General features: G+C 38.9%; 1 long non-coding RNA gene across 2 annotated transcripts; it reads left to right on the top strand.

Annotated features, from left to right (window-relative positions):
* The first annotated feature begins 59,352 nt into the window (after nucleotides 1-59,352).
* Nucleotides 59,353-125,618, top strand: LOC110357831 (uncharacterized). Of its 2 annotated transcripts, XR_010472167.1 has the most exons (11): nucleotides 59,353-59,492; nucleotides 64,330-64,526; nucleotides 95,226-95,370; nucleotides 96,204-96,331; nucleotides 98,757-98,864; nucleotides 103,351-103,395; nucleotides 110,269-110,318; nucleotides 110,868-110,942; nucleotides 114,496-114,592; nucleotides 122,926-123,006; nucleotides 124,528-125,618. It is a non-coding gene; the product is annotated as an uncharacterized LOC110357831 (long non-coding RNA). The 2 variants fall into 2 exon arrangements; XR_010472168.1 differs by lacking the exon at nucleotides 64,330-64,526 and having other exon boundaries at nucleotides 59,382-59,492.
* The last annotated feature ends 14,794 nt before the right edge of the window (nucleotides 125,619-140,412 follow it).

Raw genomic sequence — 140,412 nt, 5'->3', positions numbered from 1 at the left:
AATGGTGGGAACACACAGGCAGGAGCATTGAGGCAGAAGAAGGGGGCAGGTGTGTTTAAGGAGGAGGGAGATCTCCCCTTTCTACTGATAGTGAATTGTGAGATTGTTTCACCCTATTTCAATGAGCTACACCCTATGTAACCTGCAATATAGCAAATGTGGAACTACTGCAATTTCCCCTACAAACCAGGCCAGAATTGAGGTTCAGTGATCTTACTGCAACAAGGATTTGAAATATTTTCTTGCTCAACATCATTGTTCAAGTTCATAGCCCGCTTGTGAAAGTGGCTTGTTGGAACTGCCTCTCCGGGGAGTGCTGGGATTATCACCACACTGTGCAATGTGGATGATACAGCTGGTGCTGCTCCTGGACCTGCACAGCTTAACATCAGACGCTATGATCACTTGTAGGCAGCTTGTCATAAACAACTCAAATCCTTGAGCTGGAGGAGCATATTAGACCTGCTAGACTAAAGCTTCTCTTTGTTTTGTTTTGTTTTGTTTTGTTTTTTTCAGTGGGCAGAAGAGGAGGGGGCTTACGCATGAAATTTCACCCCTGGATAAGTGCACACCAGGTGAAATTTGCATTTATTCGTATTTTTAATCTGAATTTTGCACTAAAAATCCCCAGATGAATATGAATATTGGCCTCTGTTCACAGGGTTGCTCTTTATGCTTTCCCATGGTAGTAAATTTGACTCCTGCTAACGGCAGGTGAAACTGCTTTTTGTGGAACAAGACTCTGCTAAAAATCTTTAACTCTTTTCTTGATGGATTGTTGCAGACATTTGTAAATGCATATGTTTGAGGTTTCTTTGACATTTTAAATTAATAACTCCACATGATTTTTTAGTATGTGCTATTGTTTTACCACAAACAAACAAAGCCGTCACTTAGAAAACTGAGGAGGATGAACCCTCCCAGATTTATCGCATTCCCCCAGTGAAGCCAGTGGCCCGTTTATGCACCTGTTGTTATATGACTACATTTTCTTGGCCAAGGATGTCTAGAAATGTGCCTTACTTTCTGGATGACAATTTCCCAGAACTACAGTTGGAATAAAATTAGGAAACAACTTTAAAACATGACAGCTTTCCTATTTCTGACTACATCTCTTTGGTTATGCCATAGGAACCTATTTTTAGACATAGGTTCTGAAATATGTCTCAGTGTTAGCTCACAAAGATATATGTTCAGCAATATGGATACAACCTTTTCCCTTTTTTGTTCCTTTTATTTCCAAAGGACAAACTCGGAGGTGATGCATGAGTTCATGCAATAAAACATTACTCCATATTAGTTTGTGATTTCTGCTGTCTTATTCCACCCAGAAGCCACTGTCCTGTTTCAGAGTTCAAATTGCTCGGTGAGGGTATCTTGTTCTGTCCCTTCCTAAGAAGACTGCAGAGTGAGGTATGCTTTGTGTGACTGAAGGTTCTGGATATTTGCAGTGTGCTTGAGAGTGCAAAATGTTACCAAAGTATCGATTAGAATCGGTAGCATATTAAATTCTCTAAACTTTACAATGATGTGTTTGTTTATTTTTGCATTTATCAATATTTCCAGTTGTGTCACACATTCTTTTTCATGCTTAATGACTCAGCAAACATGATTTTCTTTCAAGGAGTTATAGTTCTCTCTTTGAAGTTAACATTCAGTTCTATATTGTATTAAATGTTCATTGCCACTTTGCAATTCCAATCAATCAAGCACCATCTCTTTATTCTGTCACTGTACTTTATACCAGTGGAAAATTTTAAATACCCATTATTTTGGGCTGAAAAATTGAGAATATAAACTCTGCAGAAACAGCTAATTGATTGACATGGTGGCATGCTCTGTGATAGAAGAGTTTTCCCCAGGAAAAAAAATGTTAATCCTAAAATCATAAAATATATACTCAAAACAAAGAGAGAGAGAGAGGAATAAAGGGATTAAGTTAATTATACAATTCCACTAATGGGAAGAAAAACCCTAATCAGACATGAACAGCTTGTATAACCATTAACCAGGCTATGGTAAACCATTACTTAGCTCTGACTTAAGAGATCCATCATGGGATTCATGGCAGCCAGTTAACTAATGCTTAAACAATTCCACAGTAATTTAAAGCTGTGGTAAATGGCATCACTCAACCAAGCAGTCACTCTCAGTCTTAAGAGGTATTTTTAACTGGTATGAAGTTATGCTAACTCCCTCCTCCCTTTCCCTGCCTAAACTGTAATCCTAACAAGTCTTTACTAGCTGTGTGACACTGTATGAAGTCCTGTAGGGAAGTCCAGGCAAATGACATTCATTGTTTGGGGTTTTTTTCTGAAAAAAATAAATAAATAAAAAAATTCTCCACTGAAGAGTAGTGTCAAATGAATCTGGCAAAATCTCCCTTGGCTATTGCTGTATTTAATTCAAGTCTTTGTATTTATTACCTCATTTTTAATTATTTTTGACTTTAAAAGTAATTCAGAAATTGTATACTATTAAGATCAATCTAACAGCTGGTAGCTATCCAACTCATTTTTCCTGCATTCTCACTGACTAATAATCAATCAGACTAGGGGAGGGAAGTGAGTCGCATCAGGGTGGTAAAAAGTTGACTAAAGTGAACATGACCCTGATGAGTGTTGAAGAGGTAGTGGCTGACAGGAGCGAGGCTACTGGGGAGTTTTACAGTGGCTCTGTATTTGTTTGCTATTTTTACTCTGAACCTGAGAATCAAAAGTGGGAGTGAACCGATAAATTATGATAGTGACACAAAACTGAGTGGCATTGCCTCTGCAAAGAAGGATCAAAATATCATACAGGAACAACTGGATCACTGAGGACAGAAGTAAAAAGAAACGGATGAAACTTAATAGTACAAAGTTCAAGGTCATGCAGTCACAGCCCAATAAGAATTTCTGCCAAGAACCTCATAGCCTGTATTTTGGAAACAGCTGAAGAGAAGGAAAAGACTTGAGGCTACTGGCTGGTTATAGGTGAGCTGGAAAATTAAATTCCTTCTGTGTTTTGTTCGGCAGTAGAGCCACTCTCTGTGCCTTTCTTCCCACACCTCACAAGGCACACATTCCTGTCCCTGCGCCACAGATTGCTGCCCACTCGATGATGCCAGTGCAATGGGATCCTGCTGTAAAGTACACAGTGGCAAAAAAAAAAAAAGAAGTTGGAAGCTGTTCCAGGTGAAGTAATTGCAAAATGTCCAGCGTATCTATGGAGGCCACGTCACGGAAAATCCTCCATGCAGCCCTGGTCAAACATGTGCAAGAAAGGTGAACGCAAAGTGGAAGATGCACATGAGACGGCTACAGGGTATATTTTGGAGCACAGAACTCTTGTCTTACTAGAAGACGTAAAAATCTCCTGGCTAGTTTTGCTTAGCAAAATGGCATCCCAGAAAGCCTCATGTAAAATATGTCGGGGCAAAGGAGAAAGGATAGATCAAAGGGAGAGGAAAAACTATTTAAACTGTTGGAAAATGTTACTGTGACAATAAATAGATTCAAAGTAGAATTCATTTAACACAGGCATGTTTTGCCCTGTGAATTAAAATTAGGTTCCTAACCACCAGGTCAGTAGTAACCAGGGGAGCTCTGGTCCAGAACCGTCTGCCTGGTGGAACAAAAATCTGTTCTTGTCGGCCTAGAGATTGATTTGTTATGAAATATTATTTGATATGGAGCCTGTGATAGCAGGGGCATGAACTGTGTCTCAAGAGGCTTCCAATCTTAAATTCCTGGGCAGTAGAAAGTGTTTGGTATAGGCAGGATGTAGAGGATTGATCTGTAATGAATACCTGACAGGAGCTTTTGTGCTTTAAAATTTAAAAGTTCAGAACTGGATTTTGCTTTCAAATACGTATATTTTTCTGCAGACTTTGTTTTATGAGGCTCAGGGAACAAGAACTTATTTTGTGGGAACCAGCTGAAATGTTTAATATATGGCTGATTATAGGTGACACCAGTAAATAATGACACAATAATTTTATATATTTCTATTCTTTTCCCCTGCCCCAGAACATAAGTGTTTAGAGAATCTGGAAATGAGTCAATTCAAACAAACTCTCTTCTACAACCGGCAAGAAAGCAGAAAGGAACTTACAAGGAGAAAATGAGACCTCTTTCACCGATTCTGACACCCCACTGTCTGCCTCCCAGCCCCAGCTAGTGACCGGTGTCAGGTTAATGATGGGGAGATGGCAGCACGCCTCTGCTGTAGTGGCTCTTTCTTCCTGTAGCATCTCTGATGATCTCGCCATAGCGCATCTCTGCATAAGCAAGCTATTAGCACTGAAGAGCTCACATAATGTAGCAATTCTAGGAGTTCCATCGTGCTTTCTCTCAGACACTGATGCTCCTGCTGATGAAGAAGAAAGTGGTAGACTTGGCCATGCTGCAACATGGAGAAGGGGAGGGATGGAAAGAAAGAGAGAGGGAGAGGAAAATGACAGTCTGGTGTTATTTCAGGAGGTATGATGTGTTAAGGGTCAGCATGTATAATTGTCTTGTTACAACTCATTTGAAAAGTAGTTTAAGATCAGTTATTGAACAGAAAGAGCTGCAAGGGAAAGAGCATCATTCTTCATTACACAGGCTTGAGATGAGATCCAAATCAGACCTGCCACATATATTCTCCCAGCTGTACATGTGTGTAGCCGGAAGACTGACAGCTTGATACCTACTACATGTCAGTCACTCTCTTTACCCGAGATAAACTTTTGCTTCTGTGGTATCCTATGCTTCAAAGCAATGCTGACAAGGATTTATTGAATTAACCTAAATGGCTTTAAGCCCCAATTCATGCTGGTGCAGCATGTCTCTATCAGGGGTTTGCACTGGTATAACTAATTGATTTAGTTACAGATGGGAAAATTTTCTTAACAAGAGAAGGCCTTAACTGCTGGCCAGGCTGCCTTTGTTGTTTGCAAGTAATCTCCCTCAGCCTGTTGTTAGCATAAATCTGTTCTATTTTGGATTCCCATAGAGCTAATTTGCACAGGAGTCACACAATAGCATGGTTTACATTTCCAGCTTCTTTTCAAAATGGGACGGCAGGTTTTTTTTTTTAAAATTACTTTTCATGAGTTGTCTGCATTTCTGTGAATATTTCATTGCCTTCATCACAGTGTGGAAGAGCAATTCATTTGATAAATGAGCTTTTTCTAATTGGGCGCAGCGGGCAGGGTGTGCAGTTCTGCTCCTGGAGTGGCTACACTGGACACACAGCACCCTTTGAATCATATTTCTGATATAAAATGCTATATTAACAAATCAGACAGCTGCTTCCTTTGGCTATCCTGTAATACTTGATATGAATTTTGTCTTATTGGTCTTAGTGCTAAGCTTAATCTGCTACTGTGTCCATGGGAGCTCAGCTGAAAACCCATGCATGTGTCTGAAACCAACAGGATGAAATCCGAATTGACATTCACAGAAAATGTTCCAACATATACTCACCTGAATAGAATTAAATTGAAAATTAAATCAACCTTTTTGGGGGGAATTATGTATGAGGTCTAAGTTCAGGTAAATCAGGTTTGGAGGCCCGTTATATACAGGTGTAGAACCTGGGACAACTGGATCTTGGTTCCATTTATTTTATACACACGTTTATAGACACAATGAGTTACTGAAAGCTTTCCTGCTTATTCTAGAAGACACTGGAATTAGGGATAATTTTTTATAGTCCATTTATGCACTTTTACATTTTTTATGTCTTTTCAGGGGACCAATGCTGAAATCTGGATACAAACTCCATCAATCACTATCGCTTCTCAAAAGATACAGTGTTTTAGGAAACATTTTACATAGGACAGTATGGAGCCTTAACAGTTCATCTGGGTCTGTTTGTTACCTCTCCAAAAGCGTGTGTGTGTATGTTTGTTTGTTTGTTTTTTTAATTATCAGCTTGATTCCTCTTTAGTTCTAGTCTGTTGTATTGTTCCAGTAATTATGAAGTAGAGGTGGTACTACTGAATGGGTCCAAATGATTCATGTTAATTTAGGAAATATATAAGCATTGCAGTCTTTGACACAGTGAGAACTGTATTTTCCTTGAAATCATTCATGCTTTTTGTATATTTGACAGTTCCCATTTTGCAGTCTAATCCTAAGAAGAAATGGTCAGAAAGTGGGGCATTACAGAATCTGATAAAGAGCAGGTGAGTACATCATAGCAATATTTTATTTGCCTATATCATTAACCTGTGTGTCTAAGATAGCTTTAAAATGTTCACAGAATTGAAAAATAAAGCATTTTCAAAAGAAAATAAACATGGACAGGAGACTTTTTACTATGCTAAGTATTCTTGTTGCCGTCTTTTTGCCTAAACTAATTCAGAAGAAAATGGTGTTTCCATATCAGGAACAAATAATTCCATTCTCTAAAGTATATTGTTATGGCCATATACTTTTTTCTTAGTTACTGCAAAAAGATAGACATGCATAAGTAATGCAATTTTCAAGGAGAAGAAGTTGCTACAGCCCAGAAATATGAACTTTTATCATACAACATTGTATATTGCAAAGACTTCTGAAAATCAGCTAAAGGAATGGTTCAATAGTTGGAGAAGGAATTGAGATGTATCTTGTCTCACTTACCAGACTGTGCAACGTTTATGCAGCAACTTCAACATTTGTTTACCAATGAAAATCTTAATATATATATAGCTCAGAATTAAATTCTCTCTGAAAAGTCAGTCAAAATCAGAAGAAACTACTCACTTATATGATCTGGATATAAATGTAGATTTTATTTTTCATTGCAAGAAATGCCCTACCATTTCTAACAATGTTGATAATTTTCCGATGCTTGTGTGGTTTGTACCAGAGGTTTTTATCTCTTTTAGGAGGGTCTCTGGCTGCTTGACAAAGTGCAAGGCTTAGTAGTGCAATAACCAGGAGTCAGGCACAGGGTGAAGGAACAGAATCCATGGTAACAAGTATCAGTGTTCCTTACACACTAAACACTGAAGTTCGGCTCCAAGGATGGGATTTGTAACAACCACTATGGTGTAGGGCAGGGGTGTCAAACTCATTTTCACCGTGGGCCACATCACCCTCGTGGTTGCCCTCAAATTGCCAAATGTAATTTTGGGACTGTGTAAATGTAACTACTCCTACTTTTATACAGTCCCAAATTTATGTTTGGCCCTTTGAAGGCAACCGCGAGGCTGATGTGGCCCGCGGTGAAAATGAGTTTGACACCCCATCCTGATCTATACTTCTCTGGGTATGCATAGAATTGCTAAATAAATGAGGAATAGAGTCATCATCACAGTAACATTTGTTGACTACTGGAGTCACGTATATGCTATGGGGGTGGGTTTTTCAAGGACGCTATTGGTAGCTCCCATTCTGACATACAAGTGCCACATTTGAATTTTACTTGCACTAGCCACTATATATAAATGCACGCCATATATTTTAATACATACTGTATCTTCTACAATAACATATTGATGTGAAATATTTTATGTATTGCATATGTTCTATAAAACATAATGTAACATGTTCTTTTTCAATAAACAAGGTAAAATGACACTAAAAGAAAAATAAAGGATTTATAGTTGCTTAAACTTCATGTGAATGGCTGTGTCCTTGAGAAGCCAATACTGATTCTATTGAAAATGATTAATCCATAGATATAATTAAAAGAATCCAGATGCATAAAGCATAGAGGATAGAGAGTGGCTTGCTGGAGTCCAAACTCATCTGTCCCTTTCTTACTTCTGATCTCAGATAACGTGAGTAAATTAGGTTGCTGCTTTTCCATCATATGTTTTCAGGTCAATGCCAAGAATTACTAATAATCTCTCAGACCACGTTTTATAATAGAAACATCTGACCAGTGTAGAAATTTAAAAGGACCCTCTTGGCACTTCAGGCACGTGTGGCGGGAGAGCACAAGAGTTTATAGTCATCTATGCAGACCAGCTGGAGAGTAAGTGGTTGGTTGAACAGCTGATGTGAGAAGGAGCCATCACAGGAGCAAGTATGTGTTCTGGATGCCTGTGGAATGAGATGAGGAAGTAATTTGCTTCATATAGACACTGTCATCCTATGAATGCTTGTTTATGTATTAATTTCATGCCAATGAGTAGCCTTACTGACTTAATTAGGACTACCTATGTGTTTAAGTTTAATCACAAGCTTATGTTTTCCCCTGCTGAAGATAAGTTTTCAGGAAAAGTTGTCCTTACAATATTTTTCAGCTAACATTAATGTATTGCCTCAGATCTGAGACCTATAGTATTGCTTACCAGTGTAAACACTGTGGTCACCTGCAAATCACATCACAGGTCACCCAACATTGGACCTACTTCATGGGAACCAGATCAACATCTGGGCCTGCAGCCCTTGGCTGAAGATGGAGCAGGACACAATGGAGCTAGGGAACAGGAGAAGGTGAAGGTGAAAATAGCAGTAAACTGAAAAAAGAGCAAAGGGAAGTTGCTTAGAAAAGCTCCTGGGGGCCAAGGACTTTTGAAAGAGTGGAGGAGTATAGCAAGGCAGAGGTACACATGATATTTAACATCAGCCTTTTCAATAGGTAAAAATTATCACTGGTTTAACGTTTGAGCCACGCTATATTTATTTCTGCTGCATTAAAACACCAAACGTCTAATGTGCAGTGTGGTAACACAGAACCCTTTGTTAAAGAAAAAAATACTCTGTTGCTTGAATTAGTAAAGTTTTATTTATTTATTTTCAAAAATATAAGTATCTACAGATGCTCGCAGTCTAATTTCTTAGTGACTGACTTCAGAGTAGAACCTCCCCCTCCCTCACAAGTATTTAAATACCTGGTTGTTCTCAAACTTGCCAGGCTGCAGCAGGTAGGAGGTGACACCTGGGAGTGTGACCTCTTCTCTCCTCTGGTACCCACTGCTTCACTGCAAGTGATGGGCAAGTACCTTCTTCCTCTGGGGATCATAAACCTGGAATCCTCTCCTGATAGCAGTCTTCTGTAATGATTTTTTCAAAGAATTGATCCCAGCTCTCTCATCTCTTTTAACATTCAGGCAGGGAGAGGTGGTTTCCGTGATTCCTGTTAGAGATCAGAGCGCTCACTGAGCAAGTGAGACACCCAGGCTCAATACCTGCTGCAGTATGAAATGGTTCAAATGCACATCTCTCTAATTAGTGGGGAATGTGCAAAGCAGTCTCTTGGAACTCTCTGAGAACTTTGGCTGAAATAGCCACAGCATGCTTCCCGGCGGCAGCGTGGTCCACATCCCCCATGGGTGCTGTGTGCAGGAACCTGGCTGACCTCTCAGCAGACTGTTCTGCAAAGAGGGCTTTCTAGGGAGAGGTAGGGTGTAGCCAGAGCTATGGATTGCGGTGGAGTGTTAGGTGGGAGATAAGCATTCATTGCCTCAGGACAGGCACTTAAGAGCATATCTGGGAAAATAAATGCCTGGTGAACTTGCAGATGAAGTAGGGATATGGCTGATAAATCTGGGTCCTTCAATAGACCTTTGGTGGGTTTAGAGCCCCTAACTTAGAGATAAGAAGTTGCTGGGCTGGATCTTCCCAACATAAAGCTCGGATGGTCAGAAAAACTGACAGAATGCATTTAAATGAAAAACTTAAATGAAAATGTTTTTTAATTCATTCCCTCCTCTTCTCCTTTCCTTTTTATGACCTGTTATGAATTTGAACTCTTTCTCAGAATTTGTCTCTGGAGGACTCCTCTATCTCACACTTTAGGTTCCTCAGATTTAGAGAGAAATATAAAGACTATTTTTACTTCTGCACTGGGATTAATAGAATCCAGCCCGTCTAGCTGCAGGGTAAATCAGCACAATTTCCCTCTATGCCACATGCCAGTGGTTTGTCATAGATGTGCTTAAGTCCCATCATTAACTGTGGCTTGCAGTACATGCTGTGTACTAGTAGTGGTTAGCTAAGGGGAGAAAGATACAAATGATACCCAAAAGGCTAAGTAAGACCCCCTTTCAAACATCCTGTGACCATATCCCAAAAATGAGAGCAGCTATGCTTTGCTGATCATAAATGTTATATTATTTGGATGGACTCTTTAAACCCTGACATTTTTGGCATTTAAAAATAAAAGGAAAAACAAAACCACATCTGGTCTGCAAGTGTGCATGCCATGTTTGAGCTTGATGCAATTCTGAATTAGTTGTTAAACATTGAAAATCAGGGTTCATAAGGGAAATGCCTACTCAGCTGATTGTAGTGCAACTGGTGCAGCTATAATAGACGCCAGACACTTCTGGAATAGTAGATAACTGTGTATGGCTACACAGGCGTAGATGGAAAGAAAAGCCAGATGGTATACTTAACTGCACTTAAAATCTGATTGTGTGTGTCAATAATGAATGCCCAAATCAGATTCCGCCATAAAAAACAACTATGTGTGCATACTAGTAGAACAAATGTGGCCGTATAGAAAAAAATGTGTGGATTCCATCACGGCGATGATGGTTATTATGATGATCAGTTATTTTGTATTTGCTGTAGGTTTTTTAAGTCTAAGCATTAAGTATGTTACAACACAGTAACAAAAATAAGTAAATCATAGGGAAAATTCTGACAAATAGAAAACTATTATTTATAGCCAGGTTACTTAGAAATACAAATGATGTCTGCTGCTCAGATTGCTGGAAAAAGTTGCTGGATGCTACAGTCTTAAACTATTTCCCTTCCTTGGACATCACAATGAAATCCTAGCAGGGTCAGCTGAGTTCTTCATCATTTCAAGGCAGATTAAGTTGTTTATTCTGGGTGAAAGTTAGACCTGGTGGTAATCAATGGAAGCTTTACTGTCAACCACAGCATCATACATATAAACAAACATTTCATTTTGTGCTTTAAAACAAAGAATTTTCACTTTTCTGTATGGAAATTAAGGTTCCCACAGTTATTCAGTCTGAGAAAAAGAATTTCCTTGGCTTGATTAAATAAGAACAATTAAAGAATATAATTCCCTGTAATTCCTCCATATGGTCACTCCCTCTCTGTAATGGAGAGATTCTGAACCCCTTACATTGAGTGTATTTACTGTTGGCAGCCTGACTGATTCCAGTTGGAAAACTTTTGGAGTAGGATGCTAATCAGTTTCAGTAAAGCTGGCAAAAGCTGTCCTTAAATAAGGACTAAACTCTGTCTGACTCAAACATATGAATCAAATTAGTCTCAATATTTTATCTGGGTATGTTCAGAAGGCATGGTCAAAAGCTATGCCACGATACCAGCCCAAGTACACTGGCAAAGGCGAATTTGTTAAGTGTTACCTCTCCTAGGGTTTTATCTCTGCATGGAGTGCCATGTAGACATGTTGTCCTGATGCCTCCGCTTCTGGAACTACCAGCGTTTCCTCTAGCTGGAGTAATAGCAACTAAGGTTGCAATGACACTCACAGAATTTAGGCTCTCAAACCTCTAAAGTACTTTTGAAAATTGTATGCAATATTTATTACCCCTTCAAATTGCAATTCAGTGGAGCAGCAGAAGTGAATCAGGCTGCATTTCATTACAGTTTCCTGACCTTTTATCTAATGTAAAAACCTATTTTTAATTGCTGGTATCTTTGCCAAATCTTAAGAATTGCCCTATATGGCCTTAAATGAGCCCCAGTGGGTGTGAGCATTATGACATTGTCTAATTACATGGTCACATTTGAATTTTGTTCTAAACTATTTGTGCTTCAGTCTGTGCACAGGACAGAAGGAGCTTAGTTCAAAAGCAAATATTCAGTTTCAGTTCTCTTCCCATTGCTCAATATGTCCCCCATGCCTTATTTACTGCATAGTATTCAAACTCTGCTATGAAGATAATTACTATGTCCCTTCCAGGTTTTAATATGGTGCTTGTTGCTATAGTACCTGAACATTTTACAAACTTTATTAAATTTATATGCACAAAACCCCTCTGAAGTGAGGACTAGTAGTATTCAATTTTGCAGATGCTAAATTGAGACAGTGTTAAAAAGAAAAACCCAGCCCTCAAATTTGAGGTGATGAGGTCTGAATTTTGTTGTCCTACTTTATATATTCAAAATTGCAGTGCGCTACTTGTATAGCAGAGATATCAAATCAATCATTCGGAAAATCAGGAGTGAACACACAGTGTGAACAGAAGACTTAAACAAATCCCTCCCAATACATATGCCAGTGACATAAATCCAGCATTCCAGGTCATTTTTCCATTGCCTTAACTTGAAACCCTCTTCCTGAAATCCTTGCCCAAGGAACCACTTTTTTGTAGTGAAGAGGCGCGGGTCCCATAGACAACATTCTTTACTATACAGCCAGGCAGATTTAAATCCTTCTCTCAGCAGAGCAGAAGGAAACACTGCCAGCTCTGCAGGTCGGCTGATGACGGGGTCACGTAAGGAGAGCTCAATGAGGGCAAGGCTGTGGCGGAGATGGTAAATAAGTGATCTGCTCTGATGTTCGCCATAGGAAGACTGGGAGGGAGCCCCAAACCCTTTGAGAGGACTCAGCAAGGGATTGTCTGAAACAGAAGAAACTGTGGAGAAGTAATCGAATAAAGAGATGATAGGATAAACACTAAGAAATCACTGGGGCTGTATGATGTTCACCCATGAGTCTTAACAGAATTAAAGGATGAAATAGTTGAATTATTGGTGGTGCTGTGCAACTTCCCTCTTAAAATGTCACTCATTCCTGAGGAGCGGGCAGTGGTGAGTGTGGCACAAATTTTTCAAAGAGTTTCTAGAGAAGATCTCAAAGCCTTGTGAGCTTGTCATTAAGGATGACTCTCTTGCTACAATCTGCCTGGATTTCCAGAACATTTTTGACAAAGTCCCACACCACAGGATTTTAAGGAAATGAAGCTGACATGGCTTAAGAGAAAAGGTCCTAGCTTGGACAAATAATAGGCTCAGAAACATAAACAGAAAGTAGGACTAAATGTTTGTTTTTCTAAGTGGAAGGAGGGCTCCAGGGCTCTTTTAGGACCTGTGCTATGCAATGTGTCTATAAGTGACCTAGAAAACACAGCAAAGAGCAAGGTGATGACATTTGCTGGCTATAAAAAAATTACAGAATGGGATTATGAGACTAGGAAATAAAAGGGCAGGTAAAATTCAACATAGATAAAGTGGTGCAGATGGAAAAAAATGATCCTAAATTTACATAGGAAGTAGTTGTCTCTGACCCTCCTATTACAACTCAGGAGTGAAACCTTAGGTCTTATCATAGAGAGCCTGAAAAAAAAAAGGTCAGTGCTCAGCAACTGTCAGAAAAACAAATTGGATTTTAGGGGAAAATTGTGAAAGGAACAGAAAGGAAAATGAGAAAACAGCATTACAACTCTGTAGCTGCGGTCCAACTGCCCCCTGAATACTATGTATCGTTCCTGTCTCCTTATTTCAGAAGTGCATGGTAGGACAGAGAAGGATCTGAAGAAGGGAATCATAGAATCATTTCAGCTGGAATCAGTAATGATTAGAGTCACGTTGCAGTTTCTGTACCAGGAATCGTGAAATGGGGTGAGTTTCTTCTGACTGGAAAAGAGAGAATTTGACTGTGGGGGAACAGACATCTTTGGAGCCATGAACGCTGTAGGAAAGTGCAACTGGGAATCAACTGCTTCCTCCAGGACAGGAATGAAGGGGCAATGACATCTAACGTCCACAAGTAACAGACCTACAAAGCTCCTCACTGAAGGATATTGTGTGCCTAAGAAGCTTCAAGAGGAGACTGGGGAAGCACTTGGAAGAGGGGCATGTTGTTGGTGATAACATGGAGAAACTACAGCAGGCTCAGGATTACCCCTGGCTGAAAAGTGTCAGCACAGAGGGACTGCTGGGAGAGGCTGGCTGTGCCTCTGGTGTGACACCAGCCCAGGCTGTCCCCACTGGTGGCACTGCTGGAGGCAGGGTACCAGGACCCTGCTCTGGATCTTCACGACTGCTCTGATGCCTTATCCTGCTGTGAAGAAGGTAACAGTCTCAGGTATGTGGTCAGGTATCATAATGCATAATGCAAAGAGGCTGAATTAGGTCATATCCTCTCCTCTGATTATAGGATAGAAGAATGTCTGATTACAGTGTCTTGGGACTGCTATGAAATAGGCTTGCAAAATCAATGCCTTGTTATATTTTGAAAATGAACAGAAACTGAGAAATGAAACCCACACATTTAAAGATGCTAAGGCTGATGAGAACATTTTCACTTTCTCCATTTGAAAGAAATATAATGAAAGCTGGGGATCTGTTTAGGGATACTCCCATATTTGAGAAATGTTCATATGCACACTGCACACTGGGTGTTGTGGGAACAGACAAGGAGCAATCTAAAGATGATTTTCAAGTCAAGAGAGAGACATCAATCAGTAGCGGTAAGTAAATTGGAACTGGCACCTTAAGTGCCTTAAACGTTAGAAGTTAAACCTGAAATGGTATCCTGATTCTTAAAGGAAGGTAGTAAATTACTTGCTGAACGAATGGGTGACATAATCAAAATGAGTAACGTTGCTGAATCCTGAAAGAGTGTGGAGTCTGGGAGTAAGGAGTTAGGAGACAGGGCAGGAGTGGATTGCCAGTTTCCACGTAAACATCACAAAAAAACATAAGATATTTAAGAGGCACAATTGTAAAAAAGACGGTCTTTATTTTGTGCCAGTCTTAGTTGAGCTTAGCAAGAGAAATCACAATTCTCAGGCAACTCACCTTACATAAATTTTGATGTTATCACCCACCAGTGTATGCAACAAAAACATGAACCCAAACAAGTAATAAAATAGAACAATCCTCCCTCCTAAAATTGAGATGAAATTAAACTAGATATATTTTCCTCTTCAAGAATCTCTCATTATTATCTTCAGAGTGCTTTTCTGATAGTGAAATGAGTGATAAGATGGTTCTAGATGAAAAAGAAAGCCTTTTAATTTACTAAGGAAAAACCCCAGAAGGCTACTGTGACTGGCAATATTAAAACTTACTCTTCTGTAATTGACTTGTGTCTAATCTAACTTATTTTCTCAGCATTAATGTTGGTCATGACAGTGAAACAATATTACTCACTCTAAGAAATATCAAAGATCTCGTTTTTTCAGAAAACAAACTGGATGGCTAGGAGGTAGAGATCCCAGAACTGCCAACAAGGAAGAATTTTGTTTGTACAAAGTGTAAGCTAGTGCGGATATTTTAAAGTCACTTTTGAGTCTGACCTCAGGTTGCCCCACAGGAGGGCAATTGACCTCAATTTGGAGATTGGCCTCAGGTTGCCCTCCTGTTCTATATAACAGTGTATGGCTGCCTCAAAACAATTAATTTGTTATGCAGAGGTTTAACAGGAACTGGTCTGCTGATAACTCATCTCTGCTTCTGGGCTTGTCCTTCCTTCTTGTGCTAAAAATGAGAGGATTTAAAAACCAGAACTGCCTGGTGTTGTAAGCAAGGAATTTTGGCACAGGTGCTTGGTAGATCTTATAGGATATCTGCCTGCAAACTTGTATGGATTGGAAGTCCAGCAAGTTGAAACAGAGCTGACCTTGCACCTGGGGGTTAGTCCCTTGCTGGTCACCAGGAGCTGCACAAGTTGTTATGGGTAACTGGCTTTTGTAGACTTTAAAGAAGTTCTAAGACAGAGAGTCATTAGATGTAGTCTAATGAAATCTCATAGCTGTTACTGGGGTGACTTGAAAAGAGAAGATCTACTGTGGCTCAGATCTACTATGATCTACTTAGATCTACTATGGCTTAGACAGCTTGTTGTGTAATGTTTATTTCTTTATGTTTTACAAGGAGCCTAGAGGTTACAGTTGAAAACTACAAGTTACAGCACCTGTTATAAAAAAGGCCCTGCATGATTTGGGAGCTTGTTGCAAATTCTGAAGTGACTTGGGCAACATGAGTCAGATTTTTAAAGGCATTTCAGTGTTGAAAATGTTAAGGGCTTTTGATACCTAAGAATTTCAAACATTCTTCTGAGTACCGCTCTGTAACTTTAGCAATGGAAACACCTTCATATCTGGCACGAATACCCTTAAAGATATAATTGGCTTGCACAACAGGTAGGTGGTCTGTGTCCAAGAGCTTAATTAACTTCTGAAAGTGGGCCCAAGTTCCCTAGTTCACTCACTTTTGAAAAGTGATATTTTTTTCTTTCCTTCCGACTGTTCCTTGTACTTATCATGCTCTATGTATAAACTTAAAAATGAAAGAATTTATAGCACTGTTATTGCACAAGTCTAACTTGTTTGATTTCTAGCCTGCATGTAAAAGCTGAGTAACATATCTAACATTTTGAGGCTGGGATATAGGGATCCATTTTATTTATCTACCTGTGCTTTTTGAAGACCAGCTATTCTGTTTTATTGAAATACATAATCTTAGTATGCCAGACATCAGTGCTATGAAATGTCATCTGTGCCCATTTCTCTATATTATAAATCCTTCTACATTGCAAAACCAGTTAAAGAGTAGAAGCAGTTAAAAGACAATGAAGAAATTGTAAATTATATATCTGCATGTATTGGCCTGATTCTTATTTGTAACTTGATCTGTTCATAGTGACAGAAAAACATAGCTCTCAACTAAGTGCAAGTGCAGTCTGCAAGTTTTGCATCACTTTAAACTCATACTAGACTGGCTCCACACTGACTGCCACCCATGAGCTCATGGTCTTAGGCTCTTTATATCAGTGCAATTATTTATATCAGTGTAACAAATAACATCAGTTGCTCACACAAATATAAAAGAAATTTAATCTATGAAATCCCCATAAAATATATAAAAGGACTTGATACTTATATAAAAAGTTTAACTACATGTGGGCAGGTAAAAACCTTTTCATATTTTGTTCACTTTGTTCTTCCTCCAAATGATCTGGGAGCAATGAGCACTTGATTTATGCAATATGAAGAACCAGCTACCTACCTGTAGTGAGCAGCAGGTTGGATAAACTTGAACTTGGCAGTTTCCTAATGATAGCTACTGGACAGACCAGCTGAAAGCACTAACAGTTCCAGGCACAATACTGCGTGTACACACTAGGAGTAAATAAAAGTCATGCCTTATCAGCACAGAAGCCTGATTTATTCATTTTTTATAGATCTGTCTAGTATGAATTGCTGAGGTTAATTGCACTGCATGGGTACGAGGTTTGTATGAATGGATGAACTGAGCCCTACAAATTTAAAGTAGCATACTTAGTTAACTTGTGCATTAATTGAACACAGAACAAATGCCATTACAACCATATGAGGAGGAGTTGTTTATATTATGACTTCATCTGGCCCTGTACCTGTTTAATTGGGAGGCTCCTACAAGCTCTTTTAAGGTTATTTGTCTTGTATTGACATCCTCCCTTTCCATATGTTTTTAGACACTGCAATATGAATTATGCTTATTATGGAAATGACAGCCAAATCTATTTTGCTCCTACAAGTGATGTGCCAAGACAGCCTCTGTTCTGTCAGCAAGCATTGCCAAAGTACAAATGCATATGGCAGCAACCCGTTTTCAAGTTAAAACAGAAATGCTGAAAACTGACTTCACTAATTTATCAAAACTGCTTCCTGGCTCTCCCAGGATTTCTTCTGGCGGCTACAAGACATCCTTCTCCAATGCAACTGGAAACTTTTTGGAGCCAAGTCAATATTTTCATTCACAATTCATGTTAACACTGAACCTGAACATTGCAAGTCGCTGAATCTGTTGACAGGGAGGCAACCAGCACTTTCCAACAAAGAAATCATGGCCCTACTCTACTGGTTTCCTGCCACAGCTTTGGGCTTTGTAAAATTACTTCTAGTTGTAAAGAAATACTAACTGAATATACTAAAGAAATACTAACTGAGTATCTGCATTTTATCCTCATTCTTCCTTCTCATTGTGTATAAATGTACCTGTGGGGTCAGCATAGAGAAGAAGTCACAACTCCTTTTTCTGCCACAGGATTTAAAATCTTAATACTGGGAACAGTGAGACTAGAGGCCTCCTCTCTGCCTTCCTTCCTGCGGAAGTTCATGTGCTTGATCATCCTCTGGTAGCTTCGGTAGGCTTGAGGCATGGTTCACCTCATAAAGGAGCTGCTTTGCCCCTTTTCTCTTCCATGTTCATATCTATCCCTGTTTTGATTCTGAGAACTGGAGAGCCCAGTGCTGTTGTCCTTTGACCAGCAGAGAAATATCACTCAGCAGTTCCCTGTTTTATGAGCCTGACTTGGAAAGAGAGCTGCATGCTTTACATCTTCAGGAATTATTTACAGTCATTTGTTAGCTGAATTCACTGATAAAGCTCTTCAGTGCCTTTAGACATTTATGAATGCTGCTGCCATGTATCTTAACTTCACTAGCTCTGCTCAGTATACAAAAGACCCTTTTTTATAATCATTGTACTGGTTTCTTGTGTATAGCGAATCAACTAGTGAAACACAATTTAATTCTGTGTAGTGTAAGAATTGTGTTGGGGAAGGGCTGTTCTTGAAGGTGAATGGATCCTGAGTTTTTTCAGTGGAGTAGCAATGACATCTCTGAGGGACAATGACACTGTCATCTCAATATTGTAATTGAGATTTCAGTTACTCTCTTCCTATTCTGAAGGTTCTTGTTTAAGAATGGAGAAGCCACTTCAGTCACTCAAAACACTAAATCTTTGTTTGGCATTTTTAAAATGAATGCCTTTTAGGTGCTACTGATCATAACCCAAATCCTTAGCCAGTATTAATCATTAGAGGCCTTATTGGCTTCGAATATGATGCTGATTTACACAAGTTAAATGTACGGACAGGGCCTGTAGGGCATAATCATTAGGAAGGAGCAAATTTTCATGGGTTTTATTCATTTGGGTCATGAACTGGCAGCATTTTTTGTAACTGTCATCTCAAAAATAGCTTTCTGAGATCTAGGCACTAGCAAAATTAATCATAATAGTTCCCAATACAGGAATTCCTTCAGAGAGTGGCACATCTCACCTATCTCCTTAGGAATCTGAGGTTACATACCTAATGACTAGAAGTGGTATGTGTGAGTTTCATGGCTTGGGATTGTTAATACATAACAAGCTCATGGATGTGGGTCCAAAATAGAAAATGCCTTGTTGTTTCTTACAAAACCCAACCTTGAATTTTATTCCTCATATGTGAAACTTCAAGCATGTCCCCTCTGAAATCAGTGTCGAAACTCTCCTTGGCACCAAGCAAGAGCAGGGCTGAGTCAGCTGACGGCTCTGCTTTGAGCTGCTCCTGCAGGAATGTGAAGGATGAATACACACAGAGTTGTACCACTAGATTAGAGAGTCCCTAAATTGGATAGGTCTGCCCCTGCGTCTGGCCATCACTTGGCAGACATAACAGTGCTAAGTTTAGCTCTGTATCGATTGCATTTTGCTGTGGGATGCTGGGCAGGGAGGAAGATCTCAAAGTGGAAGATTATAATGTATTATTGCATTCACAGTATTGATATTATTGCAAATCGTTCCCTAATTTCTACAGGAATACTTTGGGCACAGCCACATGAAAATACTAAAAATAACAGCCTTGTTCCGTCATTTGGAGAGCCAGAAAAATGTTAGATTGCATACTGTGTAATAGAGTTAATTCCTTTCATAAGTTGGGAATTGTTTAAGATGTGTCTGAACTGAACTTCTTCCTAACTGCATTTTAGATTAACCAAAGTCTACAAATTTGCAATAACAGATTTGGAAAGTGACTGTTGATAGGAAATGAAGAGTTACAAGGTGTCCACTTGAATGAAAATCTGAAAATGCCGAAGTACTTCACTTTCACTAAAGAAAGAAAATGTTTCCAGAGACTAGAGGAAAACAACAATGTGTTTCCAGGCTTTCCAGCAACTCTACAGCTGTAAATCTGCACAGAGCATTTAATGACACCAGAAGGTGTGAACTGGCACTGGCATACACACCAACAGGGTATGAATGAGGAATGAGCGATAACATGCCAAGGTGTATGAATCAGCTGAAGTCACACAGCCTGAAAAGACCTACAAAGGGAGTCTTGGCAGTGGAAGGAACAACCAGCTCAACCTTTCCCTCTTATTTTGCTTTAAAGTGTAAAACTCAAGGCAAAGAATTCTAAGGCACTTGGTGCTTTATAGACACTTTACCCTGTAGCACTGTTTACCTGAAATGGTTTCAGCTACTCCAACCCTCAGTACAAAGCAGTATGACCACATCTGCATGATAGTTCATTCAGGAAATTCAGTCCTTTTGAGGTTGGTCAGGTATGAGCTGCACTTGGTAAATCCAGGCTGGCTCTTCCTACTCACCTCCTGGTCCTCCATGTGTTTGAATGTAGCTTCCAAGAGACTTTGTTCCCACTGCTTTCCTGGAAATCAAGGTCAGGATGACCACTCTGTTTTGCCTCAGATGCTCCTTCTTGCCCTTGTGAAAGAGACATGTGGTGTTTGCCTTGTTCCAGACATCGGGAACTTCCTCTGAGTGCTACAGTCTTTCCAAGATGGTAGAGAGTGACCTTGCAATGACATTGGGTAGCTCCCACAGCACCATTGTCACCCACAGCATCCCATTCCATCAATGTGCAATCTGCTAAAGTGGTTGCTGAGTCTATCTTTCTCTATTTCATGTAATGTCTCACTCCTGTGTCTCTCACAAGGCTTAAAACACCACAAGGTGTATGTGCAGACTTTATCAGTAAAAGCCAAGGCAGAGAAAGCATTGAGCGTCTCATCCTTTTGGCTGTCACTAGGGCCTCATCCCCACAGCACACTCATGTTTTCTTTTGCTTTACTTTTTCTGATAATATGCTCTAGAAGCTTTTTGTCTTTCAGATTGCATAGTAGTTTCAACTTCAGCTGAGCTTTGGCCTTCTTGATTGCATCCCTGCAGGCTTGGGCAATGCCTTGATACTCCACCTGGCTTGCTCACTCCCGCTTCCACATGACGTAGATCCTAGGTCATGTATTGCTGATACAATTTAATGCTGTTCACTGCAAAACTCCTTTTCCTCTTAATACCATTTGCTAGGATCAACTCCAGTGATCTCTGGTCACTCCGTCTATCAGTTTAGTTGCTGCCATCTTGTGATCACTGCCACCTTGTGACCAGCCTCAACAATATGCCAAATTTTAACCTCTTATGGTAGCCTAGAAACCAGGAGGTGGAGCCAAATTGTTGTTTTTCTTATGGTAAATAGAAAATGGCTGATTAGGAAATAATTGATTACTAGGACAACTGCACTGAATGAATGTTTGTTTTCTCTTCATTGAGTTGTGGATCTTTTATCCAAACAGAACAGCTCTTTGCAGATACTTAGGTCAAATGACGCTTAGTTCTTTAGTTGTAAGAAAGATAAGCTGACACTCCCCAGAAGGGAAATATAAAGGTGTACATCTAGCACATTTACAACTAGGATTATACAGAATGAGACTGGCAGAACAAACATACAGCATTCACCCTCCAGATGTTAATCATAGTACCACATTATACATAATAATTCTTTCCCCCTAATGGTTTTCAAGAATAAATAAGGAGTCTTAAGTGCTTACAGGCTACAATAATGGAAGCCTACTGTGTTATTTCAGAAGGGATAAATAGACCAAGATGCCTTGGATATGAAGGCAAGAGAGAAAAAAAATTCAGAGATATAAATTAACTGAGCTTTATGAAGCATGGTTTTGAAATAAAACATTTCTACCCTTCCCCATCTTTTTACAGGGTTTTTCCACTCAGATAATGTAGATGCTTAAGGTACAATTATAACATCTTTAGAAGATTGTTAGATTATATGAAAGAGGAAATAGTAATATACGTACAGAGAGATACTGAGAAAGAGGGTATGTGGTTTGAGTCAGAAATCCTCTGATCTCAAAAGAAGCAGATGATGCAGATAAAATGCAGGCTTCACTGGCACAGCTAGCAGGGAACTTTTATGTGTACACAAAGCAATTATAAAAGGTGTTTGATTTTGTATTAAAGCAGGCAATTAGTTCCTTTTTTGACTAAAAATATATATTTCTACTTTTTGTATTTTCAGCAGACAACAAACCGAAATGAAGCTTGGTAGGAGTCATTGACTGGAAAAAGATTAAAAGTGCAGTAATTCTGATAGGAAAAGTCACCCCCATATCGAGACACCTTTCCCACAAACTACATGCAGAGGCTTCCCAAGAAAACTGGCAAAGATGGTGGTTTCAGAAAGACACCTTTGCTTCTGGGATAAACTTGGACATTCAAAGGCAGAGTCGCGGTGCTGTTTGCTGGGCAGCCCGCATGAATGACATGTTGGCCATAGCTGTGGTGAACCCTTGCTGCGGGGTTATTCCACGTAGAGCTGTTTGTTGGTTTTGCAAGTATATTTCTCTTGAAAATAGGAAGGGGTCAAGAAATGCCAGTAACAAGTGACTGACTGCGACACAGAACAGAGAGCACCGGGACTGCCATACATGGGAGAGCACTGGAGTCTCTGTTTGTTTTTTGCTGTTGTAATTGCACTGTTGTATTATTACACAATGTATTTAGCTTTTGCTCTCGTGTGGGAACAGCTTGCAGGAAGGCTTCTGCAGCATAATAGCTTCCCATGAGAAATGATTTCAAAGGGTAACTCTGAGATATAGATGTAAGAGGGCTGCTGATTTTAACATGTTTTCATAGCAATTGTTTCAGAATAACCATGTTTTAAAGTACTAACGTTCATTTATCAAAGAATATTTACTCAGAGGTAAGCACTGCAACCTATTTAATATTCCTGCATTTCTTGTAGCCTCTCAAAAATCATTAATGTTATTTCCAGACGTTATTTAGATATTTTTAAATAAAAAATTGTTAATATTGATAAAACAGGATGCTTGAAACAAGATTAAACTGACTCATGGGGATGTGGAAAATTTGCATATAAAAAGTCTTAGAGGCTATGTCATGAGACCAGAGGATCAAGATTGCTATTCTGGCACAGAACAAAAGGAATGTACCCTGTCACAGATATGTTTGGTAGCATTTTAAGGATTTGAGAATGCTTCAGTCACATTCACATGAGCACCGAAGTAGGTCAGTCACCATTGTGTGTTGTGCTCATGGAATACCCCAGTATCACTGATTTTTCAGTCTTTCATCTGTTATGAATCTGTGCACATTCACTGATTAAGAGAGATGCCCCAAAACTCACTTCCATTTCCAGTACGAAGCAATGGCAACTCTATAATAAGATTTTGAATGAATGGGACTAGCACTAAGATTTTAAGCCTCATGTGGATATCTTCAGCTGGTTTTGATAAGACTTCCCTGTATCTTGTGTGGTGCATTTGGAGACCTTATATGTGGTTATTTTATTGGGCAAGCTCAGGAACCAAAAGACAATAGGACATACTCTTCTAACCAGCCTTGATTATTACCAAGGGAAGAACTAATTTATTTTGAGCATACAGCTGATAGCAGATGAGGGGAGAGGACACAATCAGTGTTCTGGTTCATAACACAGACCTTGCCTTTTCCATGCTGAACATAAGCTGCTAAATTCAGTATATCTCTTGAAAGTATCTATTCAAGAATTTTTATGTATGCTGTTAACATGAACAACCTTGATAGCTTGTTACTCAGCTGTTTTTAAGAATTTCAGGTAGAAACAGCTCTGTAAAAAAATGTAAGGTGATAAATTTGGAAGGCTTTCACTGCAGGCCATGCTGTAAAAAAGATATTTCAGAAATAACTTTCTCCAAAAACTCTTAAGTAAAATAAACCTTTATTGTTGGCAAACAGTGCTGCAGTTAGATGCTTACTAGCATTTGGCATCTCTCTCTTTTCTCATTCTTTCCTTTCTTCTTGCATTTTTTATTTTTTTTTTTATCCCCAAGGATGACTTTTAAATCTATCTATCTATCTATCTGTCATCTATTTATCTATCTGTCTATCTATCATCTATCTATCTGTCTATATATGTCTATCTATATATATCTTGAAGAAGCAGAAAAGATAAACTCTTTTAGATGGACAACAAGGAAAAGCTCTGCAAAGGAACAGTGTCTGTGAAAAACGCATCGAGAAACTGAACTCTTTAAAAAGCAGGAAACTCCCCAAACTCACGATAAAGGTTTAAGGTGTGTTCTTTTGTAGGGAACAAGGTCGGTTCTGAGCCATCCAGCTCTTGTATTACTCTGAACTTATGGACTTTTCTTCCTACTAAAAGTAAGTGGAAGAAAGCTGTATAAAGGCCAATGTGGACTTTGGGAGGTAGATGCCTGAACTAAGGAGGCTTTTGCTCATGCAAATCATGCCTCTCTGTGGTACAGATCAAAAAACACTGTAATCAGGAGCATTTTTTTTATCACCAGTCTACTAATCAAAAGCAAGAGGAGCCTTTTCTGCTGCTGTGAAATCATGAATTTCAGATGCTGAGATTACCATCTGTGGGACATACTAAGTGGGGTGTATACCACACTGCTGATGTTAGCTGGCTTCCCAGCTGAAGTGCCTTACGCAGCAGCTAATCACCTGCTTCTGAGAAGGAGGAGGTACAGGAAGAATTTGTTTTTCCTATAAATTGATCTCTGATCCTTTCATCCCTCAGTATAGTTGTACTTGCTTAGTCTACAGAGGCCTCTTAGGGCTAACACGTAATGAAGCACAATCGCATAAGGATGTTCATAGCCACAGCAGTGCTGTTAGCTGTGCTCTTTAATGGATTTGGATAAAACCTCTCTCAGTAAATAGCATGCTGAAAACAAATATTCTCTTTGTTGTCTTAGGATATACTGTCCCCATTGCTGTACTGCATTTGTTCTCAAAACAGACCCACACATGGCTGCATTTTGATCTTTGAACTCTGAGCTGACCGGTTGTCAAATACTGATGCCTCAGTGTGAACTTTAGCACAGAAACAGATCATTGGATTTGAAATAGCAGGAGAAGGCGTGCTGTCCTGGTGGGCGAGCCATGTGGTAGCTTTCTAATTTATTCATAATTTTATTGAAATACGAGGTTGTATGCAAAAGTAAATTAAGTAAATACCCAGCTGAATGCAGTCTGAGCTGCTCCGCACTGTGCAGCCAACCGTGAGGGGGGGAAAATGCAGCCTTAGGACAGCAAAGGCGGTGAGTCCAAAAGCTCAAGGGGTGACTAAAGCACCCAACACATTCATAAAGATGGCAAAAATAATTAAATCCATTCCACTGCTGCTCACCAGATGCCACTGCAGAAATGAATTAATTGCACACAGTGAGCCAAATGGTGTTGTCTTTTCTGACAGAGGGCTACATCTTGGTTTGGACTGTGCAAGAAGCCAGTGCAGGTCTTCACCTGTTGTGATCCCATCTTTGAGCATTAGGACTTTGACACCAAGGGCTATAAGCAAAAAGGTGGATAATTTCTCACTAACATCAGTGACAAATCTGGAATTTGATGTTTCCCTGCCACGGGTTTAGGGGCAAGCCAGATTCCCCCTTCTTTCTTGTCTGGGAGAAGGGGAAAGGGCAGGACTTTGGTTTTGTCTGTTTTCTGGCTGAAGCATTGTGGCCAGTGCTGGGGTTTAGAAATTACTCTCCTAAAAGCCATGAGTCACACTGCTCCCCAGGCCACTGCTGGGACCTCCCAGACCAGGCAGTGCTGTCAGCCCCAGGCTGTACCCACAGCCACAGCCTCAGCACCAGCCATCTCCTGGAAACCTCTGCCCAGTGTGTGCTCCCCTGGTTGGCAAACAGATTTGGGAAGGGGTAGCAGAGGGGTGTGTTCATTCAACAGGTGTGCCTTTGGCATGCCAGGTCCCAGAGTGAAAAGGCATGACAGTGTGAATAGGAGGTTGAATATTGCACCAAAATGTCAAAGCTTAAAGCACCTGCTGGAGCAATGGAAATGCCTATGTGAGGCTGAAGTGAAAGCACAGAACACTGTAGAATTCTTATAGCATTAATACCAATGTGATCGTTAGAGTAGTTATTCACTGTAGATATGGTTAGTAGTATGCAGGCAGCAGGTTTTTAGTTCTGTGGCATTTTGCTGACTTTACAGTAAAATGGTCTTCCTTTCTCAGATTTTAATGTGCTATGTCAGGAGTAAATTATATAATGGATGCCTGGGACTTTTATCTTGTGGTTTGATTCTATAACAAATTTCACCCTTCTTTTCCTCAGAGAGGGTAATTAATGAAGTGTACTATGATTTCCATATGAGATAATCTTCAGAGAACTTTTTTTAGTTGTGTATGTATAGTCTTGTGAATCACTTGGCTTTAAAAGAAACTGCATTGTGCAAAGCTTAAGCAGTACTGACGATCCGTTTTTCTGCAAAGTACCTATTTAAAGTATTCATCTTTCTATTTCATGCTGAGTTAAACATTTGTATTTTTTAGCATTTGCCTATCTCTGTAGATCTACACACAACCGTTTGTAGTAAAAGGTGGTTTCAACATTTATGTAGGTTCAATGAATTAAGATCTTCTCCCATAGGTAGAAGCTGTAGGATCAGATTACTTAACTCTGTAGTTAATTTACTGTTAAGCAGTGCTTGCTTCAGTTTCAGACTACAGATCAGTAAAGGCAAGTGTCCATAAAGCAACAACCTTATTGTTACATTGAATAAAATCTAATTATGCTGATCTTAGCAAACTGAAGCGACTCACAACAGTCCTGAAGCTTTTTTTTTTTTCAAACTGAAAGGCAACATGGAGAATAGATCCAAGAATGGGGGAAACAAGAAAAAGAGGAATGAGAATTCTCTGTGACTTTATTGGCTTTGTTCATCTGCAGTAGTAAAAGTTGCCTGAGTATGTGGTAAAATAATCATTTATCAAAGAGGTAAACTTACTGTACATGCATGTTCTGCATTTAAAAGATCCCTAGTGTACTATGAACTATATAGTGTTCATAAAAAGTCATACTCAAGAGTCAAGTATTCTTCCTTCTTCAATTACTGTAGTTTTCCACTGTCTCTAAGGATGGACTATTAAACACTCAGTGTCAAGGCACACTACACTGTACTTCTATGATGTATGATATGTTAATTAGGTCACATTTTTAAAAAAAAAATAAAGTTCTGATCATATGTAGGAATAGTTATCATGGACTCCAAGAAAAAAAGAAAAAAAATGGGGGGGGGGGCGGTGCTCTAAAAACCAGGCAGTCAGTAGGCAGAGTGACTCCGAGGATACTGCACTTCAGTTCATGAAAGCCTGAGGTCATTTTTGCTTGGACATTGCATAAAGTGCGCCTGCCAGATTCAATATATATAATCCAGTGCCAAGTGACCAAAATTAGGGTTTTACTGTTTGATCTTTCAGGCAAGTAAGCAAATTGTCAGTTTCATTTCTTAATAATTGCTGGGATAACAGATCTGGCTGTTATTTTTTCCAGTCCACACTATTAACCAAGATATGGAGGAAGGAGTCTAATCAAAGGTAATTAACGATCCTGAACAAGACTTCGTTGGGGTATTGGATCACATTTCCTTTACACATGTCAAGGGGAGTATATCTGAAAAAAGGACAAGGCTGGTTAAATGGAAATGAAGCTTCCAGGGAAAGTTACATTCTTTTAGAGGTAATATGCTAAAAGGCTGAGATTACAGAACTATTGCTGAAGGAGCAGCATGCTCTTACACATTGTTAAGTGCCCCCAAGCTGACATCATCATTAGTTATTTATAGCACACTAATATCTGAAGGTCCTAGTCAGAAATAAGACCTCCTGATATCATCCTCTGTCCAAACTAGAAGAATGTCCTTGGTCCCAATAAGCCCACAACGACATTTAATCTCATTGGTGATGAAGGCAAGCAGAACACCTAAGGTGGGGCTTCAAACTATACAAGGAAAAGATTTTTGCAGGAACAGCATCTCAGAGAAACCTTTCTTGACGGGTAGATTAATAATTCCTTAATGAAATATTTTAATTAATTTGGCTGACACAGGCAAGTACTATGAATTGAATGAAATGGAACTTAAAATTGTCACATACCACTCTTCTTCAAACTTGCATAAATTTAAACATAATAAGGGAAAAATTTCTTTAAAGATTTGATTAAAATAGTAGCTTTCATGATCTAACAGTATATAAGGACATACAGTCAAGAAGAGACGACAGATACGGGAACATATATATTTGTGCATTGCAGTTTCTGTCAAGTGACTGACAGTGGAGTGAACAATTTGAGAATTCAGAGTAGTGGTTGTACTCAAACCTGGAGGTTGTGATAAAACATTTTTGAAGGTTGCCTATTTTACACAGCATTTAAGTCAATACAACTGCTGCGCCTGCCTTACAAGAAATCCATCATTTCTTACCAGAGAGTGAAGAAGTTCTGTTTGTCTATTTTTTAGAAAGCACTTTTTCAAATTTTTCTAATCTGTATTCTGCAAACCCACCACTAACGGCAGGTTTGTTGGAGTGTAAACCACTCTCTACTTTGCCTTGGGCTGTCTGGTTTGTTCAAGTTACCCTGAAACAGAAATAGCTGTAGTTTTGGCAGTATCAGTCCTGCTTTACTGTGGGGAATACGTCACTATTTATCAGTGAGCATTTCCAAATGCAAATGACCCTCCAAATTAGGGATGTCCTGCCTCTTAGAACCACTACTAAACGACCACCTGCATGTGTTCATATTCAAAGCTGGTCTACTCACCCCATATGCATCTCCTCCAGTGTTTTATTCGACAATCTGTTTCAGCTTCGCAAGGGAGCTAGCAAATTATGTATTGCTCATTTTGTCAAAGTCATCATTGATGACAATTCCGGCATCAAGTGCCTCATTTTGTTCTGCAGATGTTTTTTTCAAATAGAAGATAAATCGAGGTTTTCAATCTTCTTTCTTTCTTTCTTTCTTTCTTTCTCTCTTTCTTTCTCTCTTTCTTCCTTTTTCTTTCTGAGAGTGAGCATATGTGCTGTGATGCTAGGAATAGGAGTGGGAACACATAAACAATAAATTAATACAAAAAATATTGAACCTCAAGAGGAAATCCACTGCAAGCCTACAGAGCCCATTAGTATGTTATATTTAGCACCAGCATAATGGACAGGGAAAAAAAAGTTGTTTATATAAAGGGAATGGTCTCATCCATGTTGGATAACATCCCAAATTCCAAACCATGATTTACAGTCTCTGGTCAACTCACAGCTGTTTTGTGACACAGGATTTCCCAAGCTTGTAAGGCGGCACCTTCAGATGAAAAGAACAAGTGATCTCAGAGGTAAGATGCTGTAAGAGACTCTTTTTACATTCTTTAGAAGCGCAGCTTGCCCAATGGCTATACTTTACACTGGGAAAGGAACACACTTTGCTGCCAGTCTCTTGAAGTTGGCAGTTAGTGTTCCTAATTTCAGGGCATAACGTTCACAATAAATTAATTTTTTCAAGAGCCCTCAGTTTTCATTGACAAATGAGGTGATCGCATTTTCCAAGAAAATACACTGCTCCACGCTTTCACTATTTTTAGTAGAAACTGTGAAATTCCCTGAACCTTACTGGAAGATGGGCTGTTCTCCACTGAATGTCTTAACTTCTTTGGTGGCCAGCTCCCTCAAATAGTTCAGAGATAATTTTTTCACCCTTTTGAAAAGAAATCATGGTATTCCTCCTCTGTAAGTTGAAGTGACATGTCATGGGAGTCTCAAGGGTTAAGTGTATCAAGAAAACTAGACTTGAAATGACTGATAAATCTCACAGACAGGAATAGATATGTAGCTTATGTACTGCAGTTCCCTTGTGGGAATTGAGCGGAGAGACATATAGACACACTGTTCAAGTGTGCAGGGGTGGGGTTAGAAAAATGAAAGCCCACTCAGAGTTGAATCTGTCAAGGGAGATGAAAGGCATTAAGAAAGGTTTCTACAGGTGTATCAGCTGCAAAAGGAGCATGAGGGAATATGTGAACTCACTGCTAAATAGGGCAGGGGAGCTGGTGACAGAGGACAGGGAGAAGCCTGAGGTACTCAGTGCCTTCCTTCCCTTTGTCTTTACTGGGAAGACTGACCTTCAGCAACCCCAGGGCCCTGAGAACAGTGGGAATGTCCGGAGCAAGGAAGACTTATCCTTAGTGGAGGAGGATCAGGTTAGGGAACACTTGGACAAAATGTACACACACACATGCACGGACCCTGAATAGGTTCAGAGAAATGTAAGAAAAAAATCTTTTTACTGTAAGGGTGGTCAAACACTGGACCAGGTTGCCCAGTGATGTTGTAGAGTCTACATTCCTGGAGGTATTCAAAACTCAAATGATCACAGCCCTCGGTAAGCCTGCTCCACCTGATCCTGGTCTGAGCATGAAGCTGGACTAGATCATCTCCAGAGGTGACTTCTCACCTCAACCATTCTCTGATTATGTGTGATTCTGTATGAGTTTGTGGGACAGAAATAGCTCTGTTTTAAGCAGTACTTAAATTCATTCATTACTGTAGGATTGCATTAATTTTTAGCAATACAGCATTTCAAATACAAGTGACACACAGAAAAATGGATTTAGCTGAAGGCACAGTTTACCAATAAAACTCAGGTAGTTGTTGTTGTTTGTTTGTTTGTTTGTTTTTTGTTGTTGTTTTTGTTTAAACTAGGTTTGACATTGAACACTTCTGGAAAATGTAACCATTTCATTTAAGATTTTTATTTCCACTTTTTAAAAAATCTGTCTTTAAAAAAACCCCAAGAAGCAATATCATCTGATAATTTAAGTGCACACAGGATATTTCAAAATTCAAAGCATTCTGATAAAAATTATCATCATCTAAACTTGTGACAGTTATACCAAATAACAGACTCATGCAAACGTATCTGAAGTGAAAAAAAATTCCTTCCAATGGCTCTTGAATGGGGAAAATTTTAGTCTCTTTTCAAAGCTAGGAAACTCTGGGTGTGGAAGAATGCCCACTGCACAGCATTCTACACAATTATGCTAACAGCTTTAGACATCTCTGGTGCTTGCTGTTGAAGTTTCGGTGTTATATTTTAGATGAATACTATGAGAAAAGGATCAATATGTAGTTAGGATGTTTTCTATCCAGAACAGCCTTACAGCACAGAGAACACGAGAGTCTTGACCTCGTAGCAATTTAGAAGCGACAGCCAGCATCAACCAGGATACCTCTGTGCCAGTTTAAGAGCAGGGGCTGAAAAGAACTTGTGGTGAAATATTAGACAACTTGCAAGAAATTCACAAAACCAGATGCTCATGTATGTCCTTTTGGAAGGACAGTCCGTTTGCCTCTGAAGAATGCTATAACTAATTTGTTGAAGACACCAGATAATGTCATATATAAAGGTAGCCATGTCATATTTTCAGACTATCCAGAGCTGTAACGCTATTAAACTATTATGGAGCAAGAAAAGGTTGTTTGATACAGTGGCCAAACATGACAAATAATAATTTTGAACCCATTAGAATAGCAGCCCAAGTGAACAAAAAGAAAATAATAGTGAATGTAAATCTACAGACTTCCCACAGGACTGTGAAGAAAACCAGACAGACCTTTTCAACATGAACCATTAATCTTGTAAACACTGAAAACTCTTTAGACTTGTGGAAATCAGACAAACTGCTGGAAGTCATAGCAGTGACCACCCCAAGAAATTGACATCTCACCCAATTTACCATCCAAACTTATTGGCTTCAGATAAAGGAACCTGAATGACTTTTCATGAGTTGATAGAATATGCCCAGGAATATGAATTTTTCCATATTCCAACATCATGACGTTTCTGCTAGAGAAACAGCAATGTCTGAGTGAGTCACTGTTGACATTGCAAAGATTTTAGTAAAGAAAGTTGAAGAAACAAAGAAATAATTCTTTAATGGAGAAACAGTTCCATGGAACCTTAATCTCAATAACACCCAAGTATTTTGGCACATTCAGCAAGTGAAGTACTAAATCATACAGTGGTTGAAAAAAAAGCTAGGCAAAAAAATGAGACACCTTTGCCCAAGACAACCTCACTACTGTAAACAAGCCCAATTTCATCAAACATTTCCTCATTACAAAATGTGTACATGAAAACAAGTCACCTGCGCTGAACTGCTGTGTCTCATTCAGATAATACAAAGTGGATAGACTGATATTTCACCAAACCCACTAATGTGTTTACTCACTATGAGCACAACAGAACAAATACAGACATACGGGTCATGAAATATGTGTTCCATTGTGATTTGATGAAGAAGACTTGAAAAGAAGAAAAGTTCGACAAGCAGCTGAGTTATATAAGAATAGTTAATTAACTGACTTATCTCCAAAAGAACCAAAGTGCAAAGTAGACTTGTCAGACTGGAATGTCAGTAGAGTCCTGTTTCTTCCACAGAAGCCGTGAAATATACTCCATCTAAATATTCAAGAGAGAATTATCACTGTATTTCCCATTCACTTGCTTAGCAAGGCTTGCTAAAATCGAAATACATTGCCCAAACTTGGGCTACTACTCTAGCTTTTATATATAGATTAAAAGAAATACACTTTTATGTGAGTCAATATAAAGGTTTAGGCAGAAAGAGATACAAAAATTCAAATAAGGGTTTAATAAGCTTTCACCAAATTGATGTAAAGAGATGGAAACCTGAAAGTGTGAAATAACAGGAAAATAACACACCAGAGACTTGTCAGCACACACAACCTTCCAACAGATCTGAAATATGAAAAATTTTAAAAACTTCATTTCAGTTAAGCTTTGTTTTAATAACTTTATTTCTTTCTATTTGGAAACCAGTTGAGTTTTATTAATCTCCTACAGCTTTTTGTCATTTTCTGTGGGGCTATCTTTTATTCCGTTCCCTCACAATATATTTTACATACTGATTTTCAGGCACAGTTTACTGTTTCCTGCAAAGAACAAAAGTCGTGGAACTAGCAGCTAGAGTTATTGTTAGCACACAAATAGACTAAGACAGATCATAAAGTTGCTGGTGATCCAGGAGCTATAAAATGCTGACTAGCTCCAGCAGTGCCAGCAGAAATTTCATAAGCCAGTGCTTAGATTTCAGCAAGCTCATTCCACCCAGTTCTTTCTGCCTGAGGACCGGCTAAACCTGACCTTATCAAAGCCATAAGCACCGCGCTCTTCTCAACCTGGAAGGAATGTTTGGGTGGTTAGTGTCAAGTCGCTTCTCTGCAGACACCCCCCAAATTCCTGGGTGGGGTGGTGGTGGGCTGAGCACTTCCAAACGCTTTAGGCCACATCGCAGGAATTTGCTGAGGGGACACCCACCACTTGGGTGGCTCAGGCTTCAGCTGGGTAAGAGAGGTGGGCACTGCAGCCGCTGCTGACAAATAGCTTTGGAGATTGTTTAATCTGCAGTGGAAAAGTGTTACTGAGTGAGGGGGGTTATGTGAGGATCTATGTCAGATGCTTCACATTCCTCTTTGACTTTACCCTGGCATAACTTAGAAGTGGAGACAAGCCCTTATATGCGAGGCATAAAAAGTAACAGAGGGACTCCTGCTATGTAATGCTCAGTATTTCCAAGAGGGGAACAAACTCGCCTTCTTACTTTTCTGAATAGCTGCAAATAGGAACTAAGTGTAAAAGTGTTTTGGCTCTATCTTGGTGCTAATCTTTTTGGCTCAATGTGTGCTTTTTTCCAGCTGGATCCATGTTGTGCTGCAGTGTATCTGGCTTCTCTTTCATTCCCATGCAGTGAGCCTGGAAATTCTGCAGCAGCTTGCTTTATGTTTAAGAAAGAGGTATTTGCTGCATTAAATACAAGCATGAATAATATCAGGACAGATGTCCCTGATCGATCTATCTATCTATCTATCTAGTTATTTCTACAATGAAATTTAATTTATTACCTGTTTTTCCTACATTTTTGGTCTTGGTCTTCAGTATGCTATAGATTCCTATCCTGGTAACAAACTATTGCGTTATAGATACTGTAGATCAGAAGGAGCTGGTGGGTCTGAGATACCCAGACATTTGGGAGATACCCAGACATTTGATCAGCAGTGAAATAGTTAATGAGACTGAAGTGTAAGCTATCTGCAAGGCTTCAGAGTTAACATTGATTGGGATGAACAGAACAGTTCACACTTCTCAGAACTAATCTCTCAGGCTGAAAGTTTTGTTCACTGTTCTGGAAGGTCACTTAATTACCATGAGAAGTACAGACATAATCATACGATGAAGGTTAAGCTCCAGTATGTTATTCTGAGGCAAGGAGTGGAAAATCAAAGCAGATTCAGCAGCTATGCAGGCATGAAATACGTGGTCTATGTTTGTAGCTATTTTGACCAAGTCTCATTCTTCAAAATAGACAGTAGGAATCTCATCACCAAATATTCTTTGTGGTGCAAGGACAGGGTTTTTTTGTATTAAATGTGTTCCATTCACAGTCTGGTTTTATATGAGATGAGTTACTGAGGATTATTATCCATTGTAAATACTAGTAGGACAGTAGCCTTTTCTAGAGAATGGCATCATGTTAAAGGACGAGTGAAGTTACACTGACATTAAGCATGGTATAACAGCCCAAGTAGACAAAAAGTCTTTGGCATAAACAAAACCTCTTTGATTTTATGTCACTTAGTTAAGGTCAGTGGCAACAGGAGTATAACAGCACTGGAAAACATATCCTGTGTCAATGCATCTACTGTCTGTTTGGCAACCTGAAAACCTGAATCCTTTTTCAGATGCTCTAAGGTGGGCTGAAGATTGCTGAAATAATACAGCAGTCCTTCAGTTGTATCAGCAACCAGGTTTTACATGTTCTGGTGGTGGCACTTGTCTATTCTACATCATTAGCAGCTGTGTATAATCACTAGTATGTTAACTTGTACAAGCAGTCCACGACTCCCTCAGCTAGATAAACCTGGAAAATGTACTGAAATTAAGAGGACAATATTTAAACAATACTCCTGACAGTCCTGGAACTAAAGAAACCTGTCTTCCCACAATTTTAATATATATAAACCTTTACAATTTATAAACTCTATCTCTCATGTAGATTTGTCCACTATCTAAGTCATGTAAAAGATGTGCATACTCACATGGAAATTTGTCTTTCCCACATGGGGAACACTTGCAGGTTTTTTTTTTTTCTTTGTGTGGTTATATAATTTCATAAAGCTTACAGATTTATTATTTCATTAATTATCACCTAATGATGTTAATTAATTATTAATAAAATGCAGATTTAATTATTTTAGACAATGAAGGTTAAAGGTACCCTTCAGTCAAATTTGGCTGAAATAAGCTAATGAGGTCAGAAGTTATTAGCAGAGAGATACAAACTGATAGACAAATATGCGCACACTGTGACGTCCTTAGGACTAAAATAAGGCTCTTTTCATCTCAGTTCATAGAAACTAGAGCTGTAAAAGAGATTTCTACTCACTCCACTCTGGTTCTTGTGTTTTGATAACACAGGACCTTTTTGGCCAAGTACCTCTGTATTTCTCATCTCCTGGTTAAAATAACTAGGTTTGGAATAGCATTACAGACAAATCTACTTGCCAGCATCTGCTTGTATAAAATGTGATGGTCCTGGGAGGAGACACTTAAAGCAGTTGGTGTGAGGAATTGTCGGGGTGTCACTGGGACGCCCAACCTGAAGCGCTGGTTGTGCTTGCAGCATCTCTTTGGACATGAATTGTCATGGTGAGGCAGGAAAGCTTTAGAATGTGGATGCCTCTCATGTTTTGACTCAGCAGGGAGTATATGAGATGTGTTGGAAACAGTTAGGCCACTGAGTCTCACAGTGAGAAACTGTCTGGTTTGCAGGCAAATACCAGCTAAAAGCAAACCAGAGAGGCAGCATGAAAGTAGCACTAGAAGTGTCCTCCCACAAAATCACTGCCTTCTACAAAAACTCTTGCACAAGAATGAAAATATTGGAAATTAAAATTGAGCCTCTCTCCAGAGGTCAGCATGTTGGACTAGCAGTTTCTCACTGGAAAAATACATTAAAAGTGAATCATTGGCAATTTTTGGTAGGTAATATATTTAATACATGGAGTGACATTGTAGAGGAAGTTCTTTTTTCACCTGAATCAGAGGAACCTCAAAGAAGACAAACATTTATACAGCAGAGATGGAAACTCTGGTTCTATGGCTGTGAGCTATTCTTGTCTCTGAAGGAAAACAGATCCTCCTGCTGGAAGATGAGTCCTTGGGTGATAGGGGTGGGAGAATAAAATCTGAATCCTAGAAAATTTTCTATGAAGAGCGTGAACTACTGAAATGCCCATCATCAAAACAGTGACAGCTGGTTGCACAAAACAGGCATATAGGTTTGAAGGGTTTGCAAGGGTCTACAAGCAGCACAAATTGTAAAGAAACTCAAAACACATAAATACAAATGCTCAGCCTTATAAGCAGTCATTCAAGAGAAGTAGGGGAAAAAAGGTTCTGTTTTAATCTCACCAGAGAAAACGAAAACAGCATTACCTGCAGTAGCTGAGAACAATGATGTCCAATACAGAGAAAGATGTCTGCAAAGGGACTTTGGCAAATTCAAAGATGTCTGCTGATTCAAATACATAAATACAGTGCAGAAGAAGGCTGCTGACTGAAAGCTGCCGTACTCATTGAGGTACTAAATAATCACCAGGCCATATAGTCCAGCTGAATTCTGGAGCCAACTGCAGCACAGATTGAGCACCACATGTCAGTGCCAATATCAGACTTCAGAAATGTGACAAAGGACTGATGATATTTAGCAAAAGCTCTCTAGGGGCACTGGACATGTGCAGGCTGACTCCTGAAAGGCAAAATTTTTGCTTGGAGCGTGTAGTTATCGACACAAAGAGGCACCAGTGGCTGCTGAGCAACAAGGTAGAGCAAGTCACGGAGCTCATCACCAGACAGACTTACAACATCCAGAGAAAACCAGAGCATTCGTCTTGGGGTCAGTGAAGAATTTAAACCTAAGGACATACTTCAAGAACTGTACACCCTGAGGGTAAAATCAAAGTAGAAATACATCCCTATTTGTAGCTGAGGAAAGTAATGAAACGCAAAGTACCATTAACTGTGATGAGGCCTTCGAAGGAAGAACTGACAAGGCTTCAAATAAGAGGTATTAATATGCTCATTGAAACTAGCACAGAGTGAATCAGCAGCCAAAAAGTAGTTAGAAAGTCCCCAGGTAAACCAAGGATCTGGTCTGAGCCAAAACCACTGAGCAAAGCGCTTGGAAGTAGTCAGTATCCATTGCCACTGATTGAAGACATGTTACTGTGATTTATTCATGGTTAAACTGCTTGTGACGTCAAGAACAGATTCTGGCATCTTAAGCTAGTGAGCCATCTAGCTTCTCAACAATCTTTGCCATAGCTATTGGCAGAAGTTTTGGGTGTATAGGCATCAAGCTCAGCTTGACATGGACTGAAAATGGACTTTTAGATGTAAAGAGTATAGCCATGATTGTCATAGAAGAAGGGGTTGTTGAGGCTTTCTGTGTCCATGAAGTCAAACTGAAGCAACTTAGCAAATGCTGACACAGAATATTAAACTATAAACACATAAATTAAGGTGAGAAGAGCTGCATTTGTCTTTTACCACACGTTTTCTCATGTTCTTTTTCAGAACTGTGAGAACTGTGACACTGAGAAAATGCCCAGGCTGGCAGATGTGAAGAAGAAATTGTATAATTGTATAAGTTTTACATTCTGCACATGCCCTTCAGATACCTCTGAACTCTTAAGACAGACCACAGTGATGCAGCATGAGACTTGTAGGAGAACATGAAGTAGGAACTTGAAAGAATAAATAAAATTCTAAGCAAGCACCAGCTTTAAGGTGCTGAGGTATTTTTGCAACAGCTGAAACTACAACATGATACCTCAGGAGGAGGCAAAGTGGCCTTTTGCAAAGCCCACTGTAATGGAGCCCTAACAGACACAGGGAGGTGACACATCAGATTGAAAAGGAAGTGCTGGCTCTGCTTCCTGTAGTGAAAGGTTTCTTTTGAGCACAAGGTAGACTTCTGTCTAGACACGACAGAATAGAGTATTGGGTAAAACAGTCTCACTCATTTTCTAAATCATTTCTTATATGCCCATGATCAATCTTAACAGCTACTCACCCTCATTGGTAAGAATTTTCTTCTTATGTTTCTTCAATCATTATAAACAAGACAATTTTGAGAACAGGTGAAAATTTCACTGTGCAAGATCTAAACTCGATTTATGTATTTATAAATAGGACAATTTCATAAATATTTCTAGGCATTTCCCAGTCCAAAAGATTCTTAAGAAGACTGGAGATGCAGCCAGAGACCCAGGAGAGATGCTCTCAGCTTGCTGGTCCATCACAGACTTCCTGTGTGACCTTCAGTTCCTTATAATGTGCATCATACCCAATTTCTAAAGTGTGTGTGTATGTGTGATTTCACTTACCGATCACAATGCTGTCTGATGCACTCTGAAGAATGCTCTGAAATGTGATAAGGTTGGACATATATACACCATACCTATACATGCTTGCAGATATTTACTTTTTTGTGAATATGTCTAGATGTTAATGATTTAATAGCATCCAATTAACTACATCATACTATTTACATGAACAAAGTTTAATAATATTCTCATTAGAAGCCTATTACAATTGTTACTCATTATATAAAACCAAAATGAATTAGCATTTTACGTGCATTGAGGATACTACCATATACACCTGCCTTCTCTTTTACCTTACAAACTTCTAAGAATTTTATTAATTCAATAGTCTTTTTTCTTCAAATTTTTTGTAAAATGTCCAATAATAACACATACATTCATGTTAAATGTATCTTGGATGACTTTGGTAGTATTCCATTGGCTGAAACCCAAGTTACATCCTTCTTGCAATTGTTTCATAAGATGTCCCAACTAAAGATCTTTCTGTTTCATACAGCAGAAACATATACTTATCACATATAATTTGTTAGAAGCAATAATAACACTTATTTCCTGACTTCTTTACAATGCTTATTTAAAAATTAAATAAATTGTTAATATTGCTGTGCAGGAAAAAGATGCTTCTTATTACGCTTCAGGTTTCATTCCTGCTGATGAAGATAATGTGAGACTAGAATGAATTGGAAGCAAGAGATTTAAACTATAATATCAAGAAATATGATTAACTATTTGAGAAGAGTTTGACAAAAGAAGGTGAAATAAAAAAAAATCTGTGCTCTCTTCTAATCTAACAGCACCATACAAATCTGCATGTGCTTTTACTAAAGTAACTAAGCCATGTCAAGGCAAAAGTGTCAAGATCAAGCAGGACACTTCATCCTATGCACTTAATGCACCAAGCCCAAATGACTGCAGCCCTCATTCCTTACTTGAAATTTTGCCTCTTCTGTCAGAAGCTGCTGCCTTGGAGAACAAAGAAGACAACAGAACAGTACAGCTTCTAGCCAGACTTTCTTTTCAAGACCATGGCAGAAAAAACTAGGCCACATGAAGGAAAGAGAAAGAGATGGACCATCATTTTTGTATGGCACTCTCCCAGAGTCCCAGAAGTGTCACATATACCAGGCTATTTTTGTCTGTCTGAAAATGAGGGTTTCTTTTCCAGATGTACCCATTGCTTTTCCATTCTTCCCCAAAGTGACAGTAGAGGCAGGCAAACAAAGTATTTCACACGAATTTCCTATCCATTTTTGACAGAAAAATTGCAGGACCTGTACAACTCTGATACTTTTTCTCCTAAGACATTACCCTTCTGTAGTGTATTAGACTGCGACTGAAAACCTTTAACCTGACAAATGTCAACATGCCATCACAGAAAGAGGAATTTGCTGGTGACCTAGGGAGCCAGGTTAGCAACAAGTTCAGCTCTTCCTCAATTAAAAAGCAAAGAAGAAGTAACATTTGAGGGAAGGTAGTTTTGCTCTGGTCAGATAACATGAAATCAAGCCTTCTCCTTTCAGTATGGGGAGGGGAAGCATAATGCTTCCTTTCAGTTTCGTGATATTTTGTGTTAAACCCATTGCAAATTAAGCTGATTGCCTAGAGACTATAGCTACCGCTTACAGCTCGCAAGAGAGACAAGGCAGTGTAATGATCTGTGACTGCACACCGTACATGAAGACCACAGCCATCAGTCAACTACATAATCTTAGGCATCAGGATTCATTAAAGTCAGTGGGAGTCGTGTTGTTAAAATGCTGTGTGCAATTTGGGAAACGTAGGGGTTAATACTATAGAATCAAGAAACTGGATTAAAAAAAATGGGAAAAAGAAGCTGCTAGAGCAGAAGTGGATGCAGCCAGAGTGTAGTGCTTGTGGCTACAGATTACTCTTAGATTTTTGCCACATAAACATTTTTAAAAGAAAACAAATGACAATCTATCATGTCTTAGGAGGTGGCATTCTTTTACTTTTTTTTTTGTTATACTCATCAAACTTACTGTTTCCTTTTATTAAGAAATAGTATTTTTTTCAAAATTCTTGCATACTTATGAGCACGTCACTGCACCCTGTTTCTTCTCAAATAACTAACTTTATTATACAAATAACTCGCTTTATTACATGGGTCTTTGGGATTTGGAAGTGTTAAAAAGAGAGTTAAACCTTCATTATGGGCTGTAAGCTGCTAAAGGGAGTATACTAGAGTGTAGCAATGACATCTGGACTAGTACTAACGCACGTAATGCATATCTGTCACTGACAACTCACTGGGTTACATTTAATTCACAATCATCAGTCATGTCTTCTTTTCTCAGCAAAAAAAGAAACTACACCAACATCAGTAGTATGCCTTCAGAGGACAGATTCTTCCATGTGGATTACTGTACAGATGTAAATGGAATGGACAAATAAATGTCAATAAATACAAAGTGACTGAGAGTTTCATATACTGTGTTAACATTCAATCTACCATACCTAATGAAGTTCTGTAATTCTTCTCTTGCCCATACACTCTCAGTTTCTGGGTTTGACTCTCCTTTCTCTTTGGTTTTGAGGGAATGCCTCTATGTTCTCTCCATGTAAATTTGGGCACAGCTGGGATTTAGCAAAGTAAAATGTGAGCAGCATCCATCATCCAAGAGGAAATAAGTGTTCTCTTTCTTCAAAGTGTAAGAACCCGAAATGATTACAAGATAAGTCTGGAGCTGGCTGAGCCTTTGCTCTGCATGGTTGCATATTTGTCTGTGGAATACAGAGTGCTGGAATAACCAGTGCTGAACAGAAATCAGCTTGAGTAGGAGCAAGATATAACCACCTACATAAACTTTGGGCACAAAACCATTATCTTAAAGCCTTGCGTTATAGCCACCTTTCTCCTGGAATTGTGTAAGCAGCAACCCACAGGTATCTAGAAATGTTTCTCTTAAAACACGAAACTGTTGCTTCCATGGCTCCACAACAAGAAGACATATGAACGCAGCCGATTTTCACTTAACAACTCAATTGAGGCAAACAAAACAGCAGAAGCTATGGTAAACGCAGGCCTCTTTGATCCCAAACTAAATGACAATTTTAGCACTAACACTTGTCCAGATGCTTTTGTTACAGATCAGAAAACCTGTTTGGCAAGCTCCCACTCATTTGGCTTTAAGCATTTCAGTTGCCCTCCCACTAGATGTAGTCTCACCACATAAGTCATGTTTCAAGACAGAGTGAACAGATGAGCTTGTCTTACTCAATCACTAATATTGATTCACACATTCATACAGAAGTGAATGCAACTTTGAATTGTCTTGGCAGAGCATATACCTTACACATGCACAATTAAAGATTAAAGAATTAGCAGGTGCCCTAATCGAAGCCTTGCAGGGCGGGTTCTACAATTTGACCACATTTCATTATCTTGTCCTCTTCGTGCTATGAAGTGACCTCTGACTAGGTGCACATTTTGCTATGGTTTATGGCAATTACGATTCTTGTTCATGGTAGATTGACTAAAATCTCTTTGGACTACCTAGTGTATAATCTTTCTTTTTATATTTCTACTATAGTACCATATGCATTAGCACTGGCCCACTGGGTATAATTTTATTTCAACTTTCATGTATACATTCTAATTATTTTACTACTGTACTCCAATTGTAGCCTAACCTTGAAAATGGAATGGACTTTTCACTGAGTCCACCACAAAATTACAATTTGTGACACCTTAGGTTAGCTTTCCCTAATAAATATGAAATAATAGTGCATAAAATGATCAAATAAATGTATACTGTTCTGAAATAACTGTGTATTAGAAGAAACCCCAGTCATAATGCCATCATGTGTTTAAAACTAACATTTTGTGGTATGATGAGTTCTATGGTAAGCTGTTATTTTTGCTTACAGTTTGCATTATGGTAGTGCCTGAAGGTTTGGGTCCAGCTGTGCTAGACACTGAATAACAGGTTTCTCTGTACTGACATTCCTCCTGCGCTGTCTCAGCACCAGTCTTTCTCTGCTTGGTCAGTTTCCAAAATCCTTCTTCTAAACACCCTTCAAACTCTGCCACTTCCAAATGTTCCACTACCCACCTGTCCCAGGAAATACCCTTAGAATATTTTTTTTTCAACCCAGTTATCATCTTACCTTCCCATAACATCAAAAGAAGTGGCCAAGTCCTATACTCACTAGTTCACACATCTCAGGATTCCCCATCTTTCCTTCACTAAATCTGTCCCAACAGCCAACATCCTTGGTGTTGGTGCGAATCTTTTCTACCACCGCTCTCACTAAGCTTGTAGGAAAATGACTGCTGAAGCTACTGAGCTACTCTTTTCTCTTTGTCCCCATTGCAGTCTTGGCTGATCAACACCCTGCCAGATGCTTTGGTTCCTCAGTCAACATTTCCAGAGTTTGTTCCTTTACACAATCATTTACTGCTGCTATAAAGTGGCTAGTTGCCCTTCCTACCACATCATTCACAGAAATTGATAGGGGATTATATTTTAAGGTGACCTTTTAAAAGCATACATCTAGCATTAGTTTTGAAGTAACAGTTGCCTTCAATCTGGGCAGTAGAATTTTCCCTGTTCTTGCTAGTATGTTCCTCCCTTATTTATTTCATACAGCACACAGGTGGACGCCTTTTAATAAAAAAGTGGTGTAATAACGTCACCAGGGCATAGCAGCACCAATGAATATTTGGAAAGAGAGCTATTAATTCAACAAAGAGATAAATAATGGAGACCAAATACAACTAATTGCTGAAGAACATCACCTACCACACTTTGTTGCTTTTGAGAGTGGCAGAATGTTGTTGTATTCAGTATACTCCCAGAGGAATTAGAGGGGTGCATTTTATACTGAGGTTTGTGGCAGATCTCTTTTAGTATTCATAGGTGTGCTGGCATAATACAATTCATTTAGGAATATGACACATCTGTGTAATTTGTAGGTGTTGACTGTCTAACCTTCAGACAACTTGATGGAAAAAAATAATTCATCCATAACAGAGACTTTTATTTTTCAATCCATAACATTCTATTTAATGTATTAGAAGTACATGAAAAGAATAGAAAACCAGGAAAAGTAAAACAACAGGAAGAGAAAGAAATACCTCACTATACAGCATTTCAACAAATAATGTAGAGATGGATTATTCCATATTTTCAAATCATTTATAGTGAAAGCTCTCTGAGTCTTCCTATGGGTCTAGCTTACTTATCCTTGTGATCAAGTAAGAGAAAAGCCATTGCAGTCCTATATAGATGACATTTATTTTTCCAGTAATTCAGACAACTCGAACATGACAATACTGAAGAATATGTTATGAATATTTCATCTCATGATTAGAATCATCTTCAAATGTAACTCTCTATATTCACATGCCTTAGCTGTGGTGTGACATATACAGCTGCATAATGTATTTACATCACAATGATTTTTATCAAAATAAAACAGAAGTTACAGATATTCAAGGAAGGACAATAAAAAAAGATAGCCCACTCCTCTAATTGTATGTCTCTTGTGTTTAAAATAAACTACTTAGTTGCAAGGGAGTAAGTTTTGATTACTCTAAATAATAAGACATTTCACTCAATAAGACATGGTGTATTCTGGGGCATTTTGCCACCCATGAGCATCAGAGTACCAAGATGCTACTAGCTGCAGCATATGAACTAGTTCACAACTATCCCAGGGCTAGTAATCTTGCATTTCAAGAAATGCAATTTATGGTCATACTACAGTTTTCATCTTTGCACTTAGATTATCTCCCAGGCATCTTTCACTGATTATGGTTCCACCTGGATCAGGAATAGGAGGTCATGAGCCCCTGTTTTTTGTTTGTTTGTTTGTTTTTCATTTCTAGAAGTCTACACAGTATAAAATTTGCCTTCTTTTTCTCAGTGGAAGAAAATATTTTTGAATGAATTTTGGGTTAGAAAATACTGTCCTCTGAAAGCAGCCTCTAAGCTAAGCTAAGCTCCCACCATTTTTCAGGGGCCTTATCGTGTATTCCGTCAAAACCACAGGCATAGCTTCTTCACTCAAGAGCTTTGTTCTATTCTCCAGTATCCACCCCACTTCTCCCCCACTTTTGTGGCTGGTGTGGCCTCCCTCATGGCCTCAAGCTTCCTTCCCTTCTGCTGTGTGCTGGCATTTTTCTCCACAGGAGGGCTCAGATAATCCAATTGGGTACAAAAGTGCTTTTAGTGATCAGTAATTTGGAGTCAATAAACCTCTTTAGTAGCAGGGGTTATTACTGAGCGAAACTGTGCCTAGTTCCATTTCTAGCCTACTTTGCAACCCCACACTTCTCTGTGCAGGAGGGGACAGCAGGGCCTGAGCATTTGCCAGTCATGCAGTTAACACCAGCAATTGCTCCAGATAGAAAGAGTTACATCATCATTACCAGGAGGGAGGAGTGAGTCTAACAAAACACATCGCAGTAGCAATCGGGTAATTGGATCTCTACTGGAAAAGCAGCCTGAGTAATAATTTCAGATGGCACCGATTGTGTTATAACAGAAATTATACCTCTATTATCATAGTCCAATAGATCCAGTTCTAACCAGAGGCAAATGCTTTAAAGGCACTGCTACCTCTGTGCATACCTGAACTTCTTGGGAAAGGCTAATCCACTTTGAAATTTGTGCCAAATTGGCAAAATACTCCGTTCTTCCTGAACTTAAACTCTTGAGTTGAGGCACACAGGGAATGTGAGAAAGCAACCTTTTCCTGAAATGCACAAAGAAGGAAAAACCTCCACTACCATCCAATATATTGTACATCTTTTGGCTGGATGAGTGGAAAACATATTCTGGAGCATGATAGTGTACACGGTCGTAGTGTGCTACTTTTCTTCAGTAATGAATTTTATGCCTGCCTGTTTCAGTTCCTTTGTCTATTTTTAATTCAAATATGTAAAAGCTTTTCTTAATACAGACTCCCAGGTGTCAGTTGCTGCCTGGAGTCCCTTTTCTTTCCCCTATTGTTCTCTTAATTGTTACTTCAAAACAATTAGCTGGGCATTCATATGCAAATGAATGCAAATGTACCGGGGATTGGGTGTGAGAGAATACCACCACTTGTTAATTTCCACTTCAAGGTCTGCTGGTAGGAACAACAAAATTGCTTAACAATGTATTTTTCCTGGGCCATAAAGGGTGAACTCCCGACGATTCCAGCTGTCCTGCTGGCTCGGCAATTGTTAAGATTCTGCTGTTTCTTGTAAGATATTTATTTGGGTTTAGAGATTGTCCTAGCCTTGTCACCCTAGTCTGCCCTTGCTCATTTATGCTTGAAGACATGCCTTAGAATTTGGAGACAATCCTGATTAGGTAATAAGGTAAATTATTAATATTACTGCTATTAACTTGATACATTAAGGGACAAAACCTCTCAGTGGAAGGAATTCCTCACTTCTCTCACAAAATAAAACTTTTATAATTTATAAAAGAGTATGTTTTATTGCATTTCAGGCTTAGAAGACTGATACACTGACTGATAGGCTGGGGATGAATCCTAGAGAGACTTCACCAGTTGCTAAGATAAATCTCATCTCTTTTGGAGCTGTTATATTGTATAAATGTACATTCCCTTTCAAGCTATATAGTAAAACTCCTTATGAAAAATAGTTGGTTATTCAGCATTCAGAACTGCTTTACAAAGATAAATACCTTAGCTTTTCAGATCCAATTAATACACAGAAACCAATTAAAAGACCAAACCCTGTAATCATTAGGCAGGAAAAATTCAGAAGCACAGACTATCCTAAGCAGGAAAACCCACAGCACAGCAGGAAAACTCCATCACTCATATGTGACTCTCCAACCAGGATCCCCGCCAGGGAAAAGTTCTCTCTAGGAGGTGTAACTTTAGAAAGACATTTCTGAGGCTGTGGGAGGAAGTGATTAACTTTTAACTCCACAATTATTATTTTTTTTTTTTTTTTTTACATTACCTTACTGCTCTTCTACTTTAATCTCTGAAAATCATCTACATAACAATAAGGGACCATAATATTTACCACTCAGGGCAGGTAGCATCTTTGTTATGCAGCGTGAATCCCACGTTTCACCAGACACATCCCTCATGTAAAAAAAAAAAAAAGAAAAAAGATGTGACTGGGTTGTGAAAGCTGGCTTCAATTCCCTGCTCCATCACTTACCAAAGAGTGGTGGGCTGACTCTTTAGGCCTGGACACTCAGTTCTGTTTAGATGTCTAAATGTTACTGGAATCAGTGGAATTCAGGTGTTCGCTTGCCTTTATCCAGAACTTAATGGTCCTGTATCCTGGCTTCCTACCTCCAGGATGGGGTAATAGCACTGCCCTCAGTGCTGTTGTGAGAATAAGCACGTTTAAGACTGGGGAGAACTCTGGCACAGTAGTGATAGGGGCCATATAAATACCTTGAGCAAAGAGGCACCACTATTTATACTACAATATAAATAAACAGTAAGAAAGCTGCTATGACTGATCTGGGGTCTCTGGCTCTGTAACATAGGAGCTAATTCAAATTGCTACTATGCATACCAGAGAAGGAGACCTTGTACACCTGCAGAGGTGGCAATGAGAAAGGGAGAGACTCCTCCATCACCCTCATTTCCTCTGTACAGAGGGTTGGCTACTGTCAGAGGTAATTTGGGTGGCTACCCCCAAGGCTTAACAATGTGTTGTGCTTCAGGGAAAAGAAGGATGATGAGTCTTCTTACCTTCATCCCTGCCCTTTCTTTCTGTGGCCAGTGTTCTATTTAAATAAGCTGGTGGTTGTTGTTGATTTTATTTCCCCCCCCCCCCACCTTTCCCTCCACAGGTGTATCCATTTATGATGATTTAGCTCCAAGCAAGGACTTAAGGGTTTTGTCCAAAACTAATACACAAATGCCAGAAAGGGTCTTTAACCATAATACTTCTGTTTTTCCCTCCTTAAAACTTGGAGAAATTGAAATATCTGTCTTCATTACAACATAAGCACCTGTGGAAACTTGGAAGGTGCTGGATATATCCCCTTACAGAAAGAATAAATGTCTCATCCCAGCAGAACGTGCCCTTGCTGCAACCTGTTCATACCTCACCAACCAATATATTTTATCTTCATATGTGGTTGAAATAGGGCAGATTTCTGTGACTTAAACAGGCAAATAAAACGCATCCATCTTCTAATAAGCACGGAGGAAGTTATTATTAGTCAGTGGGCTAATATTAAAACACACTGAAATATAAGAAAAGTCTGATTTGAACAGGTGGGGCTTTAAAGCATGATTTACCTTGAGGTTTCCACTAAGTTTTTTTTTCTTAATGAGTTGTCTAAGGCCTTTGCCTTTATGAGGCTGACAGTTGCAACTTGAAAGTCCAAGGAATATTTTTAGTGGAAACAAGAGATAGATGCTGGCAGGGTGTTTTAACGATGGGCTGTTTGTTTTGGTAACAAGATTCAAAGAATGCATTATTTATAAAGCCCTGATATGCACATATGGCTCTGGTTGTATGCAGCAATGTAATAACAGAAGTGGTTTCTTATAACCTGTCTGCATGACACTCCCAGATGCCTGCTGCTGCTGGGACCAGAATTTCACATGCAGTATGAGCCAGCAAAGCCAGTAGAAGTTGTTCCTCGCTAGACTGCTCATTCCCACTCCATGCCCTTGCTCCCCTCTGCTGTCAGCATGGGTGCTTGTGCTGGGTTTTGAATCAGATTAAAGAATTAATCCAGGTTAAAACTCACCTAGCAAATGAACCCTAAAATGTTTAACTGCTTATATGGTTACGCTTGTAATGCTATGGTGCAATAGTGTTTTCCACTAACCAGTGGGATCCTTAGGTCTTTAGCAATATCTAGGTAGTAGGAAATACTAAATCTAGGCTTGCTGAAGAGAGGTCAGAAACTGATGGAGCTCATGATCTGCTTTTGAGATCTGCTGATCTGTCAAAACCTGCTTCAGTAGCCCAGGGCTTTCCTTACTAGCCAACAATGCAGCCCTGGCTGCTTCCTCACTGAGTTTTGTAGCTGAGAAAGGAAGCCTGGACCAGTCTCTTCCCACTCCTGTACTTCTGTCTTCTGATGGGGTCTAGAACAATGTTTCTTTATGTTCTTTGCTCTTTTCAGCTAACTACCGCCCAGTGCTTGCAGGCAGATGGCCCACTTTAGCCCTTTTGATTTGCCTGGGACATCAATATAAAGCATAAAGGTGTTTTGAATAAATCAGGTCTCTTAGAGGCAGGTAGCTGTGATGAGGCTCTCAATGAGCAAAAAGGAATGGTAATAATTTAAAAGATGAAGTATTCACATCTATCAAAGCCTTGGATATAACTTAATATATGTCTAATACAGTTTTATGCAGTATAGATAAATAGACAGAACTCAAATAGTGTAATCCCATTGCCAACATCAAAGCATGTAGATTTCAGAAAGGAAAAGTACAATTAGAATGTGATTCAAGATATAAAGCTTTTCATATCTCTGCAAAATGCATATATGTGTACATATATTTATGCTTAAATATATATTAATGAGTTCTTTTGCATAGTGCAGTTTGTAAAGCTCAGATCTCTTGTCTTTAGTGTGTTCTAGTATCCTTTCTTTTATGTCTGATTCTCCCCATTAAGTACATCATTCTATTTTTTTAGCAGACAAAATCCTTTACTAGCCTTTCTCCTTGATAATCTTTTTACATTTTTCCTTATCTCTTCCTTTGTGTCTATTTTCTGATTGTACCTCTTACACAGGCCTTCACTCAAGGTTAGTGAAATTAAACATTAGCTGGCTTAATAGGTAGCTAGTAACAGTAGTTTATCTACCAAGATAAGCTTCCAGATTTTGGATGTCTTGAATTTCTTCTTTTCCACTTTCATTATCTTAACACATTGTTATTTGAGGAGGTAGAGACCCATCTCCTTGAATGTTGCTTACAAGCAGTTTCCCTATATAAGGCCCTGTGATAATTTCTTCTCCAGCAGGTTTCAGCTAAGATAGTTTTAATACATCCCTTTTTGGAGTAAAAGGCTATAGATGTTTCAGAATGTTTCATAATTTCTAATAGCTTATACACACTGCAGGTGCCATGTTCATCTCATGTAGTGTAGGATATTTCCATTCTAAAACGTACCCCAAAAGATCACAGCAGCAGGGAAAACTGGGGACAGGTCTGTAGGCTTCACTCTGTTATTAAGGCAGGGAAAAAAAAAGTAGATCTGCCATGTATCTATATAAAGGTAGCAAAAGCAGGAGGTTGCCTGGACATTTGGAGCTGAAGCATTATAACTGGAGGAATGGAAGTGAAGCCTGGTCAGAGGCCTCATGGATTTGGATAATAACGCTATACATGCGTCTGTGTTATTCCACTACTCTGTTTGGTGTCTGAAAGGGAGGATCAGACCATGGTTACTTCTCTTCCACATGCCAGTCTGAAGGGTAGGACATGGGAGTTTTGTAGGACGTAACCTTCTGGGCTAATTATTACAAAGCACATTTGCATTCCACACAAATCTAGAAATTTGTAATGTTTCCACGAAGAGCAGGGTGGCTCAAAGAGCCAGTGGCTGGACTTGTGCCTCATGCTTTGTCTGAAACTTTCCTTTTGCAGAGTTAGCTCCACCAGAGATTCACCAAGTTGAAAAGCCTGACTAGAAGTAGCTACTATGATCTAGGGCTTCCAGATCCTGGCAGTCAAAGAAGAGACATAGACATGGCAGCCAAGTGTCTGGGATAAACACAGCCTTCTCCAAAACAGCAGTCTTCTACAATTAGCTTGAGTTTGTTTAAACACTCTTTAAGTAGGCGTAGTCCAGAGCTAGGGCTTGGGACAAAGTCTCCTTGTCTGAAACAGTCTTTTCACTTGTGCACAGTCAATAAGATCTTCAGACATCATTAGGACATTAGACATCTCTGATGAGATGTGACTGGTTACATTGTGTGAGGCAGACAGTCATGACTGCTTGTTTCAGAAAGACTTTTCACGGCTCTGAGTGACCGACCTGTAGTGCCAGCAGCTCATCGCCAGCCTTCCGCAGCACAGCAATCGAATAAACAAATCTGCCTCCCATCCTCCAGCTCTTATGGCTCATAGCCCAGTAAAAGGGTGGCTGGGGACTACTAGAAATGTCACGTCATGGGACATTGGCCTCTGTTACTGACTAATGATCTTTCTGTACAGAAGTTGGTGCTTTGCTTTGACATACTCTGTAATTATTCTCTGTAAACCTGTCTTTTCTGTTGCTGCTTAGCCACTGCAGATGAATGTATCAAAAGCTTAGCAATGTTTTTTGGATACTTCTGCACCTTTCGGTATTTCCTGGGTTCTGGTAGCTTTTCTAGGTGCTGCTAAAATCTTGTTTGAATGAAGTAGGATGGGGGAATTCCATACTATAGCCTATAGGTTTTAACAACTCAAGCTGCCACCTTTTTTCCCCCCAGACACAGCTGGGGTGGAGGCAGGTGATATTAGCTTCCTATCCAAATGGTTTCCATGGTTTAGTTAACGCAAACCCAGAATTCAGCAGCTGAATGATTCCTCCATTTCAAGTAACCTTTTCCAATATTATTTAACAGGCTGTTGTCAATCAATTCTCATTTAGTACTTTTTTTCAGTACTTTTCTCCTCATCTAGGTCTAATTTTCACAATCCATCTCCTTTCTCTTCAGTTGCTCTATAATGTACCTCATCAGATATAATCTCCTTCAATATCTTACCAATTTTGGGGCCTCCTTCAATCCTTGATCCTTATTTTACTCTGTTCCTCTTAGAATCCATTTAATGAACCTTTTCTTCCTAGCAACTAACACCTCAGCCCTTAATCACTAACCTTTTTACAGTGACATCTGACATATTTTTCTGTTTGATATGTATTGTTTCTTAAAACGGAACTGTTTCTGCAGCCTGTAAACCCTCTTAGAAATTAGCTACTCTTTATGCTGCCCCATGACACAATATGCCCAACCGAATCTTCGAAGACCAGGGGAAAGAAGACTGGTCAAAGATAAAGTGGGGCCTTTGTTAAACAGAGTGTTTCTGCATCCATCTTATTCCAGGCAAAAACTCTGATAATCCACAATACTATAGCTTTCATGTGCTGGGGCACAGTGCCAGTGTTGCAACCGCTGCAGAAGGTAAAAACAAAGAGGGAAGATAAGGAGTTGTGCTGTAGGGGGGAAGGGAGGAGTGGGAAGAAAAAAATCTTTTGCATTCCTGGAATGATTGTGACACAATCATAATAATTCAGAAATAATTATATTTGTTATCGGTCAACATAATTTCCTGCAGTTCTACACACAACGTCATTTTCCTTTTCCAGCAGTCAGGCTGAACAAATGGTTCTGTTCTTGTTATTATTTTAGTACGAAGCAGAGTGATGTTGATTGAACTAATAGTATAAACACAAGGCTATCACTTAGAAATGCTTGAAGATTGGCATTTAGCCTATTGTTTCCCAACATGATGCAACCGTATTTGTTCATTATCACTTTTTCCTCATGTTTTGCTGTAAAATGCCATGGTGCTGCGGTATTGTAAGGACAAACACTGCAATATGGTTAAAGACTAACTCAGTTTAAGTTATTATCCAGAGCCCATTACTGTAGTATTGGAATGCATAAGAGACTATTTAGTAGATGAAAGAAAAATAATACAAAACCAGTATCACACTGTTTATTCAAATGCTGTAGGCTAGAGCTCTGTGTATGACACATATAAAATGACTGATGGATTTCAGCTTACAGTTTAGGAGGGAGGATGCAGACACCCCTGCTGTGGTATGACTTTCTTCCGCTCAACAGATCCCTGGCTCCCTAGAGGGACTGGTAGGTCCCTGGAGAGACAGGTCATGCTACCTTCAGTTTTCCTGAGAGAGTGCCGGAGAAGGAGGGCAACTCTAGCCTGGGCCAGTCAGTTTCCAGGAGTTTTGCCATATGAGATGGAGCCTGTTCCCTGCCTTCCGCAGGACTCTTCAAATGAGACTTTTGAGGTGCTGCCAGTTCTCTCTGGCATTATTCTCTATTGCTAGGTGTCTTGCACTTATAGAGGCTCACACAAACCAAGAGGAAACTTCACACCATTTATTCTCTTGCAAAAGTCTCCAGGCAGTATACAGAGCTAAAAGGGAGTCCTGCTGGACAGGAGTACACAGCTCATTAATATAACTGGATTAGAATTTGGTCCTTTATTTTCACTACAGTTGCTTTACAATCTGCTTTTATTGTTGCTCAGATATTTCCCATTGTCATATAAAATGATTAATATATAAACGTGAGAGAAACAAAGACAGACTTTAAAGGATCTCGAGTGAGCTTATGGGAAACTGAGTACAGGAAAATTAGAACTGAGAAATACACATAAATAACAGCCAGAAAAAGAGGGAAACCAGTTCTACCTCTTTTGTTCCTTTGCTCCCTAGTACAGGTCAGTTAATGTATTTACTCATAGGAGTCTCCAGTTTAGTTTTCCATATGCAGTAGAGAGAAACATGCAGCCTTTTCTTGAGATGTTATGAAAGATAACAGCATAGGAGGTTACAAGAAGTATGATACAAAGATCTTTATTGGATATAGACTTATATAATATTTTTATTAGAGATGTGGGAGCAGAAAAGTAGTCTGCTGATTGAATTAGCAGGTGTTTTGTTTTGTTTTGTTTTTTAATTAGGAGACATGAGTAGCAGATGATTATACAATGGAATCTCAAAAGGCTAAAAAGTGGCAAGGTAAGGTTCAACTTGGCAAAGGTAATATGGGATAAGTTTTATAAAAGGTTAATTTAGGGTAAAATCCATCACAAAATTGTAATGTGTTTTGTGGTTTAAATGTTTGTAAAGTATGATCTTTAAATTTATGCTATTTTGAATACCTGGCATCTATACGAAACCATACAACTACACTGTTGGCTCCTATGCCTGCAGTCTTCTTTAAAAATTCTGCTGTGAAGACTTGGAGTAGTAAGGGAATTTTCTGTGCAAGCCAGCTTCCTTCCCTTTAGTCTCATTTCAAAGTCACATTGGTAAGAACAAAGGAAGTTTTTCAAGCAAGAAGAACTGAAAACAAGCTAATGAGAAAGAGTTTTCTATTAGCCAAATTGGCTGCTTCTTTACAGGGATGTATCTACTTCCGTGAAACAGACTCAATACTATCCGCTGCTAGACGTTATTTCTTTAATAATTGTCATTACACAAACATAGATATATAAATAGAAAATGCAAGAAACATCTAAGGATGTCTAACTACGCATAGTTACGGATAAATTCTAAAAGTTTATGATGTTCAACTGTAGCACTTCCTACAATTTATGCACTAATTACAGGCTTTTAATATTTTATCATTCAATGGGCATTCCACTTAAAGGCTGATTTACAGATAGCCTCAGCAACACATAGCTCCAATTCAACACAGTAGGACCTGGAAATCTCCATAAATCAGAGACCTTCCTCCTCTGATTGTTTTTAATTGGCAAGCACCAAGTGAACACCAATGTCAGCAAGCATGGGCAGAAGAAGAGGAAGAACTCTTATGTGATGTGTAACCAACTAGTGGTGGAATCACTGCCATGGAAATTGCTGAAGTAAGCCCTTTGGGAGGATTTGAAAGGGATTAGATATCCATAAGAATAGGAACAACATTTTAAGTTTTGTAGTCTTACTACCGAAGAATTACAAGGGTCATGAAGCCTCATACTTCAGAGCTTAAGTTGCCAGTCTGTGGGGGTCAGTATAGATTGTTATCTCTGTTATAATACAGTCAACAGTTGAACTAGGTCATTACTGGTTTTGTGTTAACATCCTTGCATTTATAAGAAGTAGATCACTGAAGAGCGTGAAGCAATGTTCTCCTCTAGTGTGACAAGATATGTGTTTCTGTGAGTGCAGATTTGTTCTGCTTTCTATGATGCTCTTGAAATATGTCTTTGCCAAGAGGACACAGAGTGAGGTGGTCGTACACAGAGGAAGAAGAGTTGTGATGAATGTGAATTAGCTCCTGATCTGTTAGTTTGCTCACTACTACTCCAAATAAAACTGTTCAATACTGAGTAGCAAAAATGTTTTTACACAGCCTAATATTTGTCAAACTATGATCCTCTGTAGTCACCCCTATACCTTTCTTTGCAATACTTTGCTCAGTGTTTACCTACCCCCTCACGACTGTCCATTATTTCCAGCTTTTACCTTTATGCACTGCCTTGCACTCAGCTGGTCACTGGAACCGTTTCTGGCACTCATTGACAATTCTCTCCTGCATATGGAGCTGGGCACATGTCTACTAACTTATTTTTCCATGTGCTCAGATTGGATTGGTAAAGCTCTTCCTTCTCTCCGCTGAACAACTCAATGCATTTGCCTTTCTGTAGTATCTTGAGGAAGATCTCAAGGATCATGCGAGGTGACAAGTGGAGGGCAGCAGTTCTTACCAAGCTGAAGGGCAATAAGCAGGTGAGGTGTCTAGAGAACAAGTCTTATGAGGATTGGCTGACAGAACTGGGGCTGTTTAGCCTGGAGAAAAGGAGGCTGAGGGCAGACTTTATCGCTGTCTACAACTACCTGAAAGGAGATTGTAACAAGGAGGGTGTTGATCTCTTCTCCCAAGTAGCAAGTGAAGGGAGGAAATGGCCTCATGTTGCAGCAGGGGAGGTTTAGATTGGATATTAGGAGAAAATTATTCACAGAAAAGGTTGTGAAGCCCTGGAACAGTCTGCACAGGGAAGTGCTGGAGTCGCTATCCCTGGAGGTGTTTGAAAGAGGTATAGATGAGGTTCTTAGGGACATGGTTTAGTGCCAGAGTTAGGTTAATGTTGGACAATATGGCCTTGAGGGTCTCTTCCAATGAAAATGATTCTACGATTCTCAAGGTGCTGAAGGGACCTTCAGGCTTCAGGAGGAGCCCTTCCACTCTCGCAGCAAAAAGGGGCTTTAGTATATCGGCTTTTTCAGCACTGGGAAAAGGCAAGATACAGCTTAGGAGATCCACAGTAACAGGGCCTTAGATGGCTTAGAAAAAGCACAAAACAGGTCCTTTTCAGCAATGCTGAAACTTTTTGATGACTGCTGTGTTTGGTGTGCCTAGTACCTGCTCATATTAGCCATGTGCAGCAGCAGCAGGATCACAGGGAGGCAGAATCATAGACACAGAACAAACTCCACATGGTAAGATGGCCACAAGACTCTCCGAAAGACCACATCAGCTGTCTTCTTAATTGGCCATTTTTGTTTTAATTATACCCAATATAACCAATACACTGTGTGTTTACCTCTGAACTGTTTGCCTCGCTTCCAAAGCCAGATGAGGATTTCAGATGGAGCAATGAACAACTAGCAGCCAAGATAAAAGCCTGGAGAGGTGGCATAATCTTTTGAATGGAGATAACAAGACCCTGCAGAGACATGGATAGATCTACAGTACTTTAAAGCAGTAATTTAGAATGAAATTCTCCTTTTAGCTTTCAATCCTTTGGAAGGATGCGATACAGTATGCCTGGAGTTTTGAGATAGATGCAGGAAAATTTAAAACTTGCTAAGTAAGAGGTTACTGACAGCATGCAGGAGGAGCTGTAATGGCTAAGCCTCTAGAAACCCAAAGGGATGCCACTGTGGTTGGATTTTAGGAAAAAAGGAAGAATTGCCAAGGCAATGAAGTACATGCTCTTAAATGAGATCAAGGAGCACCCTCACTAAAGGCTTGTCTTTGATATGTGGACACTGCATCCTAACAATTGTTCCCTTTCAGGTCTTGATAATTTAAGATTATTTTTATAACGCATTGTGCTGTAGCATGGCAATGATGTAGTCTTGCATACAATTGTATTATACAACAAAGCAAGGACCATCTGAACTAAAATTAATGCACAGTATTAAATCAGGTACTTAATCACTCATTTTATTTTGATTTACTGAAGCTATTGTGTTCTTGTTCTATATTACTGAAAAAAAATTAGCAAGACACAACATGTCTCTGAATACCACAATATGTAAGCTCACTTTAGGAAACAATATAGATAATTCCAATTCTTAAAAACCCAATAGAACCATTAGACTTGCATATTAAAATACGCTGTTCTCCTCTCAAACTTAAACACACCCATATATTGCCCTATCAATTGGCAAGTGGTACATTAGTTTCCCACGTAAAAAGGCTATTAAGACGACAAGAGAAATTAATTTCAGTTGGATACAACTGTAAATACTAAAATACTTTTTACTGGAAGACTTTTAGAAATTGATCTGTGAAGGGGGCTGACTCATTTTGTGTATGCTACTATTCTATCTTCATTTGGAGATAAATTATCACATTATACTCTTTGCTCTCCCACTTGCAAATTAAGTTGTCATTCAACAACTCATAAAGAGGCAAGCTGCAACAATCCATAAGAACAAATAATGCAGCTATTCTTTGTTTAAAAAATGTGGGTTTATATATGTATGGTTTTGTGATTATTTCATCCCCACCCCATTCTTTGTACCTGACTACATATTGACAAGATGCTTCTAATTTATTTCCCCACTAGCTGGACACCATTAAAATCCTATTGATAGTAAATATAATTATTTTTTTTCAGAAACAAAATATAAAAATAATCTATTTTCTCAGAGTTTACTTTAAAAAAATGTTTCTTTTGTGGCAAGAAAGTTTTGACTTGAATAAGTTTTCTCAGATGAATGTGGGCTCCAGAAGAAAATAGAAATAAAAAAAGAAAACAGCTTTTCCAGTTAGTATATGGAAAAAAATATCCGAAGCCTGTTGATCTGTTTTGGTTTTACATTACCAAACCCTGATATTTCAAGTGCAAACAAAATGAATATTTTCAAAATAATATTATGCAATATACAAAATAAGTATTTTTAGTGTGTGTGTTTTTTCTATAAAACTTCCAGGTGGGACTCTGCATGGAAACTATCTAGCAGTCTCTAAGAAACTCTGTTCTGGGTGTTTCTACATGAACCAGTGACATTTGGCAGTGACCTCTTGAATTACAACTATTTTTTTTTTTCTATGTAAGACACTTAGGAACATTCATTTTCAATGGAATTTATTTTTCAAATAGGCTTGAAGAAACAAGATCTTTCCCAGTACTTTGAGTTGAACCTTTCTCCAAGGTTTCTGCTTTCTCCTCAAGTTAAGTATCACAAAGCAAATCATTCAAAGTAGTGGAAATCAGCAAATACAAGTACAGCACTGTTACGGTCCTGTGCTTCATCTGAATTAAGCCAAGTTTTGTAAAAGAGATGGGTATAAAGAAATAGATATCACTCATGATGTTGGTGGTAGATCAAGGCTGTGGTCCCATTTCCTTACTGCTAGGAGACTATAGTGCCTGTGAAGTTTGTGGTGCTAACTTTGCATGAGAAGAGAACAAAACATAGGCAAAAGTGACCCAGTATTTCTATTCTCAGCAAGTGTGTGTATTTTAGGAGTGGCTGAAACCATTTAAAATTCCAAGTGTGAGTGGTAGCATCTCACAATTTTTCCCAGATCACTCCCAGTCTTGTATGTACAGTGACGGGGAGAAAAGCACCTGGGATGCTGGTAGTCTGCCATTGTCCTGTGCATTGACTACTAGTGCTGTTCTGTGTCTGTGTCTTGCTTGGCTCAGTAAATACAGAGTCAAATATGCCTGATCAACTGTCTCTGGAATATGTCCTGTTTCTTCCATGAAGACACCAGGCGGGACTGGAATTTTGACTTTCTGATTAATATTTTATTTTTCTGTCTGTTTTTCTGGCTTTCCTACAGCCTACTGATTTACCACAGTACTTGTCTCACAAGTACACACCTCTTCTCCCTCGACTCATGTCTCCTACAATCAAGCAGTTTTGTAGGTGCTTTTCTGACTTGGACTGGACATGAATGCCTGACAGTAGAAATGATGACTCTGGCAAAACTGTGCTTTAAAAAAACCCAAAACCCAAAAACCAAACAGCTGGGAGAAAGATACCAGCCTGTTACCTCGTATTACATGGGGCTAGATGGAGGCTCATACATATGCCCAATCAAGCACTTTGAAATCCCTTTTTCCTCAACTGCAATAGCTAGTGGGAAAAGCTGCCCAATTAGAGACAATACTTTCTCCGTGCAGGTTAACAAAGTGGGGAAGAGAGGACAGAAAACCTGAAGAGGCTTGTTTGCAGCTTGCTGAAGCAAGGCTCTGGGCAGCAGTGGTGGCATCCCTGGTAGATGCTGGGCAGATGCAGACTGTGGCTCTCCCATGGTGCAGACACTCCTGGACTGTTCCCTGGGCCAGCATATTGAACACTTCATAGGCATGACTTACAGCAAAGCCATTGACAAGCCTACACCTTGTACTATTTGGCTTGGAGTTGCTTAGAGGTTTAATTCATACTTTCAAAATAGCATATGCGGCTGTATCACTTGTCATTTACATTCCTAGGGGAACGCAGGGTAAAAGAGTTGTTATCCGTGAACGGGTCCTGGTGTCCAGGAACAGCAGATATCAGTTGGATGAACACATATCTTTTTAGAAAGTATTTAGATTTGTATTTATTGAAAAGGTAGACTATGTGAGTATCTTACACATCAACAGTAGTAACCTCATACCAATAGGCAAATGGCTTTGTTACAGGATGAAGTCTGATCACAATTTATCTGATCATAGCAGCCTGACTACCTATAGATCTCAGTATCTACATATCTACATCAGGAACTTCATCCTATACGACAGATTGGAAAACTGAGAGGAGGGGAACAAGGATATCTGTAATAGAACTGATAAAGGAACTGATACCTCAGGTGCACATTTGAGTGTCATGTTCTCTGACTCCTGAGGAAGACTGTGCAACTGAATTCTTTGTCTGACTTAAAAAATAAGTCAGTCTAGAATATGATTCATAAGGCTAATCAAACTATGTAGCCTTTTCTTCTGCAAAACCACAGCATAGCTGTCTTTTTTTTTTTTTTTTAAATTTTATTTTACCATACACAAAATAAATGGACAGAGAGTGTCTGCTAGTGGAAAGCTCTGCAACAGCACTAAGTGCTAAAAACAACAAGTCTGCAGTGTAACATGATAGAGAAATTGTTCTGCAAGGTCTTGACTCTGACCTTACATTACCTGTATCAAAACAGTGCAAAAAAGGAGACAGAAGAAACAGCCAAGTCCTCTCTAAAATTATCGCTGGCACCAGACCCACAGAGAGTAGATCATAGTATATTTCTATGAATAGAACTTGGAGGAGTTGTGGAAGATTTGCAGACCCTGTAATTTTGCAGCTGAAGCTGACGACTGACAGGCGACCACAGCTCTGGTGGCTGAGGAGTGAACGGGACGACTCCGAGCTGTCTGAGGGAGATCTACAAGCAAGCTGCAAGGTACTTCGATCCTTGGAAACTGCCTATCTTTCAAAAGCTTTTTGTTATATCAAAATAAATGTCAGGGAATACAAGCATGGCAACATTCTTCAGTTTATCACATGAAACCTCTGAAGAATCTCTTGAGCCTCTGTTTGCCAGTTGCACAAATCATCAGCTTGCTCTTGTACGTGCTTACCAGCCTTAGTGGGTATTATTTGTACTAGAAAGTATCTGAACGGTCAGGACCCATGAGTTACTATTCCTACTACAATGCCTAAGAGCACTGAATAGGAATTACAATACATGACATCAAAGAAGGCACTTCAGCATGTAGCACAGAAGTTCTGGCAATCTGCAGTTTGAAGTAAACAGCAGTGGGAGCATTCCAGAGAAATGGGGAGAGGAGGCATGAAAGGAGTGTAAAATTGTTCAGAGGTGAAATACCAGCACTATTTGATGAAGAAGTACATATTAAAAGCAATGTCCTATGGATGTTGTACATATTGGTTGAAAGCTTATGTGCAAGGCAAAATACATACATGCTGGTCATTACTCTGTATTTTAGGTGTGGAGGTTGGGTTTCCCGGTGCAGTGACATTACAAAAGTCTACAAATGGTGTCTTACATCTAAGTTGTTTATAATGTGATTGCAAACAGCGAGTGTATTGTTTCAACATGGTTAATGTTTATGAGCTGCATTTCAGTTTATAGGTGCACACAGATTGCCTGGAAAAGTACCAGGCCATTCCTTTTTTAAGCTAGTGGTGAAGTAAGATGAAAGTCTACACACTCCCTTCCACTGTAAAATCACACGGGGGGAACAAAATGAGTTCAAGTAGTCTAGAATTGTTTGAGTCTAAAGTTTTTATAAATTACCTCATGCTCTCCTTATGTCTGTGAGATTATCTGAGATTCCAAATAGGGCTATTTCAGGCTGAGAAGAGAACAATTGAGGACTGGGAATCCATGAGAAATCAAGACTGCAATGCTGTAGATTCTCAGCACAGACTTGCAAACCCACTTTTTCCAAAGGCTTTCATCTGGCCATCACTAGAACCATCAACAAAGTCCAGCTGGTTGCTGTACTGCTTTTGGCTCCATGACCCATGTGTGCACTCTGGGAAGAGGGGATTCATGCAGTGTAACTGGACTTAATGCTGCTTCAAGCCATATTAACTGTACTCAACATTTACAGCATATGGTTCCCAGGTTTCCCAGTGGAAAATACCATTCAGACCTGGTGCTTCTTAGTTCTTTGTACATCCTCTGTTGTGCCTCCTATTTCTCTATGACCTAAAAACCACTTGAAGGTGTCAGAGGAGAAGGACATGCAAAGGGAAGAGGTACCATCAAATATTGCAAATATTCATTTCCCCCTCCCTTCAATAGAAAAGATGAAGAGAAGAAAAATGGACAAACTAAATGTAAAGCTATTGAACAGTAAATACCCTCTGTGTTTTATGTTAGAAAATAGGAAAGAATGCAATTAAAACATATTCATAAACAGAATTTTTTTTTTTTTTTTATTTTTACTGTAATTTTCTCCTATCTCTCTCGTCTCTCTCGTGAAATGAATTACAGAAATGCACAGCTAAGCAGCAGTGCATTAGGTAGAATGAGGATGCACAGTTTACTAATATTATGTGTTTATAGAAGGATGAGAACAGTCACTGAATGGGCACTTCACATAAGCCTCCAGATCCCTCCAACTTCCCCAGCAGAGGTGGATGTGTGATGTTAGGTATTCTGTGCATAACTGCCTGAACAGTGGGAGCTTAAACTGCCAACTAGATGATACATTTTTACCTGCTCAGCTGTAAGAGTTAAGAGCTCGGCTTGCCAGGGATGGCACAGACAGGAGGTGTGGTGGGGAAGGAGCAGGACACCCCTGCTAAAAGCTGTGCATCTAATTTCTCATGCAGGGTTGTTTTCTCTCATTTTCCTGTTCTTCAGCACGTAATGATTTTTCTGTCATCAATGGAGTTTTAATTGAGTGGGATTAGGGGTGGATTAAAGGATCTCATCAGAGCTCATACTCCTTGCATCCACTTCCTGTTGAGTCCTCTCAACAGAAGAGCTTGTGACATTAGGAAAGTGAAAAATACTTAAGACAGTGAACACAGTAAGGGAGAACTGAATTGAAATGTAACCAAGGAGTTAGTAAAGGCAAGCATGTCATAAAATCTTGGAGATCAGAGAAGGACATGGTTTACGTCACATTGCCCACTCCTGGATTTCATCTCACTGTATACAAGATACACAAGATGGGTTTAAATTTCAGCAGGCACAAAGGCATCACTTCAAGCCCCTCCTCAACTGCTTATGGATTTTTTAATGAAAGACACTTTCCAGCATATAGCTGAATCAATATTAAAAATATTGTAAAATTCACAACATGAAAAGCCAATGGATTTACATTTCATTCTGTATTTACATTGGATTTAGAATCAAAACTACGGCAGGAGCATGAACCCTTTCTTTCTTCTTTTATGCCAGGAAGAAGTAGAATATAGAAATTATGCATTTGTTTGCGTTAGTTATCTTTTTACTTATTTACTGAAAATATCTAACCAGGAGAAAAGGGAAAGGGAATAGGGTCTCTGAAAATGAATCTATTGAGTACTTAGCCAGACATAGGAGAAAATCCTGACCCAGCAAAGAAAATATTCTCAGTGATTTCAGTGGGCACAGTTTTGTATACTGCTTCCCACACAGAGCAAAAGCGTAGTTCTGCTCTTGATGTCCTTTAATCACCAGGAGCTACACATGCAAATACGCACCAGGATTGTAACTAGAACATTTAAGACTAAATATACAGCTATGTGAACAATGACCAAATCTTACCACAAACAATCTTATGTTTTAGACACTATGAATTCTTCTCCAGTAATAAAATTTTCCCCTCTGATACGCACAGCAGGTCTCAACTCTGAAATACTACTGGCATTAATGGGATACATGTATACAGTATATATATGTATATACACACATATGCAAGTCAAAATTTACCATGAGGTTCTGTAAGAATAATATTAGTGGTGCTTTCTCTTCCACATCTGTACTTGAAAGTAGCAGTGACATTTCAGTCTCTTGCAGGATGTTTTAGATATGGTTCTGGATATGGCTCAGTTAAGTCCTTCTGTCCTGGTTTTGTTAAAAACAAGTTTCTCTTTTAGTGAATTTGCCTGTCAGCTAAAGCCTTCATATTAACTGCATTTTCCTGGAGAACCAGATACATGTTTTGGTAAACATAGCAATGGAATGCGAAGTTATTGATAAGCATGGATGGACATCTCACAAGAGGGGCAATGAGAAACAGGTGATCAAGAAACTGACCGAGTATAACATCCCATTCACGTGAATACTTCTTAAAAAAGTGGGAGATCACGAGGATCTCGTCCCTTTTTCCTTATGGCCAACATTAGGAGAGGACCTTGCTAGTCATCCCTGTGAACTGAGGCCCAGTGACAGAATGAATCCAGCTCCGGTTGGCTGCAGAGTCCAATCCAGGACTTTGGGTGCCGGCTCTGCAGTTGCTGGGACTTTCAAGATTTGTTTTGCATATTTTGTATTATCTTCTCTATTCTTATCAGTAGCATTAGTAAAACATCTTTAATTTTTCCAAATCTCTTCTCTCTGTCCTCCTTTCCCTCCCGATCACCTGTCCTTAGTGGGAGAGGAGGTTAACAATACATCTGCCATGTTTCTTTTGTCACCCCGCAATCAAAACCCTCAACACCTTCAAAGCTATACCTATCCAAAGGGGTCCAAAATGCTCTAAGACTAAAAGTATTTTTAGGATGGACATTGTTGTAAAATGTGCTATCTGTAAGTCTCACATTAAACATGTGTTGGTGGGGCTATTTCCACTCCAGGTTGTCACAGCTCTCCATTAGCTTGTCTAACTAAAGGTGATTGAACATATCAGTACTTTGGTGTTTTTTCTTTGTTTATTTGTTTTTGATTTATTTATTTATTTATTTATTTATTTATTTATTTATTTATTATTTACTTAATCAGAGTTAACCACGTGACTGGAACATATTGTCTTCCTGATGAAAACCTGCCTACAAAGGATGAGCAGATATTCTTCATTTTTACAGAATAATTTTTGGTCATGATGCTATCATATCATGGTGAATTTATTTGCTACTGAATATACGTAGTAACATGAATCTAGCTCTTGAATGCCTGTAACTCCTTACCAATCAGCACATCTGCAGTGAACGTCTGGGATTTGTTGACATCTAGGAGCCTGTCTAGTTCCACTGTGTATGCACAGTAGCGTTCAACCTTATAGGGTTACCAGGTGTCTGCAAATATGCAGAGAAGTTTCTGAGAGACCAACTGTATTTGCACTGCACAGTTGTTTTACACGCATGCAATAAAATCATAGAATCATAGAATAGTTTGGGTTGGAAGGGACCTTAAAAGATCATCTAATCCAACCCCGCTGCAATGAGCAGGGACATCTGCAACTAGATCAGGTTGCTCAGAGCCCCGTCCAGCCTGGCCTTGAATGTCTCCAGGGATGGGGCATCTCCCACCTCTCTGGGCAATCTGTTACAGTATTTTACCACCCTCATTATAAAAAATGTCTTACTCATATACCTGAATCTCTTCTCTTCTAGTTTAAAATCATTACCCCTTGTCCTGTCATAACAGGCCCTGCTAAATAGTCTGTCCCCATCTTTCTTATAGTCTCCTTTTAGGTAATAAAAGGCTACAAAAAGGTCTCCCAGAAGCCTTCTCTTCTCCAGGCTGAACAACGACAACTCTCTCAGCCTGTCCTCATAGGAGAGGTTTTCCAGCCCTCTGATCATTTAGATGACCTCCTCTGGATCTTCTCCAACAGATCCATGTCTCTCCTGTACTGAGGGCCCTGGAGCTGGATGCAGGACTCCAGATGTGGTCTCACCACAGTGGAGCAGAGGGGCAGAATCACCTCCCTTGACCTGCAATCTGCAAAACACCAGACTTACCTTACAACACCACCAGACTTACTTCATTGCATATGTGAAGATACCTTTCTCCAGGAAATCCCAGACAAAGGTTGGTAGATCTATACTTAGGAGACTGGATTTCAGACAGATGCTCAAGGTTTATCAGATATTGCTGTAATGATGCAAACTTGTTGCTAATAGTTCACATGAAAACACGCGTCAGAGAAAAAATGGGGTTCCAGGTCCCCATCTATTTGTAGTTGGAATGTTAAGGACTCAGTCAAGCGGAGCACAGCTGCAAGGAGGCTGGGAATTGCTGTTCAAGGATAGTAGTCAATGGAAATGGAATGAAGCACAGGTAGAAATTAACTTAAAATACAACTAGGAAAGGAAAACTCAAATTTACAGCAGTTTTTTGTAATTATTGTTCCCAGCATTCAGAAAAAAAGATGAATGGAGGATACTGCTGCTAAAAATATAATCTCATGTATTACTTTATATTTGCCAAACATGACAAACCACAACACTGATAGGTACTTGAATATAATGCATATCTTAATCATTTGTGGGTTGGTTCTTTTTTTGAAAGTGCATGGTTTTAAGCATATGAATTTGAATCCGGGGTGCTTAAAACAAATAGCGTTGTGTAAATTATGTTAAACTGTGGAAATGATGATTAGAATAACTCAAGAGTCAAATTTAGACACCTATTATATGTGTCTGTCTCATGCTGGTGCTAAAGATAGGAATATTGTAAATGAAATGGAAGAAAAATTATGGCACAGGGTCCCATGAATTAAAACCTTCAGAGCATCAGTCTAATGGTCAGACATAATCTAACATGGCCAATGGATTCTCCTGAAGTGCTCCTTGCCATTATGAAGCATTTACTGAAAACAGGCAGAACAGTAGATGCTTTCAGCGTCTTCCACAAAAGCAGACAAATGAGAAAACTAAAACTCCTGAGATGCTTTGTAATTCTCTAAAGCAAAGGAGATCAACTCTAAGAGTGATTGAGAACTCTTAGTGTCTGTGCTGTCAGCCATTTGTTTTCCTTTGAAAAAGAGAGCTGTAAGGCTGGCTAGTCCTTTAAGATACTGGAAAGAAGCTGTTATCGAGTTGAACCAGCTGCTGGTGAGAAACAAGGTAAAGGAGAAACACATGTGTACACACAGATTTCATCTTCTTCTTCACAGGGTTTTTGCCTTTAACATTTTCACTTTACTGGTTGTATTGAAGTTTCACAGTTACAAACTCAGTCTTGGCCATCCCGTCAACTACTGCAGACAAATACTAAATTTACATTTATGTTTCAGGAAGTAATAAGAGATCACATAAAATAACTCCTTGATTAATTGCATCTGCTTTTGGTTACATTTATTTTCTTACTTGTGATCATTGTTCATGTTTTCTAGAAAATGTTTTTCTTAAACTAACAGTAGAATTTATTCCTGTCCAGGGGTAGGTATTTCAAGAATACTGGCCATCTCTAGGTCTTTTACTAGCTCAGTTAAAATGCTTCTAGTTCATTTGACAGTAAGAGTTCAAGCTAAGCATGTAAAACTACCACCGTGAGCAGAAGGAAATTACCTTCCTCTATTTCTCTATGATATACAGCTACATGATTTAAAAGTGTGATAGGACATTTATAGGTGAATCTGACCACTGCAAGAGTACAATAACAAGTCAGATGGAGTAGAAGAGCAGTTTTCATATCCTCAGGTAGATGCAATATTTTCATAAAATTTCATAGTTTGCACAACTTGATGAAATGCTGCAAGAGACTGAGAAGCACAGTGAGAACTTTGAATAAATTAGATGATATGATTTAGATGTGTTGCAAAAAAAGTTCAGAAATCTGTATATAAAGAGGCTTTGCGGATCAAGGCTTCAAAATAAGCTGGATTTGTAATAACAAGGTTTTATAAAGCATCCAGTCTAGTGGAATGTGCAGCTAAAAGATTTCAAGGCTGAAGTTTTCCATAATAACAGAGAAAAGATGCATTTCCTCATTTGAATCATATTTAATTCTGCACCCAAGGACAACATATTGACCAAAACTCTCCATAGATATAGGGAATTTGACATGGTGATCTAACTTTCAGACTTCGGATGAAGTTCACTTAGAAAAATTACAGGATACATGCAATTTTTGTTGGTCAAATAATGATTTTTTTTGGCACATAGCTGGAGGCAATACTATTTATGCTTACAAAATATAAAGTTTTATATATTCAGATCCTGTGAGACAACCAGGTCTTGACATGTAGTTCCTTATTGTTCCTTTGTAAGGAAAATACTAGAAAAGAAGGTCAACCTGCTTAGCCTAGTATCTTATTTGGACAACAGGTACAACTCTAGTTGGGGAAATACAATGGGAGGAAGCCACGTATGGTACGAAGTCATAGCCTGAATGCATGTTTTTACTAACTTTGAAAAGCTCCTAGGGAATTCATTGGAATCTATGCTAATCTCGAGTAGAAAGAGTTACTATAGTTACTAATACAATAGTTGCTAAACATAGTTCTCACTATATATATAGTGCGCTTTCTGGGATCCTATAAACTGAAAAGATAAAAGATCTTTAATTACGTTTGCCATGGTAATAAATGATTGGCTTCTTTTTATATAGTTCTACTGTAGACAGAGTATGCGCGTAACACTTTGCATGTTTTAACAATTCAGCATCAGCTGGGAATATTAGAGTTCTTACTCCCTCTCCTTTTTTATTTAAAGGCTGGCAGTAATTTTTCATGTCAAGATCATGATTGATGTGGGTTAACTTTCACTAAAAATCTTTTGAAACATTTTGAGTAATGTTAAAAATTATGGCATGCAATACATCAAAATATTTTTCTAGGCTTCCTGCATAAATAAATAAACACTAGGGAAATGTGGAAGGCATTCATGGTATTTTGTAAGCAAGTTTCAAACTGCATCTTGCAGATTTATATGCTTCATAACTTACAATGCGATGCATGTTGCATTTTATTAAAATACACTGTGCATGGGGAATAGATGGTGATCTGCTACATTTGTGTCTTTGCCCACTTCAATTTGAAATGGAGATCAATTCACTAAGAAACGTATCCAAGCATGGATTATGTAGCCTGTCCATCAAGTGTCAGTTTCCTGGGGAAATACTAATAGCAAATCCTCAATCTTAGGCCAAATGTCAAGGCTGTAACGTCCAGCACTCTGAGTATGGAACATGGGATTACAAAAACATCTGCCATTGACAGGCAAATGTTAAAGTCACTGATCTTCAGCAGTCAAGATCTGAATAGCATAGAAAATCCCTCCAAGACATAATTCATAAAGATAAGTAAAACAAGATGAGGAACAGGTGAAGCAGCAATGAGTTTTCCTAAGAGAAAAAGAAAGACGGACATCTACTGTCACTCAGTAATGTAGGTCAAACAAAAAAAAGGTAGTCAGGCCACTGGCAGGTGCACAGTGTGGAGCTCTCCTCTTATTTTTGCAGTCAGCATCTTCTCATTCACCTTCATTAGCAGACCATTATAAAAGCCTGGGGAGCTGAAGACATCTGCCTTTTTGGACCACGTATCGATATCTCACTGAGGTGCTCATGAGAGATGTCTAGAATCCTTGCAGTCAGTCCACCCAGAATAGTTCAGACCACTCACATGAGAAGTTAACCTTTCTGTCTTGACACATTGAGAGCACAAGCCCTTAAGCAAGGTACTGAGTTTACAGACTTTTGAACACAACAAGTACTTCCAGGGCAAAGAAAACAAGTTATTGCTTTGAGCAAAGTGAGATTCTGAGAAGACCACAGCATGGCTGAAGAAAAGGCTCAGAGGTGGTTTAAAGCTATCACCAGTCAGTGTCAGGAAATGTTAGGACATCGGACCAACACAATCCTTTCTCCTTCCTATTGTTCTTTCCACAAACCCATGTTATATACTATATTAATGTGAGGGATGAACTGTTCTCTGAAAGTGTGTATCTTTCTCCTAGGATGATTGCATTAGATAACTAGTTTCAATTAGGCATTATATGATTTCATATGGTTAAAATTAGGTGTGATGAGTCCCACATCTAATGCGTACAGATAAATACGAGTAATTAGAAAACATTTTAAGATCCTTCCAAATGCCAAGGCGCCATGGAGGGAGCCATCTTCACAGAATCGCAGAATCACAGAATGTTAGGGATTGGAAAGAACCTTGAAAGATCATCCAGTCCAATCCCCCTGTCAGAGCAGGAACACCCAGATACTTCAGTATTTCTCTGTGTTCAAAATTACCTAAGTGAATGGTGTCTTGGAGAGCTGGATGCCGTTGGGAAGGTGACAGAAAATGACTGAGAGTGTTTGAAATACTATATTCAATGTCATATATAGTACACTCAGTAAAGCAGCTAGACAATTAGCTGCCAGCAAGTATTTATTCTTTGCAAAAATTATAGAATAGCGTCTACCATTACTGTCAAAGTTCAAACTACATAAATTCAGTATAATTTTTACTTTTCCTAATATTCCTAATATATTTTTGTTGCAGTGTTGAAATTAATCAGACAATGCCTTATTTACCTTTTAACTGTATAGTAAGCAACAACTACAAGAAACTTTTCTCTATTTCCATGGCTTAAGGTACCCGTGGTCACAAGAAAAAAATATACCCTTTCAACCAGGACTTTAATTGTTCCTAAAATGAAAGGACACCAATACACTGCTGGCAATTTATGAACCTTCTGTCCTACCAAGATATAGCTGTACATAAATCTTGGAAAACTGTATTATTAAGCTTGTTGCAGCTCTGTAAGAGAATATGAATAATACAGTATGCACTTCTTTTACTTTTCATTGTTTTCTCTATTCCTACATTTCTTAGCAATAAAGGAAGGTTTTGAGAGTTTTGTTCTTAGAACGTAGGCTAGAAATTATTTTTATGATTTGCTCCATTTGCATGCTGTCTCACATCTGACAGTCCACTATGAGCAACTGAGAAACTTCTTCTGCATAAATTACAGTAAGCCTTACGGCAATTATTGCTATCTTTACTGATCCATGCAAAACTATTTCTTCTCTAATTCCAGAAAGTGCAAAGCCTCTTCTTTTTAGGGAGTTGTTGACCATATTAAGGTTTTCAGCAATATAGCTCTGAAAGTAGAAGTTAACCAGGCCCCTGAGAGCCCTGGTTAATTAGAAGTTTTGCTACATGGCAGAAGTGAATGAATTGTGGGTAAGACAGTACATGTAGATTTTTACCCAGAAAGGGCAATTTTACTTTCTATTAATTAGGATATAGACTATTAAAATAAGGTTATCTGTTGTACTGGAGCATAAGAAGGCCAAGTCCCAGAGTTATTTCAGTATTGGACATTTTGTTAAGACATCTGCAAGGTTAGGCTATTAGAGTAAATAATCAATCATTTTAACAATGTTAATACAAAAGTGAAGCGAACCAATAGCATGGGGGACATATGTTCAAGTGTGGTTTAGGAAGCTGAGGATGTGAGGCAAATAAACTGCGGAGCATGAAGGCGTGTTTAAAAGACAACCTTTTTATCTGCTTTCTGAATATGGCACCTTGGGTTGCTGTTACTGGTCTTGTCTTGGTAAGCTGAAGGTTTTGTGATACCAGACTGTTCGCAGGTTTTTCTTGTTTTTGTGTTTCTGCTGGTTTAGGAATGAAAAAGCTAGCTCAGCTCTTGTTTGACTTCTGCTTTGCACTTCTACAAAAAGGGAGGAATAATGTTTTTCTAATAATGTCTTCAGAGGCATGAAATGAATAAAGGAGCAGGTAGCCCTATATTTATGAGACAGCTACCAGGTTGTATCTTGATTTGTTGAAGGACTGTTCACTCAGGATTGCTGTCATGGTCATAAGCCATGTACTGGGCTATAATTCAGTCAATTAAAAACGCATAAATAATGTTTAAATGCTACTTAAGACCATGCTCACTGTCTGCTCTGTACCTGTATGGAGCAATCCAGTAGGCACTAAATACACATATAGCCAGTATTAAGCCTGTGATAAATGCATGGGACAAAATCATCGTTAGATACCAAACACTTGACTGTGGAGGATGCTGGGTGGTGTTCTAGAAATGTGTCTCAAAACTGTCTTCTTCCATTTTGGTAGCAGATGATAGCATATCTATACAGTTTCTTCAAATACATATTTTATTGTCTTCTGGATTTAGAGGTGCTGCACAACTGCTGTTACCTGGGCTCACTTGCAAAACCTGGACTTTCTCACAAATGCCCCAGCTTCTCAGAACAGATCACCATCACTCTGCAGCTAAAGCTCTTCGAAGATGGCTCACAGTCCAAAATCATACAACATATAGGTCAGTGATCTGATGAATGAACAGACAGAAGGTGACCATAGACATTTTCTAGCTTGCTCCCCTGCACACAGACCTCTGCTGAAATGGGGAAGGAATTGAAGGAATTCTGAGCTCAGAGCAGGGGTTTATATTTTGGTTGTGTAATTCTTCTGGACAGCTCAGAAAGATAATTATTGTCATTTTTATGTTTTGATTTATATTGTCAAATAACGTTAGCTTTTTCAGACTGAGTTATTACAATGAAAGTAAGCAACATCTGCAAAGTTTTGATTAATTCATTCAGCCTTTGTTGTATCCCTACGACTATACAACTGAGTGAATTAAGGGATTTCTCTTAAAATAAGTGATAAATAATAACAAGGGGACATAAATTACAATGGTGAGGGATACTCGCTTAAAGTAAGAGATCATACTAATTTCTCTTCTTCATCAGCTAGAAGTGATGAGACTCTATGCTTGTCACTCACCAAGGATTGATATAGTTTGCCTTGTAAACCTGACCACTTCATTCTGAATGCTTGCTTTTGCAGTTCTGGGTCATGTCTGTTATGATTAAAAAGAAACAACTGTAATGAGACTTCTGGCCTTTGTTTTTGATCCCTTTCAATTTCTATCTAACACACAAAAAAAGCAATACTCATATTTTTGTGAACAAGCAATATTATAATTTTAGTCACATGACTGTAATGTGTGAATTGGTATTGCATGTGTCCAGTGCATATAGCATGTACCTATGCAGTCAGTCAGTATGTGATTTAGTAATTAAGTCTCTGATCTGAAGTATACCTATGTTTGATTAATACGTTTATGTCCTGTTGAAGTCAACGGGCTATAAACACTTCTAAAATTGCAAGCATATGCCTGTCTGATTTTGTATGTGAGAGTACAGCAGATGAATGGAACTGAAATGGAAATTTCTTTACTTTGACCTGTATTTTTGAATACCCAGCCCGAAAACTATGTGGTCTGATTTTCAAAGATGCTGAGCAACTTCAAGTCAAAGTGAAACCTTGGAGTTCTAAGAGGTGCTCATTTTACAGCCTTACGGGTGAAGTATTATGCATCTTTGCCAGTAAGACATAGAAGGAATTGATTATATAATGTTGTCAGAAACTCTGGAATACACAGGTAAAAGGAACTTCATAAGAATAATGACTTTTTATTGATGACTGCTCTGAACTGAAATTAATGCTTCTTCAATCTGCAAACAGGAAATAATTTAAAAAAGAGAATAGAACATATTCAGTGTGTAACATATCTGTTTAATAAAGAAAATTTTATTAAATGATAGATCGCTGCAACTAAATTGTTGGAAAGTTTCCCAAGGAACGTAGTAAGAGTCCCATTATTGACTGTGTAGAAGAATGCTCTGTAAGTAATGTGTCCCTGGCAAAGGCTAATTTAGCTAGTAAAATGTTTTTTTGGGCCTATTCTGTAGTTTTTTGAATTAAGAAAATATTAGTAAAATGCTCTGATTTGTCTGAGTTACCTCTGCGTGAAAATGCAGATGATTCTAAGAAGTGAACAAAGTGAATACTGCATGTATTTTGTAAAATTGATCTATACTGATCAGTTCATAGTTAGGGCACTCTGTCTGGGTGAACAGATATTTACCAGCAATCCAAATCTTCCAGTGCATTATTTCAGCAAGCCAATGGAGATAATTGAGCTTGCAACAGGTCAGAGCCATTGGATCACAATGGAGATTATCTCTAACATTGAAAACATAGGTACTAAGATATTGACAACAATTAGGAATTTATGAATTCTTTCATCAAGTCAAATAGCTTGAATACCTGAGTTCAGTTATCAGCCTGATGTGTGCACAATCTGCTGTTCCTCTTGGAACTGGACAGCTCTGGGATTCACAGATCAGGACTAGACTAGGACACATTCAATTTCTATTCAAGGCACTGAATATGTTTCAAATAATATTTATTTTGTTTTATGTGTTTGCTTTGCTGAGGAATGTGCTACTAGCCAAGGCCTTAAATCTCTCTGGCACAAATTACAAGTTTTAAATAAATAATTGATAATTAACTTTTCAAGTGCCAAACAAAATTCTACCTCTGCCTCCAAGAGTGCAATGAATATGGCTGTAATGTAACTCCCAGCACATACAACTCTGCATGGGCTTTTTCCCCTCTTCCAATTTTGTAATAGTAGAGAGCACAGAGGCAGTACACGGTCAGAAAACACTGGTGCTAGACATCCTCACAGGTCCCCAAAGGACGCGGTAAAGTACTTTATAGCATCAATTGTATTATATATCATCATAGGAAACACTTATGTAATTTTAGGAAGTGTATTTAAAAAAGCCACAAGGTCCAAAGAACACATACTTTTCAAATATATCAATATCATGAGTATATCAATATTATTCTGGTGACAACATCAAAATTTACTGACAGCTAAATGGACCCAAACCAGTTTTGTTTTGTTTTGTTTTGTTTTGTTTTGTTTTGTTTTTTTTCCACATGTTGGAGAACTGCTTAGCAACTGTAAAGATATTTCCTGGCCAGAACCTAATTCATCTTCTAAACTGAATTAAAAATAAATGCACTTAGAAGCTAAAAACATAATTTAAAGTAAAACTTGTGCTCAAATGTAAAAAGAAAACCCCTATTTTCCATAATCTTTCAAATCCTAACAAGGTCTAACCAAATTCTTGAGGCAGAATCATGAAAATAAATAGATTATTTTAGCAGCAGGAATAAGACGGTAAAATACAGAGCTCATCCGCAATATAATAATTATGTGTACGCTTATATATATCATACCACTAATAAATGATTACTAAAAAACTTAAATTTATCTAGAATCTTCTACAGAAATTTATCCTAACACTGTATGCAACTGTAGTAATTTTATTAAAGCAAAAGTATCTGTGTAGCAAGGGGTACATCATTAATTAGCACACGAACTTCCACTTTCAGCTAGCGGCAGAAATGCCCGTGCGATCAGTAGCAGGTGCCTCTATGTGATATATGTGATGCCATCATAGAATTTGGCAAGGAATATTTAGGAAACCGTATAATGGATTAATATACTTTAGCTTAGGACTTTAGATACTGAAAACTGACCTTCCCTGCACAGAGTGTGGAGGGTGAGACCCAGCAGAGATTGACAACTGCCAGGGCTGTCACTGGGGAGATGCCTCAAGTCGCCACACCTACCACACAGCTGACAGGAGCACATGTGTGGGAGAGCCCAGGACCAGCTCAGCGTGACCCCAGCGGGGGGGCAGAGGGGCATCCCAACTCCACCTCTAAGGGCTTATAATTCAGATTTCACTGGGTTTGGGAAGGTCTCCTCCCCACCTACTTTAGTCTTCAAAGATGAATTGTGCCCTGTCTACATGGCCACTTGGTTTCCTTCAGTAGTCATTGAAGAAAGGCTGGTGTGTCTAAGGTGGAGTCTACCCAAGTCCATGCTACTCTATAGTTCCAGGATTATTGCCTGAAAGTGTACCTCCTTTTTGGACACCGGAGGCTGACAGAAAACACGTATCTTTTTATTCGTAGTAGCAGCTAGTGTGACCTGGACATCTTTCACTGTCAGCAAGAATGAACCTTGCAGCCCACTTACTATAACACATTGCCTCAGTACAATCTCAGTGAAAATCTCTAGTTAGAATGTATTCATTTACTGAAATGCACTGTTGCAGACATTTAAACAAACGTTTTTGCATTTTGTTGCAGCACCTGGACATTTATATTTAGTGATCTCTTACAAGTGGTATTTCGGTTTGTGCTGGTTTTGGCTGAGGTGGAGTTAGTTTTCTTCATAGTAGCCAGTATGGGTCTATGTTTTGGATTTGTGCTGAAAAGTGTTGATGATACAGGGATATTGGGGTTATTGCTGAGCAGGGCTTACACAGGGTCAAGACCTTTTCTGCTTCTCACATCACCCCGCCAGTGAGTAGGCAGGAGGTGCACAAGGAGTTGGGAGGGGACACAGCTGGGAGAGCTGAGCCCAAAAGACCAAAGGGATATTCCATACCATGTGATATCATACTCCGCATATGAAGGTGGGAGAAGAAGAAGGAAGGGGTTGACATTAGCACTGATGATGTTTGTTTTCCCAAGAAACCATTACGCATGATGAATCCTGCTTTCCTGGAGATGGTTGAATACTTGCCTGCCCATGGGAAGTAGTGAATTAATTCCTTGTTTTGCTTTGCTTGTATGCATGGCTTTTGCTTTACCTATTAAACTGCTTTTATCTCAATCCACTAGTTTTCTCACTTTCACTTGTTTGCCCCATCCCACTGAGGGGAGAGTGAGTGAGTGGCTGTGTGGTGCTTGGTTGCCATCTGGGATTAAACCACAACATGGTCATTTGTTATTTAATGCCAAACCTAATGAAAGTTACTTGTTTTTGCTCTCATACATGCACACAAGCTTTTGTCCACTAGCCTGTGAGGTCTAAGAAAAGCCTGCTAGGGTCTTTGCAGACAAGAGTGCCATTTTCTGACATAAAGGATAAGATTTGATGTTTCTTCCGAATCTTTCCTTTCCCATTATCTCTGTTCCTGTACACAGTGAAGATGATAACCCTCAGCAATATATAAAAGCTGAAGGAATGTATGATGAGGCCCAGTCAGCATGCGTTTATGAAAGGCAGGTCCTTATTTGACCAACCTGATCTCCTTCTACAACAAGGTGACCCAACTAGTAGATGAAGGAAAGGCTGTGGATGTTGTGTACTTAGATTTCAGTAAGGCCTTTGACACCATATCCCACAGCATTCTCCTGGAGAAGCTGGAAGCTCCTGGGCTGGCTGGGGGTACTCTGTGATGGATAAAGAACTGGCTGGAGGGCCGGGCCCAAACAGTTGTGGTGAATGGAGCCAAATCCAGTTGGTGGCCGATCATGAGTGGTGTTCCTCAGGTCTCAGTATTGGGTCCAGTTCTGTTTAATCTCTTTATCAATGATCTGGTTGAGGGGATTGAGTACACCCTTAGTAAGTTTACAGACAACACCAAATTGGGTGGGAGTGTTGATCTGCTGGAGAGTAGGAAGACCATACAAAGGGATCTGGACGTGCTGGATCACTGAGCTGAGGCAAATTGCATGAAGTTTAACAAGGCCAAGTACTGGGTCCTGCACTTGGGTCATATCAACCCCAGACAGTGCTACAGGCTTGGGGAAGAGTGGCTGGAAAGCTGCCTGGTGAAAAAGGACCTGGGGATATTGATTGACAGCCAACTGAATATGAGCCAGCAGTGTGCCCAGGTTGCCAAAAAGGCCAACAGCATCCTGGCTTGTATCAGGAATAGTGTGGCCAGCAAGACTATAGAAGTGACTGTGCCACTGTACTCGGCTCTGGTGAGTCCCCACATTGTATCCTGTGTTCAGTTTTGGGCCCCTCATCATAAGAAGGACATTGAAATACTAAAGAGAGTGCAGAGGAGGGTGACAAAGCTGGTGAGGGGCCTGGAGCACAAGTCTTATGAGGAGAAGTTGAGGGAACTAAGGCTTTTTAGCCTGGAGAAAAAGAGGCTGAGGGGAGACCTTATTGCTCTCCACAACTACTTGAAAGGAGGTTGTAGCATGGAGGGTGTTGAGCTCTTCTCCCAAGTAGCAGGTGATAGGACAAGAGGAAATGGCCTCATGTTGTGCCAGGGGAGGTTTAGATTGGATATTAGGAAAAAATTCTTAATGGAAAGGGATGTCAGGCATTGGAACAGGCTGGAGTCACCGTCTCTGGAGGTGTTTAAAAGGCATTTAGGCGAGGTTCTTAGGGACATGGTTTAGTGCTACAATTAGTTTAGGTTATGGTTGGACTCGATCCTGAAGGCTTCTTCCAACTGAAATGATTCTATGATTTTATGATTCTAAGAAACAGTAGTTTCTCTTTCTCACACATCATAGAATCATAGGATGGTTTGGGTTGGAAGGGACCTTAAAGATCATCTAGTTCCAACCTCCCAACCTTGGGCAGGGACACCTTCCACTAGACCATGTTGCTCAAAGCCCCATCCAGTCTGGCCTTGAACATTTCTGGGGATGGGGCATCTACAACTTCTCTGGGCAGCCTGTTCCAGTGCCTCAGCATCCTCATGGTGAAGAATTCCTTACTTATATCTAATCTAAATCCACCCTCTTTCAGTTACTCTTACCTCTTGTTCCCCTTACCACTTGTCCTCTCACTACATGACCTTGTAAGAAGTCCCTCTCCAGCTTTCTTATAGGCCCCTTTAGGTACTGGCAGGCTGCTATAAGTTGTCCCCGGAGCCTTCTCAACCTCATCTTTCTCAGCCTGTTCTCATAGGAAAGGTGTTTCAGACCTCTGATGAACTTCATGGCATTCCTCTGGACTAGCTCCAAGAGGTCAATGTTCCTCTTATGTTGGGACACCCAGAGCTGAATGCAGTACTCCAGGTGGGATCTCATGAGAGTAGAATAGAGGGGGAAAATCAACTCGCTCAACCTACTGGTCACACTTTGTTCGATGCAGCCCAGGATATGATTAGATTTCTGGGCTGCAAGTGCACATTGTTGGCTTGTGTTGAACTTCTCATCAACCAACACTCCCTAGTCCTTATCCTCATGGCTGCTCTCAATCTGTTCTCTGTCATGTTCATTGTAGGCCAGGATGTTCAGGATGACCAACACAAACCATTCAAAAAATGTAAGAAAGGTGACTCCCAAGCATTATGAAATAGAGGAAAAATAAGTTACCTGTATGTGCAATCAGAAATACCTACAGTCACTTTTCAAATTATATTAAAAATATATATATTTATGTACAAATTTATTTTTAATACATATTTAATTATTGTTAATATTTTTGTTTTATACTTCTAAATGTATATATATGTATATACACACACACACATAAATAAGATCCCTGATATTTATCTTTCAGTTTTTCAATCTTTAGGCCACAGTTACTACCACTACACTATCTAAAAGTTGTAGGCCTAAAAATGTATTGAAGTGAATGATCAATAAGTGGTTCACCATTTGTCCATGCTCAGTTGTTCAGCAGGTACTGAACTGTGGAGCAAAGAGTCTTCTATGTGGAAGCAACTAGATGTCTATAGATTTGCAAGCTCTGGAGAGCTTAAAGTGTTTTCTTTCCCCTCTGTAGAAAGAAATCAGACAGAAAAATTTAGAAACCAAAAAGCAAAAGTAAAAAAATACCTACTTTATTACTGTTATTTGTCCAGCTCTGTCTGGTACTATATTAGTATGAAAAAATATTCTTTTCCCAGAGAGAAAACCCATTAATATTTGTGAAATGCTTAGATATTGTGATGAGAAAGATCCTTTAGTACTTAGACAGATGTATCCGCAACATCTGGTGGTAGATTTCTCAGCCCAGTCAGAGGTCTGGCCTTGATGACTCTGTTTAATTATCTCTTGGCTAAGGAATGTATGTCTTTCCTTCTTATCTCTCATAATCCTACTGAGATCCCGTCTGGGAAAAATATTGGGTAAGTGAAAACTTAGCCCAGGGAGTTGATGAGATGAGGTAAATCTCAAGCTGCCATATTAATGAATAGTCAAAATTTTAGCACATTTTTACAAACTTTGGCAGAATGACATCATTAACGTTTCAGGAGGTTTCCTGATCTCTCTTTATTGCTCTTTGGCCAGTGTCCCTGTAGTCTTCCAATGTAGTATTTTTTTATTACTGGAAGAAAGACTATCTTTTGTGGGTAGGTCACTCTTATTCTTCTTTAATGAGTTGCAAAATAGAGTGGAACATAACTGTATAGATAGCTTTAAACCTGGACATCAAAGTAGCACAACAATCAATACTAGACGTCGTTCATCTCTCTTGAGCATTAACTTGATCATATGTCTAAATGTTCTGCTTTACTAATAGGGGATATGTTACTATTAACTGAAGGTAGAATATTATACCTTAGCAAAATCTATCAAGAAGCAACATTTAGGTTCTGACACAGGAGAGTCCTGAAGAAAGTTAATTACCATGACTCATATCTTCCTAATTTCTACTGGTTTGGTAATGCTCTCTACAATGTTATTTTTTACAACTGACCAAATATCTCTCAAGTAACTTTCACCTAATTGAACTAGTGCATTTAATTCCACTGAGAAGCATCCAAACTGTAGAAAGATATTCCATAAAATACCATTGTATTAAAGAGAACATATTTTTGAACCAAAAGGGAAGATAATTTTGGCACTTAAGGCATATACTTTATCTAAGCAATGTTTTATATAAAGAGTTTTCTGTCATGGGAATGTTTTTCCTCAGTTATCTTCTGTGTGATTTCTTGCACTTTCCTTTGAGTACCTGGTATTTGTCTCGAGCCATACAAAATTTTGAAGATAAAATAGTTTACTGATTTTTTGTTAAAAAACATGAACACTGAAACTGACCATTAGTTTCGGCAAAGGCAAATTTTACCTTGCGTTTTCATGGCAAATGATATGATGCAATGTGACTGGCTTGACCTTTGTCCCAATGATACTGGCTTGACAAATTTTTCATAATACAATACTGATAGCACAAAAATAATAATCCCTGCTTACATGTATTACTTTTGTGCAGCATTGAAGCACAGAAATTTCAAAAGTTAGAGAAAGTATTTTTGTAACATATATGTTGTTGTTTTTTTTTTTTTTTTTTTTGAAGAAGTAGCCTAAAATTGCATAGCTGGAGAAAGAACAAAGAGTTTTTGGCTAAATGAAGCAAGATGGAATCATTGCTGATCAGAGCACTATTTATTCCCAAAACACAGTGGGCTTCCCTAAAGGAAAATAAATTCAGGTATATTCCTCTGTAAAGACTTGATCATTTCTTTGCTATCTGGATCTGACTGAATCTGAATTCTGTAGATATTTGAGACCAGTCATGCTGCCCTTGCCATTTAGAGTTCTGTTCTTGTTTTCCATGGGTCATTATCAGAAGATTTACCCACAAGTGAACCTTTGTCAGAGTTCAATAAGGAGTGGAGGGCTACATTATTTTCTAGTGTGACTCAAAACTCAGTCATTTTGCATCATTTTACACCTGCCAGCACTTTTAAAATGTGTAGTGTCATCAGAAGGCAGTGAATATGTAATTCAGGAGATAAAACCAGGCTCTATTTAGACAGAAAAGAACTCATTTTAACTTGATATGGGCTGCTGTCTGTGGTTTCATGCTGTACATTCCGCACTTGAAGAACGGTTTGTGTCAAAGGGCTTACCCCTGTGCAGAGCACCAGCAGTCAGAACACTAGAAGAAACCAAGCCCTTGAAGCCTAATGCCTGCAGAATGAAAAACTTCTTAATGATCTGCTAGATCAGTGACTAAAGAAATGACATAATGGTTCTTTTGCTATATGGATTCAGTGAAGGTACAGGAGATCATATACCATAGTAAATCAAATCAAGAAATATTTGAATACTGTTTAGTTCATAGATCAGTGGTCTGATAAAGTGAAAAGGAACTTTCTGAGCCATTATGATCTGATGGAAAAAATGCAAGTTAAGTTCTGTTCATCTATTAGAAAGCAAGAACCACAATGAAGCTGCAATGGTCTACTGTGTCAAAGCCTGTGTGGAACGTTTTTAATTAACTATTCATCTGGTCATTAGTCAGGATTAATGTGGAAGGATCTATTAAGATCTACTGTCTCAAAGAGTGTGTCACGCCAGGAGTCTGTAAAGCCTGAAGATATATTACCCAGTCACAGTACCACATTATAGACTGACAGAAAAATTGCATCCTTAAAAAATAAAGTTGGCTCTGACTAATGCTTTTGCAAGGAAATATCTTAAATCTTTTTTTAACTGCTATTTTTTCCCAGTTCTGTAATTAATCAGAAGAGCATAATCTAAGATTTTTTTCCCCAAGTCTCCTAACGCAATCATGTTTATCATTTTCTCTAACATCATTTAAGAAATCCCAGTTATGCCATTGTGAAATAATACTTTATAATATTTTGTCCTCATCATCCTGAAGAGTTCTAAAGTCAAATTATTCAGGGAGACTTTTGATATAAACAGTGGGAACTTGGTCTATTCAGCCTCAAGAAGAAAAGGCAAAGGGGAGACCTTATTGTTGTTTTCAGCCACCGGTGTAGGAAGTGTAGAGAAGATGGAGCCAGACTCTTCTTGTAGGTGTGCTATAGCACAAGAGGCCATAGACACAAGCTTCAACAAGGTGAGTTGCAATTAAATAGAAATATTTATGTTCTTAATGAGGGCCATCAACTACTGCAGCAATGTGCCCACAGAGGCTGAGGACTCTCTGTCCATGATGTTGAAGGCTCAACTGGACACAGACGTGAGCAACTAGATCTAGCTGGACCTGCTATGAACAGGTGTTTGGGCTGTATGGTCTTCTGAAGCCCTTTCCAGACTCTGTTTTTCTCTGATTCAACAATCTTCCATGATTCCATAATTAGAAATCCAGACAATCTCTGCCTTGAAGTTTTCAAATTTCATATTAATGTAAAAAATGTCTAAGATCTGAAACAGACAGAAGTATAAATATTTGGAAGTATTTGCAAGAGGACATTTCTAACAATTTAAGAGTTGATAAGCAACTGAGCTTTTATTTATTTATTTATTTTTTCCCTTTAACTACTCCATATGAATATATAAGTTCTTTTACGAGTGTATCTCCTCCCTATGCCACTCCAGAGGCCTTGAAACTACTTTATTTTATGGTCTCAGATATTCCCTAAAATGTAACACACAACAATTTTCTTAAGAGGAAGTCTATGCATGTATTCTACCTAGTGATCTTCTTTCAAGAAAAATGGTGTGTGACATTGAAAAAATCTATTAGAATGCTCTCTGTAATAATCTGTGATGCATCTGAAAGAGGCAGTCTGAAAAGAAGCTGAATATGTTATTCCATGTTTTTCTGTGTTTGTATTTTGGGACAAACTTTGACAAGATCTGCATGTTAAGTCAACAAGTTCTGGATGTACATAAGTGTAGCAAAAAGCCATGGTTAAGATTTTATTGCTTTCACCTAAGGCAGAAAATGTGTTAATGTATTACAGGAGGGGAAAGAGAGAGAAGTAGCATATTCAAATTGAATTTAACTGCCTACAGTGTGTTTTCAGTCAGTTCATTTGGAGAACTTGATCCAAAACTTCAGTCGTCTTCTGATGATCTCAGCAGATTGAGGATCAAGTCATTCTTAATGGAGCAATAACCAGGAGGTGTTTAAGCTTATTTATGTACTCTTCTTGAAGAAAGAATAAAAAGTTAGAAACAGAATATGAAGGTAGTAAGGAGAAAAAGTTATTTCAGTATGTCGCCTGTCCAGATTTACCAACTGTTACTGATATGGGTGCAAACTTTGAATACACTACTCAGTATTCTGCTGAATCACGCAGAAGAATACCTATTGCAATAAAGATATGTCAATACGTATTTAAAATGTTCTGGCTATATTTGAAAATGTTATCTAGGTAAATAGCACTGTAAAGCACATGATGAATTAAAGACTTGATAAGTTATCTTGCACCTTTGAACATAATAAAACATGTTCTACTTTTCTCACACTGTTGAATGACCTTACTTGCCATATTAGGAAGTAGAAAGCACTTCTGTTTTCTTTTCTTCCCAGGACACATATCAGCTTTCTCTTTCAGATCTGACTTTATAATCCTTCTTAAATTGAATATTTTCTTACATTTAAATGAAACCCCCTAAATCTGGTATCTGATACTAGTTCAAAGTGAGGCAATCAGCTATGAATAACTGAAAATAATTACTCAAAGAGCAAGAAAAAAAATCAATAACATGACAAGTCAGATTGAAATTTCTTCTGAAAAGAGCAACTGATCAAACCTAGCATTCAATATTTTGATTTTTCTTCCTCACACTGCAGACATTTTTATAAAGCTTATACCACAGTTAGGATACACATGCAGTTTTAGCCTCACCTGCAGACCTCTGAGTACATATTCCTTCACATTTCTATAGATGCAATGAATTAAAGAGTTTTTTATGAGGAAAGCTAATGATTCCTGGTGCAAAAACTGTGCCTAAAACATGCTATTTCTGTTGCCCAGTGAGGTGCATGACAAAAAAGGAGTCCTTCACACTTCTCTGGAGGTGGCATAAAACCAAATCTGGCAAGGTGTTCCCACTGAAATGAACCATATGGGTAGCTATTGAGGTGGGTAGCATGTAGCTGTACTCAGCATTTCAGAGGAAGCACACATGCATCTTCAAAGCGATTAAGCACTGTGGTCAAGACTTCACAGGTCAAAGATCTTTTTATTAGCTAAACCAGTGGCACTTGGTAATTCATGCTAACTGAAGTATAGTATAATTCTTGTACAGATCAGGTGAACTCTGCTTTTAAAATATTTTCGCCAAACATGACAAGCTCCAGAAGTTGCAACATGGCAAGATGGCTGTGACCCCATCACTGAGCCTTAACATTCTGCCCAACTTTTGGTAAGTTTGCTTGTTGCACAGAGCCTCCCTTCTCCACATTTAAACAGGGGTGCTAGTCGTACATTTCTCCCATTTAGTATCTGCATTGGTTTGGTTTGTTTTAAATCATACTCAAGCAGAGAGGAACTGTTTTCTGCCACATGTTTGTGAGGCATTGAGTGTGATGGTGTGGCTGGGCCTTTCTGAAATGTTAATAACATATAACTCCAGGAGCCTAGATCACAGTTTAAGACCAAATGACAGTTTAGAGACTAAATGGACTCAGACACCAAAACACTTCAATGACAGATACAGGCAATCAACGGCTTAGGTGACCTCTCTGCTCCTTGCGGGAACCACAGAATAGCTCAGGTTGGAACAGACCTTGAAAGAATCTGGTCCACCATTTTTTGTAAAAGGGAGCCTATATTATCTTATTTAGTGGTCTATCCAATTGCATTTTGAAACCTCCAGAAACTCTGAGGAGGTTGTTCCACTGAATGATTGTTCTTACTGTAAAAAATGTGTTTCTTACATTGAGATGAAACCTTTCCTCGTGCCATTCGGACTCATCATCCCTTGTCTTCTCCACGTGTCTCCTTGTGAAAAAGCCTCTGTTCTCTTCTCAGCTGGACTTGGTATGTTTGAACACTGTGATAATATCCCTCCTGAGCTTTCTCTTCTACAGTGAGAAAGGGCCTAACCACTTCAGTCTTTCTCATAGGGCACGCTGTCTAGCCCTTTGATCATCTAGCCCAATCAAGGGGATACTATTGATGAAGCCTTCTCTAGCTACAGGATGCATTGTGTTCGCAGGCTCTTGTCCTGCTGGGGGCCTTCAACCACCCCAACATCTGCTGGAAAAATAGCACAGTGAGCTGCATGCAATCCAGGAGACTCCTGGAGTCCATTGACGATAACTTCCTAAGCCAAGTAACAGACAGCCCTACCAGAGGGAATGCAATACTAGACCTGACGGTCACAAGTGCAAGAGAGCTAACTGGTGACTTCAAGATTGCAGGCAGCCTGGGCTGCTCGTGGAGTTTGCAGTTTTGAGGGATGTGGGACAGGCAAAAAGTAAAGTCAGGACCCTGAATTTTAGGAAGGACGACTTCCAGCTCTTTAAGGGGTTAGTCAACAGGATGCCCTGGGAAATTGCCCTAAGGGACAAGGAAGCAGAACAGAGCTGGCAGATCTTTAAGGACACTTTCGATCAAACACAGGAGCTCTTGATTCCCAGGTGTAAGAAACTGGGTAAGGTGGGCAAGAGGTCAGCATGTAAGAGTAGAGACATGCTGGTCAAACTAAAAGGCAAGAAGGAAATGCACAGGCAGTGCAAGCAAAGACAGGAATCCTGGGAAGAGTATAGGGACACTGCCAGGTTGTGCAGAGATGGGGTCAGGAAGGCCAAGGCACAGTTGGAGCTGAACTTGGCAAGGGACACAAATAATAACAAGAAGGACTTCTACAGGTATGTCAACCAGAAAAGGAAGGTCAAAGGAAGTGTACCCCACCTGATGAGCAAGACTGGTAAACCAGTATCAATGGACAAGGAGAAGGTTGAGTTCCACAACTTCTTTGCCTCAGTCTTCATGGGCAAGCTCGTTTCCCACACTTCTCACATGGATGAACAGCAAGACATGGACTGAGGGAGTAAAGTCCCTCTTACTCTGAGGATCAGGTTTGTGACCACTTAAGGAACCTGAATATAAATAAGTCCCTTTACATACAACCAGTTTCAGAACTTGACGTTCTTACCCATTGCCTGCCAGAACAGGGGTAGATTTGGCCACTTCAGAGAGCAATACCAACACAGAGGCCCAAGAAAGGAAGTCAGGGAGCATTGTGGTCAGAGGCAGATCTGACACCCTAACATCAGAGCCAACGATAGAAGGAGCGAAAATTTTGTTTTCCTTAATTCAAGACTGTAAAGTACTTACCCATCTCTGAGCTCAGTGAAGAGGAAGAGATAGTCCTAAAGACAGGCAGAATGTTTCACATAAAACAGTCTCACTACTAAGGAAGTGAGAGGCAAGAGAAATTTTTTTGAAAGGAGAGGAAAAAGCCAGACGTTTATTCTATGCATCAAAGGGAAGGAAGAAGCAAATGAATCAGAAATCAAAGATTGAATATCATTGGTCTTGCTGACAAAGCAATCAGCAATCCCCTCACAGCAAGTACAGGGGTTTGTTGAACAAAGCAAAGAAATTTGAAAGTCTTGAACAAAACAGGGTCTTTCCATTTATAAAATTAGACGTAATTTTAGAACAGCATTTTGATTTGGGAGCTGTAAAGGATTTCTGCATTAAAAATATATAAATCCCGATTTTGTGATGTACAATTAATAATGACTTTGTCCAAACCCTCTCCAGCCTCCTTTGTAATTTTCTTTAAAAAGCATTAAATGAGGGCATTTTCACTTTAGTTGAAAATCAATGACACTTCAATGAAGCATGCATTGCCAAAATATGCAACTAAGAGGCATACAGTTTAGCAGTTAAGTCAAGAGGCCAGGACTTCCTAAGTAATAATGCTGATTTAGTAATGGAAATCTTGTAAAAAAACACAATCAAAGCTTCAAAATTTATAGGTGCCATTGATAGTGCCCTGGAAGTCTCAGAGTAAACCCCCAGTGTCCCACATTTCGAACTGAAAAATGCAATACTCGATCAATACAAAGCAAAGCAGAATGATATTTAAGGTTTCTTTTTCTGGGATATTTTGTGAAACCATGATTTCTTCTTCTCCAGCTTTTTTGTATGGATGGGAGGAAAGACGGCAAGAGGGCGATGCACACAAGAAGCAAGAATTCAGAGCTTTATATCTGCCCATGTCTCTGGGTGACCATAGAAAAACAGCCTGGCACTTCCATCTAGTGCAAACATCCTGCTCCTGTTCCTGTTTAGTCTGTACAGGCTGTAACCTCTCTATATCTTCAGCATCTGTTTGTATAACCCTTAGGGATGGCTGAAATCCCTTTCAGCTATGGTATGAGAAATAATGAACAGGGGTGTACCTGTACTGAACAAAAAGAGATCCAAAAGGTGAAGAAAATGTAAAATAAATATCAGAGTTAGCAACTGCTGAATACCTCACTTTCATCATAGGCAGGAAAATCCCAGACACTTAAAAAATATAAACCAGAAATTTGTGTTCCTTGACACCACAAAGTGGATATTCAAATCAGTTCCCACCAGTCCTGTCCTCTTCCAGCTCTTCCTTGCTGCCCACCAGCTTCCCTATGGAAGCGTATGGACTAATGTCGTTCTTCTGCTTCTACTCTTCAAATTTTGGCTGTAGTTATAAAAAAAAGAGAAGAAGTCAGCTAAGACTGTTTCCATGAAGTCACAAATTATCTAGTGGCCAAAGCCAAGTTTCTGTTAAACATCTCATGCTATCTTAGATACCAGTTATATATTCCCTTATCAGCAAAATTTTTGTGAGTGTGTGTCTGCATGTGCATGTTTATTTTTAATAAGAAACTCACATTAAAAAGGCCAAAAAGGAATTTCTAATGAGGAAGGATGTGCTTGCTTTTGGAAAAATTAACTGCTCCAGTGAATTGCAAAGATAAAGCAGAAGAAATTATCCAATAATTTGTCTATTGTAATTAGAGATGGGCCTGAGTTGCTAAATTCTTAGCCAGATCCAAATTATGGTAGCATCTGGAGCTAGGGTTGTAGTTTTGGCTCATAGACTTTCAGTCAGGCTAATATGAAGAGCAGATAAAAGCTAAGGGACCTGGTCCCTGCCACAACATGCAGACAACTGCCATGAACTTTAAAGGCAGTTATTCAAGTCCTATGACAGAATATTAGGAGTCAATTACTGTAAGTTAGTGCATTCTATTCAAGATATTTTCCCTTTGGTCTTAACACTGAAAACTGTCCTATAATGCTGAGACAACAGTAATGTTTATAAATATGTAAAGGGTGAGTGTCATGGGGATGGAGCCAGGCTCTTCTCAGTGACAATCAACAAGGGTTAATGGGTTCAAACGGGAACACAGGAGGTTCCACTTAAGTATGAGAAGAAAATTCTTCTCAGTGAGGGTGACAGAGCACTGGAACAGGCTGCCCAGGGAGGTTGTGGAGTTTCCTTCTCTGGAGACATTCAAAACCTGCCTGGACACATTCCTGTGCAACCTCAGCTGGGTGTTCCTGCTTTGGCAGGGGGATTGGACTAGATGATCTTTCCAGGTCTCTTCCAGTCCCTGACATTCTGTGATTCTGTGATTAATGACTTGCCTTCTGCAGTGGGAGAGCTGAGACCCACAGGTTTTCAAAACTAAATTTTAACACAGACTCCTGAAAAGCTCCCATACTTCAGTAAAATGAAGCTTTCACTCTCAAACTTTATATTTTAAAACTTTTCTTTACCTGTCACAAATGGGTGGTGAAGTTCAGAGAAAGGGAAAGAAGAGGTAGTGCAACCATGGGCAGTACTCTAAGCTTTTTGTGAATCCTCCTAACCAGCTGGCCACACATTTAATAGTCAAAGAACAGGACTATGGGAAGTTACTGAAGACCAATGCATGGCATGTAAGTGTATGGACACCTTGCATGATGGAGACTGAACAATGTGTTTCGGGTCTAGAACAAGGCAGTCTGAGTCTGACTTCAAGGGCCATGTACTGATTCTGCAGACCAGGAGGCATATGGGAGTGTATCACGCCTCTCCTCTTGGCTCAGCTGCTCCATTCCAAAGAAAAGCTGAAACTTGCGCCCAGATGACTTATCAATGTGCTGTGATGATGTAGCCAAAGTAAACTGCAGTGCCGGTGCAGTTGCTTATGACCGAGCCTGAATTTCTGCCCAACAGACCATAAAGATTTATCAGCACGCTCTGCTCAGTCACACCCGCGACAAGAGCTGACCACGTACAGAGGTGCAAATAACCCTCTCCTGGTGTTTGTCATTATTACTAAGGCAATAACTGGAAGGCAGAAAGAAACAGAAGATGCTGCGTGCAGATAACCTGTTAGGCAAGTAAAACATAGCAGCAGTGGAGATGATGGCTGAAACGAGTGCAAATATATCTGAGAAGGAGCCCAGGAAGCAGAAATCATCACTGCTGTTTGGAGGATGATTTGATGGAGGGTCTCAGGGGAATGAAAACATGCGGGTGAGAGGTTCCCCCTTGCTCTAGCAGCAAACAGAATCAATGTTGAGAAAGACGCTTTGCAAGGTGAAAAGTTATCAACAGGTGAGAAATACCAGTACAGCACTGCCAGCAAATTGATACCGACCTTCCAGGAAAGCTGCTGCCACCATCAAAGCATCTGGCCTGAGCCAGTCCCACACAAACAACAGAAGGTATAATTGAATTTCAGATTCTGGTTACCACAAGTTCAAAAAGAGTGAATAAAGCACACTATAAACATAAACATATTCCTGCTAATTAAGTAAAAACTAAAACAAAAAACCAAAACAATTATCAAGCAAATGAAGGAAGCTAAAATCAGCCCAAACCCTATAAAATCTGCAGAAAAAAGCAGCTAAAAAAAATGACTAAAGCAGACCTCAAAGCACAGCAGCCATCTGTGCCAGCCAGGATCTAGTAATAATGCAACTCCTAATAGCAACATGAATAATAAAAGTAAAACTCTCATGAGCTGCTACAGTTTTTTGCAGCAACAATAACAGATTTTTCTCTGTGGTCTCTGCTCTTTCTGTACAGACCATTATAACTGTGCTTAACATTTGCAAGAAGGATCTTCCTTTTTAGATGTAACTTCAGGACATATTTGCATTCAGTGGATTAAATCCCCCCACTGCAGCCCTGGAACCTCAATTCCCACTGTTGTACCTTCTCTGGCAGTGATTCAGATCACAGCTGTTTCTAAGAAGATATTAAGCTGAGAAATGCTGTGGGTGTACATGGCTTGTTCACTCCATCAAAGGAAGAACACCCCTCCTTACCTTTCTTTGCATTCTTGAATGCTCCAGAGATCCTCTTGCTCTTCTTTGGTGAACTGAAAAGTTCAAACAACAAGCAACTGCAGTGGAAGCAGCAGGACAGCTATTGCTTGACAAGGAGTTTTAGTGGTTTCTGGCCTTACTGGTAGCAGCTGTAGCAAGACCCTTGAAATGGAAAGGCTGTCTCAGCTGCAGTCTTCTGAGAAGCTGGGGTTTTCAGAAGGATAATAAAAATTGGGTTACGTTTCAGAAAGAGTGCTACAGAAAGTGCTTCAGAGTGTGAAAAATACTGCCCACCTAGAAAGAATTACAGAACTAATTTTATTCATCTTAGTGAAGTAGAAGCTAAAGCACAAGTTGATTAGCAACGCCTGGGGAAGATCTAAGATACAGGGAGACCTGTTAAATGTAGAGATAAATGTATATTAAAAAAAACCCAACAACAACAAGTCTCAGGAGGTAGAAGCTGGGAGTTGTCAAGACATCTCCATGTTGTCTCTGCATCATCAGCCTCAGAAGTCTGTGGAAGTGGAAAAAGGAGATCCCATAGAAGGGCTTTGATAATAGTGAATGCTGACCAACTCCACTGGAGCCCAAATATCACCTTAAAATGCCACAGCTATGGTAATATGATCAGAGCTTTGTAAAACACACACACCGTTTATTCTAGGTCCTCATGAAGGAAGTGTGGCAGGAGATTGACTACTTTGTCAGAAAGGTCTTTTCTACAATTTTCCTTTCCATCCTGTGAAAGTGATCTGTCACAGCACTGGTTTTCTCCCATCTCTGTGAGAAGGAAGCAAGGAATGACAGAAAATGCCTATTTCCAGGAAAGGAGAAACAGGAACATATGGTGGAAGAGGGAAAATCAAGATTATTATAAAGATCACAGCTATTCAGGTGAAAAAAAACAAAAGAAGAATGGTGGGTTTTGCCTTTTTTTTTTTTTGTTGTTGTTGTTTGTTTGTTTTTGTTGTTTGTTCATTTTAAACAATGTTCTGTGCTCTCTTTGTTTCTGCAGACAGAAATTCCATTAAACAAATCTCACATTTGACATCTATAATATGTTTTAATTCGTGTGTCTTTTGAGAACACAGATGTCTGGGCCTGCTTGGTGCAGAAGAGAGCTGTTCTGCTGTGTGCGATTTCTACCTAGACCCCCCCTGTGTGAGAAGTACTGTTAATTTGAGGCAACAGCTTCCCAACAGAGATTGCCCAAGAATGAATTCCTTGTGCCCCCATTATGTCTGTTCCCAGCTGGAGAGGCTTTCAGCAGATACACTGTGCCTTCACAATTCTCCGTTAGGTGAATTTTCTGCCACCATGTTAAGCATTGTGCAATGTCCCCTGTGTAACATTGACTGAAATGTAGAAACGATCAAGTCATCTGAAAGGATATGGGGAGGTTTAATTTCCTGAAATAGACCTGCTGTTCAGGCAGTATTGCCTTCTCTATAATAGGAAGTTCAGGAATATCAATTTCTAAATTTGTATATTCAAATTAGTCCATTACCATTAAAGCCAACTCCATTGAAAAACCATGAGTCAGGCCCCCCCAAAACCATGAGAATTTAATGGTGTAGAAACATTGTCCCTTTTTCTTTGTCATCTGATTTTTTTAAGCCATTTGGAGGCAAGTTTTCAAGTTCTTCTTCGCAAAGGCAAGATTAGAAATTTACTTTTTTTCCTCCTCTGTGAAAAGAAAGGTTTACTTGTCATCGTATGAGTTCAGGAGCTGAGCCAATGTAAAACTGCAGGAGCTGACAACACCGCCTGATGCTTTTTTCAGGTGCTTCTGTCACTAAGAGATGCTGCACACCATCACGACTAAGTTAATTGGTTAGACCTGTCCAAGTGCCTGTGCACAGACGCTTAAGTGCACAGTCATCAGCTCACATAAAAATAGAGCTGGAAAAAGCTTCCTCTGGTTCACCTCTTTGGTTATGGGTGAGATCTGCTAAATATGTGCCATTCTTGCTCAGCTTGTTCCTAAAGATGTCTGACAGTAGAAGCTTAATCACCTACTCACTGCCTTATATTTAGAAAATCATTCCTAAATTGTAACTTGAGTCTTTGGTGTTGTAATTTAAGATCATCTCTCTTTAGCCTTTGAGATATCATGGAGAATTTATTGATCCATTCCACTGTGCAACAGCCTTGTCAGGTCTCCTGACAGTTTTTCTTAAGGTTAATAATTCAATCTTTCAATCTTTTCTGTTACATTGTGTTTTCTAAGGCTCTGCTCATTCTGGTTGTTCTACTTTGGAAGCCTCCCCAAGTGGTTCACTTCTTGCTGAAGCACAACACCTAAGTCTGGATGTGTTATTTTAACTAAGCCTAACTAGGACTAAGTAGGCAGGAATGACCATTCAACTTCTCTTACCGCTAAACTTCTGTTTATGCATCCTAGCATCATATTAAGCTTTTTCATACCAGCTTGGTATTACTGCTCATGGACAGCTTGTAGCTCCCTATGCCTTTGTGAAAAGTTCCTGAACTGATCAGCTGCTCTGATTCTTGTATTACACAGGTGCTCATTCCTACATGCCATTAATACTTCACAGTTACTTAATAGCATCATATTTTTTTCAGACTATTTCTTCAATTTGTGAAAATTATCTTGATTTCTAATTCTGTTCCCAAATGTGTGTGCAGGCTCTCCCTGCTTTGCATCAGCTGTAAATTTAATAAGAAAGTTCTCTATTCCTTTGTCTGAATTGTTAGTGACTGAACAGAATAAATTTCATAACAAACTGTTGCAGAACCTCACCTGATAACTAATTTCTGGATAAAGTTCCCTAACCCAAGTTTTCACGTGTAACATCGTAGTTTCATTTAGACTGTGTCTCCTTAGTAAAGCAAAACAAAAAGCAACAAAAACCTTTCTAAATCAAAACCTGCCACTCCTTTTTTTCCCATATGCACCAGAAAAAGCACTTTTTCAAGATTAATGAACTAATTCTGTTTTAAGAATGTAGGTCACTACCGTATTCATTTCAAAGTTTAATAAATATTTATGGCCATCTGCAGTTACCTTCAGAAGATACATTTCTATAGAAAATGCCTTTGCTGCATCCCAAATTCATCTGCCTGTCTCTTAATGCTGCCAGCCCCTTCTCTGACACCTGATTCTAAGATAACCCCAGGAAATAACATCAACTATTTGAGCCTTTTCTGTCTTTCCGGCTCCTATCAGAATCCCTACAAGTAAGCTCATGTGCTTCAACCTCATTCACTTCACCATTTCAAACCTGTTTAAGGAAAGTAGACAAGTCTAACCCTGGGTCATAGTATTGCACGGCTAATTAGCGTGGTCACAGATGATCAGCACATTCAGGACAGCAAACTAACTCCAGCAGCGGGATTGGACTAGATGATCTTTGGAGGTCCCTTTCTATCCCTAACATTCTGTGATTCTGTGACTCTGTGGACATGATTCTTGAACAATGGTTTTAAATAATTAAAAACAATTATTACATTTAAGAGACTCTTGTTCCTTTAGAGCATACTTTTATTACATTATTCTTCTTGAAACTTTTGTTGAGCTTTGCTTGTAGAATATTACATAGAAAGTCTCATTTCTTGGGGGGGTTATACACCCAGAGCTGATCCATGATTTCACGTGTGGCCTCTATACCCTGCAGTAGGCTTTGTGCAGGAGTCGGTAATGTCACGAGGTTCCATGAAAGTATAAAGTCCTGGCTGCCCATTTCAATGTGGGTTCAGGGATTCTGTTTATAACCCTTGGAGTAATTTACTTGTGTATCTGATCCGGGGAATGATCTGTAGTCTATCACTTGGGTAGACTGCTCATTTTGTGAGAACCACATTGATGCAGTCCAACAGAAAATTATGTTAAAGACATTCTGTAGTGAGGGCTTGTAATTTGTACACAAGTCTGGGGAAGAACACTGAATCAAGAAAACTTAATTTTGACAGTCCTGATATATAGTCTATTTTGGTTAACCAAAAGGAACACATACATTTTCTACATTAGAGAAATTTCCATTATTTTTCTCTCAGCCATGAAAATCGATTTTGATGTGATTACACTCAGAGGCTGCTTGATGTGCTTCTGACAGTACAAAATGGAGAGAAACGGTGGGTGGTGTTGAATTGAGGATACTGTGGTTAGCTGAACTCTGTCACAAACTGAAAATGATAAGATTAAAGCACACACCATTAATGTACTGAGCAGGAGAGTGAGCCTTAGGAAAAATGGTGATTATGATATTTTGATGTTGAAGATTGCAAAAGATTCAAAGAGCTTTCATCATCTTCTGTTTACTGTAATCACTGACATTTGTTGGATTGCAAGGAGGCCACCTAAACTCAGCAGATGAAAGCAGCCCTTAAGGATAAGCAGTAGGACTATGCCTAAACATTGGTGGATAGTTGTAAAAAGAGGAGCCACAGTATTTGGAACTCTACAAAACAATGAAGTTTTCATTCTGTTCACTTTAATTACATTGAGCTCATGAGTGGCTTCATGGACACCACATCCCTTTTACAAATCAGAATTTGACCCCATATTTCCATATTCCAGACAAAGTGTCATTTTTAAAGAAATGCTTACTTCTAGCTTCCTGTTTAGGAAGCTACTCTTTTACCTTGAGAATTTTCATTGCTTCAAAAAAAACCCAACTCAAAACAAAGAGAAAGAAAATAAATGAGTAATAGGTGAATGTCATAAAGGCTGAGGTTTCAAATTATTTAGTTATCCAGATGTGTGGTTCCTCTTCTGAAAATATTTAGACTTGGCAAGACTGGAACTTGCTAGTTTGCTATTGAGGCACAGCAGTTGCAAGCTGTTCTGACCATGTTTTCCTCTAGCAGGACTAAGGGTCTGCTGTTGTGCACTTCAGTGAGTAGTCTGTTTATAGGTAGGTAAAAATAGAAGAAATAAATATATTTTCAACAAGGTTGCAAAACTAGGCTGTAATCTCAGCTGCATAGAAAACTTCTATCATCTGAAAGATATTTTAGCAGTTCTGTGTTATGTCTTGGTAGTAGACGATTTGGAAAAGGACATTCATGAAGCTTCCCTGACTCTTTACTATGTCAGCAATAGCACAATGGCTGTTTGTCTTCTGTTACTCTTTCTGTCCGGGATGACAACAGGTAACTATGGGTCTATTAGAAAATGTATTTTTAAGTCTTTACCTCACATTTTGCAAGTGTCATAAATATTCTATTTTGGTGTGGATTTTAAATGTAAGAATAAGCTGGTTCTGAATTCATTCATTCTCAATAGCATTCTAATGGAGTTAAAGGAAGATGCAATCAATAGGGTTATATACATAATAAATCAGGTCCTATGGAAATGCTATAAAATGTATGCAATTAAATAGCAATTTATAACCACCTTAGTTACTAACTGTTTTGAAGAATTGAAGAGAATTATGGTCTGGATTGAGCAAAGCTCCAAGTATGTGTTAAGCTTACAGTTCCCATTGGCAGTGAAGTCTAGCACATTAATGAATGTTTTTCTGACTGAAGTCTTTAATCTCTCTGAACCTTAGTTTTTGCCATACAAATAATAGTTCTTTATCTCAGAATACTGCTGTGCAGATATACCTGTTAATTTTGTAAAAATGTTCAGATATAACAGTTATGGAAGTGATATAGGCACGTGCAAATATTTCTCTCTGCCAGTAGCAATCATCCACCCTTTACATTTCTTTCTGTACGTAAACGGTTGTGTTCGGTCTTCTATCTTACATTACCTGCCTGCTGCAGTTCATAGTGGGTATTTCTCAAATATTAATGGCAATGTGCATTTGAAACTAGAGTCTTACGATGCGTAGCTTTCACTGTTTTCAAAGGGAAGTGATCAGTCCTCCTCAGGGCTCAGGATAGAGGAACTAGAGTATTCTCTTTCTCTAGAGTAATAAAATAATCACATGTATCTGGACACTGTAACTGGTGAAACTGAGTGCTAATATTTTTCTTTTAACATAAACTAATGAAAAGTTAGGAAGTGGTTTTCTTTTCCAAATATGTCCCAGTCCTCATGCTCATTTAATAGTTTTTCTAAACAGTAGGAATTACATAATCTAAACCAACTAGATGGTTTAAGAGAACTAATGTCCCATCCAAAGGTTCTTAAGGGCTAAATGTACCTATAATATTGAAATAATTGGTAGTGTGGAGATTTTGAAAACTGCACTGTGAGCTGAGGATCATCTAACTTCATTTCAGGTATGTAAAGGTTCAAGTCTGATCTAAGGTTGTCATTTGCACGACTTCACTGCTAATGAAGAGACATTCATGAACATCATCAAAGAGTGACATGATCCACCTGCTCCGGTCTCCCCTTTCATAACGGATGAACTGTTTGTTGAAGGTATTTATCTCATTTCACTGACTGCAGAGGAAACCTAGACAGCTAGTTAAGGCTAGATTAAATGATAAGGTTAAACCATCCTTTGAAGAACTAAAATTAGGAGAAGGATGCCACTTCTACACTGTTAAAAACAAACTCAGCTTTGAATGTCTCGGTTGTTTCTGAAAAATGGAATTTCATTACTTTTGAAATTGTTATTCTGTCTATGCTTTTACAATGTCAATGATGGAAAAGTATTAGACAGTAGTTATATCTTAATAAAAAGTGCTTAACAAGCAAGAAGTATTTATATAGTATCCTATTAATCTAAATTAAACTCAGTTGAGTCCTTCTGGGGTACTTACATGCTGTATTCAATCCTTAATGTGTTCACGTTTCTCCCTTTACTGTTAGACTGAAGTATGTGTATGTATCAAGAGAAAATGACTTCCATGGGGTTTCATTTTAAAACCAGACATGCAAATCCTACTACTATTTTGAAGTTCTTATGAAGTATTTTCTCAGTCATCACTCATCAAGATTTCCACAGACCAATTTTTACCTTTAGTGCTTTGATCTGTTGTTACTGTAAGTTTCACATCTAATTTTCCTGGTATGCAAATGTATCTCTTAATATAAAGTTTTATCTGCAATGCAATTTAAACTTCTTAGGGATATTTTACTTTTATTTTGTTTTGTTTGCTCTCTGTGGTTCTGTAAATACAAATATACTGCCTTACTGTGATATTTTTCCCTCTGGCTTTGTAATAACTATAATAGAGTGTCTTTTTTTCTTTTTTTGTCTTTACTTAATCTATCTGTAAAAATGGACTGAACTAATTTCTGAATTGTAGGTAATTCTTCAGCATGGGAGTTGAATGAGAAGCTCTTGTGTTGTCATATCTTTACATACCTTCCACAGTCCCTTGGTCCCTTGAACCCATATGCGGTTGCACACATTGACAGACGTGAGAAGGTGTAGGTGAGTTTAATGCATCTATGGTTCTTCACAATGATCCCCTTGTGGTTATCTTAGTCAACCTGTAATTAGTATCAGCTCTTCTCTCTCTCCTCCACCATCTCTCTAGTGACCCTAATAGCTGAGAAGTGGAAAGAGGTTTGGTGCGGAAAATGAGGAATTCAGCTTGATCTCTGCTATGGTTATATTTCTGGTGGTATATTCAGGAAAAGTTTATCAGAAAGGCACTCTCCTGACTCTTTTTTTCTACAGGTGCCAGCCCAGTCTACCCTTTCTTTCACTTCCAAATGCTATTGTTTTGTTGCATGCCACCTTACTGTTCACTGTATTTGCTCCTGTCATGACTGCAATGCAAATACACAATGAAGAAATTTAAGCTATCGACCTGAACATGCAAAATCCCTAACAATCTCACCTTATCCCCATCTCTGTTTTTACTTCCCATGCATCTTTTCCTCCCTATTGTTCACTTAATATTTTCACATTAATGCTCCATTTTTCTCCTCTACCTCTCTGATTGCCTCTGTCATGTTTTATTCATTTGGTCTCTTGATGTTTCTTCCAATCCTCTTTTAAAATACACTTCTCTGAACAGTCCTTCCTGTCTTTTCCCACATACTTACCAATTCCCATAACAGTGACCTAGTACGGAATCACAGAATCATAGAATGTCCTGAGTTGGAAGGGACCCACAAGGATCCAGCTCCTCTTCCTGCATATGACAACCCCACAGTTCACACCATGTGTCTGAGGGTGTTGTCCAGTCTCTTTTTCAACACTGTCAGTCTTGGGGCCATGACACCTCCTTGGGGAACCTGTTCCAGTGCTCCACCACTGGAACAGTGAAGGTGAAGAACCTTTTCCTAATGCCCACCCTAAACCTCCCCTGGCACATCTTCCTGCCATTCTCTTGGGTTCTGTCACTGGTTGCCAGAGAGAAGAGATCAGTGCCTGTCCCTCCTCCTCCCCTTGTGGGGAAGCTGTAGACCACGATGAGGTCTCCCCTCAGTGTCCTCTTCTCCAGGCTGAACAAACCAAGTGACTTCAGCTGCTCTTCACACAGTTTCCGTTTCCTCTCCAAACCCTTCACCAATTTTGTAGCCCTCTTCCGGACACTCTCCAGTAGCTTAGTACCGTTTTTATCCTGTGTTGCCCAGAACTGCACACAGTGCTCCAGGTGAGGCCACACCAGAATAGAGCAGAGAGGGACAGTCACCTCCCTCACCCAGCTGGCGATGCTGTGCTTGATGCACCCAGGACACAGTTGGCCCTCTTGGCTGTCAAGACACACCGTTGGCTCATGTTCAACTTGCCATTGACTAGAACCCCCAGATCCCTCTCTGTGGAGCTTCTTTCCAGCATCTCATCCCCCAGTCTGTATGTACAGCCAGGGTTGCTGCATCACAGGTGCAAAATATGGCACTTGCTCTTGTCGAACTTCATGCAGTTGGTGATTGCACAGTTCTGCAATTTGTCTAGATCCCTCTGCAGGGCCTTTCTGCCCTCCTGAGTGTCACAGCAGGATCTGATGTGGTGAAAAACCAACATAGGAGCCACTAGCCTTCTCTTTGCCTCACTTACTGAGCCTGTGACATGTCCTTCAATGTCACAGCATGAGGGAGATTGACTATCGCTTCTGTGATTTAGATTAGCCCATTGGCTATACTCATTCATACTATGCACAGATAAAGGTAAGGAAAGACTAAAGTTTACACCGAAATTATTAAGGCCTGGCAGTTAGGTGCTGAACATCCATCCATCTTCCCTGCAGTCTTACTGTAGAACATACCTGACCCAAACAGAAACAGAATAGAGAAAACTCAGGGTACAAATACAAAACCTGTCTGTGCCAACTACCATGGTGGAGGTACTTGAGATGTGTTTTGTTCAATGTTTTAAAATACTGCACACATTTATGAACCCATTTTCAAACTGGATTTTGTTCATTTTATTAGAACTATTGTTTTGGGCCACATTCCAGAGTCCTGACTTGAAGTCAATGAGAGGTTAATTTGAGTAGAGATCAAATAAAAATTGAGAAGGTGTTTATCTTTTGGTGCAGTGATAGTACCTAGCCTGGAATTCTGACCCTGCAATGTCTAAGATATATAGCCCTGAAAGAGCATCCAAGACAAGATTTGGTCAGAGCACAACTGAAAGCAGATGGCATATATAACAGAAATAAATGAAAACTAAAAGCCCTGCTGAGAGTGATATATGAGATTCTGAAGGAAATCTGCCTTTGGCACATTGTACTATAATTTTAAAAATTTAAGATATCTTTTATGAATTGGAAAAAAACCCACACTTCAGGTCCTGCTGGTCTCTGCTCTGCATTTGCATTGCAGTGCAAAGGAGGAGCTATGCTTCCAGCTTCTGTAAATAACACACCTTCTGATACATTCACCTCATTCCATTATGGTTGCAGGAAGAGGGAAGAGCAGTTCCTGTCCACTTCCCAAGCTAGGACTCTGGTGTTTGGAAAAGAGGGTCCACTGAGAAAAGACAGATGAAGAGGAAGGATGTGGTGTTCAAGGTGAGCTTGTGGCTCCTTCTCTTGCTCGCAAGAGTTAGACCAATTGCTGAGCTCGATTGTGGTCTAGCCAACAGGACACTGTCTGCCTTTTTTCCTCCACAAGTAGATTTTCTCCTCCCCAGTGTGCAAACACTAAATATCACTCAGCCTCGAGTAGTTCTAGAGACTATACATACAGGAATGAGAAACATAGCCTTCTCTTTGACAATCCTAAACAAAGTCACTCAACTATTTTTTTTTTTTGATTGTTTATATGGTAATGCAAAATAGTGTTTTAATCTTAATTTGATAATTTGTCTGAAATATAGGTAAACTAACATATTTAAGTGATGCACACTATGCTATGGTGTTTTTTGCAAGACAAATCATATTTCTGAATGCAGTTCTGTAAGCAGAAAAAATTCAAAGAGCGTTTGTAAAGTGTTAGTTACTTAGATGTAAATATTAAGCTATGATATCTGCATGAAGCTAATCAACCCAAGCATTATGTCAAAGCCCACATGACAGGCTCACTCATCCTTGACAGTGTAACTGACACTATTAATCTCATGAGGAGAGTAATTTTCACAATAATGCACAGAAAATACAAACACAAAGAATTTATACATGCCAGCTACCTTTCACTGATGTGTTTCAGAAATAATGTTTAGCCCATGTAACAATGTTTTTCATAATCTTATCTTTTATGGGCAACCAGCAATGATACATACTGTGTTTCTGTCCTGCAAATCAGTAGTCCTGGGCGTGGGGGGGAAGAGATCAGAAACTAATTACAACTTCTAACATAATGCGTACACTCAAGGGGGTGGAGTTGAAGTTGCCAGCTTCACTGTGACATTTCCTAACTTTGGAAGATCTGACTTTGCAATCTGAGTAATGCTATTTCTCTCTTCATTTAGTTAACCCACATATTTGGTTGTGCCCAGGGGATCATTTGTAGAGCAAATATGCAACAAATCTCTGCAGTCCATTTTGAAGTTTACTTTAAAAAAGTAAAATATGAAAATGTCACTCTAAATGTTTTTTAAGATCTGACACTGCCTTGTCCATAGCGTGGTGTATTTTTTCCTTGCAGTACAGTGAAGAGTGGAGTCCCCTAGGACTATTAAAAACAGACTGCATATTGTAAACTTTATTAACATGATGGGCTATGTGTAGAATACTTCCAATTTAGGTATGCTTCTATAGTACTGAAATATTGCATCTCCATGTAAAATATGAATTCCTTGAGCAGGAGCTGTTATTATGTGCTTCTGTACAAGAAAGCATAAATATGTCTACAGCAAATTCAGACTTCTTACTCTAATACAAGCACAAATGATAATGGCAACAGTGTGATTTTACCCCAGTTCCCTTATCTTCATATATTAGAATTTCACATTCTAACCAGCATTGAAAAAAAAAAAAATAAAGAAAAAGGTACAGAAAGCTGGGATCTAGCTAGACTATTTTTTTTTTTTAATTTCTTTTTATTTTTTTAAATTCTGTTATGTTGCTTGACAAAGAAATGGATGAAAATATTTTGTTTAAGAAAGTACTCAGGAAAGATCAAATATTGACTTGGATAAAGAAAATCTCAACAATCACTGAAAAATACTCAGCTGGTATGTAGCTGCGTAGCAGTGGTGCCTGGGGTTGCAGTTGTGTGAGCAAAAGCCGTTAAAACTTGCCTCTGGTCTCATATTCCCACCTATACCAGCACCAGCATTCATCTGATACTGCAGTGAGGTGGATCAGAGAGTGATGCTAGCAGAAAAATAACACAGGGAAGAAGTTTTTGGTAGTTCAGCTCACCGAACCAGCTCGGCACAACATCAGACAGGCACCAGGGCTGACGCAAAGGACCAGGAAACCTTGAGCTCTGGATGAGGGAAGACTTAAGAAGCATCAGCTTAGTTTGACTAACGTTGTTGTAGTGTTGCACCTTGACTTGTAAAGAAAAATGAAGATAAGTTTTCTGTTTCTAGCAGCAGAGTGATTTCTGGGGCCTCTGGACATGCAGCAAAAGAGAGTTCTTCTATGGGCAAAAGCAAAAATGCCCAGTTTAGGTATGATCACGGAATGGGGGGAGAGGTTATCTATCGTTACAAATATCTGTTTCTAGCTGCATTACATGTGCTGGAAAAAAAAAAAAAATCACCTCCAGTTTTGAGGAGGATCACTGTATCACTGATCACTGAGACTTCCCGTGTGTGGAAACCTGCCTGCAGGCTGCCAGCTGGCGTGGCCAGCGGCTCTGGCTGTACCAAAACCACTGACTGTGCCACAGGTGTCTTCTTGCCTCTCTCCCCAGCCAGGAAAAAAGTGGAAACTCAGTTCTGTTAGTTACAAGGGAACTACTGGAAGACCCAAAAAGTTATAAACTTCATCTTCCTAATTAAAAGATCTTACGCCATTTATAGAACTGCAAGCAAATATGGCATACTATGAAAACTTCCTTTTAAGAGGGGTCCAGGAGGTCCATTATATTTCACAAATTCTTTCCCTCTCACATTTAAGCCATTTCCCTTTCTATTTTGATTTACTCTATCTTTCTATTTCTCCTGATATCTCTCAAAAATATAGAATAAATATACTGTCTTTAATGGTGACTTAGAGCAGTTAACTAGACTGTACAAAGTTATGAAAAGATAACCTTCTATCACATTAATTTTAATTATTTGCCACAGAAATATTTGTTTTCATCGAAGAGCTTTGACTTATGAAAAATAAATGAAGACATTTTTAATTCCAAACAGAAATAAGTCTGTATTGTGTTAGTTTCAATGTTAGCTCTCACTACTTCTTTATTTAATAGTACATTTTCATTGTTAAGTATTATTTCCTATACTTTCAGGTGCTTGTAAATTTAGATTTTATTGTGTATATATAGAGAAGAAAGATATATCTGTGTTGATTTCAACTGGGTTCTTTTTCCTTTCACATGCTTACACAAGGTGCATAGCAATGGGTATTTTTTTCATTACCAAACAGCTGCATTTGCATTCATTTGGTTGCAAAGCTGTTTACTTATGAAATTACTTTATTAATTGAAAAACTTGTAAATATTAGGAATGTCTCCTCCTACTGTAATTGGTACCACATTTTTATCCGCATTCCTCTTACATTTGTTGCATATCAAGCCTGTTCAACTACTTCAATAAGAGGGAATAAGATGATAAAACAGTATTAGTTAGCCTCACCTAATCCTTGGATCTCAAATGCTGATAGAAATATTAATGAACCGAGACCCTGACGATGTTTTCAGTTGGGATTGTTTTACTCACATGGGGACACTCGGATCTAGAGAAGTTGCACCATGACTCTGATTTAAACAGGCTTCACCTGACAAATCCAATCTGGATCCTATCACTTGGACAGAATTGAAGTAACACAGAAGGCACTTGTTTCCTAACCATGTTATTTAATTAGTTAATGTGTAGACTGCATTTTCCACCAACCCCGATTTTTCTTTTTCTCTGTTTAGAAGAGATGATCCTGATGCATGAGGCAGGTAGTGTGTTGTGGGTTTTTTTTTGTTTGTTTGTTTGTTTTTGTTTGTTCATTTTTTTAAGTTAAAGAAATACATCTGAAATCCTGAATAAACACCCCATTCTGCAAGCCCTCATTTCTTCCTGGGAGCTCTGCTTGGAGCACTTGCAGGATCAGTTCAGAGAATATGTGAGGAAGATGGAAAAAAAAAGAAGAGAGCGAGATTGAAAGGGATTTTTTTGAGACAGAGATATATTAAGCCAGACTATGCTTTCTATTTTCAGTAGTCTAAGGAAAGTTCAGCTCTGACTTCAGAAAAAAAGATTCAAAAGAAAACATGCACCCATGTGTAGTGTTTGCTGGCACACTTCATTATTAATTTGAGTTAATGTGTGTTTCAAAAGTCAGGTCAGAGAGAACTCTCTGGGATGAAGGTACATGCATTGTTTCTTCCTCTGTGTCTTTCTCTTGTCTTTCGCACAAATACACACTGGCAGATACACAGAACCCAGCAAATTTCACAGTGGCTAGATGAGATACGATGTTAACCACAAAACCTTTTAGTCAACCTGATTACTCTGTCTTCTCTTAAACATAAGCAAGCTGACTAGTAACCTTTGAAAACCCAAACTTCTTCATAAAGCAGAAAAAGAAACAAAACAAACAGTCTTTATAAATACATTAAAATTCTCACTAAAAAGCTAATTATAAGGGTATTTGTTTTGTTTGAGGTAAGGCACATCTATTATCATAAAGATAATTAACTCAGTCTGACAGATCTAATAAAAGGACAAGTTTAGCATTGGCTTAGCCAGAAGCCCAAGGCAAGCAATTTTTATAATTACTAGTTATTGTAACTGGGCTCAAAGAAAATGGTCTGTGATATTTAAACAGTAATGTTAATTTGCATTTAGACCCATTTTTTTCCTCTTTCCTGGGCAAGATCTGTTTAGCTGGAATGAGTAAAAGAAACTTGAATAACTTAAAGAAAATAAGAATGGCCTTCTCTTTACAGAAAAATTTGGTCTCTTTATGCCTGGATAATTAATATCCTCATGAGGTAAGTGCTCTGGTAATCACAAAACAATTAAACAGCTTAACGCAGTTTGAACACACAGAAAATCTTGAGTTTTCAGCCTGAAATGATGTCTGTAGACTGCATTTATTTGTGGCAACTGTATCTATTGATGCACAGACCTGCTATGTGCACCTCCACATGCCCTCAGCATGCCCCTGCTGTTGAGCAGGTGAAGAAAGGGCCAGAAAGGGGGGAGGAAAGCACTCGGCTGCTGTATGGAAGTGGTTCCCATTCACAAAGATAAAGGGAGCAAAATAATGTCCAGGAATATATGCATAAGAAGTAAATTGCTCCAGCTGGCATGATGTCCTAGCCCTTAACTAATGCTTACCTTGACATTTTGCAGCACATTCTCCGCAAGAAAAACAAATCAACATTTTAAAAGAAGAAAGTTATTTTTTAACTGCTTCTGTAATGAAGGTTTTAGAAATAAGTAATAACTAGAGTGAGAAAATACATTGGTGATACACTCCAAAAAGGCAGTTAAAGTACTTGCCATTCAAATATGAATTTCATTATGTACTACATGCAGGTAATGCTAACCCAGTGCATTTTGCCAATGTAGAACCAGATCTGGGGAGCACTTTAAGGTCATAGAGGCTTAAGCTCCCCAATTTTCTAAGTGCTCTGGGACCAACACAGAGATGCTGCAAACTGCCCTAAATCTTTTGAAGGCAGCTAGAGCTCTACAGCACTGCTTGAGTTTCCCATGAAAAAAGAGAGCAGAGGGAGCATAAAATCTTTGTTCACAAGATGGTGGAAAAGATGAACCTGAGACACTTTTGAATGAAAGGGACCGTGACCTCATTAATGTTTACAGATATATAAAGGGTGAAGTGTCACGAGGTTGGAGGCAGGCTCTTCTTGGTGACAACTAATGATAGGACAAGGGGTAATGGGTACAAACTGGAACACAAAAGGTTCCACTTAAATTTGAGAATAAACTTCTTCTCAGTGAGGGTGACAGAGCCCTGGAACAGGCTGCCCAGGGAGGCTGTGGAGTTTCCTAATCTGGAGGCATTCAAGACCTGCCTGGATGGCTTCCTGTGTAACCTCATCTGGGTGTTCCTGCTCCGGCAGGGGGATTGGACTAAATGATCTTTCGAGGTCCCTTCCAATCCCTGACATTCTGTGATTCTGTGATATCAATTCCTGTTGGAGCACAGAAAGAAGCAGTCCCTGTTTGCTGCCCCACTTTCCCTCAGTCCCAGCCTGACAACAAGACTTACAACCCAGATTCACACCCTGGCTGCAAAATTATGGTACACTTCCCCACCCCTTACTTCACAGCCTTTTTAGTGGCAGGATATTTTTAAGCTAGTTCTCCAGTTTTGGGGCCCTAACAATTTGTGTTACTATTAATCCATTCCATATTACATCAAGGATTTTATATTAGCCCTACTAATTTTGCTGGTTAGCTTTTTGCCTTTTTTTTTTTTTAATTGCATCTGGTGGGATTGGCAACTAACCTTCTGCCACATACTGTCTATGTAATGGAACAGGTGAAGGTAATTCTTGCTAGACCTTTTGCTGCCTGGTTGTCTGGGACTGAAGACACTGCCCTAGCATTTTGTGCTGCACTCTTAATGGGTTTGGTGTGTTTTTAAACAGCTTGGCCAAGGTATTTTTTTATAGCAGGCTAAATTTAGGATCATAAATGCCTGTTTGAACTCTGAAATTAGCATACACTCTATCTTATGTTTGGCTATTGGCTGTATATTAATAATTCAGTTTTTGTCTTCAATAAAATGTACTTTTCACCAGATAAGAAAAATGAGATTTTTATCTATTTTGACTGAAGATTTTGATGATTTTTAAAAATTTATTATTTCAGCCTTCTTGTGCTTTGAGGATTTAAGAGTCTATTTATTCAGAAGGTCCCCTGCCCTCTAAAATTCCAGTGTGACTTTGTGTATCCGAGTAGTCCTACCAACATCATCAGGATTACTCACCATCTGAGTAGCTGAGTGTGCTTTGCTGGAGGAGAGCTCAAGGGTCTGATCCTTGAAGATAAGCACTCTTTGGGCTACTGACTAAACACCACCTGCAAGGATTTGGTCCTTTTCAGAGTCATGGCCCAAGAAGACCAGTAAAACCTTCATCTCCAGCTGATGTAGAGAAGGTTCAAGGCTGAGGATTGATTCTACTAACTGTAACCTCAGATCTAACCTCTCAGTTCCCAAATGCTTTTAGACATCAACCTTATCAGTTCTAGAAAAATATTACTGACTCTATTAGATAGAAACAGGCAGACAAAACTTTGCTTTTTGTCTATATTTGTGGCCCTTGAAGTCATAAGACAGGGAGAACCTCACCTGGGATTTTGCAATTTGGATTGAGAGAAATATCCTTCCTTTCCTGAATCGTTGTATGCATAAAAAGACAGTAGCATGATAGTTTGTGGTTCCCATGTACCCTGCTGTTTGGAAATTTTGAAGGTGGTTTCTCTAGATTCTCAGGATTTTATTCAGAATGCTGTACTGCTAAACTTCTACTGACGTTTCTGGTTGCTCCTAACAATGATATTCATTTTTTTTTTTGGTCGAAATTGTTCACGGCAAATGTACAGCTTCCGGTTTTTAATATAAACTAAAAAAACCCCACCAAAACAAAACAAAAAATAAAAACAAAGTTTGAGGCAATTCTCATAATATTTTAAGAATTTAAAGTCAACCAGCTTTTGGCTTAAATGGATTGATGGAGCCCTTTAAATTGGTTGTTGGTATAGCATGTTATTAATCACTGTAGCAGACAAAAATACATCGTTTCCTTGCTGAGAATAGCATGTTTTCCTTTGTTTATGAATTGATCCCTGAACGGTTCCTCCTGGGAATATGTTTGTTCTTTCCTTCTTTCAGTCTTTCTTTCCTTCTAAGGTAAAATGGCTTTAAACTGCAGATGTGCTAATCTGTAGGAGACTCCAAAACTCATTGATCTGTGGGCAGTGTAGGTATTAATCTACCTGGGTTGGGAGACTAAAAGAATAAACGATTAATTAAATAGCCTTGAGGTTATTTTTCAAAACAGCATTGTAAGTGGCGATGGGCAAAACTCAAAAGATTTTTATACTGGGTTCAGTTCAGATCAACTCCCTAAATCTGATCACTGGAAGCATACATAAGAGGGAAAAATACTTTGAGGCAATGTATTAAGTCAGACCAATCAGCCCAGTGGGAAAAAATGAGAAAATGTTTAGAAAATGCATTTTAATCTCGGATCTGAGAACCGATACACATTCTAAATACATTTAAATGAATCTGTAAGAGAATACATGGTTGTTTAGACAGTTTTCAAATATTATTTGGGGTAAATGCAGAATTTATTATCACATTTCATTGCTTCCAAAATGACTTAGTGTTTTGTCAAGTTGGTAACAATTTCCACAGAATCTTTTTTTTTTTTTTTAATTGTTCTCATAGCTTTTATTTCTTGTTGCTCCCACTGAATGAAAAGACCTTCATAAACTGACATGCAAGACGATGCTGCCAGATCCCTTAGGATAATTTCTTCTGTGACACCAATGAATTAAAAGTGTGGAGAGACATTCAAGTATAGATTTTGTATATCGGTCCCCATTATACTGCATCAATTGACCCATAAACTGTATACGTTCATGTATCTCCCCCCCCACCCCCGGCTCTTTGGTTTTTGCTTGTTGTGTATTCTGTCAATGCTGGATGATGCAAACTTATTCCATGAGGCTTTAAGCTGAGAAATAGCAATGTAACCATACTACAATGCAGAGCCCCACTTAATTTATGTTGCTTCTAACTGAGGCTTGGCTCTGTGTTAACAGCAGCTATGTCTATCTACTCCATTGCTTTTGATCATCATAAAGGGCAGGAAGGACCAAGAGGATGCACAAAAATTTATCTTTTCCAGTATATCATGGAGAAGCAAACTCAGATTTGAAGCTATTTGGAGCTGCCTGTCATTGTACTATCAAACGATGGAGCTCCTTCCTGGATAGTGACTCTGGATGTGATGGCACCAGAAACAATGTGACATTATTTGAGCAAATAGGTGGATAAAACAATTGCAATGATTTCTGTGAGTGTCTATGAGGGCCTGTATGCACTTCTGTCATGCAGTTTCTGTTGCAGCTTGGCAATGTTCTAGCTCTAACATTAATAGATCCCTCTTAGATCTAACAGCCAGATGGTCAGCAGTTGTGAACTACTTACTGAGCCGCTCTTGAAGTTGTGCCAAGATATCTGTATACTCATATTCTTTCTGCAAGCCAGTGCTATAAGGTCACAGGAAGAACAAGGTCAGCAGTGATTCGTCTTATATTTTTGGGGGTGTGCGTTGGCTTGACTGGCCGCCCACAGTTGCTGAGCTGCAAACAGAAGAGGTAGAGCTAATAATTCATAACAAGTCAGTAGTTCATTGAATTTTTGAATCTTCTTATGTTTGCAAATTGTCCATGAACAGACTTTGATTTTCCTGAATGCGTTTGTTACTCAGAGTTATTTGCTGACACAGGAAACAGAAACCACAAAAATGCTGGCTGGGGCTTACCCTTCTTTCTCAAAGGCTGAGCAGAACAGCCATCAACTAGGCACTTAGCATGAGGGCCAGTGAAGGAAAAATGGAGCGTAAAGTCAAAATATGGGAAGCTGAGAGACAGAGATAACCATCATAAAAGGGTTTGCAGCCTCTTGACCTCAGCGATATTACCAGCTACATGCCATAACTGGATCTTTAGCATTGAACACTCTGCTGAGTAGATGTTTGCTTTGTTACCCTCTTCCTGGCTTATTTTTTGCAGCTGCCTTAACCCTTGGGCTGCTGCCATTCTCCTCTTGCCTCTCCTTTTCTTCTCTTCCTCTTGAGAAATCCTCCCAACTCTTAAAGTAAGTTTTGGTTACAAAAACCCTGAAATAATGTTCACAGCCCCTTTCCAGACATTTCATGAGTAATCTGAAGATAAAAATACACTCATAATTGTATTTGTTCAGCCATTTGATAAACTCTTTTCACCCACACTACAATTTTTGCCTGCCTCTGCTCTTTTTGTCTTGAAAAGTACATATTTACAGTCATGCCCTGAAGCACTTGCAGTCTGAAAAGACAGAGGAGGATTGGAGACAATAGGAAACACAATATCTGTCCTTCCTTTTTTGCATGCCTGTGGTTCGCCCTAGTATTTCAAACCTTTGCCCTAAACTGGGAACAGCCTGGATGCCTTTTGGGTCTGGTGTGCTCAATACCTGCGATGATGCCCCTACTTCTGTGGAATACATAAGACAGTGCCACTCTCTGGCAGCCTCTGCCCATTAGAGCCTTGCCATTGCCATAGATACAAATTCAAAACTCAATTTCAGTTTTCATTTCTCACTTGTTTTTTTTTCATAGTTGAGAACACAGTCTAAATTTCCATCCCACACTGTTGTGGGATTATTCTTGTTTGTTTTCCTTTTTAGAAAGGATTTAGGGGCTATAATGAATGACAAGAATAATACAAGCCAATGTTATCTTATGTAAATGAAAAAGAATCATGCTAAGATATCATCACAGAATGGTTGAACTTTGCCCTCAGAAAAGGTCTTCTCAGTAGGGCTGGCTCCTAAGTTGGGGCTGAGGTTTGCACAGTAACAGCATGATCCCACTTTTTTGCTTCAATCAGTGGGGCTGCCTCAAAGCAATTAGTGCCTACTTCCACCTGGTTGGTGGAAGTGAGCAGAGAAGGCCAGGAAGACCCAGTCTATGCTCATATCCCCTCTAGCAAGCCTCCAGGACTTTCACACTTCTCAACAAGGGTGACTCTAACACCACTATGTTGTTATTCCATGCTTGATACTAATTAAGACAGAGGTTGCTTCCTTTTCTTTTGCCTGACAATGAGTCTACCATGGTGAAGGAATTTGAAAAAGGCCTCTGAAGAAATAGAACTTAGTTCCTGCACTTAGGGGAGTGTGGCAGTATACTGTAGCTATCTGTCTTTGCTTCTTTTATGTTTTTGAAAGAGAGCTAGACTCATCCTCCTGCCAACTACTAATGTTCTCTGAAGGCACAGCCAGTGGAGTGAGACATGCTTCTCCCATGCCTCAAGTTATCAGCTTCCAGCCCTGATCCCTGGGATGTAAGGGAATTTCTAGCATAAACCTTAAGTGCTCCCACAAGCCACTGAGTCAGCTTAAATGCAGAAATTATTAAGCTTCTTAATTTAGACATTTTATTTCTTAAGCCTGAATCTCTCTCCAGAAAGTGGGAGAGAAAATTCAAACATTTATTAGAATAGTCACTTATCTGACTAAGTTCAGCCTCACTGTAAATAACTTTTCTCCTTTCTCATTAATGTTTGCCCACCCTCTGGACTCTTCATCTGTGGAAAAACTTTACTGGAATTTGAAATTTTAGGGAAAATAGAAGAATGCATGCAAATTACTAAAATCTGGCTTTCTGGTAAAATATGTATCTTTCATGATCCCACAGTTACCTTGCAGGACTCCTGTGCCTTAACCTTGGCTCAGCAAGAGTGACATTAAGCTACTGTACATCATCTAAGCTAGCTGGACAAAACACAATCCATTAAATACTTGGAGTAGTGTCAGGGAATATGGCATTCTTAGTCTGGAACTAGTATAGATGTCATCAAAGTATTATTACTGTGAACATTAAAAACATATACATATAAAATCTGTCACATTATAAATATCTCTTTCCTGGATCCTTTCCTTGAGTCATACGTGGTACTGCATATTAAACTTCCGGCAACTCTGTGCACATATTTTGCTGCTTAGGCCTAGTACAATATTTTGTTTCCCTTGCTCTTTCACCTTATCTTTTACTGATTCCTTTCTTTCTTATTCGTTGCACTTATTGTTCTTCATTTAATCCTTACCTTCTTAGATAGTCATCTGACCTATTTTTATGATATGGATTAAAGTAAATCCTATAATGTAAGTATTCTTGCTTTTCTGTATTCTGCCTTGTCATCTGTGTTTTGCTGGGATTTTTGTTACTGGGGTTGGCTTAGGTTAAGGGATCTTCTGTGTCTCTGAGGCTTACCCCCTGAGTGACTGGGATCATGCTGTAAGGAGCTTTGTCGTCCAAGTTCTCGGGTACCCATTATCTCATTGCCACAAAAGCAGACTTAATTCTTCAACATCTGAAGATAACTTTGTCTTTAATTATTCAGTCAGAAATTCTCACTGAGGTGAATGGGGGGGGGGTGGGAGAAAGGTCCCTGTGTATTTTAAATCAGAAATGCCTGCTTGGTAGATAGATTTCTGTTTTCGCAGTGTTAACTCACTCTGGGTAAATACATACTTTGGATGGGAAAGAAGCAATCTCTTAACATTCTTGGGTTAAAAAGCCAGCAGAGATTTGTTCTGGTACTGTAAATCCCTCTGCTAGTTTAGCAAGACTGGCAATATGTAAGAACATTAATAAATAAAAGCAAACACGAACATCAACAAAGAGAATTGATTCTTCCTTCTCTTTTCCAGCCTGTGCCGATGCCTCCAAGTCAGAGCTGAAGGAGATCAACAAAGAGTTGTGTCGATGTCCCAGCCCTAGAAAAAGTATTAGATTGTACAGTGCCCGGGATAAGATTTTTATATGTGCTTTTCTTTGCTTATGAAGCCCCTAGCTTACTTTTGCTTAACTGTTGATAATCAAGTACTATATATGATGCTGCCTGCTCAGAGCTGTGGCTAATTTTCATGCCCTGTCTTGCCCCAAGACTTGCTCACTGATCCATACATTCCTATGTAGGAATGCACCTGGATTTCATCTCTCATTTTTACACTTGCATAGTTTTTCCTTTTGGGTGATAATGGCTGTTATAATTGGTATGTGACATGTAGTCTGAGAGGCCTATCCCAGTGTGAAAGTTCATTCACATCACATTTTCAGGTATGAACTTCTGTTTATGCTATGCAGGGGCACAGTTATAGGGTATAACTCTTGTTACTGTAGGATTTAAACAAAACTTTGTAGAAGGCAGTAAGTAGAAGTTTTTCATTTAGAAGAAACGTAAACCCCCATCTTCATAGAAACAGCCAGCTGAAACCATAGGAAGCTTTACCCGAAACACAGCTGTGACCCATGGAGCAAAAGAGGTTTTTTTCACATGTCTAATTAGGAATAGAAAAGAGTGGAGGAAGGAGAACAGTAATTGTATTTGTCTGTTGTAAGCAAAGGAAATAGCAAAACCAAGGACTACTTACATATAAGTGATAGACCCAGTGGCAGCTTGAAACAGGCAATGGGTAAAAGAACAGAGCTGCTTGATAAGGTCCTGTCTGAAAGTCGAGCCATGAACAAATAAATTACCCATGGTTGCCTAAAATCTGCTGTGTTCAGAGAAAGGACTTTGCACATTCTCTGCACCTAGGATCATATGAAAAAAGACCCAACAACATCTTGCCCCTTCATCTATTTCTTCTCTGCTGGAAATAAGCTGCTGGTGAATGTGAAAATTTCATTCTGCCCAGGTCATTAACAGGATAGATGGATACTTCAGTATTCACAACATGATCATGAGGTTTCAATATTCGGTGCCTTTTTATAAAAGTCACAGACCTTGGAAACATGAAAATCTCAGCTTTACCTACAAAATTGAATATATTTCTAACCTTAATTGTTCTAGAGGTAATTCTGGAAAGCAATGATGTGAGAGTAGTATAAAAATGTGGGATTCAGAAACTGTAGAAAAGAAAGCACCCGTAATTTATCTGTCTGTCTATCTATCTATCTGTCTGTCTGTCTGTTTAAATACCCCTTCAAGAATTTAAAAGGTTGGGGTTAGTAATTTTTCATGTTTAGGGAACTACTTTGTAACTTCAGTCATTACTTGTTCCTTCTTTAATTCGGAATTCAACATCTCTCTATAGAAAGTTTAGTTGCTGTGTGTTTTTGACAGTCAGTCTGCAGTATAAGATGTGGGGATGTGACTTTGTGAGTCCTACTAAAGCTAATGGATGTTGTATGTTTCTCATACATGACACTGAAAATGTGCCCCCAAATGTTCTATGCGTACACGTCTGGTCCTCTGGGACTCCCAAAATAATACGTTGTGTGCCTGTTTGAACTGTAATCCCCCTGAGCACTGCCCTGCAGCTGTGTGCTGTTGTGGCACTGGCTCTTCCCCTTCCATCCAGAAACCGCTCTACTGCTGTGCTGGTGCTTCTAATTCTCAGTCTCCTGGTGCTTGTGAATGGGGTATATATACAGGTGCACTGTCACAGTCAATGCAATTATACCGGACAAAGTGTGGCATTGTAACACAGGACAGGTAGCAGGTACAAAAACCTATGAATACAAGATATTTTTCTCTGTACACATCCACACACAGAAAAAGAAGGAGACTGGGCAGTACCTTTTTTTTTTTTTTCTGAATACATGAGATTAAAATAAACAACACGTGTCTAAAATAATCAGCCCTAGTGTGAACAGTGTAAATGGACAGCACATACGTCTTTGAAGAATAGATGTTCAACTACCAATCCAGATCTCCTGAGCTTTTAACTCTGAACCCTACAGCTGAACTGGTATGTGACTGTAAGCAAACCCCCGTGGGACAGATTCAGGCTGCTCTCTGGCTGGCCCTGCGGGGACTTATCATCTGGGTGCAAGTGCAGGTGGGTGAGGACAGAGTCAGGCAGACAAGCCCATCATTTATCACAAGGTGAGGCTACACTGCTGCTTGCAGTTCAGAGTCCCAGGAACTTTATAGAACTAATAAAGGACTGGTGTATCAACCTTATTGCCTGCATGCTTTTTATTTCTCTCTATATATTTGATGTTTTGAATTAAAATTAATCCCATGAATAACGCACACGTAGTACTTTAAAATAGCTGCATGTCCTCGCCTGCATCTATGTTGTCCTACTATCTAAGGCTACCCAGATTATTTTATTATTCAAAAGAATTCATTTCAGAGGATAACGGGTAATCTTAGCTTTGTGGTTAAAGAAGAAAGCTTTTCCATGGGAAAACCTGGTTTCACTTACAGAGAGCTTGAATTTCCAGTGTTTCCAAGTTGCAGTATTCCTGCCTGAATGCTTACTATTTCAAAAACAATTTTATTTGAATTAATATACATGCAAGTCCCAATATTACTGTAATCAGCTTTTTTAACATAAGAAAGGATATTTTCATTTATGTTTAAAGAAATTTATTGATAGCTAAATAGTCATACAATTTTTGCTTAAGCAAATATTTTTTCACAGTCAGTCAACACTTAATCTAACCAACATTTACTCAGATCAATATATTTTAATTGAAACTAATAGCAGATAGCTTAAACCAACAGATTTTTCACTGAACTAAGTACATTAAATCAATATCTTGCTAAAAATTGCTATGTCTTGTATAAAAGGTGTTCTTATTCTTAGCTAAATTCATTTTATTGAAACGTATGCATATTAACAGTAATCAAAATACTGATATTTAGACACTGCTGATGTTATCAGTACATTTAGAAGACTGCAGGCAAACTTACATAAAGAAGCCATATAACACAAAGAGCTAATTTGATAAAAGTGAAGAAAAATAAGGGTGTGGGTTGATTACTTCTCTCTGCTACAAACTATTCATCTGATCTTGGGTGAAGTACTTAGAGGATTAATTTAGACCTGACCTCCCAGCTGATATCAGGAAGGTAACCAAGGCACCCCTTTGCACAGTTGAGCTCTCTGGTAATCACCTGGTGGAGGTGACTCTCTGTACATCGATTATTCTGGGAGCTTACAGCCAGTGCAGCCATTTCATCCAAGTATCTCAAGTTTGGTGAAAGCTGTCTTTAGTGGCTGTTATTGTAAAGTCCACCAGTGTAAGAGAGAATTGAGCACCTCCATATCCATGGAAATCAGCTCACCTCTCATCTACCCATAGCTCAGGTCCTTGTATGCAGAACAAGGACAACAACACTTTTCTAAAGCTTGTCTTCTTTGACCATAAGCTTTTGGACTGGGGATTGTCTCTGACTATGTACTGAGATAACACATCACAACAGGGTCTCAGTCACAGCTATTATAATAGCAAGCTGATTGTAAATATAGATTTGGAAGAATTGGTGGCTTAACCAAGAAACCAATGGCATTTACCCATCTGTTACTTTCATATTTTCAGCAGGAGATACTCAAGAGCAGAGACACCACTGTGTGTGGGAGCTACAGCACAAAGAAAACTGGGTGGAGTGGAGGCTGGCACATGGTCATCTGTTTTGGTATTCAGCATAATTACAGCATAATTAGCCTACTAATTGCGTGCCCAAGTTTAGTTGATGAACTTGTGTGTGTAATTATGGCTTATTGAAATGCATTGTGTTTGCAATACTTGCCTTCGTTTCCATGTGACAGAGAAATTTCATTTTTCCACTCCCCTTGTGTTGATTGCATATGCAGAAATGTAAAAGATGACCATAACCCATGCAGGCAAGTATGTCAGAACATTGCAAAAATAGCAGCTAAACTGTACCTGTGCGTCCTGCAACCAGATGTAAGGGAGCTCTTGGCCCTGTGTGCAGGAAATCTGTGCAGTGCCAAGTGCCACCCTTGCTTGCAGAATCACATTATGGGATGCAGACCTCCTGCAAGAGTATCATCTGTTGGAAGAGGCCTTTCAAAAAAGCAGCCTCCACCTTCTGCAAAAGCATTTTCCAGTTCCGGATGAAGAAACTTCTGCAAATGTCCCAATAACTTTGCAAAACTGTTCCCTAATCTTTTTCACATGAACAGAGTGAGCAGAAGCCACTAAACCAATGGCATTTCTTAAGCAGGAGCAATATCTTTCTTACAATCTAAAAAGAAAATGCTTCTTCCTTTTCTTCCACTTAGTTTCCTAGTATCCAGTTGAGAAACTTGAGCTAAGCACTAGGATTTATCCTTTAAGAAGAATCTTAGAGGATGCTTCAAACAATGTAAAGCTTTGTGTTTGTTTGACACAATTTCTTTAAAAAACACTCTTTCAAGTTCTGAAATGGTTGCCAGGACTTTCTGTCCCGTGAGAAGGTAAGGAGGTAAGGTGGCAGCCACATGACATATGGGCAGGATTTTATGAATCCTGCAAAAGGTGAGAGAGTCTGTCTCACTTTCAGAGAGATGCCACTGTGTTTATAAGATAGTCTGTACCAAGGGAGAATCAGACTGAAATATGCAGCCTTTACGTCCTGTAATATTTTGCTTTAATTAAAATTAGACATGTTCCTAAGCAGAACTTCAGATCAGAACATACTCTCTTCAAACTTTGGGGAAAAACAGATAATGCAGTGATTTTTTTTTTTCTTAATCTAGCTTCCTTTAAAAATAAAAAACAGATTGGACAAAAGCTTGGAACTGACAACTGGGGAGCTATAGACTCAAAGTTCCTTGAAAACTAAGCAGATGGACCATACTGTTTCATTTTCTGTGTATCCATTCCCCATTATTTATGATTCTTACAGACCAAGATCTGAAAATTCAGGCCAAAAGCTGAAATGAAGAGCATAGGAAGTAAACAACATTGACATTTCAGAGCAAAACCCTTTCAAGCTCAGTTATCCCTGTTGTTAAGGAAGCTACTGATGTAAGGGAAACTTTTGGAATGGAAGAACCAACAAAAATGTACCTTTTTGGAGGAGCATGAAGCTGATGATTCTTTTGAGAAATGTATTTCATATCTCAGCTCTGTTCTTGGATCAGCAGAGATCTGAAAGGCTATTAACTGGAGAAAGAGAATAAGGGAAAACAAAAGTGCACCCCAAACCCACGAACCAAACAAATCTCAAAACAAGGCCAACCTTTCCCAGATTTCATAGGATATCACAGTTGCAGATTTTCATCTGCATGTGGTTAGCTCCTTCTCTGCTCATCTATGGCCAGCAGTGCTTCAAATCTGAGAAAACTAATCATCTCATTCAAATACTGAAAAATAGATGAAAGCATCTGAACCGGGAGGAAGGGCAGTCTTTTGCTATCTAACCTCTCCTATTACACTGTTTAGATTTTTGCACACTTTGGAGTCCTCGTTATTTAGCCTGACGTTAGACAGTATTCTTTAAATAAGTAGCAATATCCATTTAACAAACAGGTTTCTGCACAACTCCACAGTCAAGTACCATTACCTATTTAACAAAGAAGTTAACTGAGATGTTGCACATAGCACAATCCCCCTGTATGCTCAATTAAATCCTCACAACTGGCCCAGACTTGCTGCCCTTCAAATACTTGCATAGAGCTTTAGCGAAGTTAGTATATTTAGCAAGAAGATGAAAGAGAGGGAGAGGTGACTAATCTCTTTCTAGCTAGACTTTGTAAAATGCTCATTATACTGGAAAATTTTATGGATTACATTGTATAGGATACACCGTCAGTCTGAGCTTCTGGGTATCTCATTCATGCACATGCAATTTGCAATTGCGTCAATTGTAGTATTTAATTACAGTGGTGTCATGTGTATGTTTGTACAAAGCCTTGTGATACAAAATTTCAGAGTTTATTAATTAATCCTAATAGATTGGGAGTGCTCTGGATGATCTCCTTTTGTGGGGTTTTATGGTACTTTTTATTTTTAAGGCAGTCTGTTAGACACAAACTCCACATATAACATCTTCCGTCTTCTTGGTTAGTCCAAAAGAAGGATTGAAAAGAGAAAAGTCTTGCTAGCAAAGAGTGTCAGCACTTTTTAATTACACTCTTTCGTGGTACATGGTGGGCCTGTGAGATGACCTGCAGGAGGAAGTCAGCACTTTTTGAGTGAGTACCAGCATATTTTTACATTTACTTCCTTCAGCCTTCTATTCTCTTTCAAATGGATCAAGTTCCTTTTCTATGGATCTTTAGCTTTGTCCATTAGTACATCCCCAAAGAGTATTTTGTCAAACAAAGAAAAACACTTTGAAGACGATTTTAGGTTCTTTTGAGAGTTGTAGCCAATGCTTTGTTTATACGTGGTGATTATTTACTGAGTTAGCACTCCCAAAAGGCAAATCTGGGTAGATACCAGAAAAATGCTTTAGATAATTGCTGCTTGGTCTGATCTCCTGGTATTTTGTGGTATTTTATGCTGTCTTAATGGCATCACCTGAGACTGTTTGGGCACAAATATGTTTTAAACCGTGGTCCATAATAAATTTTAAGGGAGTGATTTTCAAATTCCCATAGTAAGAAGGCTCTGTTGAAAATATTCTCACATTCAGGTTGTTGTTCTTGACAACATAATAACAAATGACCATACAAATCTTACAGCTGTAAGAAAGATTGGGGTAAGAGATGATGATTACTACAAGCCTAAATCCTCCAATGAACAAGTGTGTCCATTTAATCTTTCTCACTTACTATATTTTGAAAATTAAAATATTGTTTGCTATGTGAAGCTTAGAAACATTTTCTTAGTTTATGTTCTCAGATGTTTTCTAAGAATCATTTCTCTCTTTAAATATGACTACCTTTATGAACTCTGAGAAGAGCTCTTGGTTAATCTTTTTGGTGCCTCTATTTGAAGGACATCTTTCAAAGGATATTTCTTTCAAAGGATATTCGTTGGTAAAGCTTTTTATTTTTCCTCCCCCCTCCTTTATTTCCTTTTTTTGTCTTGGATTTATCAGAGGTTGGTGAGGATAAAACCACATTGAAAAGCTCAAAGGTCCAATAACTAACTCACTTTCATAATGAGTTGGATATATATCAACCAAGAAAGTGTCAACAGCCACAACTTCAATAATTGAAAAAAATGTATAATATTCTTGTGTCCATGACATGGAAATACTGTCAGCACCTGAAAGAGTCAAGAAAGCTGCAGGATGTATTTGAGATCTGGTGGTCAAGGAAGGCTAACTACTCTTCTGAGGTGTTTTTAATAAGAACAATGCTGGGATAGCACATTAGACTATATAGACACCAAACTGATGCTATCCATGATTTTTCATCACTCCACATTTTCCATGCCTCTGTTGGAGCCATTGCTGACCACACAGATTGGTATAATTGAGGGGCTGGGCTCTATTCCTGTTAAATATTTTCCCTGCTGTTTCAATGGTAATATTCACATACAATAGGCTGCGATAATAATACAAAACCTATATTACTCTCAAAAACATTCTTTTCTGTCTAAATCCATTGTACTGCTTGGAAACTAGTTACTTAATTATTAAAACAATATCTAAAAATAAACAACTTCCAGAAAAATTGGCAGGCCAAATTCTGCTCCCACTCATCCCCAGGCAGCACCACAGTGTATTGTAGTGTTTGAGAGTGGATTATAGAAAACAGTGTCAAATTATTACTTTTCAATAGTGGATAATTCATGTGTGGGTTGTAGGAAATAGCCTAACTGCTTTACAGATAGCCATTACAGTCCTTACCCTCTCTTTATCTTGTCCTTCACCTGCCAGCTTCAAGCACAGTATTTGCTCTAGGAAGACCTAGGTATCCTTGCAAGACCTCTTTCAGCTCTCATTGCAGATAGGATCTGGCACAGAAGGAATACCACATTATTTTAACACAAAGACAACTGTCACATTATTTCCCCAGTGGCCAATCACCCTGCAGGGGACAACTTCATCTATATTGTACCTGCTTAACATACTTCATTAACTCTGTCAATTACCAGCTACCTCAGCACCTTTTCTGTTGGCATTACAAATTTATTCTTTCCATGTCCCAAACAGTACCATCTTAAGAGCACCCTTCAGTATGCAAGCAAGGAGATATTAATCTTAAAAATGTATATTAGGAACAATTAAAATAGATTTTCAAGATGGTTTATGGCTTGTTTTTTAATACTACTATCGTTGAATCTAGAATATATGAGGGCTTCCTCTAAAATGCCAACATATGTCTATTAGAGGTGACTATATTTTTATTTGACAGAGACTTTCCAGAGAAGTTCTCACTGCCAAGCATAGCAGCTAACTTTTCTAGTTTAATATACAATATTAAGGTAAATTTAAAGCTAAATAAGCAGAGACTTTATTTACCTCATGGAGGCTTGCTGGGCTAGGAGCTAAGGAGCATATTTACCCTGGGCTGCTTCTACAGGCAATGGAGATAGACCTGTTCTTCCAAGGGGAAATTCAGCCTACCTGAGCCAAGCCTATAGCCACTGACTGTGTGAGACTGCTTCTCACCACAGAGACTAAATTAAGTGGCTTTTCACTAAATGTGGCACTTAGAATATCCTTGCAAGAAGCGAGACTTTTGGTTTAATGGAGAGAGCTGAAGAGGGGGTTATTTCGGGTGGGTGCAACAGCCAGCAGGGAGGTGGGGGTTGTATAAGGAGCTGCAATTTGGGGGTGGAAGTAAGGTGATATTAAGGTTGGTCTGGGTCTCTAAACCCAGGAACAGATACAGCACAGGGGAAAGGGGACTTGAGATTCCTAGGGAAGCAAAGGTGTGAGGAGGCTCCAGAGAGAGGAGGTGTAAAATTAGGAAGAGCATTTGGTTGAGAGAGCACTTAATTCTCTACTTTAATACAAAGCTCTGCTTATGCTAGTTGGCCTCACTGACTGAGCCCAGATCATAGGAGAAAGGAACCTGGTGGGACAATGATGGGTACAAAGGCCCTCACTCACAACTGTGCACAATTCCCCCCTGTTGCTGCAGAGAAGGAACAGATTTACTGGATTGCTCCCTGCTTCTCTTCCTGGTCCCCTTCACTACCTTTTTTTTTTTTTTAATAAACTGAGAATATGATGGACTTCTTCAAAGGAAACTTTTGAAACAAAGAAAACCTGTATTTTCACAGAAAAAATCAAACGGTAAATGACCTGATGTCTGTTACAAAGACACCTGATTAAAGCAAATTCAACATACAGTTTAGAACAGACTAGCATCAAATGTTCTGAAAGGGAGCAGATGAACCAAGAAAGTTGGAAGTCAATGGAAATCACAAATATCTCCCGATTACATGGAGTTTTCCAAGTCACATTTCAAAAGGAGCAAGGAACATGCGATCTCTCTGCCCCTGCTCTAATCAGCTTGAAAGGCAAATACTTCAAAAAAGGGAGGCATGGCTTGAGTTTACCCATTGCAGTTGTGGAGTCTGTTGAGAAGTTGCAGGTTTCTGCATGATTCAGCTTTCCAAATTAATGTTTCTTCCAAATGAATATTTCACTGCTTCTCCTTTTCTCCTTGTATTTTATTTTTTTTCTACCTGAATCAGTATTTTTCCTGTAACTGTAGCTACTGTGTACTCCTGCAGGTATTGATCAGGGCAGTCTCTTTGATCAGTTGCAGAGCAAATGACATTACCTGTAATCTCTTCCCATGCTATGGCATGTTAAAATACAAGGTTTCAGCACATCAATTAGCTTTAAAATGCCTTAACTGCATATTAAGAAACAGCAGATACCTACTGCCATATGCTACATTTGTACCTTCACTATCGTTCAAGACACCCCTGGGGGCATTACAGTGTCCTAAGTAGAGTTGGAATGTGAGTACAGCTTAAATCCATGAGGAAGAAGGGTCTCCATAGTGAGGACTGTCTTTGCAATAAATGAACAATTTTTTAACACATCTCTTCTTAATACTGCTGTCTGGACTAAGACTTTTTTACTATTAGTACAACAATGATTTTAAGTGAATTGTTTAATTGCAGTAGAACTAAAAGCTTGTCATTCTCTGATGTGCTCCTAACTTGAATTTTTGAATTAATTCATTGGGGGGGCTTAGGGAGTTGTAATACACTGAACTACTTCCACTTCTGTAAAAGCTGTTTGTTTATAGCCAGGTGTAGTACTTCATTTTTTTTTTTTTTTTATCCTCTTAAATAAAAATGAACACTGTGCAAACACTGACTGACTCCTTTTTAATCTGTCAGCACATTCTTTACATCTGTGCATAAACATTATTATCACAAACTCAGAGGTTTACTGCAAAAAATTATCAGAGTCCTCTGCAGTTTCCATTGGAAAAATATCGGCTTTTCATTTCCACAAAAGGTTAGCCAGGGTTTCCTTCACTATCATGTGTATGCACAGGGTAAATATTTTATATTTAGTACCGTATTGTCTCCTGACATATAGTTGGCCTTGATAAAGTTTCCTATTGTATTGACTTAAAATATTAACGGTTGATGAAAAGACATGGTCTGAGGAAGCAGGATACAGGATATAGCACAGTTTTAGAGATTTTTAAAGATTACCTTTTGAGAATGGAAACGGTAGCTGAGCATTTCTATGTCTGTTTGTACAAAAAAAATGCAGTCATCTTTTTCATGTTTATAGAGATGACCTTTTGTGTTATAGTACAATGCTTTGAAGCACAGTTATTTTAATTGCTTTATATGCCTATTGAGACCATTCTGCATGTCACTTTGTTATATACAGCACCAAGTCACATATGTTCGGTCAATGAATCTTTTGGTGACTTGATATTTATGTTAAAGTCTGAGCAGGAGTTGTGGAAACATTGTGTTCTGGGTTTTGCTGTTGGTGCTTCTTTTTTTATATATATATATGTTTTTAATTTTTTTTTTTTTTACTGTCACTCTAGCTGTATACCTAATGAGGTGACAGAAAGAATTAAAAATGACAGATTGTTTTGCCTGCAGCGGGGCTGTCTGCACTGTATTTTCCTATAATACAGCTCAATAAACCCAGCTTGTGGAAAGCCCTCTGCACATGGTCCATTGCTGCAGCGAGGGTGCTGCTGGGGGTTTCCAGCAGAAGGGGCAGTGGGCTGGGGGTAGGAGTGGGGGCTGCTGCCTGCCTTGCTCCGGGGATGCACAGGGCTGGCCCGGACACAAAGCTCCACTCCCCAAAACATCTAATTAAAAGTTGCACAGAATAGTTAACACACAGGTATTTCTGTCGGAAAACCTTGTAAAATGTACCTACCAGCTCATCATCCTTGCCCTTCTGTGGATGGCCCTTCCAAGCCCAGACCAGTGGAGACGTGGTGGTGCAAAACAGCCATTGTGGGGATTCGAGGTAGTGTCTGTGTCTGCAGACATAAATGTCTTAGCGTCCATGTGCCCTTTTGCTGCTGCATGTCTGGTGGAACAATAAAACGTATCAGAAGAGATTCCTCAGGACACAATGGTTAACTACAGGTATTAGGCTGATAGGCAGTATAATTAAGAAAAAGATCTATCATTTCACAGACTGTGCAGAATAAATTCCAGATATCCATGTGTAATCTTTCAAAGTGCCTTTATCTCCAGAGCCAGTGAGGGTGACCACAGAATACCCTGAAACCAATTATGTACTTCTCGATTACCATATTTTTATTTCTCAAGACACGGGGCTAATATGAGAGATCAAAAAATGTTTGAACCAGAGTAATTTCAAATGTCAAGAACCAGTTATTCTTACAACAAGCTTCCAGGTCTTGACAACATAAGCTGTTCTGTGTTTGGTTTGATTCCTCTTGGGGACTGGAAACAAGGGACTAGGGGATTTAAAGTGACTTTGCACTGTGGAATCAACACACACTTTTGAGATCCTGCATTTGACACTGGCTTTGAGGTGGTTTGTTTTGTCTCAATGTTTTTTGCTTTTTGGAGTAAGGGGAGGAGTGTGTGAGTGGGGATTTTTCTTCTTAATGTTTTTTACCTTTTTTTTTTTTTTTTTCCCTCCAGAGAGAAAGCTGCAGAGGAATTGCAGCATATCACCATCATGGAGTTTCTATCCAGTTCTTTGGGTCAGAACAAATTAATCAGGTGAGAGTCTGTGGGAAGGAAGAATCTGAAAGACAAAATCCATGTCAGAAATTTGCTTTAGATGGAAAAGTAATTTTGCCAACAACATAAGGAAAAAAAAGGGGAGAGCAAAGAGGTGGATTCCTCTGTAGTAATAAATAAATAAAATAAATGTCTGCTTTCCAAATGACTATTTGAAAAAGGACTCAGAGGGTACCTGTTTTTATTCTCTTTACATTCCCTCATGTTCAAGGACTAGCACATGTATGGGTGCTAAAGAAAACCATGCAGTTCTCCACAGATAATGTTCTGCACGTGTAATTTCCTGCAGGGGAGGAAATATTTTGAGCCTGAAGGTCTCTAGTTTTTTACTACAAGGCATGAAGGTTGCTGTTGTGGTCTGCTTTATTGAGATGCTGAGCAGCCATAAACACAGATAAAGTTGGGGGAGCCATATGTACTAATGCTACGTTTTCAGAAAGGGAGGTGGTTCAGTTCTTCATTCTCCAACTGCCTCACCAAAGGAGGAACCAGGAAGGGGCTGAGTGCTCCACGCTCCCAAGCAGGGACAAAGTACAGCCTGTGTCAGTGAGAGGAAGTAGCTAGTTAAAAGTAAAAAAACCCTCTGTAATAAGAAAGGTGACCTTGCTCCCTTTAGGACCTGGGTGAAAAAGAGAAGGTGAGAATAATTTCATTTGGATCTTATCCCTAGGATGGCAATTGTGCTTGCTAGTTATTTGGGTCTTGGACAAACTCGCCAATTCTGAAAAGTAAAAATGAAGGTGGAAAAATGCTGCAAGTAATCATGCAAAGTAGAATTCTGAGGTTGGCTTAAAGTGAAAAAAACAAAACTGTTTTCACTGAGATCAATCATGTTAGTTTTCTGTCTTTTTTTTTTTTTTTTTAAGTCCCAATTATCAGTGCCAAGCAGGAATCACAGATTAGACACCATTGAAGTTATTTTTAAATTTAGCTTATTGAAACCTGTTCTTTTCAATGAAGCTGCTCAGAAGAAACTTAGCTTTTAGATTCTCCAGTATATTGCTCATAGTATCCTGAAAGGAAAGGAGCAGATGCAGATACTTCCTCCTGGGACCAAGATCATTGCAAGGAGTTCAGAGACTCACATGTACATGTTAAATTAGTCAAGCATTTAAAGGTAGAGTGGAGAGGATCTGTTTCTTGATTATGCAAAAAGTCAGCTGCTCATGTTTTTTCCCAAAACTCTTCAGATTTGGGAGTCTTTTTCTCATTGTGAGGGGGTGACAGGGTAAAGGCTCCTTCTGATTAACAGCATTTGAAACTGGGTATGATTTTAGGGAACTACATCCCTGGGAATTTAGAATAAAGTTTCATCAAGAATGACAAATGCTGTATCAGTGTGAGGAGTCATTTTGGATATCAGGTAAAATTCTTCATGGTAGCTGACCATGGTCTGTCTGTCAGATGCTTCGTATGGGAGGGAGGAGTGGAAGGGTCAGAAAAAGAGGGACATATTCTTTGAAGGTTACTTTTCTAAAATCTTAATTTAACCTACTCTAGGTTTAATAAGAAACATTTTGAGGAAAAAATGTCGGAAGAAGAGAAGATAAAGAGAGGCAGAGGGAAAAATGTGCTGAGACACATTGGGGAAGAGCAGAAAATATGAGGATGGTGACTATACCCGATCCAAACGAGAAGGCAAGCATAGCAAGATGTGAAGTGATACAAAATGGGATACGAGAAACACAGATAGAAAAAAATCTGAATTACCAGAAATTTTCTGTACTTCTATGCACATCTATGTGTACGTGTATGTTTAATATCTTCACATGTATAAAATGCCCATATTTATCCTCAAAATGCAAATAAACAGCTTTAAGAAGCTACAGTAAACTAAACACTAATGTTCACCTGTACTCGTGCTCTAAAAGAATAAGGCTTTGTCTCTACTAGCAATTACGATGGGCAAATATGAGAGGATCTGTAGAGGGAACCAGTGTGCACTGAAGACCCATTGACAGCATTATATGCATTTCAGGCAGTTCTGCTTAGGAAAAGTTCTAGTCCAGCCCTGTGGGCTGAATGCCCATTCCCAGCTGGAGCATGTCATGTGTTGCTTACAGGGTGTTTCTCTTTCTTTAGCTGGTTTGTGTGATTCAGGACTGTTCCATGTTATAAACCAGTAAGGCACAGTGAGCGGGAATGACAGGAAGACTCAAACGCTAATGAAGACTTTCTGCGAGAAATTAAACAAACATTCTTTATCCTTTCCATGCTGCAGCCTGTATAGCTGTTAGTAAACCCCAAACCTGATGGTTTTGTACAAAGCCATTTTATGTACAAGCAAGTCAGATCTTGAAACTTATTCAAGATCTACATTATGCTTGTATAACAAACTAAGACTCCAAAAGGTTTGTGCATTATTAATGAGGGAGTGGAAGTGCTCTAGAATCAGCTTTCATCTAAATAAAGGTGATGATGTTTATCTGTACCCTTTGTATTCATTGTTGTCTTGAGTGCACAGTGCTTCCTGTTGGTATGTATGTTATCGATTTGCTGACTAATCTTTTTATCTGATCAATATTGATTGTAACTCTCAGTCTATAACCTTTAGACATAGTGATATTGTGGCTAAATAAAATACAGATGCAAAATAATTAACAAGTTCTGATACTGGTATTTCTTTTCCAGCAAATAGCTTATGCAAGTCTTATATTTGACAAGTGGAAGCAGTACTTTTAGAGAAAAGTGTAAATAGAAGATGAATATACAATCTTGACTTCCTTAATGTAAATTACTCAAGAAGAAATAGTAAGTTACCTTGGGGAAATCAACAGCTTCTTCAATCGGATTGCTTCTGTCACTGCATGGACACCGTCTTGTTTGATGTCCTCCTACCATTTGTCTTGTATGGAGTCTTTTATCTAAATCCAAAGCAATGCAGTCATCACTGCTGCAATTCAATAATGGCTCCACAGGAGCTGTCATCCACAGTTTGCTATTCATCTTGTAAAGCCTTTGAGTTTTCAAAGTATCCACTAAGGTTGGTATTTCAATGCTGTGGACAGATCACTTAAGGTTCTTTTGTATTTCCAAAACAGGTCTAAATTGAGGATGAGCAGATATTGAAATGCCCAACTTATTGTGTCTAGGTGCCAAAGGAGAGATAGAAGTGTCAAAAGGTAATTAGATAGTCAGACCCACCTCCCAGCTGAGAATGTGTGACTTTGTGGGTTTGAATGGCACTTTGACTCAAAACTGGCATTGCTTGTGTGGAATGAGCCCCTTGAAACAAAGGGAAAAAAGACAAGGAGATGGAAAAGATTTGGGATTAGCCACTAGCAGCTCCAGGAAGTGAAAAATTCTTATGTGGCAACATTATGAAGTATAAGACACAAAGAGAAATTGTATCATTTTTACTCAAGTATAAGATGTCCTTTATTCCATTTGATACAGGCTTAGAAATCAGGGGCCATTTTGGACTTGAAGGTCAGTGACAGACCGGAAAGAACTCACATTTATCAAGAGTCAAGAGCCTGGATGTAGGCAGCTGTTTAACAAGCTGCTGAGATTTAGAACAAGCTGCTGAGATTTGGATAGGGGGTTTAGGTTTGTTTGGTTCGGTTTTGGTGTTTTGTTTTGTTTTCAGATGACATTTTACCTGCTCCAGTCTGAACGCGTATCTTCCTGTTAGCCTTCTGTTTGTTTCTTTTAAGCAAAAGAGTAGCCATCTTTGGGCACTAATGTGGGATAATTTAGTACAGAACAAGAGATTAAGTGTATTCTTTGAGAGTGAGAGTTAGCTTGGGTAAGGAAGCATTATTCTTATCTGAGCTCAGATTTGGCCAGAATGCTAAATTTATATATAGCCTTTTCTTACGAGAAGTACCATGATTTACTCAGTTTACTCTACACAGATTGAAGTTTTACCCAAGTAAAATGGTCTCTGTGGGAATACTTCACATTGAAAGTATTGAGGGAAGAAAGCTTTCTCTGTCAGAACAAATGCTGTTCCATCAATGTCAAATCCATCTTCATTGAAAAACAAAGAAAAAGATTTCACTTTAAAAAATTTCCTATGAATTTATGGGATTGCCTTAGATTCAGGGCTCTTTGACACAATGGCTGAGTGTACCTTCCCCTGTTGCATTTTTGGGGACAAGTAACATGAATTACTTACTGCCTGGTTTCTCAGAATATGTACTAGCGTTAAGTGGTCTGCATGAGCATGGGAACGTGGTCATACAGAATAGTTTGTGTTGTCCGTACCCTCTGGCACAGAAGAGGTGCAGATGGACAACCTGGAGGCAGCGTCCTGAGCTACTAACCATTTCCGCCCTTAATTGTCCTGGTGCTGCCCAAGATATCTGCACACTGGTGCCAGCATCCTGTATTGATCTGCAGAGGTACGGGGGGGCTCTGTAGATGCAGCTCAGAGTGGGGAGGATTTCTTAACACAATCGAAATACAGCCCTGCTTTGCCTGTGTGTTTTGCTGTCTCCAGTCCCTGAGCTAAATTGTACCAATTCCCCTGCCCAGAGCTCACTGCAGAGGCAGAGCTATGACTCACCTGGTAGTTTCTGAGACAGCCAAGCATTCCCCTCTAAATCTCTTCATCCCCTTCAGCCTATTTTTAAATGCTTGGCCTCTGTTCTTAAGCGCTGGTATTGAACAAAATGTAAATATAGTGCAACCTCCGGTTTTAACCTTGGCCTTGATCCTCCTCTTATTGTAGTTAAATGTAATAAAAAGAAAGGTAACATAAAGACGTATATTCTTTGTTTTAAAAAAAGATGTTAATAATTCTTTAAAATACATGAGTCAGCTAAGCATTTAAAAGTAAAATATAGATATAAAATTATTCAGACAGGGTGATATAATATAGAATTTAAATTGAGCATATTTTAGCAGCACTGGGAAACCTTACCCCAGAGCTAATAATGTAATAGATCTATCTCACCAACAACTTGGAACTTGCAACAGAGTTTTATCCACAAAGGAGTGTTCTCTGGCCTACTTTATTAAATACCTTAGAGGACTTTGCCTGTAAGATTACATTTGAACAAAGCAATTTATTAAAATCTCTGTTCTTATTTTTCCTGCTGAAATTTTAGTCATTTTCTATGAAAAAAATGTATAAAAAAATCCAACAGGCTAAATAAACATAATTCAACGAACGTTCTGTCAAACAGGTATATAGGAAAACATTCTACAGTTTATTTTTCACCATCGCTTGAACACTTGTATTGATGTGTCTACCTCTTTTACTATGGTGCATCAAGATAGTTGTGTTCCTGATTAAGAGTATTTTTTCAAATCTAAAGCAGAGCCAGCAACGTAATTGAAAAATTACCCATTAAACACAGTCTTAATAATAAAAAAAAGAAGCAAATTGAAACACTGTTTTTATTTCTTGTTAATGGAAATAATTTCAATTTTGTTTAATGAATCTTAATGTGCTGAGGAGGATTACAAATCATTGCAAAAGGATACAAGGATTGAAGCTACATCGTCTTATATTTTACTTTGTATGGACATACCTATTTTTGTGACTATTATTTACTGATAGTTTACATTAATGTACCACTGTTCAAGGTATAAGTATTTAAATCTATTCATTAAATAGGATTTTACAGGAAGTAAAAATAACAGAACTCAATATAGTGATATTAATTAATCGGTATATTTGACGTTTCTGCTTAGATTCAGTTATATATTCTAGCATTTACCTTGGAGTTGTTATGTAATTCTGTTTGATCTGAGAATTTAAGTTCATTCCATTTAGTGGGAGATGTTAGATATTCAATGATAATAATTACTATTTTAAAATTAGGCCATTTATGTAAGTAGTAGGGTGCAGAGCTGGCAAGTAACTCTATGCAGCCTTTTTGCAAAGGGGTGTAAAGAATAGCACAAAACCACTTCATTTCTGGACACTTGCCCTTCTCAGGTGCTGTCTACCTGCCATGTTCAAATTGACACACGTGAAAAATGTAGAGGTCTATTCCTGGAGAACAAAAGGAGGAAATTCATGCCACTTACTAGGTAATACCAAAATCCAGATGCAGACAACTAAACTGTCACAACAAAAATATCTAATTAACCTGTAACTCATTCCCTGTATATGGAGAAGTGCTAATGTGATAAAGGACTCTACCATGAAAAAGAAATGAAACAGATGAAATTTCCATGACCCAATTGTCATAGGCAATCCAATTTAGAAAGAGAGAGGAAGGTATTTGATCTGACATTAATAGCATTCATTTACCAGTAGCTGATGGAAAAACAAAAACAAAAGTAAAACCAATCCACCAAAAAAAAACCCAAAGCAAAACAAACCACACAGGAACTATACATGAAGAAATTATTGAAGGTAAGGGTATGTTTGTGTGCGTGTGTGCCGGCAGTAGGTCACATATAGTTAACATATAGTTAAAATGTGAGTGCAGCTTAGAACCCCACATAAATAGCTATCCCAAAGAAAGCTGAGGAAGAATATTTAACCTGGAAAAAATTATAAAATGCTGGAATTACTTTCAAGCATCAGACAGTAGACATAGTTTTAAAGAATATAATATTACAAAACTATGGAGACAAATGTCTACAGGTGAGGCAGAGATTTAAAGACAACATATAAGGGCTTTTCACTCTGGGAAACACTTCCTGGTCTGACCAGTGCTAGACAAATTGAAAAAAGAGTCAGCAGGGACAGGCCAGGGTATGCACAGGTGTTTCGGAGGTGTTTAACTAGACCTTGAAGAGGGCTGTTGATGTGACCTGCCCATGACCAAGGGCTGTTGAGATATGCCCACAGGAGGAACCTGCCCTCCGGGGTGGAAGGGACTGCCAAGGAAATGTTGTGGGCAGCCACTTCAGCTGAAGAAAGAATGAAACTATAGTCTGAGGTCCCTGGAAGCAAAAATGTGAATTTCCTGGAAATAACTCAGAATATGTCACAGACATAACATCAGGAAGAAAGGAAGGTATTTATGGAATAGTATGTAATTTGGACACCTCACATTAAGTTTAGAATTAATAGTTTTGATGTGTTTTACTCAAGAATACAATGAAAAATATTTTTTAAATTATGCGACTTATATTTTACCTTCCTGCAAATGCAGCTTTAGCATGGCAGAAAATGGCAAGCCACTAACACAGTTTGTATAAAAAACCAAACCAAACCACAACAGCATCAAAAAAACCCTACTCTGCAGCTAGACTACAGTATTTTAATCTTTGGTAGAATTTGAATACAATGCAAATATCCAAAGCTATAGTTTTGGTGATTTTGTGGTGTTTTTTTTTTTTTTTTTTTTTTTTTTTTTTTTTTTTTTTAAAATCAGTTAATGCATTTGTGGACCAAAATGTCCTCTGTTTTATCACAAGCTACTTTGCACTGGTATAATTAATCCCTGTTCAGGTGTAGTACTGATCTATAGGACTGTTCCCATAGTAATTGCATTGGGGGACTGTCAAAGAAACAAACCCCCCAGCTGAGAGGTTGCAGAGTTGAAGCAGGAGACAACGAACTGTGGTAGCAGCTCTGAGCTCAGACAACGTGTCCCATATATCTTCTGTGCAGTAATGGAAAAGCCCCACATAAGTAGGAGGGTGAGGATCGGTGGGTGACAAAAGCAACGCCCTCAACAATACTGTGTTTGCAGATCTTGGGTTAGATGACTATGTTGCCTCCCTACATTTATGCTTTCTGCAGTTATTGCCTTCCTCATCTTTATTTGGTTGACAGAGTTACGCAATTTAAAATTGGAGCAAGACAATGTTTTAAAATTATATCCCATGTAATGAAATGGGATGGTTTAATAGTCTACAGTTAAACACAGAAGCTTGAACATACACTTGCACCTGTGTACAAAATCAATGTACATGCAACCATAATTATTTTGTAACTATATTTTGCTCCACCTGTCCCTTGTCTGTATTTTCAGTGTCACGTTGTCCAAACTGGGGACATCCTTGTCTCCTTCAGAAACGAAGCCAGGTTTCATATTTTCATAGGTCCCAAAGCTGGAATGTTCTTTTTGGTTTTGGTAGTACCTCTGTGCACAGGGGCCTATTGAAATAACCAGGACTCCTGAAGCTAACAACACCATCAGGTTTTGGGGTCACCCATTCGGACATTCCTTTTCTGTATCTTTCTCTGTATCACTGGCAGTACAAAATGACCATTCCTCTTGCTCCCAGTGCCATATGCGAAAATATTTTGGGTCTTGAAGCAGGAGTGTGATATCTGCGCACTGCCTCTAGGAAAAATATCTCTTAACTGGGGTGCAGGCTGAAAGCAGCCCCTTTACAAAGTGTTTTCCTTTGCTACAGTGTTGTTGCTGCCCGACTTCCTCTTGTTCCTGGGCCTTTTTTCCCTGCAACCTAGGGCTGCCTGCAAGGAGAGTCTGCCTGGAAAGCAGGTTGCAGGACTTTGCTATTGCTTTCTGAGACTACACAATTGCCAAGCAAAATATCCACAACATATTAATTAATTTTATTGTTTGGCTATATTGTATTCATCTCATTGTGTGACACTGGCTATTGGCAGAGGTTGGAAAACAGACATGAAGTAAAGACAGCTTGAGTGCGATGGTTAATCTCCTGATGTTACACCTCCAAATACTGACAAGACATGAAAGTGCAAAAATGCCTCATTTGTAAAACAGTACTCAATTCATTAAAAAATAAGTATAAGCTAGAGGCTTTGTGATGCACATTGCTGCAGAAGCAGAAAAGCCCCAGGAGTTACTGATTTTCTAATGACTGTGATGCAGCATGACCTGAGATCACTTCCTCACACCCTAAAATACCCATGACACCACTGGTGACATTAGCAGTTTCACACTGCCCTTGTCCAAGGCTTCCATTGCGTATACCACTGCGCACATCCAGGTTGACACTCCAGGTTTATCATTGCGTACAATACACACGTTTCCTCTCAGCCCCCACTGTAATATTTACACAACAGATTGGTTTAGAACATTTTCAGGGTGCCTGTTATGAATACCTCTTCAGATAATTTTTGTGGAAAAACTTTTTTTTGCTGATTAGCTAGATACTAACCTCCAGTACAGTATTTTTGAGAGAGGTTATCTGGAGACTGAAAAGGTCTGTGGAGGAATCCCTATGCCTGTAGGAGACACCTATGTGGTGGAATATTCCTTCTAGTCCCCGAAGTGCCAGGGCAGACACCAGCTCCAGGGCAGGAGCTGCATAACTGTGCTAACACAGTGCTGAGCTTCAGACAAAAGGTCCTGCTAAGGATGTTGTAAGGTAATGAATGCAGACCTCATCCTACTGGATTTAAAACATAACTTTTTGAATAATACAAGCCAAAGTAGAAAGTGAAAATGATAGACTTGCCCTTCAGTCATGTTGTAAATTTTATACATGACTGAACTTGGAGTGCTCCTTGCTGTTCCTTGTAATTCTTGCCAGTGTTGTTTCTTGCTTCTTAAGGATCTGCTCCTAGTCTCAGGTCTCACATTTAATTGTTTGTAATTATAATTAGAATGTAAGATCTTCATCTTCCTGTGTGTCCATGAAGCCAGAAACACCTCTGATCACAGCAAACTCCTACAAAAGGATAATGATATTTTTAAGGAAATGGATACAGGGAAAACGCTATTCCCAGCATGGAACCTTGTGCAGTTTGAGTAAATGATAAGTTGGGGTCAATATTAGGGGAAGTAGTGTCAGATTTTAGCAAGACTGGTGAAGCACAAACAGTTTAATCCAGGAAAACCAAGTGAACAAAAAAAATCCTGTGTTTGAGACAATGTTCCTGACTTGTTGCCAGGGTGAAATTCACCTCTGCAGAGGGTCCTTCCCAAAACCGCTCAAAATCTCTTCTTTCAAAAGCTCAGGTGAGATCCAAACAGTGCCCAGCCTTTATGTTTTTATGTTGTCCTTAAGCACATGTGTAGTTTTCATGTCTCTGAGAAAATGGTGAAGTTTTGCAATTGGCTTCAGTGGCAGCACGACAGTGACATTTTTAAACTATTTTTTTTCCTTTCTTCTTTTTTTTTTTTTTTCTGCAAAACTGTCTCTGAAATATAGCAACTTGTTTAAATCATCTTGCTTTTTCCCTGCTCATACAGATTGTGCAAGGGAACCATACTGAGAATCATGTTTCCAGCACACAGAGAACTAAAAAATACTTGAGGTGATTTCTGGGAATTTATTTTTGTTATCAGGCAGCTTTAGGCTATTTGATTAACTACACCTGAATCTTGTCTTGATGTGAAAATTTAAACAAATATTTTTGTCAGCAGAGAAGAATGCCTCCAGTAACAAAAGGCATGTTTGATTCATGCTTCTGACTCTTTTCCTCTATGCTCCAATTTTTTGTGTCAGATCCACGCAGCCAGAAGATCTGGATATCCTTTCTTCAGATTCTCAGCTAGCTGCAGTGTGTAAAATAATGCCATGCCAAGATTATATGTACTGAAGATATAGTATGATGAAAGCTGGTTCTGTAAAAAAGATTTCTTAGGAAATGGCTCCTGCAAACTTTAACAGATCTCTAGAACAGCCTGTGTCAAACAGTGTGCTGAGTTTTTGCCCCTCTTCCCATGATGTGGCTAACGTTAACTGCTTGAGTGTTAATTTTAGTTTCTTCTCTTTCATCAACTGAGTGTCAAGATGATGTCTATATTTCATGCACATAAAGTAAAGGGGGAAAGTTTCTCTGTGGATACCTTTTCTGCTTTTTAATAAATTCTTTCTTTTGCCTGAAGAGAATTAGAAGCTGGCTTTTGACCTCCATTAATTTTTTTAATTTAATAGTTCTCTGCATGCATTAATAAATATTATTAACCATACTTTGTACTGCAGCATTTCCATTTCCTTTTCCTCCACTCTTTCTCATTTGCTGCAGCAGGTGCCCAGTTAAGAACAGATTAGGAAAGCAGAGGGAATGAACAGAGAAAATTGGTGCCCATATCCCACCTCTGCCTCAAAAACAAGGACAGAGTGTCTTAACATTTCTCCATCTACCAGGGTGCTTTATAACTGGCTGCTTCTCTAAGGAAAGCTATAATTATAAACTAAGGGTTATTTGATAGCTTTCTGAAGGCAAATTACACCACTTAAAAGCCTGTAAGTTAAAAATGATCAGAAATGTTTTCTGATTGCAATATCCTGGGTAGCTGTTGCATGTGCAGATTTCCAGCGAGACCGCACTCACTTCATTTGCCTTGATTTCTGCAGGGCTGCTTCTAGAGGCAGGTAAATCCCCTTCAGAGTAGAACCCTCCAAATCCAGCCTTCTATATCACAGTTCTTTCAGCAGGTCATCCAATTTACCCCAACAGTAAGTGATTTAGCTCTAAAGGAGTAATAGACCCTAAGTTTACAGCATATTCTGAAGTCAAGCCGTGGTTGCCACCTCCAAATGGCAGCACAAACCTTGAGAACCTTTCAATGGGCTGTGTAAAACAAGCAGTTTATGCGAGTCCAGTAGCTGTCTGTTCATTTGCTACTAAGGCAAATAATTTTTTGTTTGTTTGTTAGAGAAAGGGAAAAAGTGGCACCAGTCAGGTAGTATTAAGAGGCTCTCCAGCTCCCGATCCTATGGGTACGCATTTATCATGCAGGAACAACTGACCCCTCTAGTGGAACCGACGCTGTACTGCAATGGTGTGTTTGTGGTTACTCATAATTAGCACTGCAAATTGAGCCACAGGTTTTCTGCCAAGACCCATAACGTGGTGACTCCATAGCACAGTGTCACAACATGAAATGCTCTTTTCTAAAATACCCTATTGTAAATCTTTAAAATAAAGGCTTCCTTCTTTTATGATATCTAGAAAAGATAAAAGAAGTGAAAAAATGTCAACCCTCCTACTTATAACTTCCTTTGTGCTTCTCAAGGCACACTGTCTATTTTGCAACTGTTTCCTTTTCAATGCATGTTCTTTTCTCTAGAGGCTGTATGAATATTGTACAATGCTAAGTACAGCTATTGGCACTTCACAAAGAACCTGGAATAAGAAGTGAAAAGGATATGCCCCTAACCATTCAAAAAGAGTAACGCTCTTCTGCTATCATTTACATCAGTGATATTATTTTTTTTTTTTTCTTTTCTGCATGCAGATCCCTAAATTTTCAAGTACAGGTTGCTATATGACAAACTTAAACCCTTTGGCAACAAGCCTGCAGTCGATGGGTTGAAAAACTCTTATTTACATTTGACCACATAGATTTTTTTGGATTAAGACAGTTAATAAATGAGAAATAATGAAGAAATATTTAATGGAGTTCAACAATTACAGAGGACAATTTTGCATGTAAGTTTTTACAAAGGTTATTGTCTGAGGCAACGTGTCCGGAGTACTTTTCCACAGAAGAAATGGAAAATATAGAAATGAATAGAATGAAGTCAGGAAGTACAAATCACACACAGAGAGCAGACACACCCTTGCCTATTTTTGAAAAAGTTCTTTCACTCGGTTCCTTCCTGGAACTCCTCCTTTGTTTATCTGTCACTCCTCGCTTTGCCCACATCCTTCAATGTTTGAACTCCTTCCTTCTGCTTTTCATTCAGTCTTCTTGCAACATCTTCTTTGGCATTTGGCAAAGAGACACTAACAGAACTAGCTAGAAAGGTAAAAGGTAAAAAAAGAGGAGATAACTTTGCTCACTCCAGAGAATTTTGCGTCAACACAAGTACACACATCCTTCTCCAAAATGTAAACCTTGTTTTAATTGACCAGTAAAACAGTCCATGCGTTTTCAAGGTAATTTTGTTGGCTGGCTGAAGAGCATATCTCCATCAGGTATTCATGCTTTTTTTTGTCCTATTGGTTGTTCCTTAAGACTGTAACATTTTTTTAGAATATGAGATATGTCAAAAAAGGGCAGTGAGTCTACCTACTCTTATGACAAAGCTTAGGTGTAACAAATTATTCTTTGAGTTGGTACTAAAGCCAGTTTAGTGCTCCAGAAAACACAAAGTGAAGGCAGTCAATGCTCATTAAAGTGGCTGTCTCAGTCTTGTAACATGCAACATGTGACATGTGAACAAAAGTTTGTATTTCCCTCCACTGAACTCAGAGAAGGACATGGTGAAGCTGGAGGCATCAGAGGCTATAAACATAAAATGATCATTATTTACCCCAAAATGCCTACAATCCAGTTAGGATGCATACTACTGGAGTACATCTTCAGGAGCAACAGCACATGTCATAGGTGGCTCTATACACAGAAGTCTTCTCAAGAGGGAAAAGCTGGAAAATGGAAATACTAAAGCCAATTACTTGTCAAATTACCCTTAGAAAACTTTTGGGTTGCAGGACAATGAATGTGAAATAAGAATAAAGAGAATTTCCAAGTGTCTTGGATGCAGAAAGGGATGTGGTTTGATGAGTAAAAATCTTGACAGGGAAACAGTACAAGTTCAGTGATTCTATAGGTCTGGTTCAACCCAGACTTCAGTGATCCATTTTGCTGTGTCTACCCCAGATGTTGGAGAACACAAACACACACATGTGAAGGAGTCCTTTGATAAGAAGGGTATTACAAAAAAATTCAAATCTGAATGCAGGTTTATATCTTAGTCCACTTAACCATTTGTATTTCCCAGTCTTATTTTGTCCTTAATTTTTGTTTATGCCAGAGAATATATACTGTAAAGGTCTGTGATTTTCCCATTGACACTAAGGTCATTATGATCTCTATAGAAATGTCTGTCACATACTATTTTTCTACAAATCACAACATAATAAACTGTAATGATGCCTTTTAAGATGTCATGGTATGAGAAGTTAACAAGTATTTTGGGAAATCTAAATGGTAGTGTCATTGGCAGGATACTCCAGAACAGCAATCCTGTACTGTCAGACAATCACGTCTTTATCTTTCTTTCTGTGTCCCCTTCCTTCCTTCCTCCCTTCCTTCCTCTCTTCTAATCTTCCTCCCTTCCTCTCTTCCTCTCTTCTTCTCTTTCTTCCTCTCTTCCTCTCTTCTCATCTTCCTCCCTTCCTCGCTTCTTATCTTCCTCCCTTCCTCTCTTCCTCCCTCTCTTCCTCCCCTTCCTTTCCACGCTCTCTTTTCTTCTTTCCTTCTTCATTAAGTCATAAACCTTAGGACTGCAGTTTTTCCCATATAACCTTTTTTCTTGCAGTAACATCTGCTAAACTAGAGCATTAATATCGCAATAAAATTTCAGTGCGGGGTGACTTCCCAGTACAGGTGCAGGTCTCTGATAGGGAACCCTTTAAATGAAGATCTGTAAGTCTGAGGCAAACCATATTATTTGGAAGAAAAATAGAAAGAAATAGAAAAAGACACGGTTTAAAATATGTTTGTCTGCTACTGATTACATTGTGGATTCCAGCCAGATGATTCATTGTCTCCATTTTTACTTCCATAATTCCCACAACTGCATCAAATATCTGAACACCAATGCATTTTGGTTTTATACACATAAAAGGGATTGCATCTCTAAGGAATGCTTTTTGTTTAGGAAATCACACTGAAGCTTAATATTAGTAGTTATTGAAATGCTCTTGAGTCCAGTCAAATCACAGAGCTAAAGAATTCAATGTCTTATCTATAAGAGATAGTTCTGAACTGTAACGACTCTCTATATATTCTACAGCTGTCGAGAAAAGATCTGACATCAGTCCGAGATCAAATCAGAGAAACATCAAATCTATATCAGGAAATAAAAGACAAACAAATCCTTGAAGGGCAGGTGTAAATTGGATAAGCCCAAATCCCATAAGAATAAGAGAATGCAAGAGGTATTCAGAGACAAGAGCCAACATTTAAGGTTCTGCATACCAGAAAAGTATTATATATGTGATAACCACATGTGAAACAACATTAGGCAGAATGATTTGAGTTCAGTGTGTAGTTAAAGAGTTGATGTATTTAAAAAAGAAAAGTGAGAAGAAATTCAATCATAACACTAAATCAGATTTACAATAGTAGAAATATACAAATTATAGGTAGGACAAGATACTATTGTATCATGTCTGGGAAAATGAAACTAGGAAATCCATCTGTTGAGGACAAAACAAAGCAAACGTTTGACATCACATGTAGCTGTAAATTTTAGGCATATATGTCTACAGTAGTGTTGCTTGTGTGTTTTGAAGCAGCAAATTCAGCTATAAATTGGAACAGTAAGCTGCAGAAGACAGTAAGACAGGAGTCTGAAACTCTGAATAAAAATAAATCAGTTTTGTTAGCCTCTAACAGATTGAAATCCTGGCAGGCTAGAAGAAATGCAAGGGTCCTGCTGTGAGACTGAGGCAAGCTCCGTAGATATCTGATGAAGGTAAATGCTAGTATACTAATGAACCATTTGTGCCTGAAGGACTGATGTTGGAAAAGTTAAAGTTGTTTATTATGTTTAGCAGAACTCTACAAAGCCTGAAAGGATTCTGCTGGCACAAGAAGATAAACTCAGCATTTTTACTCTGTTCATGTATTCATAAATCCACGATTGAAATTAAAACAAATTACACACTGAAAAAGAATTCACGAGCCCATTTTGCCATCAGATGGGAGGACCAGAGGCACCTATTTGCTGTTTTGGGCAGATGTTAGCCTAATCTGTTAATGAATACTTACAGTGCTGGCAACTCCAATACCCCAATTTTATAAAACTCGGTTTCATAATTTATCTAGAAGATTAAGTATATTGGGTAAAGGCATTTTCAGAAAGCTCATCCATCCCATTATTTTCCTGTTCTTCTGCGTAAAATATTGTTGCACCAACACATTCATGGACTTGCTGAAAAGCATGTGTTCTGACATATTACTTCTGCAACAGGTACTCGAGTAGTTAAATCACCTACAGTTTGCATGTTATGGTATAATAAAACAGAACTCTTCTGTCTATGGGCCTGTATGAGAGAGAGCAATCCCCAAGTCTTGGTAGTATATGTGGTCATTCAAAATGAAAATAAAGGAAAGTTATTTCTGATACTGGTAAGTGTTTGCTCTTTACAACAAATGAAGTCCAATTTGGCTTGAATCTCTTAATTTTGTAACACTGGTTTAAAAACAATTGTTGTATTTTCTGTGTTCTTGGATACTGATTAAGCTTGCAAGCAAAAGGAGCCTAAATTCTAAAAACATTTGTCATTTATTAAAAGCCAAGCATATTACTGAACTCCTGACATTTCTGAACCTTTGGTTCTTAAATTGCTAAAAATCACTCTAATAAGATTCATGACTTACATCAGTATTATAATTATTGGTGCTAATTTTCCTTAGACCTGCTATTGACAGAGTATACGGAGCAAATTAACCTCTGAATCAGTTAAATTTTCTCAGTCTGTTTCTCTAAAGATGGATGTGAACCACTGCGTAATATGATTCATAAAAGGGCACTTGTTTAAGGTAGAGTTTACAATTTAGGCACTGGACGACAGTTTTAGACTTGGAAAAATTGGAGTACATCCATGGATTCTGTTTAACGTTTTTAAGTTATAGTAATTGAGGATCGTAAATGTGGCATTGAGTATACAGAGAAAAATAAAAGCATATGTGCACAGAAACAGAACAGTTGTTCTTGAAGTTTTCTATCTGCTAAAGCAGTTGCCTTGAACAGAAGTTAACAGCTATAGCTAGTAAGGCATTTTACAATGTTTTTGTCCTTCACTTAGTCCTAACTAGAGACTGGGAGGAGATACTTGCTGATGTTATATCTGAGTGGAAAAAAATCAAGCAGAATAAATAGCAGAAATCCTTCTCTTATTTTGTCTCAATACACAGCATATCCATACAAACAAGTGTTTTTTTTTTTTCCAAGCAAAAAGAATATAAAGAAGGGTCTCAATGCATTTCCTCCTACACTATCCTTAAAAAAGCCAATTACCCTCAAGAAGGAAGTGCCTGTATATAGGCACTTAAAATCTATATATTAATCTTTTCCTAAGCGGGTATATGCTTTAATGAGCCATACATTCACTAGTAGCAGAATACATTACACTAATCCAATATTTCTGTTGACTTGATTAACCCGTTATACACTCTTCAGTTATTTCACAATAATTTTTCCCTCAGAGGTTCTGTTCTAGTAATAGCAGCAAGTTTTCAAGGTTCGACTTGTCTATATGACAGTCACGTGCAGAATTCTTTTGTTGGATTTCCCCGGGAGAGTCCATATTCTAATTTCACTAAGAAATACTTTTTAAATAAAAAACAACCAAACACTCCTTACAACCTCTTTTGCACAGTTAGCAGAAATGAACTACTTAACCGTAACTGTGATAAGTGCTCCTCCTGCAACTGTGCTTCAATCTACCTTTAAACTGTTAATGCAAGAATACATACGTTTGCTGTTGGCAACAGTATGAGAAATGGAACATATAAACCTGCTTTTAGCAGAGAATTTGCTGCAAGGTTCTTAAGCGTTCATTGGCTATTCTGTAAATTCAAGTAGCTTGCGAATAGTGGCAGAAAAATCCCTTCAAAAGCGTTTTCC

Source organism: Columba livia, chromosome 4 (genome assembly GCF_036013475.1).
Source record: "Columba livia isolate bColLiv1 breed racing homer chromosome 4, bColLiv1.pat.W.v2, whole genome shotgun sequence".
NCBI classification, from domain to species: Eukaryota; Metazoa; Chordata; class Aves; order Columbiformes; family Columbidae; genus Columba; species Columba livia.
Note: the sequence above shows the minus strand (reverse complement) of the source record. Positions and strands in the feature narration are given on the sequence as shown.